This window comes from Coregonus clupeaformis, chromosome 7 (assembly GCF_020615455.1).
Source record: "Coregonus clupeaformis isolate EN_2021a chromosome 7, ASM2061545v1, whole genome shotgun sequence".
NCBI classification, from domain to species: Eukaryota; Metazoa; Chordata; class Actinopteri; order Salmoniformes; family Salmonidae; genus Coregonus; species Coregonus clupeaformis.
The window spans coordinates 28699444-28843622 of record NC_059198.1 but is presented as its reverse complement, the minus strand read 5'-3'; the positions used below and the strand labels follow the sequence as shown (position 1 = coordinate 28843622).

The following is a 144179-nucleotide window of genomic DNA, read 5'->3' as shown; positions in this document are numbered from 1 at the left end:
GATGCCATGAACTTCTCCTAAATAAGGGGGCTGTTTATCAGAAGGGCTACTTAAAAAACATGAGTGTTCCTCTTGGGGAACTGGACATGTCAGTGGTAGAATCTTCCGTAATGTAACTTGCATTCTTCTAATCAGTATCTCATGCCTCCCACCCCCATCCCGCCAACCTCTCCATCCTCTTTGATACAGTGTCCCTGGATGGATGGGGGCTGTGGAGGAAGTCAGACCAAGTGAGGGATTTGACAGAGAACCCAGAATCCATCTCTCAGGAGAATGATATTGTCAGGCGTACACCACCCACATCATCCATGTTAACTTGAAGCTATACAGTATTCTGATTGGATAGAGACTGAGACCATAAAATAACATGTGTCCATGTAATTATTAGGCTGCAGTATCTGGGAAGCCATGAGGGATCATGGAAATATTTCAATTCTTCTGATCATTCTGTAACACTGTTGCTAGTCTCCCTGCATTTATATGTTCAGTTTTTCATATTATGATGTCTAAGAAGTAAATGACTGATATGTGGAAATTGTTTTGACAGCATGATGAAATAAGTTGCACTCATTTTATATACAGTCGTGGTCAAAAGTTTTGAGAATGACACAAATATTAAGGTCTGCTGCCTCAGTTTTTATGATGGCAATTAGTATATACTCCAGAATGTTATGAAGAGTGATCAGATGAATTGCAATTAATTTCAAAGTCCCTCTTTGCCATGAAAATGAACTTAATCCCAAAGAAATATTTCCACTGCATTTCAGCCCTGCCACAAAAGGACCAGCTGACATCATGTCAGTGATTCTCTCGTTAACGCAGGTGAGAGTGTTGACGAGGACAAGGCTGGAGATCACTCTGTCATGCTGATTGAGTTATAATAACAGACTGGAAGCTTTAAAAGGAGAGTGGTGCTTGAAATCATTGTTCTTCCTCTGTTAACCATGGTTACCTGCAAGGAAACATGTGCCGTCATCATTGCTTTGCAAGGATATTGCTGCTAGTAAGATTGCACCTAAATCAACCATTTATCGGATCATCAAGAACTTCAAGGAGAGAGGATTTTAATTGTTGTGAAGAAGGCTTCAGGGCGCCCAAGAAAGTCCAGCAAGCACCAGGACCGTCTCCTAAAGTTGATTCAGCTGCGGGATCGGGGCATCACCAGTGCAGAGCTTGCTCAGGAATGGCAGCAGGCAGGTGTGAGTGCATCTGCAAGCACAGTGAGGCGAATATTTTTTGGAGGATGGCCTGGTGTCAAGAAGGGCAGCGAGGAAGCCACTTCTCTCCAGGAAAAACATCAGGGACAGACTGATATTCTGCAAAAGGTACAGGGATTGGACTGCTTAGGACTGGGGTAAAGTCATTTTCTCTGATGAATCCCCTTTCCGATTGTTTGGGGCATCCGGAAAAAAGCTTGTCCGGATAAGACAAGGTGAGCGCTACCATCAGTCCTGTGTCACGCCAACAGTAAAGCATCCTGAGACCATTCATGTGTTGGGTTGCTTCTCAGCCAAGGGAGTGGGCTCACTCACAATTTTGCCTAAGAACACAGCCATGAATAAAGAATGGTACCAACACATCCTGTGTTGCAACTTCTCCCAACCATCCAAGAACAGTTTGGTGACGAACAATGCCTTTCCCAGCATGATGGAGCACCTTGCCATAAGGCAAAAGTGATAACTAAGTGGCTCTGGGAACAAAACATCGAACTTTTGGGTCCATGGCCAGGAAACTCCCCAGACCTTAATCCCATTGATAACTTGTGGTCTATCCTCAAGAGGCGGGTGGACAAACAAAAACCCACAAATTCTGACAAACTCCAAGCATTGATTATGCAAGAATGGGCTGCCATCAGTCAGGATGTGGCCCAGAAGTAATTGTAATTGACAGCATGCCAGGGCGGATTGCAGAGGTCTTGAAAAAGAAGGGTCAACACTGCAAATATTGACTCTTTGCATAAACTTAATGTAATTGTCAATAAAATGCTTGTAATTATACTTCAGTATACCATAGTAACATCTGACAAAAATATCTAAAAACACTGAAGCAACAAACTTTGTGAAGACCAATACTTGTGTCATTCTCAAAACTTTTGACCACGAATGTACACTGAGTCATAGCAGAAATGCCCTTGAAACATTCAAGGAAGTAGGGCATGGATCCGTCCATGTTTGACAGCAACACACTGCGCTTGGCCTCTTGCAGAAACCTAACAAAACATCACATTTACAGGACTATTAGCCACAATCTATATTCTTCCTACTTCATTCTGTAGTTCATTCTGTTTCCTAACTGCATTAACTCTAATTAGCCGTCCTAAGAAAACACATTATAACGTCAAACAAACATTGAATTCATTATCAAGTTATGAATATTACAAGGACGAAGCTCCAAATCCATTATGAACCACTTTAGTATGGGCTAAGAGGCATGCTAATTAATAAATGAATGAAACATTTAAAGTTTCTCACCATTAATGTAAAGGCTAATGTGTTTGTGTTAAGGGCTTGCTGTTCTGTCCAACCTTTTTGGTAAAATAGCAGAGGGTATTGCAATTCAAACAATGCTGTGTTGCTGTAGTTCACTTTAATTGGAATAGATGCAATGCCAAACCAAAGGGGACATTACAGATACACCAGTAAACCAGATATGACAAGATTTACTCAGGGGCAATCTTGCATTTCCTCAAAATATTCCTTTGTCCACAGATGATCAGTCAATGGGTATTTGGCACAAACAGAATAACTTTTGAGAAAATATGACATTAGTCATGTTGTTAGCATTCCCATTGACATTGGCTGAAGGTTTTTGTATGTTCACATTCTGTATCATGGTTTTCATTGTTATGGAGAGTTTTTTTTAAGTACACTATATGCTTCCATATATTTTAGTAGTATACACAGAATGTCATATACATTTATTAAGACTTTTTTTCCAGGGACCTGAGCATTCATCACATTGATCATGATGTAGTAGCCTGAACTCCCGACATTTGTAACCAAATCAAATGTTAAGGTCCATAACAGTAATCAATAAACAAGCTTAGTGTGGTGAATGATGGACGGAGTCAGGCGCAGGAGTAAAATAACCGGATGCAGATTTATTCCTTCAGGACATACAATGCGCCCACAACGGCAATCGAAACAGGTACAGGGGAAATAATCCTCCCTGACCAAACACAGTCTCAGAAAATACAATTAATATAATGACACAGGGGAAAATCAACCCTGGCAAAATAAATGAAGTATCTCAACCGCGCTACTCTCCTCCCACATAGAACAATCACTCACAAAGACAAGGGGGCAGAGGGAACACTTATACACAGACTAATTAGGGGATGAGCACCAGGTGTGTGTGATTGACAAGACAAGACAAGTGGAGTGATGAGAATGGGAGCGGCAGTAGCTAGTAAGCCGGTGACGACGAACGCCGAAACCTGCCCGAACAAGGAGGGGAGGCAGCCTCGGCGGAAGTCGTGACACTTAGCTCTTCTCTTGACTGCTGTTGAACATAATCATCAGTGGTGAAAGTACATCGTATTTTTTCATAATAGTCTCTTGCTTGAGAAATACCAAAGGCACCCTCTAATCTCAAAGCAGCATGTGGTTCAAAGTAGGGATTTAATGCTTACAGGTCGAAATTAAATTAACTCTGCCAAGGGTTCCAACCAGGAATCAAAGACCCACAAAATACTGTATGTGTCCCCTTGTATGTTTTCAGTTTCCATTCTGTTTCATGTCAAGTTGTCTGATGTGTTGTCCATCCCAGCAACAGTCAGGGGAAGAAGTGGGAGGTCGGAGTTCTTCCCCTCCGTAGCAAGGCCAATCAGTATCTCCTCTGTTCATACCTGTTATATTCTGATAGGAACTCAATACCTCTGAACGTTTATCAGTCAACTCCAAACATCCCATCTGTTGTCTTAGTTCAAAGTTTTAGAAATTGGCTATTTATTTGGTAAGGGACTCCTACTAGTGCACTTGTCTGATTCAGTGGACACTCATAAGGTTTGTTGTGTAACCCCTGTTGCTATGGTTGCTCCTGTGTAAAGCATCTGGTACCATACAGTGAGGGAAAAAAGTATTTGATCCCCTGCTGATTTTGTACGTTTGCCCACTGACAAAGACATGATCAGTCTATAATGTTAATGGTAGGTTTATTGGAACAGTGAGAGACAGAATAACAACAAAGAAATCCAGAAAAACGCATGTCAAAAATGTTATAAATTGATTTGCATTTTAATGAGGGAAATAAGTATTTGACCCCTCTGCAAAACATGACTTAGTACTTGGTGGCAAAACCCTTGTTGGCAATCACAGAGGTCAGTTGTTTCTTGTAGTTGGCCACCAGGTTTGCACACATCTCAGGAGGGATTTTGTCCCACTCCTCTTTGCAGATCTTCTCCAAGTCATTAAGGTTTCGAGGCTGACGTTTGGCAACTCTAACCTTCAGCTCCCTCCACAGATTTTCTATGGGATTAAGGTCTGGAGACTGGCTAGGCCACTCAAGGACCTTAATGTGCTTCTTCTTGAGCCACTCCTTTGTTGCCTTGGCCGTGTGCTTTGGGTCATTGTCATGCTGGAATACCCATCCACGACCCATTTTCAATGCCCTGGCTGAGGGAAGGAGGTACTCACCCAAGATTTGACGGTACATGGCCCTGTCCATCGTCCCTTTGATGCGGTGAAGTTGTCCTGTCCCCTTAGCAGAAAAACACCACCAAAGCATAATGTTTCCACCTCCATGTTTGACGGTGGGGATGGTGTTCATGGGGTCATAGGCAGCATTCCTCCTCCTCCAAACACGGCGAGTTGAGTTGATGCCAAAGAGCTCGATTTTGGTCTCATCTGACCACAACACTTTCACCCAGTTCTCCTCTGAATCATTCAGATGTTCATTTGGAAACTTCAGACAGGCTTGTATATGTGCTTTCTTGAGCAGGGGTACCTTGCGGGCGCTGCAGGATTTCAGTCCTTCACGGCGTAGTGTGTTACCAATTGTTTTCTTGGTGACTATGGTCCCAGCTGCCTTGAGATCATTGACCAGATCCTCCCGTGTAGTTCTGGGCTGATTCCTCACCGTTCTCATGATCATTGCAACTCCACGAGTTGAGATCTTGCATGGAGCCCCAGGCCGAGGGAGATTGACAGTTATTTTGTGTTTCTTCCATTGGCGAATAATCACACCAACTATTGTCACCTTCTCACCAAGCTGCTTGGCGATGGTCTTGTAGCCCATTCCAGCCTTGTGTAGGTCTACAATCTTGTCCCTGACATCCTTGGAGAGCTCTTTGGTCTTGGCCATGGTGGAGAGTTTGGAATCTGATTGATTGATTGCTTCTGTGGACAGGTGTCTTTTATACAGGTAACAAGCTGAGATTAGGAGCACTCCCTTTAAGAGTGTGCTCCTAATCTCAGCTCGTTACCTGTATAAAAGACACCTGGGAGCCAGAAATCTTTCTGATTGAGAGGGGGTCAAATACTTATTTCCCTCATTAAAATGCAAATCAATTTATAACATTTTTGACATGTGTTTTTCTGGATTTTTTTGTTGTTATTCTGTCTCTCACTGTTCAAATAAACCTACCATTAAAATTATAAACTGATCATGTCTTTGTCAGTGGGCAAACGTACAAAATCAGCAGGGGATCAAATACTTTTTTTCCCTCACTGTATGCGTCTGTGTTCTGATTTGCTCCCTGGACACATCTGGTGAGGTTTGATGTTAGTGGCCACGGTGTGTGGAGGCACTTGAACATGTCTGAATCCGATCAACATTGTATTTAGCATGACCATAGCCAGAAGTTGATGAGTGACAACGGGTCCATATTCAATCCATTTTACTTGCAGCAGCTATGACTTAGATGACATTGGCAATAAAGTACATTCCTGTGGTTCTGAGTGAAGGCCTAGTCGGGAAATAGAGGAGCTGTCAAAAAAGCACTGTTCTTATTTATTTTAGTGTGTTTTCGGGCACCCAGCTGCGTTACCTAGGAGATGAAAAGAGGTGAAAGTAGACAAAATACATCAGATACTGGAATAACCAAGTAAAACAAAAAAAATGCCTTTCTTGAACTAACACTCCCACTTGACTTTTTTTTACTAGCACTGACTTTGCTGATAGCTACCTATTGAGGGAAAATGTGCTTACTATCACTGTGATTTCCGGTTGTCTCTTATCTACCTGAGAAGAGCGTCTGCTAAATATTGTAAATGTAAAATGTACTGTTTCTGAATTAAATGGTCTTTATGCATATCAGATAAGAAAACAAACACTGCACAGAGATGCTTTTTTGTCTTGTAAGTCCGTGAAACAGAGCCTTGAATATATGCTTATCATTCTGTAACCCGAGGTAAATGTTAATCAGACAAAGCGTATCATGGTCATACATTTAAATGACAAAATGTGTTTTTCCGCATAAAATTATCATTCTTAATACCTTCATATTCACAGACCCACTCACCCTGCTGACCCTCACAAAAGAGTATAAATGTCCTCTGAATTTTAAAGCACCAATATTAAGATCTTGTTGTGAGGAGGTCAAAAGGCTTCTATTTTCATTTAGCAATGGAGTCAGTCCGTAATTGATGCATACTGGCCAGCAAGTCATGATTGGCAAACTAACTTGAAAAGAGTTGGTTCTAAATCATAAGTGCTATCAAATGTATTTGATGTATTTGATGGACCAAAACTAACTTTGGCTTGTGTTGCCAACCTGTTAAGTATTTATCAAGTTATATTATACATTTTGAATTAAATGTGTCATCTGTGTGATAAAACTTGCATGGCGTATTTATTGATTAAACAGTTGGGAAGTATACAGAAAACAACCTTTGAAGAACAATTTTTAATGCACATAAGTTTTCAGGATGCATGTCATTTTGAGTGGGCTGCATTGATATGCCATCTTCTTTGTGTAACTATCTCAATATTTTCAGCTATAATGCTCCGGGAGCTGTGGTTAAGTTGTTTCTATAGAGAAATCCTATGTTGAGCTGCAGTGAATGACAACTTTTTGTAAAAGTGACCTCTATCTTTAAGTGAAGAAAATGAGTGTATGGTGATGAGGAAAGGGATAGAAGCTGGGTCTTAAGAGCTATTCTCTTGCTGAACGGCAAATAAAAGATGCTCAATGAAAATTCTGTGCAGGAGCCAGCAGCAAATTTCAATTACTAATAATGTAAATTCACTGCCTAATTGGCAGCACACCATCTGTTTCTAAGAAAATAATGAGTCTGATTTTTTGCCATTCAGAGAAAAATATGATCTACTTATTTTTGACAGTGCAAGCTCATTTTTCATTTGCTAGCTTTTAAGATCTGTCTTAAACACTCTCTAAGGTATCCCTATACAGCAGATCCAGAGTTTCCAGCTTTGAGAGTTTTCAAAAGAGTGGGAAAAAGTTTATGGAGGAAAAAACAGACAGACTCTCCAAACCGGTGACTGACTGATTCATTTCCCACCTGGTCATTCGGACGCATACTCTTCATCGGGGTTCTGCTATGTTCTCATCCTCCACTTCTTAATGGCTGGCTGCACAGTTTGATTGTATGCAGATGAGGGGACCTGATGAAGTCATTGCGTGTGCACACTCATAACTGCTGTGGTGAATGATGGACAGAGTCAGGCGCAGGGGTTAAATAACCGGATGCAGATTTATTCCTTCTAGACATACAAAGCGCCTACAACGGCAATCGAAACAGGTACAGGGGAAACAATCCTCCTTGACCAAACACAGTCACAGAAAATACAATACATGTAATGACACAGGGGAAAATCAACCCTGGCAAAATAAATGAGAGCGTATTTCAACCGAGCTACTCTCCTCCGACATAGAACAATCACTCACAAAGACAAGGGGGCAGAGGGAACACTTATACACAGACTAATTAGGGGATGAGCACCAGGTGTGTGTGATTGACAAGACAAGACAAGTGGAGTGATGAGAATGGGAGCGTCAGTAGCTAGTAAGCCGGTGACGACGAATGTCGTCGCCGGCCGCGACCGGGAGACCCATGGGGCGGCGCACAATTCGTCCAAGGTAGGGGAGGGAATGGCTGGCAGGGATGTAGCTCAGGTGGTAGAGCATGGCGTTTGCAACGCCAGGGTTGTGGGTTTGATTCCCACGGGGGGTATTAAAAAAAGTTTTTGGATAACCATTAGCGATGTAATATTTAGCTTTTCGTAAATGAGGTTACTTCTGTAGATATGTAGCTTCTAATTAAGTCCCTGATTGCACCTAATTAGCAGACCTTACACAATGTCAAGGAAGGCACTTAAACAATGCCTACTAGGTACTCTTCGGGGCTAAATACAAATATGAATACCTCAAGTAACCCACTGAGAAAAACAATAGGTATGAGATGCCAAGTACACAGCCTGCTCATTGCACTACTGATTTTATTGAAAAAGTGCATTTCAAATTTAGGCTGACTCTCAAAAAATACGTGCCAAAACGTACGAAGACCTACGGTTTTGTTTTTAACTTACATGGTAACACTAAATATTAAGGTGTACTTTATGAAGAGTTTATAAAATAACCTTAATTTAAAGTGTTACCATTTACATGAGTGATATACCTACATTACAGGGATGGTACAAAGAAGTACATGATGTCCCTTAAAGGGAAACCTTTTTCAACTTCATAGCCATCATCTCCAGCACCACCCCAACATCAATATATGTGGAAGAGGTGCGTTTCTATGTTTTGTAGTAAAAAAATAAGTGTTTCCAATGACATCATCAGTGTGCATCGTGTGATTTTGACCAATTGTGAGTTGGCGTTGCCTACTAATTGCCTACTAATTGGTTGATGATGTCATTGGAAACACTTATCTTTCTCTATCTTTTTTACTACAAAACATAGAAACACGGCATTTTCATGTATGGTGATGTTGGGGTGGTGCTGGATATGATGAATATGAAGTAGAACATTTTTGTCATATCAACAGTAAGACTAGATGGAAACAACCACCGGCAAGAAACGGAGGGACTACTGTGGTTCCTACAGAGAACTTTCTAATTTGCATATTAATGAATGCTTATGTTTTATTGTGTGGTAACACTAATTTAACCATCATCAGTCTTTGAAATGGATAGTTCCTGTACTTTGTACCTCTGCCGTTTGGCTGCTAATCATAGAGAATGATTTTGCAGTGACAAGAGTGACAGAAAAATAATGAAAAACTCTCTCTCTCCAATGCAGAACTTCCCATTAATTCACTTGAACATGTCTCCCCCTCTGCTCCTTTAGAGTGTCACAGCTGATGGCAGCTGTGGAACACTACGTGGGTGCAATGCTCGTTAGATGGGAGGAATAAAATCTATTCACAGTTGAAAATATCCAATACAATTGACACAGAAGTAAAACTAGGATAGGCGTACATTCTGTCACCGTGCTTCTATTGTCAAAGGAACCATTGTAATAATATTAGAGTGTTGAATCAGACAAAATGTATTTAAGTGTGTAAGAACGGAGTTTCCGATTTATCACTGCTGAAAATAAATCCCAGTTTGTAAAATATCGCATTTAGGTAACTTTAGAATTCTATTTTAAATCTTGCATTTAGATAACTGAATTTGTAGTCACCGAACAAACCTGATCAACTGTCCAGTCTGCAGCCTCAGTGCCTTCTCCTGTTGCTCACTGTATTCAGGAATGACTGCGCTTTGCCCTTGACCTCAATGAAATATTCAATGAAAGGCCACACACATTCAGCCATCCCTCTTTATTGAGAAGTACAGGCAGGTCTGACCCTACTTTTGGACGGTTAACTACTGGAATTGTTCATCTCCTGCTGACAGTGCTGAAGTCACAGGGTCACCGTTGTCTGACTCTGAACTCTTCCAAGCTGCACACAGACAGACCTGAATCATATGAATGGTCACATTCTGTCTCAGAAACATCAGAGAAAAGGACTGAGATTTGCTCTGTCCCTGGACAGTGATATGTGTCTGGCTAGTGAGGTCATATTGCAGTGGTGTGTCCGCTGTCCAGTATCCAGTATCCAACCTTGTGGCACTATGAGCAAAGCACCTGTAACCTACACCTAATGCTTTTCCATTATGAAAGAACACAATCAACACTTCGGTGTGTATGGTCTTACAGTTCATTCAGATGCTAAAGCCCTCTGTTATGCAGCTTTCTCCAACTGCATATATTAGCTGTTGATCTGTACAATTTTACTAATGCACTTACCAATTACAGTAACAGCCCTGAAGAACACACAGCCAACGTATATGTTATAGGAGCAGTATGACAGGTATACATGGATCAATACATACTTTGCATATGTCTCGTTTCAACCTGATTCAGTCTGCAGAACTCACAGCACTGCTTAGGTACTTGGAGATGTGATCTGAAAACTGAAATCCTTGAGTCTGCAGAATAGTGATGTACTGCACTGGCTCGATACGATTCAATTAAATGCATAAGAACAAACACTAGTATTTTTCTGTTTATATTTCTTACAATTAAATTTGATGTGATGTCATATCAAAGAAGAATCACTGTAAGTAGCCTAGTTCAGTTCCATGTGTCTGGGGCGGAAACAGAGATCTGTGTAATCTTTGCTCAAGCACCCGGTAGGTGTTTCAGTCGACTGCCTCCATACGCTGCATTTTTCACACATGAGAGCCGCGGGCCTGAGACAGGACAGGAGCTGCTCTCAGCGGGATTGGCTCCATGCTGGCTCTTCTGTCTCTGGGGCTCCAGCATGCACATATGTGAGGCCTAATCCATTCAGAGCACTGGAATCTCTTCTGCCTCACATACCACACACAGCCAAGAAGCATGTGTTTTCAAATCATCATACACCTGGCAGTACAAGGTAAAGAATAGGTTGTTGTGTGTTTGTAAGTGTGCGTGTGCGTATGCGTGTATGTGTGTGTGTACTGGACAGGGGCCAAGCTCTGTCTATGTTTCTCTTTCTATATCGGAGCGCTATTGTAAAGCAGTCAGGAAAACACTCTCTTAAAGGGGCAGACCCTATATAACGTTGCCTTGTAAGCAGCTTTGTGCTTTTACTTCAGCATCCAAGTATTCAGCATTCAGAATGGCAGATTAAGTCTTTCAGGAAAATTGGCATTTGCCACAGGCCATGAAATGCACAAAGCCAGCTGTGGTGAATGAGAAAGAGAGAGTGCATCAAAGAGAGAGAAGGTATTTGAAAGACACATTAAAGTGGCGTTTCACAATAGCTGCAGACAATGAGTTACAAGGAGCAGGCTAGAAGTGGTAAGGATTATCATCAGTGGGAGATACGTTAAGTGTCAGCTGTTTGGGCTCCTGATCCCCCAATCCAACCTCCTTACTTGACAGTGGGCTGGGTTGTAACATGGCAGCTGTGGATGTGTTAAAATATAGGCTAATCGAACTCTGTTGACTTGTTGTGTTATGTAAATGTTGTGTTCTAAGTCTGCATGTTGAATATCCATCATCATCACCCATCCTGCTCAACATCATCATGAATACAATGCACTAAAATGTTCAGTTACCTGTAATTTTTATAATGTGAGATTGTTGAAAATGATATTCACAACATTTCTAGACGTCTTAACCTTTTACTGCAGTGGGCTAAATCCGGGTCACACAGAGTGTTTCTTGGTAGTCTTAAACAAATCTACTTTGAAACAAAAGTACTGTATACACCTCACATACATGGTTATGATCTTTTAAAAAAAAGATACCTCTACCATGTCAGATATAGAGTTGAAATGTATTCAATTTTGAGTTTGCATCCCAATATTACACTTGATATCTATCACAGAAGACTGAAATATAACAAAACCGTTTGACATAGAAACACCAGATTTTTTGCGTCTTTAAAAAAAAAAAAGTTTATTCATTATGAAATTATGAAAAATATTAATAACATTCCACGCATGAGGCCACTAGGTAATTTGACTGCAGGAAAGGACTACATATCGTTTATATGAAGGTTCCATGACTTCTATGAGACCATCATTCTCTATTTAAATCAGTCTCTGATCATTTACTTGAGAACCAAAGGCATAGGATCGTTCTAAAATGCAAACTACAAGACATAGATAGGTTCCCAAATGTCATTTCAATAATCTAAACTGCTATAAAATTCATTTTGGGGTGATATAGTATCATGCTCTTTTATTTTTTGCTTGCTTGCTAATGCTAATCAGTGCCATTGTCTCATAATGCAAATGTTTGTAAGAGGCCAGAGTGGAATTCATCCCTTAGATACCAAAAAGAGCTGATTTGTGTCAAAGCACCGGGGCGCATTACTGTGCAAATGAAATGCAGGGAAAGCACAGATTATAGTCCCGTTACCAGGAGAGAGGGAAACTACATAGCAGTAATAGAGCAGACACATACAACTGTACTAGTTGTCTCTACTGTTGAATGTTCTCTAACATAGAATGTTCTCTAGCATTGAATGTTCTCTAGCATTGAATGTTCTCTAGCATTGAATGTTCTCTAGCATGGCATGTTCTCTAGCATTGAATGTTCTCTAGCATGACATGTTCTCTAGCATTGCATGTTCTCTAGCATTGGATGTTCTCTAGCATTGAATGTTCTCTAGCATGGCATGTTCTCTAGCATTGAATGTTCTCTAGCATTGAATGTTCTCTAGCACGGCATGTTCTCTAGCATTGAATGTTCTCTAGCATGGCATGTTCTCTAGCATGGCATGTTCTCTAGCATTGAATGTTCTCTAGCATTGAATAGAGTGGATTTCAATATGTTTCCTCAAGGCTAGTTAACAAGTTCAGCAGATGACTCCGAGCCCACAGATATATGCATGTAATTAGTGCAAATCTCTTCAGTGTCATTAATCTAATGCCTGCCTGCTTGCCCATGGGCACTCATACTAGTGGAGCTGGTAGATTGCTAGAAGCCAATCAATGGCTATATTTAGATATGTTCAAAAGCAGGACCTTTTTAGAAACAAGGTAAAAAGTTTAAAGTTAAGCAATGATGTGGAATGTGAAGGAACACGCTGTGCATGTCCTCTAAGTCATATTCCATTTTTGAGTTCATAGAGAGTGCTCAAGTGAGATATTTCAAGATAAGGTTTATTTGTGGCAGATGTTGGGTACATCTTGGACCTTGTGATATTGTGATTTTAGGGCAATAGTTTCCCTACTCCACAATATATGAAATGCAATATAACATTTACATTTTAGTCATTTAGCAGATGCTCTCATCCAGAGTGACTTAAATCCAATTTATGCTTGATCCGAAAATGTGGTTGGAGGCTCCGTACGGAGGGTGTGACGCAATTGCAGAGCCTCCAGAGGCATGCAGAGGCCAAATCGAGCTCCGTACCACATTGATGTGTGCCTCCAAAATGTTGTAACAATGCAGAGGGCTCCATATAGCTCGGCATTTACATTATTGGTTGACGGTAGGGGGGAGCGGTAGGTCCTGTATAAACACCAACTCACTTCCTTGACAACTTCCTTCACAACAGCTCTGTGCTGCTCCGCAAAGCTCAAGAAGTATGAATGCCCTGACTTCTACAGAGGCCGTATCACCGTAAATGCTGCACGGCCAATGCAGACGTCGGATTGACCATGCAGTGCCTGTTACAGTAATGGGAACATATGTCACGTGTGCCGGCAGCTCTATTTAGTCCCCTGTAGCTCAGTTGGTAGAGCACGGCGCTTGCAACGCCAGGGTTGTGGGTTCGTTTCCCACGGGGGGCAGTATGAAAATGTATGCACTCACTAACTGTAAGTCGCTCTGGATAAGAGAGTCTGCTAAATGACTCAAATGTTAATATTTAGTCATTTTTATTTATTCCATCGTGTACTTTATTTTGAATGTATTAACCTAGAAGTGCTTTAAATATTTATCCTATCATGTGTTTTGGCTTATTTCTTATTTACTTATTTGAGTAACTTCCTTTACTTTGAATTGGTTAACCTCCTTGAGTGTTTGTCTTCTTGTGCGAATGAGTGTCTTAATAATGGACCTGAGCCACGCCCTCCACACCTGAGGAGCATTGGTGCTAACGAGCTGTCGCTGCACAAAGGTAGCTCTCAGACGTTGTTCAGCAGAGTCAAGCCAGCAACGGGAGAGGACAGGTGCCACAGGCTGTACCCAGCCACTACCACTACCACTACCACTACCACTACCACTACCACTACCACTACCACTACCACTACCACCACCACTACCACTACCACTACCACTACCACTGCGGCGGCGTGGCGTCTTGGGAGAGGGGACCGGATGAGTGTGACCCTGCTCGGGAAGAGCTGACCGGAACGACCCAGCTCGGGATGAAGAGCCGAACGACGTGTGTTCCCAGGATATTGACAGTACTGATGAAGCTTTCTTCACTCTCCAGACGTAGCATGCTACGACGAGACTGTCGAGGCCACGACTACTGCATTGGAACCCCATGATGCCAACTCCGATACGACGAACACTCCATGCTAAACAACAATGGACTAGTTTGTATGTGGTGTCCTTTTATCCTGTAACCCCTGTTTTTAATATTAAGAAAATAAAGATATTAAAGAACTGTAGACACTGTCTGGTATTGAAAGAACTTTGGGTTTTTCATACTGGTCCCCCATGGGATTTGAACCTACAACCATGGTGTAGCACACACCATGTTCTACCAACTGAGCCACACAGGCTAGATATGCTTCAACATATTGGAAGCTTTAGGCTGAGAACTCTATGAGGATGTCATTTTAGAACACATTAGCTTCACTATTGCAGCGAGCTGAAAGTGAAAAGATCTCCTGGAGCCTATTAACAGTCACTGGGAGTTCATCCATCGTTGAATTTATAACAGCATAGATTAAATCTTTTTGAGAATATAAATTGTCACATTTCCCTTAAGTCATAAAATATGGTTGTCAAAACATGGCAGCAACATTTTGAATGAAAAGTTTTCATATTGAGGGGAACATAGTGTGTACAGTTTATCTTGACTGAAGTAGTACAAATGTGCAGGGAACTCTACGACCTTTGTAAAGAAGACATTTGTAAAGAAACGTATCTAGTTCTAAAGAAACAGATGAGTCCATTAATTGACAGATTAAAGGTATTGGGAGTCTTAGAAAATAATGGACATTGTGAATACAATTTTCATTCTCTTCGAAGGATGGGACTGCATTCTCCCAAACAGGATTTCATGAACAGCACAGACTGTGTATAAAGGCATGAAGTGACGCAGGGTTTTGTGAGGAAACGATGGACCAAGCCTTAAATTTAACTGGAGTGGTCCGTCAGTAGAACCCCTAGAAGCTGTTTCCCAGCCTACCTTGAAAGGGATGAGCCTTGATAGCACCAGAAACTGCAGGAGTGAGGGTTGGATTTTTTTATCATTGTTAACATAATAAAAGTACTGAAACTATTAACATAAATTGACTGTCAAAGTCGACATGCTGGACTCTTTCACTCAGTTTTGTGCACTGCATTCGGAAAGTATTCAGACCCCTTGACTTTTTCCACATTGTTACGTTACAGCATTATTCTAAAATGTGTTAAATCGTTTTTTTCCCCTCATCAATCTACACACAATACCCCATAATAAGAATGCGTGCAAATTTATTTAAAAAAACCCCCAGAAATATCACATTTACATAAGTATTCAGACCCTTTACTCAGTACTTTGTTGAAGCACCTTTGGCAGCGATTAAACCTTGAGTCTTCTTGGGTATGACTCTACAAGCTTGGCACACCTGTATTTGGGGAGTTTCTCCCATTCTTCTCTGCAGATCCTCTCAAGCTCTGTCAGGTTGGATGGGGAGCATCGCTGCACAGCCATTTTCAGGTCTCTCCAGAGATGTTCGATCAGGTTCAAGTCCGGGCTCTGGCTGGGCCACACAACGACATTCAGAGACTTGTCCCAAAGCCACTCTTGGCTGTGTGCTTAGGGTCGTTGTCCTGTTGGAAGGTGAACCTTCGCCCTTAGTCTGAGGTCCTGAGCGCTCTGGAGCAGGTTTTCATCAAGGATCTCTCTGTACTTTGTTCCGTTAATCTTTCCCTCGATCCTGACTAGTCTCCCAGTCCCTGCCGCTGAAAAACATCCCCACAGCATGATGCTGTCACCACTGTGCTTCACCGTAGGGATGGTGCCAGGTTTCCTCCAGATGTGATGCTTGGCATTCATGCCAAAGAGTTGAATCTTGGTTTCATCAGACCAGAGAATCTTGTTTCTCATGGTCTGAGAGTCCTTTACGTGCCTTTTGGCATACTCCAAGCGGGCTGTCATGTGCCTTTTACTGAGAAGTGGCTTCCGTCTAGCCACTCTACCATAAAGGCCTGTTTGGTGGAATGCTGCAAAGATGGTTGTCCTCTGGAAGGTTCTCCCATCTCCACAGAGGAACTCTGGAGCTCTGTCAGAGTGACCATTGGGTTCTTGGTCACCTCTAGGAAGAGTGTTGGTGGTTCCAAACTTCTTCTATTTAAGAATGATGGAGGCCACAGTGTTCTTGGGGACCTTCAATGCTGAATACATTTTTTTGCACGCTTCCCCAGGTCTGTGCCTCGACACAATCCTGTCTCGGAGCTCTACAGACAATTCCTTAAACCTCATGACTTGGTTTTTGCTCTGACATGCACTGTCAACTGTCTATATAAGGTCCCGCAGTTGACAGTGTATGCCTTTCCAAAACATGTCCAATACATTTAATTTACCACAGGTGGACACCAATCAAGTTGTAGAAACATCTCAAGGATGATCAATGGAAACAGGATGCACCTGAGCTCAATTTCGAGTCTCATAGCAAAGAGTCAGAATACTTATGTAAATAAGTTATTTCCGTTTTTTATTTTGAATACATTTGCAAAAGATTCTACAAATATGTTTTAGCTTTGTCATTATGGGGTATTGTGTGTAGATTGATGAGGAAGTAAATTCATTTAATCCATTTTAGAATAAGGCTGTAATATAACAAAATGTGGAAAAAGGGAAGGGGTCTGAATACTTTCCGAATGCACTGTATATGGTAAAGTAAACAGTATAATAGGTAAGCATAATTACATAATTGAAAATGTAGACGTTTTAATAACATGCTATTTTAACCCCTACCGATGTATTGTTGGTTACTACATATTTATCTTAGATTTTTTTCTGGCTGTGACTGTACTATGAATATACAGTGGGGGAAAAAAGTATTTAGTCAGCCACCAATTGTGCAAGTTCTCCCACTTAGAAAGATGAGAGAGGCCTGTAATTTTCATCATAGGTACACGTCAACTATGACAGACAAATTGAGAATATTTTTTCCAGAAAATCACATTGTAGGATTTTTTATGATTTTATTTGCTAATTATGGTGGAAAATAAGTATTTGGTCACCTACAAACAAGCAAGATTTCTGGCTCTCACAGACCTGTAACTTCTTCTTTAAGAGGCTCCTCTGTCCTCCACTCGTTACCTGTATTAATGGCACCTTGTTTGAACTTGTTATCAGTATAAAAGACACCTGTCCACAACCTCAAACAGTCACACTCCAAACTCCACTATGGCCAAGACCAAAGAGCTGTCAAAGGACACCAGAAACAAAATTGTAGACCTGCACCAGGCTGGGAAGACTGAATCTGCAATAGGTAAGCAGCTTGGTTTGAAGAAATCAACTGTGGGAGCAATTATTAGGAAATGGAAGACATACAAGACCACTGATAATCTCCCTCGATCTGGGGCTCCACGCAAGATTACACCCCGTGGGGTCAAAATGATCACAAGAACGGTGAGCAAAAATCCCAGAACCACACGGGGGGACCTAGTGAATGACCTGCAGAGAGCTGGGACCAAAGTAACAAAGCCTACCATCAGTAACACACTACGCCGCCAGGGACTCAAATCCTGCAGTGCAAGACCAGAACCTGCATTGAACTTGACCAGAACAGCGCCGGAGAAGATGGCTGCCGTTTTACAGCCCTCTAACCAATTGTACTATTATGTGTGTTTTTCCCCGTTATTTGTAATTTATTTTGTACATAATGTTTCTGCCATCGTCTCTTATAACCAAAAAGAGCTTCTGGATATCAGGACAGCGATTACTCACCTCGTATTGGACGAAGATTTTTTCTTCAACGAGGCGGCCGCGAAGGATATCATACAGACACCCGACAAGGCCCAAATCCCCGTCATTCGCGTGAGGAAGAGACGGAGATATCGTGGGACGTAGATCGGGGTGCCTTGTAAGGATCCGACGGCGAGCAGTAAACTGCCTCTTCCATCAATCCTATTAGCCAACGTTCAATCATTTGAAAATAAATTGGATGACTTAAGATTACGGTTATCCTACCAACGGGACATTAAAAACTGTAATATCTTATGTTTCACCGAGTCGTGGCTGAACGACGACATGGATATCATACAGCTAGCGGGCTATACGCTACATCGGCAGGATAGAACGGCTGACTCCGGTAAGACAAGGGGTGGCGGTCTGTGTATATTTGTAAACAACAGCTGGTGCACAAAATCAAATACTAAGGAAGTCTCAAGGTTTTGCTCACCTGAGGTAGAGTATCTTATGATAAGCTGTAGACCACACTATTTACCAAGAGAGTTTTCATCTATATTTTTCATAGCTGTCTATTTACCACCACAAACCAATGCTGGCATTAAGATTGCACTGAATGAGTTGTACAAGGCCATAAATCAACAGGAAAACGCTCATCCAGATGCAGCGCTCCCAGTGGCCGGGGACTTTAATGCAGGGAAACTTAAATCCGTTCTACCTAATTTCTACCAGCATGTTAAATGTGCAACCAGAGGAAAAAAAACTCTAGACCACCTTTACTCCACACACAGAGACGCATACAAAGCTCTCCCTCGCCCTCCATTTGGCAAATCTGACCATAACTCTATCCTCCTGATTCCTGCTTATAAGCAAAAACTAAAGCAGGAAACACCAGTGACTCGGTTAATAAAAAAGTGGTCAGATGACGCAGATGCTAAGCTACAGGACTGTTTTGCTAGCACAGACTGGAACATGTTCCGGGATTCTTCAGACAGCATTGAGGTGTACACCACATCAGTCACTGGCTTCATCAATAAGTGCATCGATGATGTCGTCCCCACAGTGACCGTACGTACATACCCCAACCAGAAGCCAGGGATTACAGGAAACATCCGCACTGAGCTAAAGGGTAGAGCTGCCGCTTTCAAGGAACGGGACTCTAACCCGGACGCTTATAAGAAATCCCGCTATGACCTCAGACGAACCATCAAACAGGCAAAGAGTCAATACAGGACTAAGATTGAATCGTACTACACTGGCTCTGACGCTCGTCGGATGTGGCAGGGCTTGAAAACGATTACAGACTACAAAGGGAAGCACAGCCGCGAGCTGCCCAGTGACACAAGCCTACCAGACAGCTAAACCACTTCTATGCTCGCTTAAGGCAAGCAACACTGAAGCATGCATGAGAGCACCAGCTGTTCCGGATGACTATGTGATCACGCTCTCCGTAGCCGATGTGAGTAAGACTTTTAAGCAGGTCAACATTCACAAGGCCGCAGGGCCAGACGGATTACCAGGATGTGTACTCCGAGCATGTGCTGACCAACTAGCAAGTGTCTTCACTGACATTTTCAACATGTCCCTGACTGAGTATGTAATACCAACATGTTTCAAGCAGACCACCATAGTCCCCGTGCCCAAGGACTCTAAGATAACCTGCCTAAATGACTACCGACCCGTAGCACTGACGTCTGTAGCCATGAAGTGCTTTGAAAGGCTGGTCATGGCTCACATCAACAGCATTATCCCAGAAACCCTAGACCCACTCCAATTTGCATACCGCTCCAACAGATCCACAGATGATACAATCTCTATTGCACTCCACACTGCCCTTTCCCACCTGGACAAGAGGAACACCTACGTGAGAATGCTATTCATTGACTACAGCTCAGCATTCAACACCATAGTGCCCTCTAAGCTCATCACTAAGCTAAGGATCATGGGACTAAACACCTCCCTCTGCAACTGGATCCTGGACTTCCTGACGGGCCGCCCCCAGGTGGTAAGGGTAGGTAACAACACATCTGCCACACTGATCCTCAACACGGGGGCCCCTCAGGGGTGCGTGCTCAGTCCCCTCCTGTACTCTCAGTTCACCCATGACTGCATGGCCACACCATAATTAAGTTTGCCGATGACACAACAGTGGTAGGCCTGATCACCGACAATGATGAGACAGCCTATAGGGAGGAGGTCAGAGACCTGGCCGTGTGGTGCCAGGACAACAACCTCTCCCTCAACGTGACCAAGACAAAGGAGATGATTGTGGACTACAGCAAAAAAAAGAGGACTGAGCACGCCCCCATTCTCATCGACGGGGCTGTAGTGGAACAGGTTGAGAGCTTCAAGTTCCTTGGTGTCCACATCACCAACGAACTATCATGGTCCAAACACACCAAGACAGTCGTGAAGAGGGCACGACAAAGCCTATTCCCCCTCAGGAGACTGAAAAGATTTGGCATGGGTCCTCAGATCCTCAAAAATTCTACAGCTGCACCATCGAGAGCATCCTGACTGGTTGCATCACCGCCTGGTATGGCAACTGCTTGGCCTCCGACCGCAAGGCACTACAGAGGGTAGTGCGTACGGCCCAGTACATCACTGGGTCCAAGCTTCCTGCCATCCAGGACCTCTATACCAGGCGGTGTCAGAGGAAGGCCCTCAAAATTGTCAAAGACTCCAGCCACCCTAGTCATAGACTGTTCTCTCTGCTACCGCACGGCAAGCGGTACCGGAGTGCCAAGTCTAGGTCCAAAAGACTTCTCAACAGCTTCTACCCCCAAGCCATAAGACTCCTGAACAGCTAATCATGGCTACCCGGACTATTTGCACTGCCCCCCACCCCATCCTTTTTACGCTGCTGCTACTCTGTTAATTATTTATGCATAGTCACTTTAACTCTACCCACATGTACATATTACCTCAACTACCTCAACTAGCCGGTGCCCCCGCACATTGACTCTGCAACGGTACCCCCCTGTATATATAGCCTCCCTACTGTCACTTTATTTTACTTCTGCTCTTTTTGTTCTCAACACTTTTTTTGTTAAAAATAAATGCACTATTGGTTAAGGGCTGTAAGTGTCACGGTTTCGGCCGAGGCTGCCTCTCTTCCTTGCTCGGGCAGGCTTCGGCGTTCGTCGTCTCCGGAATACTAGCTGCCACCGTTGCATGTTTCTATGTTCGTTTGCTTTTGTCTGATTGTTGTTACACCTGTTATCGTTTAGTGTAATTAGTGTCCTATAAGTTCTCGTTGTGTTTGTCTAGTGTTGTGTGTTATTGTTTTACTGTCGTGCCGGTAGGCTGTTATTCTACTGTTTGCTCGGTTGAACTATTTCTCCATATTGTTTGGAGTGTTTTGTCGCACCTGTTAGTGCGCCCTTTATTTTCGCCTACGTGCTGAGTTTTCGCCTCAGGGCATTTATTCGTGATTGTTTTTGTGTGCATCTACTAAAGTCTGTTGGACTAACGTTCTGCGTCCTGCGCCTGATTCCACCACCACACCCACCTACATCTACCTTGACAGAATAACACACCACAAGAATGGAATCAGCAGGAGCCGCAGCAGCACAGGCGACGCTGGAGGACCGGGTCCGCGAGCAGAATGACCAGATCCTGCGGATGGGGTCCGCACTGCAGGAGGTGATCACCACCATCCGAGGCTGGGAGACCCGAGGGACACCTCCACCACCATCCTCCCTGCCCGCACCATCGGCAAGTCAGCCCATTCCCGCTCCGGAACCCAGAGGAGTTCGACTCTCGCTCCCGAGGGCCTACGATGGGACCGCTGCCGGGTGTCAGGGATTCCTTCTCCAGGTGGAGCTTTACCTGGCCACCGTGCACCCGGCGCCCTCGGGACACGAGAGCGTGTCCGCCCTGATCTCCTGCCTTTCCGGTAAGGCATTGGAATGGGCCAACGCAGAGTGGAGGAGAATCGACGCTACCACCATCACCTACGACGAGTTCTCCCGCCGCTTCAGGGCGGTGTTTGACCATCCCCGGAGGGGAAAGCGGCGGGGGAGCGTCTGGTCTGCCTCCGGCAGGGGAAGAGGAGTGCCCAGGAGTTCGCCTTAGAATTCCGTACTCTAGCGGCGGATGCAGGGTGGAATGAGCGGGCCCTCATCGATCACTACCGATGTAGTCTACGTGAGGACGTCCGTAGGGAGCTGGCCTGTAGGGACACCAGCCTCTCGTTCGACCAGTTGGTCGACATGTCCATCAGGCTGGATACCCTGCTAGCTACCCGCGGACGTCCCGAGGGGGGTCCGTCCATTTCACCCTCCAGCGCCTCCGAGCCGTGCCCCATGGAGCTCGGGGGCGCTGGCGCTAGAGAGAGGAGGGGTCGGATGACGAGGGGGTCCATCTCCTGCACCAACTGTGGTCGGGGAGGACACACCGCGGCTAGGTGCTGGGAATGGCCTCCTAGGGGAGAAGACGACAGGTCCCGCACTGGGGAGTCCTTCCAGGTGAGTAGGCGCCCCCACTCACCCAGAGCTCTCTGTTGCACACTTCTGTATGCCTGTGCGTTTTCCACAGGTAGCACCTCATTCCCAGCATAAGGCGCTGGTAGATTCAGGCGCGGCTGGGAATTTTGTTCATAAGAAATTTTGTTTAGCCTTAGGGATTCCCCTTCTCCCTGTTGACGTTCCTTCCCCGTTCATGCCCTAGATAGCCGTCCGTTGGGTGCGGGCTTGATCAGGAGGTCACGGCGCCACTTAGGATGTGTGCGCAGGGGGTCATCAGGAGATGATCCAGCTATTTCTGATCTACTCACCTGCGTATCCGGTGGTGCTGGGCATGCCCTGGTTGAGTACCCATAACCCATCTATTTCGTGGCAGGAGAGGGCTCTGATGGAGTGGTCTGCCCAGTGTGTGGGTCGATGTTTAGGCGTTTCCGTAGGGGCTACCTCGGTGGAGAGTCCAAACCAGGTGCCCGCATTGCACGTTCCCCCTGAGTATGGGGATTTGGCTATTGTGTTCAGTAAGTCGAGGGCGACGCAGTTGCCTCCCCCATAGGCAGGGAGATTGTGCGATAGACCTCCAGGCAGGAGTTGCGCTCCCACGGAGCCATGTGTATCCTCTGTCTCAGGAGGAGAAGAGAGCTATGGAGACTTACATAGACGAATCTCTGAGACAAGGATACATACGGCCCTCCACTTCCCCTGCGTCCTCGAGTTTCTTTTTGTGAAGAAAAAGGATGGGGGGTTACGCCCGTGCATTGACTACCGTGGTCTCAATCAGATCACGGTGAAGTACAGTTATCCACTCCCGCTGATTGCGACCATGACGGAGTCATTGCACGGGGCGTGTTTCTTCACTAAATTAGATCTCAGGAGCGCGTACAACTTGGTGCGCATTAGGGGGGGCGATGAATGTAAGACAGCCTTTAGTACCACCTCGGGCCATTACGAGTATCTTGTCATGCCATACGGGTTGATGAACGCTCCTTCAGTTTTCCAATCATTCGTGGATGAGATCTTCAGGGACATGCAGGGGCAGGGGGTGGTCGTGTACATAGATGACATTCTCGTGTACTCGCCTACCCGAGTCGAGCATGTGGCCCTGGTGCGCCGAGTGTTGCGGAGGCTGTTGGAGCACGACCTGTATGTCAAGGCAGAGAAGTGTCTGTTCTTCCAGGAGTCGGTCTCCTTTTTGGGTTATCAGTTGTCTGCGTCAGGGGTGAAGATGGAGGTAGACCGGGTGTCAGCCGTGCGTAATTGGCAAACGCCAACCACTGTGAAGGAGGTGCAGCAGTTTTTGGGGTTTGCGAATTACTACCGGAGGTTTATCCGGGGTTTTGGACAGGTGGCAGCTCCCATAACGTCTCTTTTGAAGGGGGGTCCGGTGCATCTGCAGTGGTCAGCCGAGGCGGACAGGGCGTTTGGGAGGCTGAAGGACCTGTTTACCTCGGCCCCGGTGCTGGCGCATCCGGATCCCTCTTTGCCATTTCAGGTAGAGGTGGACGCGTCAGAGGCCGGTGTAGGAGCCGTGCTTTCGCAACGGTCCGGCGCGCCACCTAAACTCCGCCCCTGTGCTTTTATTCCAAGAAGCTCAGTCCGGCGGAGCGAAACTATGACGTAGGGGACAGGGAGCTGTTAGCCGTGGTACAGGCCCTAAAGGTGTGGAGGCACTGGCTTGAGGGGGGCTCAACACCCTTTCCTCATTTTGACGGACCACCGTAACCTGGAGTACATCCGGGCAGCGAGGAGGCTGAACCCTTGCCAGGCGAGGTGGAATATGTTTTTGACCCGGTTCACATTTAAGATCACGTACATCCCTGGGTCACAGAACGGTAAGGCAGACGCACTGTCTCGGCGGTATGACACGGAGGAGAGGTCTGTGGAGCCCACTCCCATACTGCCGGAGTCTTGTCTGGTGGCACCGGTAGTGTGGGAGGTCGATGCTGAACTCGAGCGGGCGTTACGCACCGACCCTAGTCCACCTCAGTGCCCGGAGGGTCGGAAGTACGTTCCGCTCGAGGTTCGGGATCGATTGATCTATTGGGCTCACACGTCACCCTCCTCTGGACACCCTGGTATCGGCCGGACAGTGCACTGTCTTAGTGCCAAGTACTGGTGGCCCACGTTGGCGAGGGATGTGAGGGTTTATGTTTCCTCCTGCTCGGTGTGCGCCCAGTGTAAGGCGCCTAGACATCTGCCTAGGGGTAAGTTACTACCCCTGCCCGTTCCACAACGACCATGGTCTCACCTCTCGGTGGATTTCCTCACTGACCTTCCTCCTTCACAGGGGAATACCACTATACTGGTCGTTGTGGACCGGTTTTCTAAGGCCTGTCGTTTGCTCCCTATGCCGGGCCTTCCTACTGCCCTGCAAACCCATGTGTTCCGGCACTACGGGGTACCCGAGGATATTGTGTCTGATCGAGGTCCCCAATTTACCTCCAGAGTCTGGAGAGCTTTTATGGAGCGGTTGGGGGTCTCGGTGAGCCTCACCTCGGGTTACCACCCGGAGAGTAATGGGCAGGTGGAACGTGTGAACCAGGATGTGGGTAGGTTTCTCAGAACATACTGCCAGGACCGGCCGGAGGAGTGGGCCAGGTATGTTCCCTGGGCCGAAATGGCCCAGAATTCCCTACGCCATTCCTCCACTAACCTAACCCCTTTCCAATGTGTGTTGGGTTACCAGCCGGTTCTGGCACCTTGGCAGCAGAGCCAGATCGAGGCTCCTGCGGTGGATGAGTGGGTGCGGCGCTCGGAGGAGACCTGGAACGCTGCACACGTCCACCTGCAGAGGGCCCTCCGTCGTCATAAGGCGAGCGCCGATCTCCACTGCAGTGAGGGACCGGTGTACGCACCTGGTGATCGAGTCTGGCTCTCTACCAGAAACCTGCCCCTCCGCCTGCCCTGTCGGAAACTGGGTCGGCGGTTTGTAGGGCCATTTAAAGTCCTGAGAAGGTTGAACGAGGTGTGTTACAAATTACAACTACCTGTTGAGTATAAAAGTATTAACCACTCGTTCCACGTGTCTCTTCTCAGGCCGGTGGTAGCTGGCCCACTCCAAGAAAGTGAGATCAGGGAGACTCCTCCGCCCCCATTGGACATCGAGGGGGCACCGCGCGTACTCGTGCGGTCCATCTTGGATTCGAGACGTCGGATGGGGGGTCTCCAATATCTAGTGGAGTGGGAGGGGTACGGCCCGGAGGAACGGTGCTGGGTGCCGAGGAGAGACATTTTGGACCCGTCTCTCCTGACGGAATTCCATCGTGGGCACCCGACGCACCCTGCTCCGAGTCCTCCTGGTCGTCCCCGAGGCCGGAGTCGGCGCACGTCTGGAGCCGCGCGTCAAGGGGGTACTGTCACGGTTTCGGCCGAGGCTGCCTCTCTTCCTTGCTCGGGCAGGCTTCGGCGTTCGTCGTCTCCGGAATACTAGCTGCCACCGTTGCATGTTTCTATGTTCGTTTGCTTTTGTCTGATTGTTGTTACACCTGTTATCGTTTAGTGTAATTAGTGTCCTATAAGTTCTCGTTGTGTTTGTCTAGTGTTGTGTGTTATTGTTTTACTGTCGTGCCGGTAGGCTGTTATTCTACTGTTTGCTCGGTTGAACTATTTCTCCATATTGTTTGAGTGTTTTGTCGCACCTGTTAGTGCGCCCTTTATTTTCGCCTACGTGCAGAGTTTTCGCCTCAGGGCATTTATTCGTGATTGTTTTTGTGTGCATCTACTAAAGTCTGTTGGACTAACGTTCTCGTCCTGCGCCTGATTCCACCACCACACCCACCTACATCTACCTCTATCTACCTATCTACCTGAGTTGCATCCAAAGAACACCATACCTACTGTGAAGTATGGGGGTGGAAACATCATGCTTTGGGGCTGTTTTTCTGCAAAGGGACCAGGACGACTGATCCGTGTAAAGGAAAGAAGAAATGGGGCCATGTATCGTGAGATTTTGAGTGAAAACCTGCTTCCATCAGCAAGGGCATTGAAGATTAAACATGGCTGGGTCTTTCAGCATGACAATGATCCCAAACACACCGCCTGGGCAACGAAGGAGTGGCTTCGTAAGAAGCATTTCAAGGTCCTGGAGTGGCCTAGCCAGTCTCCAGATCTCAACCCCATAGAAAATCTTTGGAGGGAGTTGAAAGTCCGTGTTGCCCAGCGACAGCCCCAAAACATCACTGCTCTAGAGGAGATCTGCATGGAGGAATGGGCCAAAATACCAGCAACAGTGTGTGAAAACCTTGTGAAGACTTACAGAAAACGTTTGACCTGTGTCATTGCCAACAAAGGGTATATAACAAAGTATTGAGACATTTTTGTTATTGACCAAATACTTATTTTCCACCATAATATGCAAATAAATTCATAAAAAAATCCTACAATGTGATTTTCTGGCATTTTTTTTCTCATTTTGTCTGTCATAGTTGACGTGTACCTATGATGAAAATTACAGGCCTCTCTCATCTTTTTAAGTGGGAGAACTTGCACAATTGGTGGCTGACTATATACTTTTCCCCCCACTGTATACGGTTATGCCATGACACATTCACTACAGTCCAATCACTCTGCCCTTTTGAAAGCTTTGTTGTAAATATTGCATTTAACTGGGTAATAAAGTACGGTTCAGCACACTAAAATGTATTTCTGGGTCATGCCTTACATTTTGTCGTAAAATCTTAAATCCGCTCGTCAAATGAAGAATTTTACAACAAACTTCAGCATGTTGCATAATATCCATTGCTAACATTTTATCCCTGTTTATTAACCTATACCGAATTAATATACAGAATGAATTTCTAACATGCTCTAGTGCAGATGGTGTGAAGAAACACTGAGGTCTCAGAAGTATTGTAAAGAAAAGAGAAAACAGTAAGTTGTGGTAAGAAAAGTTGATCACAACTGTATACATATGACCTAATATTGTCAGCAACATTCTACACTGACACATGGTTCCTCAGGCTTGAGCAGCTGTGAAGCTATTAATATCATATGATTTCACAGCAGGTAGCTCCTTAAAAACATTGTTTCTATGTCAAATCATCAGTGAGTTTCCCTATCCATCAGGAAACATCACCACTAGCCTATAAGATAGAGCTTTTGCACAACTGTTTTACTCTGATCTAAAGCAAATGACCCTTGAAGGCACATCAACAGACTGCAGAAGATGGGATCAATGGAATTTAGGGATTTAATAGCACACTTCATGTTGACATGGCACATGCATACAACACACCAGGAGGAGCCCAGGAATGTTTACCTCCATAAAGCATCACCCATTAAAGCTGCATATACGGGAACACGGGGGTTTGAAGATGTGTTAAGTTGTGAAGGACTGAGGTGGGAAATAGCTCATGCATCCTTGAGAGACCTCTGCTGAGAATGCGAAAAGGAAGCATTCATGTCACTTCACATCTCTCTTAGATATCAAGCCTCAGACAGAATCTCATTGATACAACTCTGGAATTTCAATTTCAGATTGGAATGGAAGTGTGTGTGGTGGTGTTGAGTTGGAGTGTTAATCTGTGTGGCTCTGGATGAAATGTAAAGAGACTCTCTCTGGCGGTGAATGAGGGGGATGAAGAGGAGAGGCCATTGTACGGACTGCTGTCTGTCCTAAGGACCATACACCAGGACAGGAAGATTTCACAGATCAGATCTGATGTGAGGGACTATCGTCCTATCCTGAGAAGCTTAAAGGGATACTTCGGGATTTGGGGAATTAAGTTTGAAGGAAGTTGGAGGTAGCATATCGTTAGCAGAGCGCAATAGCTGGAATTCTCTAGGAACTACTAGCCAGCTCCTCTCAAATAGACCTAACTACTACAAAGCTGGGTGGTTGGTCATTTATAGTCTTACAAAGCTATACATAGTAATCAATATTGAATAAATGCATACATTTGACTAATAATCACAAGAAACAAGATTCTATCCACTTCTTCATATTCTGTCCCGTTGTCGCATAGAGATTTATAGAGATCGCAACATTATATCTGTCTCAATGGCACTGACCATACACATCAAACACATGGTTTCCATGTGGTTGAGACCATTCCATTGACTCCATTCCAGACATTATTATGAGCCGTCCTTCACTCAGCAGCCTAATACATCTTTATGCGACAACGGGACAGAATATGAGGAAGTGGAAAGAATCTTGTTTCTTACCATTATCAATAAAATGAACACATGTATTAAATATCTATTACTATATATAGCTTTGTAAGACTATAAATTACCAACCACCCAGCTTTGGAGTAGCTACAAGGTCTATTTCCCTGATTTTGAGAGGAGCTGGCTAGTAGTTCCTGGAGAGTTCCAGCAATTGGGCTAAGCTAACGATATGCTACCTTCAACTTTCAGAGACATAAAACTGGTATCCATGACTCTGGGTAAGTAGGAAAAATAATTCCCCAAATCCCAAAGTATCATTTTAAGGCACCTTCATGACCTCTATGTGCTAACAGTCAAGGGCAGACATTTCCCTTAACTTTTCTACAGATCTAACGTGCTCAGGGTTATTTTTGTCTTGCTTTAAAGGAAAGTGTTAAATTAGAGAGCAATCTTCTTCGAATGTGTCAGTCTACCCTCGAGCATCTGTTACATAGAAGAAACCCAGACATAAATTGAAACTCCATTTCAAATCCGATGGTAAGGCATGTCAATTACAAGGAATTATAGAAAATTAAACCAACAGTTTATAAATGGGTATATTAAATATAACAATTGTGTTTTAGTACCCTCATTATGTAACAGAAAGCACAGTCCATTAATTTTAATACACTTTAGTCAGATATTTTGCTCCCAACAACTCAACCGAGCAGCAAATTGTGACAAAAAGTAATTATTACAGCTTAGACTGAACAGCTTTGACATATTAACATTTCAAAATGCAGTTTTTAAATGAAGGAAGAAAGTAATTATTCTGAAAAGGTACAGCCCAACAGGACTTCATGAATGAATTCATGCCTTAATGAACAGTGATTATCACGTCAAGCTAATGCTCATGAGGAATTTAGAGATTGTGGTTAATGGACACATCAAATCCTGATTAAACTTTCAGCACAGTTGGAGCACCTTTAGAGGATTATCAAACCACAACAAGAAGTGTTTATGTGTGAATGTGTGTTTGTGCGTGCATGTGTGTGTGTAACCTGTACCTTAATCCACTTTGAACCTGTCTTAGCTGCTGAGAAGTAAGTGCTCCCAGGGCACAGGGTCAGAGACCTTTTCCTCCACAGGAGAGAAAGGCCTTTCAACTAAGTTGACTGAGAATCTTCCTTTACCAACAACGTATAGGCATTTATTAAAAAACAACATATCACTTGTGAAGACCTAAAGTTGTGGGAGTATACTAGTACCCCTTGGATATTCAGCAACATTGCTTCCAACTTCCCGAGAGACATTGTGCAAAAACATTAAAAAGTAGTCGAGAAAATGAGTCAGGTATTTTTCAAAATCACCACCCCCTCCCTATCATCATGCGGCACTCAATCTATTTTTTTTCTTCTCTCCACTGCTTCGTGAGCTGGGAATCACTTGGCCAACCAAGCGTAGGTGGATGTCCCTTTTGTTTGTGCGCTGAGCGTCTGTGTGGGAGGCCTGCTGGGCTGGGCTCTCTCATGGAAGGGCCACAGAGAACCATACACTCCCCGGCTGCTGCTTCTGCTGCTTCTCACAGACAGATGCAAACTGGTGGGCGCCCCGATGGGAACTTACCGCCTCCAGTCAGAGACAGACAGAACCACAGTCCATGCCAATGTAGAGTGATGTAAAGAAGCTCTGGAAATGGATATAAATATGCATGTGGATCTTTCTAACTCAAGCTTTGCTTGCCTTTTGTCCCCTGACCCCTAGTAGTAGCAAACGGTATATGCTTCAGGTCTGGTATTTGTCTACAACGTCTGTGGGAATAGAAAATGACATGAGATGAGAGAGAGTGCACATTAATGTTTCATCTTAAAAACCCTTTGAATGAGTAGCCTACAAAAGGCCTGCACTGTATCACTAGATAGATTCCTTTGCAGTGGGTGTTCGCAGTGCACAATCAGTCTAACAGTACTTGGACAGGACTGTATTGAAGAGAACATCAATGTGGACCCTAAAATCACAATATCATAATCAGGTGCATCATGGCGATGTTAGAGAACATGTTTGAGAGATCTTTGGTAATTGTGCACGGTATCACAGGTGAAGTATTCACTATACTGTATATCTATAATGACATTTCCTAGGCCTGAATAATTAATCCAGTTTCTTTAACTCTCTTGGGCATGAATGAGGTGCCAGTATGTGTGCAGACAGGTGAGAGGATTGTGGACTGCATAAATGACTGCACTGGCAGGGAGTCAGAAGATCCCATGGTTTCACAGGCATCAGCCAAGCTTGCTAATTAATGCCTTGCTTCTTTCTAGGCATATACCACATTTAAATGCAGCCTGCTGCTTTCAGATTTATATGATCTAAACCCCCAAAAATTGAAAGGCTCAGTCTTCCTTCTCGGCTCTTGATCAGTGTATACAACATCATTACCCCTGCAACGACACAGTTAGGGCAATGATCTGAAACACTTCCTCATACACTGCCTCAACTATCTAGGGTACTGTACATCACACTCGTCTTTGGAGATTTTACACTTTTACAAGAGTGTCAATTGATGTAAAGGAACCTGCACTAGCAAGCATTTCCCCCCCTCAATTGTTACTGTTCACAAAACCCTCCTGCTAGCCATACATTCCGTTTAACCCCTTCCTCCCAGAGACTCATATGTCTCTGTCAAATACAGTATGTCTCAAGCCTGGACAAGCCAAATATAGACCCTGCAAATCTCTGAAACATGCAGGACAGGAAATTCTCAGCTGAACTATCAGGGGATGCATGAAATTTTGCCATAGCATACGCCATATTTTCCCCCCTTTGCCCCACGGCTAATGGAGAGAGGGAACAGGCACTTAGCCAATTTTAATTATGTACAGTGGGGAAAAAAGTATTTAGTCAGCCACCAATTGTGCAAGTTCTCCCACTTAAAAAGATGAGAGATGCCTGTAATTTTCATCATAGGTACATGTCAACTATGACAGACAAATTGAGGAAAAAAAATCCAGAAAATCACATTGTAGGATTTTTAATGAATTTATTTGCAAATTATGGTGGAAAATAAGTATTTGGTCACCTACAAACAAGCAAGATTTCTGGCTCTCACAGACCTGTAACTTCTTCTTTAAGAGGCTCCTCTGTCCTCCACTCGTTACCTGTATTAATGGCACCTGTTTGAACTTGTTATCAGTATAAAATACACCTGTCCACAACCTCAAACAGTCACACTCCAAACTCCACTATGGCCAAGACCAAAGAGCTGTCAAAGGACACCAGAAACAAAATTGTAGACCTGCACCAGGCTGGGAAGACTGAATCTGCAATAGGTAAGCAGCTTGGTTTGAAGAAATCAACTGTGGGAGCAATTATTAGGAAATGGAAGACATACAACACCACTGATAATCTCCCTCGATCTGGGGCTCCACGCAAGATCTCACCCCGTGGGGTCAAAATGATCACAAGAACGGTGAGCAAAAAATCCCAGAACCACACGGGGGGACCTAGTGAATGACCTGCAGAGAGCTGGGACCAAAGTAACAAAGCCTACCATCAGTAACACACTGCGCCGCCAGGGACTCAAATCCTGCTGTGTCCCCCTGCTTAAGCCAGTACATGTCCAGGCCCATCTGAAGTTTGCTAGAGTGCATTTGGTTGATCCAGAAGAGGATTGGGAGAATGTCATATGGTCAGATGAAACCAAAATAGAACTTTTTGGTAAAAACTCAACTCGTCGTGTTTGGAGTACAAAGAATGCTGAGTTGCATCCAAAGAACACCATACCTACTATGAAGCATGGGTGTGGGAAACATCATGCTTTGGGGCTGTTTTTCTGCAAAGGACCAGGACGACTGATCCGTGTAAAGGAAAGAATGAATGGGGCCATGTATCGTGAGATTTTGAGTGAAAACCTCCTTCCATCAGCAAGGGCATTGAAGATGAAACGTGGCTGGGTCTTTCAGCATGACAATGATCCCAAACACACCGCCCGGGCAACGAAGGAGTGGCTTCGTAAGAAGCATTTCAAGGTCCTGGAGTGGCCTAGCCAGTCTCCAGATCTCAACCCCATAGAAAATCTTTGGAGGGAGTTGAAAATCCGTGTTGCCCAGCGACAGCCCCAAAACATCACTGCTCTAGAGGAGATCTGCATGGAGGAATGGGCCAAAATACCAGCAACAGTGTGTGAAAACCTTGTGAAGACTTACAGAAAACGTTTGACCTGTGTCATTGCCAACAAAGGGTATATAACAAAGTATTGAGAAACTTTTGTTATTGACCAAATACTTATTTTCCACCATAATTTGCAAATAAATTCATAAAAAATCCAACAATGTGATTTTCTGGAATTTCTTTTCTCATTTTGTCTGTCATAGTTGACGTGTACATATGATGAAAATTACAGGCCTCTCTCATCTTTTTAAGTGGGAGAACTTGCACAATTGGTGGCTGACTAAATACTTTTTTTCCCCACTGTATGTTCTGCATCCGCTGTCAAAATAACCATTCTGCTTGTTCCTTGTAAGTGTATCAATCTGAGGCTGGCACTATTTCCAGACATGGAGCACTGCCCCACCGGGAGCCTAGCCCCAGCTTCTGCTCCATGCTGCACTCCAGAGGAGCTCCAGACCCAGAGAGCTGAAAGTACAGATGTCAGGCCGTTTCGGACTGTTTTTCCCTTCTCCATTTAAGCCACAAATAAACCTTGTTCATTCCAGAGTCATGGGGGTAGAGGCAACATGTCACAGCTGTTTGAAAAGCTATGTGTCTTTTGCAAGGCTTCTAGTGTAGGTGGTGTGTTTATCCCACCGGGAAGGCCGAGGGAGCCACCACGGGGCCCCACTGTTCCTTACTGAGTGAAGTCTGACTGAGTTAGCCCACGCTCAGCTCTCCACTCCTCTCCTCTGAGCCGTCTACTCATGCTGTGCTGAAGCCGTCAAAAGCCTTTACTGTAAATTTAGAGGAGAAAAAATAATTTGCACTAATTAATAGAGTGAGTTTGACCCCCCGCTGATTCACTCAGGGTTGATGAAAGATGATGAAAAAATTTGATGCTTAGCATAGACATAAGCCATTGAAATAAACGTAAAGTATAATCCAGGAAGCTGCTAAGGACAATGCACTGTAGAAGGCAAGTCTCTAGAACGCTTTTGACTCCGCTGTATCTTCTATATCAATGATGGATTGAATTGGCTACATGTTAAACAGTAGGGATAAACCCATGGTGTGGTTGTATCAGATTTTGTGTTGTCTTCTTGGGTTTGCCTTTTGCATGACAGGTTTTCTCTTGAGTGTTTCAGTAGGTGAATGGATGCTGGATATACTCCTCAGTAAATAAATCCCTTGATTAATGTAATTTAGAAACTTTTATAAACTTATAGAGAGTGAAATGTGAGGGTGAATCTGAACAGGGATACTGTTGTTCATAGAGTCTATCGCTTCAGACGGCATATTTAAATGAATGCAAATGGAACTCCCACGAAATAAACTGCTTTGGCTCTGTGTCTGAACCCAGCCCCACTCACTGTAATACCTAGAGTGTTTATGTAAATCATTCCTTGCACCTCATCTAACTACCCCAGAGTTAGTTAGCTCATTTCAATTATTTGGTCGGCATGGTAAAGGTTCCATTAGTTGCTGCATGAATCTTTAAGTCAGAGATTCCTACATCTTTCTGTTTCTCGTTACTGTTTCGTTGTGCACTTTGTAGATGAAGTCCAGAAGGTTCAATGAAAACACTTGAAATGACTCTGGTTGTTTCACTTTTTACTTGTAGCTTTTAGAGTACCTATGTTAGCCTGTCTGTGTCTCACACAACTATGTTTCTCGTTAATAAATCTTTAGAGGCCTCCCGAGTGGTGCAGCAGTCTAAGGCACTGCATCGCAGTGCTAGAGTTGTCACTATAGACCCGGTTCAATCCCGGGCTGTATCACAACCGGCCGTGATCGTGAGTCCCATAGGGTGGCGCACAATTGGCCCAGTGTTGTGAGGGTTTGGCTGGGGGGGCTTTACTTGACTCATCGCGCACTAACGACTCCTTGTGGCAGGCCAGGCGCCTGCAGGCTGACCTCGGTCATCAGTTGAACGCTGTTTCCTCTGATACATTGGTGCGTCTGGCTTCCGGGTTAAGCGGGCGGGTGTTAAGAAGCACGGTTAGGTGGGTCATGTTTCGGAGGACGCATGACTCGACCCTCACCTCTCGAGCACGTTGGGCAGTTGCAGCGATGAGACAAGATTGAAATTGGAGGTAAAATAATAATTATTCGGAGTCTAAGACGTTAGGGGAAGGGGGTGCTAACATAGGGAATTGTTTTAAGATGGTCATACTATGGATCATTTAGCTATTTGATTTTGAATTTTAGGACCCCTTTAGGTATAAAAAAAAATATAAAAAAAACATTTGATAATATATTGATTTTGGCCTTTACTACTAAAGCCCATAGAAATGCATTGAATAACACACTCATAAATGGCAAAAATAAATAATAAGAAACAAGGTTTTGAAGTGTATGTCCTAAATCTAGGAGATTTAGGAGAACTCTGGAAATATAGATATACAGTACCAGTCAAAAGTTTGGACACACCTACTCATTCAAGGGTTTTTCTTTATTTAAAAAATGTGTTACATTTTAGAATAATAGTGAAGACATCAAAACTATAAAATAACACATATGGAATCATGTAGTAACCAAAAAAGTGTTAAACAAATCAAAATATATTTTATATTTGAGATTCTTCAAAGTAGCCACCCTTTGCCTTGATGACAGCTTTGCACACTCTTGGCATTCTCTCAACCAGCTTCATGAGGTAGTCACCTGGAATGCATTTCAATTAACAGGTGTGCCTTGTTAAAAGCGTTTGAGGAAATCAGTTGTGTTGTGACAAGGTAGGGGTGGTATACAGAAGATAGCCCTATTTGGTAAAGGACAAAGTCCATATTATGGCAGGAACAGCTCAAATAATCAAAGAGAAATGACAGTCCATCATTACTTTAAGACATGAAGGTCAGTCAATATGGAAAATGTCAAGAACTTTGAACGTTTCTTCAAGTGCAGTCGCAAAAACCATCAAGCGCTATGATGAAACTGGCTCTCATGAGGACCACCACAGGAATGGAAGCACCAGAGTTACCTCTGCGGCAGAGGATAAGTTCATTAGAGTTTCCAGCCTCAGAAATTGAAGCCCAAATAAATACTTCACAGAGTTCAAGTCACAGACACATCTCAACATCAACTGTTCTGAGTAGACTGCGTGAATCAGGCCTTCATGGTCAAATTGCTGCAAAGAAACCACTACTAAAGGACACCAATAAGAAGAAGAGACCTGCTTGGGCCAAGAAACACGAGCAATGGACATTAGACCGGTGGAAATTTGTTTTTTGGTCCGGAGTCCAAATTGGAGATTTTTGGTTCCAACCGTTGTGTCTTTGTGAGGCACGGTGTGGGTGAACGGATGATCTCCGCATTTGTGGTGCCCACCGTAAAGCATGGAGGAGAAGGTGTTATGGTGTGGGGGTGCTTTGCTGGTGAAACTGTCTGTGATTTATTTCGAATCAAGGCACACTTAACCAGCATGGCTACCACAGCATTCTACAGCTATACGCCATCCCATCTGGTTTGGGCTTAGTGGGACTATCATTTGTTTTTCAACAGGACAATGACCCAACACACCAAGAGGCTGTGTGAGGGCTATTTGAGCAAGAAGGAGAGTGATGGAGTGCTGCATCAGATGACCTGGCCTCCACAATCCCCTGACATCAACCCAATTGTGATGGTTTGGGATGAGTCGGACGGCAGAGAGAAGGAAAAGCAGCCAACAAGTGCTCAGCATATGTGGAAACTCCTTCAAGACTGTTGGAAAATCATTCCAGGTGAAGCTGGTTGAGAGAATGCCAAGAGTGTGCAAAGCTGTCATAAAGGCAAATGGCGGCTATTTGAAGAATCTCAAATATAACATATATTTTTATTTGTTTAACACTTTTTTGGTTACTACATGATTCCATACAGTGCCTTGCAAAAGTATTCATCCCCCTTGACATTTTCCCTATTTTGTTGCATTACAACCTGTAATTTAAATTGATTTTTATTTGGATTTCATGTAATGGACATTCACAAAATAGTCCAAGTTGGTGAAGTGAAATGAAAAAAATAACTTATTTCAAAAAATTCTACAAAATAAGTAACGGAAAAGTGGTGCGTGCATATGTATTCACCCCCTTTGCTATGAAGCCCCTAAATAAGATCTGGTGCAACCAATTACCTTCAGAAGTCACATAATTAGTTAAATAAAGTCCACCTGTGTGCAATCTAAGTGTCACATGATCTCAGTATATATACACCTGTTCTGAAAGGCCCCAGAGTCTGCAACACCACTAAGCAAGGTGCACCACCAAGCAAGCGGCACCATGAAGATGAAGGAGCTCTCCAAACAGGTCAGGGACAAAGTTGTGGAGAAGTACAGATCAGGGTTGGGTTATAAAAAAATATCAGAAACTTTGAACATCCCATGGAGCACCATTAAATCCATTATTAAAAAATTGAAAGAATATGGCACCACAACAAACCTGCCGAGAAAGGGCCGCCCACCAAAACTCACGGAGCAGGCAAGGAGGGCATTAATCAGAGAGACAACAAAGAGACCAAAGATCATCCTGATGGAGCTGCAAAGCTCCACAGTGATTGGAGTATCTGTCCATAGGACCACTTTAAGCCGTACACTCCACAGAGCTGGGCTTTACGGAAGAGTGGCCAGAAAAAAGCCATTGCTTAAAGAAAAAAATAAGCAAACACGTTTGGTGTTCGCCAAAAGGCATGTGGGAGACTCCCCAAACATATAGAAGAAGGTACTCTGGTCAGATGAGACTAAAATTGAGCTTTTTGGCCATCAAGGAAAACGCTATGTCTGGCGCAAACTCAACACCTCTCATCACCCTGAGAACACCATTCCCACAGTGAAGCATGGTGGTGGCAGCATCATGCTGTGGGGATGTTTTTCATTCGCAGGGACTGGGAAACTGGTCAGAAATGATGTAATGATGGATGGAGCTAAATACATGGAAATTCTTGAGGGAAACCTGTTTCAGTCTTCCAGAGATTTGAGACTGGGACGGAGGTTCACCTTCCAGCAGGACAATGACCCTAAGCATACTGCTAAAGCAACACTCGAGTGGTTTAAGGGGAAACATTTAAATATTTTGGAATGGCCTAGTCAAAGCCCAGACCTCAATCCAATTGAGAATCTGTGGTATGCATGCTCAAGTTTTCTGTTTCTTTTGTCTTTTTCTTGTTTGTTTCAAAATAAAAAACATGTTGCATCTTCAAAGTGGTAGGCATGTTGTGTACAGTGGGGAAAAAAAGTATTTAGTCACCCACCAAATGTGCAAGTTCTCCCACTTAAAAAGATGAGAGAGGCCTGTAATTTTCATCATAGGTACACGTCAACTATGACAGACAAAATGAGAGAAAAAAATCCAGAAAATCACATTGTAGGATTTTTTATGAATTTATTTGCAAATTATGGTGGAAAATAAGTATTTGGTCAATAACAAAAGTTTCTCAATACTTTGTTATATACCCTTTGTTGGCAATGACACAGGTCAAACGTTTTCTGTAAGTCTTCACAAGGTTTTCACACACTGTCGTAGCCGGCCGCGACCGGGAGACCCATGGGGCGGCGCACAATTGGCCCAGCGTCGTCCAGGGTAGGGGAGGGAATGGCCGGCAGGGATGTAGCTCAGTTGGTAGAGCATGGCGTTTGCAACGCCAGGGTTGTGGGTTTGATTCCCACGGGGGGCCAGTATGAAAAAACAAAAAAACAAAATCATATATGCACTCACTAACTGTAAGTCGCTCTGGATAAGAGCGTCTGCTAAATGACTAAAATGTAAATGTAAAATGTATTTTGGCCAATTCCTCCATGCAAATCTCCTCTAGAGCAGTGAAGTTTTGGGGCTGTCGCTGGGCAACACAGACTTTCAAATCCCTCCAAAGATTTTCTATGGGGTTGAGATCTGGAGACTGGCTAGGCCACTCCAGGACCTTGAAATGCTTCTTACGAAGCCACTCCTTCGTTGCCCGGGCGGTGTGTTTGGGATCATTGTCATGCTGAAAGACCCAGCCACGTTTCATCTTCAATGCCCTTGCTGATGGAAGGAGGTTTTCACTCAAAATCTCACGATACATGGCCCCATTCATTCTTTCCTTTACACGGATCAGTCGTCCTGGTCCCTTTGCAGAAAAAAAGCCCCAAAGCATGATGTTTCAACCCCCATGCTTCACAGTAGGTATGGTGTTCTTTGGATGCAACTCAGCATTCTTTGTCCTCCAAACACGACGAGTTGAGTTTTTACCAAAAAGTTCTATTTTGGTTTCATCTGACCATATGACATTCTCCCAATCCTCTTCTGGATCATCCGAATGCACTCTAGCAAACTTCAGACTGGCCTGGACATGTACTGGCTTAAGCAGGGGGACACGTCTGTCACTGCAGGATTTGAGTCCCTGGCGGCGTAGTGTGTTACTGATGGTAGGCTTTGTTACTTTGGTCCCAGCTCTCTGCAGGTCATTCACTAGGTCCCCCGTGTGGTTCTGGGATTTTGCTCACCGTTCTTGTGATCATTTTGACCCCACGGGGTGAGATCTTGCGTGGAGCCCCAGATCGAGGGAGATTATCAGTGGTCTTGTATGTCTTCCATTTCCTAATAATTGCTCCCACAGTTGATTTCTTCAAACCAAGCTGCTTACCTATTGCAGATTCAGTCTTCCCAGCCTGGTGCAGGTCTACAATTTTGTTTCTGGTGTCCTTTGACAGCTCTTTGGTCTTTTTCTGGGTAGGCACAAAACGACCTTTATACTTCCATTTATTTTGTTTTTTTAACCTGTACCTGTCACCTTCAGATGAGTTCCCTTTCCATTAGTTCGTAGCCCAAACGCTACCAAACAGAAATTGGTACAGTAGCATTGGTTCAGGTTTTAATGTTTTCCTTGGGCTTTTCAACAATTTATTTTATCTATTGCCTTTATTCAAGAGAACCATATTGGTGCTCATTACATGTGTACATATGAAGAGTTTCATTCCAAAATGCTATATATCCATTTTCAGACATTTTCGAAATGTTGCTTTTATTGTTTAAAGAACTTATAAAAGAGATTGGTGTATTTTTCACCATCTAATCATGGCATGGGGTTGCTCAATGACAGACATGTATTTGTTTGAAATCTATCACTTGATGATTTCATTTCAGAGAGACAAATAATCATGTTCTGTTGCAAAACGCTATGTATCCGCCTCACTCTCTGAGCAATAGAAATGATTGATAAATACTGTATTGTGTCATTTTGGAGTCACTTTCATTGTAAATAAGAATAGAATATGTTTCTAAACACTTCTACATTCATGTGGATGCTACCATGATTACGGATAATCCTGAATGAATCGTGAATAATGATCAGTGAGAAAGTTACAGACATAACTAAATGTTTTTTTTGTAGAAAATGTTTTAATTTAAATATCCTTGGAATGATCTCCTAACATTCACTAAAACGTTGTGCACAACATCTGTAACAACCACCACAGAACATTCCTCAAACGTTGTCATTAGGTTTCCAGGTAAAGAACAGACAAAATGTGTTCTGAAAACACAACATCAGGTGAATGTTTTATACAAACATTGTATAATCATCAACAGAACTGGACAGTTTTTGTGCAAGGAGAACATTTGCCCCACCCCACCAAATGTTTTGAGAACTATCACATAATGTTAGACATTTTTGAGACTAAACATGATTTCCATTGTACTCGTTAGATGGTCTGGAATCTGCAATGTGTTTTTCACGTTAGAGTACAGATTCATTTTCTATTAAAAGCACTGTCAGTGTCAAACAAAGATATGCTTTGGTTGTATGATTTCTTTATGTATCTGGATTCATATCTAGCTTTATCTACACTTCCATTCATATGTATATATTAACAAAGGAAAACATTATTTTATGCTTATGAATACTGTCATAATAGGCCAGTGCATAATTAATATCTGATTTTCATAAGAACAATGTCAGAACAGCAGAGTCATACGTTATCCTCACTGACTTTACTGAGCAATATTGATTTAGGTTTGGATGATCTGGATTACTTGTGTTGGTATTAAGTGAAATACAAGTTCGAACATTTTAATGGTTATGTCCATTTGTATAGAAAGACCCTCTTTTAATCTCTTCCATTTTATTACTTTTTTTATGCATTGAGATTTCCATTCCTAAAAAGAGGTCCTTTGGTCACAGGGCTCAAACCCTCTAATCCTCTAAACATGGATTTACTCAATCTAGTTTAGACAATACGCAATACCACTGGGCAATTAAATCAACTATCCCTCATTTAACATTTAGAAAAGGGCAAATACCGTTTCGGTTGCTCTTTTTAAGACGAAACAATCCCATCCATGTCACTTCAAAACATGAATCAATACATTCTCCACTGGGCAATATCAAAGGTGTTGTAGTACTTCATCTGTGACACCGGATTCATGATTTAATGCGCAGACAATGACAACCATGTTACAGGGGGTGTTTAAACAAACATTTCAAACAACCTCCGAGTTGATGGGATCTCATTTACCTTGACGCAACACCATCAATAGGAGAGCTGCTGAAGTAGGCATCTGTTCGTCTGTCCCACCACCCAGATGTTAAGATGGATCTGGAGCATTCAGTGTCAGCAGATGCTCCATTATACCAACTGCCACTCACCATGTCCTGCCCTGAATTATAACTAGTCCTGTCGTCTCTTCTCCTCAGCCCCAAACAGGCTTAGCCAGTAAATGGAGGATTTGAATAAATAACACCCGACATTCCCACCTATTGGCCTGCTTTGCCTTCTTTCCCCAATACTCCACTTACTGACATTAAAATATGATATTTCGCATTGAAAGCTACTTAAAATATTTTATGTTGGCTTTACATGCTTAAGCAGTTATTCCTAGAACCTGTACTGTATTCCCCAGTGCACATTGGTGTCAATGTCTATGAACAGACAAACATATCAAAGTACTGTAGATGACATGCAGTGGTACTGTCATTTTCCCCTTTACTTCACTGCTTCACTGCCTCAGAAATCAATCCCATTTGTTCTGTCACAGAATAGAACAGAAACAGTATAGAGCAGAAAGTTCCTGTTCATATGATGTATCATTTAAAACAGTTCAGATCCAGATTCACTAGCATTGACATCTACTTCCTCATTCATTTGATGTTAGTGCCATGTTTACTGTTAGCTACGCAGCAAACTTTGGTTGACAGTCCATTCACTTTGGTTATGATCAAAGACATTTTTTGTTGGAAATAAATTATTATCGAAAAGATACAGCACAGCTCCTGAACTGTAGGTTTTGATGGACTGTGCAGAGATAAACAGAATTGGGTATGTTGTTTGTGGTTAGTGTATTAATGTTCAATTGGGGTGTGTGTGTGTGTGGGGGAGGGGGGGAGGGGGGCAGGTTCCAACCTAAATTAATTAGTTCTGCCTGCTGAAACAGAATAATTAGTGTTTGACTGGAGGCCAAGGGAGGATGGAGGAATAACCCAAACGTCTCAGAGAGAGTGCTGTAGCCCCTGATGCCTGACTGAGGTGCAGCTGCTGTACCAGGCCAAAGACATCCAGCACTGCAACAGCCAGGGCCAGGGAAACACAGGCCAGCCCAGCAGCAGGGTTCCCCCAGTATCATAAAGATATTAGTGAGAGTGACTCAGTGCTCCTGCCAACCCCAGTGCTGCAGCAGCAGAACCATGCTGCCCGGCCGCCCGCCTGCCTGCCTATGTCCAGAGCCTGAGTGCTGCAATGAGACAGGGGCAATGCAGCCTCCTGCGCCAACTCCTCACAAGCCCGCTGCTGTGCTGGCTGGCCGCACCGGTCATCCCCCATCCAGCCTACGTCACCATAGAGGACATCAGGCTGCACTTTCTATAAATCAAATGTAAGAGCTCTAATGGGAATCAATGGCTGCCAATATCTAGCTTCAGGTGTTGAACGACCTGTGGTTGTTATGGCATGGCCCAAGTAGTACTGGATGGTTTCAATGTACAGTTATTTTCAACGTCTTTATATCAATATCAGTTTGTATTTTGGAAAGCTATACCAGCTTTTCTTTCTGCCATGTTGACAAACACAAAATGAAGGGGAAATATTATGTAATTGATTTATCAAAAAAATATACTTATTACAAAAGTGTCCCATTAAGTATTTAGTCAAATCATGTACCTCAGTATGTACAAGCCATGTGTGCATGCAAATTAACCATGCCTATCAACATTATCTTGATGAAGTTCCACCATTTAACAAATAGGTTGATAACATTTTTCTACATGAAAATGTTGTGAGGCCAGGTTATATATATATAGGGCCTATAATATATATGGCTGATCAATACTATATTTAGAGGTGCAGTGGCACACTTCAACAAAAGGATTTACAATTACCCTCCAGACTGTGTTGAACTCCACCATTTATAGCCTTGCGGTGACAAACAATCTTATTATGAGATTTAACTTCACCCCAACGTGGCTTGAGGATCAACATGCTTCTTCTCCTTCTCATAGTTAATTCTCCAATCCGATTCCCAACTGAAATTATAACCCGCCGATGATGGTTGAAACGTGGTGTCAGCCCGGATATGATTGAGAAAATAGTCCTGTCGTAGCGTAATGGAAACTCCCGACTCCTGGTCTGTTCGGAATACATAAAGGCAAGGAGTGAAAGAGATTTCGATCAGGGCTCTCTGCCTTGAATTAATCACACTGTTTAATGGATCTTTGAGGCTTGTGCTTGACGCAGTGAGGAGCTGCATTTCTTGTATTCCCGAGACCAACAGAACCCTGGATTTTTCATCAGAAATCTGCTGCCTCCTTGAAAATGTCTTGGGGTTCATGGTGACATAGGGTTCCAGTTTTGGATCGGGAAAGGCTAGAGGGCTTCTGCTCCGCTGTTGTAAGCAGGTAAGCGATTAAATGTTTCTGGGTAGTGGAGGAATGCTGTCCTCTAATACGCTTCAATGCCGCAGTAAACACAATACGACTTAATTCTCAAACAAATTCAACGAACACGTTTCAGTTGTGTCTTTAAATATCGGCACAGTACATTGAAAGTCAACGATGTAAAAGTGATTGCATGTTATTAGCAAGAATAGTTTTCACACATGAGCCATATTCCAATGGCTACGTGTGTTAGCAACACATTGTAGCATATCACTTATCCTTGAGTTAGCAGCGTAAAATGTAGATTTGAAGTTGCATATTCATGCATAAAACTAAAACTAATTTTGCACATGCCTTTATGGTAACATGCATAGTTTAAGTTGTTTGGAATGTGTTTATTTTATCAGTGACGATCAAATCTAGGCATCTAAACTGTAGGGCGTTCATGTAGATCGCTTTCTAATTTATTTCATATAGTTAGGTTTAATATAATCTTTCCCATATAGGGAAATACACAATCATGTTGACTAAATAGAAATTCAGCGTTGCCGTCCCCCAAACCTCTTGATCTTATCTCATGTTATGTTCCTTGAATGTAATATGCAATTGAAACGCAAAAGTAAAAGGGACGCAAACATAGAAGTAGCCCCTATTGCCTGAAATGCATTTCAGCACCATGGACAGCGAACGGACCCTCCTTACCGCTAGAGTTCGCCTTGAACCATATAATATTTCTGTCATGGCTACGTTTCATGGGTTTTCTGAGAATTACATGACAACTGTGTTACTTTCCTACTTAATTACATTATGAAAAATGTGCTAAATGTACCACTAGTGCGCACATCCTTGCTGACGTCAAGGCGTAACCTTATCGGATAATTTCTCTAGGTTTTAAATGTTCAAAATCTAAGTTTGCATGCAGGATGGTAGGCTACAGAATAAGCAACATACTGTATGACATCCAGAGTACAGCCCGATGTGCTAGGCGCGCCAAGTCCGTGAGGACACTAGGAACTGACCCAGTCAACAGGGCTAATCTGTACTGGTGAGTCTGCATGACATAGCCTACAGTACACAGAAATACTTAGCCTACTGTAACATATTGCTGCACCATGTGCAGTTAGTACACCGCAGATATAATTAATCGGTGACTATGTAGGCTCTTGGTTGCATGCCTCTGAGCATGGTAATACATTTAGTCATTAATGTGAAAGAAGGGTTTGTGACGTATATAAAGACCCATGCAGGCTAAGTTAGGGTATGGATTTATCACCGTAAAAGTGACATCATATGATTGAATTATCTCAGAGATTTTGAAGTGCAGTTGATTTTATTCAATGACAAATATTTGTTTATATCCTGTGATTCATACCCATTGTCACATATTCATATGGTTGAAGTAAGACCTATACAGATAACAATATGACTCTATCGATATAGGCAGAGCTAGCGCTTGGGACAGGGGGTGCAGCCTACATCTACTTGGTTGAATATAAGGGGTATTTGCTATTCATCTTGTATGCAAATATATATTGTATAGACTACGTGTTTGTACATTTTGTTTACAAGTCTTGTTGCAATATCTGTCTATACATATTTTTTTAACAAATATCAAAATATTGTATATTGCATTATTTTTGTGTATCTACGGCACCACTTTGATGAATGTGTGACATTTATAATGAAATTCTAAATTGATTCACGATATTGGAGTAGGCCTTATTTGCATGAGTATTGAGAAAGTGGTGGTTCGCTTACAAAGGTTGCCATGACAAGAGCCTAATGCTCAGCTGATCCTCAGCCAAACATATTACCACAACAGCTTGAGCTGTTGCATATAGTGGTGCGTAAACCATCGGCTTACACAGTTGACAAGCAAAAGAAAAGGTATACTCATCTATTACGCGCGCACCTGGCACTTGGCACAAGTGCTATATCAATATGTTGAACGAAACATGTATGCATACAGACAGCAGGCTACGAAAACAAAAAACAAAAATCTACGCTTTTTTCTTCCTCTTGTTTACCTTTCATTTTCATGACACCATTTACTTTCCACATCTTTGTGAATGGTGGTGGGATGAGCAACCTAACTTGATATTTGCAGCTAAACCGGGAGAGTTTTGACGTTTTTAAAACATCCTCACACAGTTTCATAGCTGCTGTCGCTGGAGCTTTGCCTCACATTAGCATCCCGCATCTCCCTTTTCCTGTCCCCGTCTTTCTTATCTTGATTATGCAGCTTAAAGATAGAGTCAGCTATTTTGTATGCAAGTTGCTTTAGCTTGGTTATATGTGGAAGAGAGTGAGATCGTGCTGCGGATACTGAAAATAATTACAGCTTCTCATGACAGTAAGGAGTGGAGGAGACAAAGCTGTCCTGTTCGATATATTGCCATTGGAGAAAGACATACAGTACCTTCAGAAAGTATTCACACCCCTTGACTTTTTCCACATATTGTTCTGTTACAGCCTGAATTTAAAATAGATTACATTGAGATTTTGTGTCACAGGCCTACACACAATACCCCATAATGTCAAAGTGGAATTATGTTTTTAGAAATGTTTACAAAGTAACAAAAATGAAAAGCTGAAATGTCTTGAGTCAATAAGTATTCAATACCTTTGTTATGACAAGGCTAAATAAGTTCAGGAGTAAAAATGTGCTTAACAAGTCGCATAATACGTTGCATGGACTCACTCTGTGTGCAATAATAGTGTTTAACATGATTTTGTACCCCACACATACAATTATCTGTAAGGTCTCTGAATCTGTGTTTGTGAATTTCAAACACAAATTCAACCACAAAGACCAGGGAGGTTTTCCAATGCCTCGCAAAGAAGGGCACCTATTGATAGAAAAAAAAGCAGACATTGAATATCCATTTGAGCATGGTGAAGTTATTGATTAGGCTTTGGATGGTGTATCAATACACCCAGTCACTACAAAGATACAGGCGTCCTTCCTAACTCAGTTTCCGGAGAGGAAGGAAACTGCACAGGGGCTTCACCATGAAGCCAATGGTTGTGATATGAGAAAACTGAGGATGGATCAACAACATTGTAGTTACTCCACAAAACTAACCTAAACGACAGAGTTAAAAGAATGAAGCCTGTACAGAATAAAATATTCCAAAACATGCAAGTAAAACTACAAAAAATGTGGCAAAGCAATTAACTTTTTGCCCTGAATACAAAGTGTTATGTTTGGGGCAAATCTAACACAACAATTAACTGAGTACCACTCTTCATATTTTCAAGCATGGTGGTGGCTGCATCATGTTATGGGTATGCTTGTGATCACCAAGGACTAGGGAGTTTTTTAGGATTAAAAAAATGGAATAAAGCTATAAGCACAGGCAAAATCCTAGAGGAAAACCTGGTTCAGTCTGCTTTCCAACAGACACTGGGTGTCACACTCTGGTTCTAGGACTGTGTGTTAGAGCCAGGGTGTATCTCATTTGGTGGTGTTGGGGTTGGGTGAGTTTCATTTTGTTTGTGTTTAGTGGTGATTGGTCAATGACTCCCCAATCGGAGGTAACGAGTGTCAGCTGTCGGCTCGTTATCTCTGATTGGGAGCTACTATATATACTGTTGTGTTTCACTGTTTGTTTGTGGGTTTTTGTTCTATGTTCAGTCTATGTACTGAGGACGTTACGGATCGTGTTTTGTTTTGTCGTTATTTCAACATTAAAGTCATGTTCACTCCCAACGCTGCCGCTTTGGTCGTATTTCATGGCGAACGTGACAGAAAAACCCACAAGACCAGACCAAGCAGCGTGTCCAGGAGCTGAAGGGCGATAATTGGAAACAGAGGAGCGAGATTTGGGCGAGAATGATGGAGGCCTGGTCCACGGAGAGGAGAGACCCCCAGAAAATTTTTAGGGGGGCTCACGACGTCGGGGCAGCAGGTGTACGGGTTGGAGGAGTGCAGGAGGTTGGCAGATATGGCCGCCAGTTTAAGGGGGCCACTGGTTACGAAGGGGGATGGAAAGTGTGGAGGCACGGCGAGAGGTACTGGGGGTGTTTCCAGTCCGGTCCGGCCCGTTCCTGATCCCCGTGTAGGGCCAGGGGTGTGTGTCCCCAGTGCGGTTCTGCCTGTCCCTGCTCAACGCACCCGAGCCTACGGGGTGCGTCGTCAGCCCTGTCCAGCCAGAGCCGTCCGCCCAGACAGGATCAGCCAGAGCCTTCCGCCAGACAGGATCAGCCAGAGCCTTCCGCCAGACAGGATCAGCCAGAGCCTTCCGCCAGCCATGAGCAGCCAGATCCTTCCGCCAGCCATGAGCAGCCAGATCCGTCAGCCAGCCATGAGCAGCCAGATCCGTCAGCCATCCACGAGCAGCCAGATCCGTCAGCCAGCCGCGAGCAGCCAGATCCGTCAGCCAGCCATGAGCCGGCCAGCCAGGATCCGTCAGAGCCGTCCAGCCAGGATCCGCCAGAGCCGTCCAGCCGGGGATCCGCCAGAGCCGTCCAGCGGGATCCGCCAGAGCCTTCCAGCCAGGATCCGCCAGAGCCGTCCAGCCGGGATCCGCCAGAGCCGTCCAGCCGGGGATCCGCCAGAGCCTTCCAGCCAGGATCCGCCAGAGCCGTCCAGCCAGGATCCGTCAGAGCCGTCCAGCCGGGATCCGTCAGAGCCGTCCAGCGGGATCCGCCAGAGCCTTCCAGCCAGGATCCGCCAGAGCCGTCCAGCCGGGATCCGCAGAGCCTTCCAGCCAGGATCCGCCAGAGCCGTCCAGCCGGGATCCGCCAGAGCCTTCCAGCCGGGATCCGCCAGAGCCGTCCAGCCAGGATCCGCCAGAGCCGTCCAGCCGGGATCCGTCAGAGCCGTCCAGCCGGGATCCGTCCAGAGCCGTCCAGCCGGGATCCGCCAGAGCCGTCCCAGCCGGGATCCGCCAGAGCCGTCCCAGCCGGGATCCGCCAGAGCCGTCCAGCCAGGATCCACGCACCAAGCCAGGGCGCGTGTCGTCAGTCCGGTTCCGGCCAGCGGGGCTGGACAGGCCCAGGGGTACTTTGGGGGTTGGAGAGGAAGTGGGGAGGGAAGCCCGGGCCGGAGCCTCCGCCGAGGAGGAATGCCCACCCAGCCCTCCCCTGTTTGCTTGTAGTTAGGCGCGGTCGCAGTCCGCGCTTTGGGGTACTGTCACACTCTGGTTCTAGGACTGTGTGTTAGAGCCAGGGTGTATCTCATTTGGTGGTGTTGGGGGTGGGTGAGTTTCATTTTGTTTGTGTTTAGTGGTGATTGGTCAATGACTCCCAATCGGAGGTAACGAGTGTCAGCTGTCGGCTCGTTATCTCTGATTGGGAGCCATATATATACTGTTGTGTTTCACTGTTTGTTTGTGGGTTTTTGTTCTATGTTCAGTCTATGTACTGAGGACGTTACGGATCGTGTTTTGTTTTGTCGTTATTTCAACATTAAAGTCATGTTCACTCCCAACGCTGCGCTTTGGTCGTATTTCATAGGCGATCGTGACACTGGGAGACAAATTCACCTTTCAGCAGGACAATAATCTAAAATACAAGGCCAAATCTACACTGGAGTTGCTTACCAACACGACATCGAATATTCCTGAGTGGCCTAGTTACAGTTTCAACTTAAATCGGCATGAAAATCTATGGCAAGACTTGAAAATGGCTGTCTAGCAATGATCAACAATCAACTTGACAGAGCTCGAAGAATTACAAAAATTATAATGGGCAAATATTGTACAATCCAGGTGTGCAATGCTCTTAGAGACTTACCCAAAAAGACTCACAGCTGTAATTGCCACCAAAGGTGCTTCTACAAAGTATTGACTCAGGGGTGTGAATACTTATGTAAATGAGATATTTCTGTATTTCATTTTCAATAAATTTGCAAACATTTCTATAAACATGTTTTTACTTTGTCATTATGGGGTATTGTGTGTAGATGGGTGAGAAAAACAAATATATTGAATCCATTTTAATTCAGGCTGTAACACAACAAAATGTGGAATAAGTCAGGGGGTATGAATACTTTCTGAAGCCATTGTAATTAGTGATGCTTATGATGATGATGATGATAATGATGAAGATGATGATGATGAGTCTACTGGTGGTGGTGATAGGTTGTCACATTAGTCGATTTAGAACCAAAGTAAACTCATGCATAACTTTGTGAAGACATAGTACCTTTAATCCGGCATGGTAACTGGTTGTTTCCTGGACAAGGCAACAAAGCATTATTCTGTTGTTGAAAAAAAGTGATATCAAGTACTATACAATTAGGAATCATACTGAAGATAAAGGAAAACATTACTTTCTCGTATAAGGCATACATGCTTTGTTTCAGAATTGATTGCAGTAGATGCTCTGCATGTTGTAGAGAAGTTAGCTAGGCATGACATACTGGAGTGCTCAAACCCAGATGCTCTGGGTATATGGTTAACAATGTGTAAAGTGTAATCAAAGAGACCAGTCATGCTTTGTAGACAGAGCTGAGAAACATATGGTACAACAGCATGCCAAAATCTGCAGTTACAATACCACAATACTATAGCGGCCCCAGCATCAGTACCACATCAGTACCCTCCTCAATAGGGCCTCTTCGTAGAATGTCTTAAGCTTCTGCAACACAGGAGGTTGGTGGCATCTTAATTGGGGAGGGCGGGCTCGTCGTAATGGCTGGAGTGGAATAAGTGGAATGGTTTCAAATACACCAAACACATGGTTTCCATGGTTTCCATGTGTTTGATGCCATTCCATTTGCTCCGTTCCAGGCATTATTATGAGCCGTCCTCCCCTCAGCAGCCTCCACTGTTCTGCAAGCTGTACGCAGACAGAAGATTCAGTGTTGCAATGACGTTTTTCATCACAAAAGGGGCAGCTCCTTGTAATACCTGAAAATTGAGACGCCTTATTTCACATGGAGATGTGGGAAGCTAAAAAGGCTAGCTAGCTTGCTATGTTTTTAGCCAGGTTAAAGCCAGCTAGCCAGGCTGCCAGCTACTACTAGCAAGGGAAGGCGACTCTTCCCTGCTTTCACAAAATGAAAATACAAAAATAAAATACTTTGCTATCGCCCCCTTGTGAATGGGAGTGGGAACGGCAAGCATATCTTGTTACCAAAAGGTGTCTGCTACTCCAAATATAATAATAATATGCCATTTAGCAGATGCTTTTATCCAAAGCGACTTACAGTCATGCGTGCATACATTTTTTTGTGTATGGGTGGTCCCGGGGATCGAACCCACTACCTTGGCGTTACAAGCGCCGTGCTCTACCAGCTGAGCTACAGAGGACCACCAATCCCTCTCCACCTACGTGCACGCACGTATATCAACGGAGTGAAACTTGCAGTAACCTTTAGGTGTTGGATTGGCAGCTGCTAGGTCATGAAGTCCCATTCGGTCAAACCCTGACCGAATGAATTTGCTACATTGGTGTCAGGAGTGGATTGGTGTTGCTGTGAGAGCATCAGTACGGGCCTTCGCCTGAGGGACCATCACGCAGAGAAGCATAGGACCAGCAGTGATCACAGCCTCAATACAACACCAACGATCTTGTCAAGCGGTTAAGACCTGTTGGTGTTGTAGCTTATAGTACTGATGTCTAGGCCCGTTGGTTAAGAGTTCAAAAATATTTTTCCATACTGTCTCCCAATTGATTTGTCTGTCAGCAAGTGTAAAATAATTTCCCCATACAGTGGATAGAGTTAATGGTTTTTGTGCTGCTAGAATTAATTGACTATAGATATTAGAAACAACTCCTTTTGAGAGGTGTCTGTCCGTTAGAAGTTTGACCAATGGGTGTATCGCTAGTCCTGCTCCCCAGGGGACCCCATAGGCTCGCATGGATAGGTGGAGTTGAAGGTAAAGACAAAATGATGAACCTGGGACATTAAAACACTGCCGGATTTCCTGGAAACGGAGGAGTTCATTCAAATTGAATATGTCTTTGAAAGTATAAATACCCTTCTTAGACCAAGAATCTGATGTAAATGGTTTTTTACACGCTAATAATTCGTTATTACACCATATTGGAGAGTATGAATGCCATTTAAGATTAGATCTCATATGCTTCTCTGTAGCTTTCCACACATTTACTGAGTATGCTATAATGGGTCCAAATAATAATGCACATTTTTTAGGAGTCAATCCAGAAAATAATAAATCTTGTAATCTAATTGGTGAAACTATTGACTCTTCTATAGCACGCCAAGAAACAGAAGCCTCTGGGTTTAACCAGGTCTTCAGGAAATTCATTTGGAACGATAGGTGATACAATATTTGATTTGTAACTGCAGGTCCACCTTATGCTTTAGTTCTCTGTAGTGTTGCATATTTAATCTGTGGTCTCTTTCTCCCCCAAATTAACTTCTTTATGACAGAGTCAAGTTTAGACCAATAGTCTATAGGAGGAGGCAGTGGTAACATGGAAGTCATAAAATTGATCCGAGGGAGGACATTCATTTTAATAATCGAGATTCTAGCATGCAAAGAAGTGGCCATAGCTGACCATCTTTTTATGTCTTTTTGGATCTTTTGAAAGGTTTCTAAGTAGTTCTTCCTGCAAGTAGTGTGACTAGAGGGGGATATGGTAATGCCTAAGTAGGTGATTTGTTTCTTCACTGGGATCATGGGTGGTAGTTGCACGCTTCCCATAGCGGAGTTAATAGGTAGTAGAGCTGATTTAGACCAGTTGATCTTGTAACCAGACCATGAGCTGAATGCTGTGAAAATAGACATTATTGGCTGGATGGATTTCTGAGCGTTTGCGACATAGAGCAGTATGTCATCTGCATACAGAGAAATTGCTTGTTCAGTTTGTTTGATTTTGATATGTGAGGAAGCCGAATTTTGACGTATGCTTTGTGCCAGCGGTTCAAGAGAGAGAGCAAATAGCATAGGGGAGGTGGGACCACCTTGTTTACATCCTTGTTGTATGGTAAATGGATTAGAATGGGTAGTGCCTGTAGATATAATAGAAGAAGGATTCACATACATGGTGCGAATCATATGTATAAATCTAACCCCAAAACCAAAATGTTCAAGAACAAGCCATAAATATTCCCACTCTAAGCGGTCAAAGGTTTTCTCTGCATCTAATGATAACATTGCACACGGGGTATCCAGATTAGAAGCCTCTGCAACCACATGAAACAGGCGGCGCATGTTATCGGCTGCCTGTCGACCCTTAATAAACCCTGTTTGGTCAGGATGTATGAGCTTGTTAATAACTTTCTCTAGGTGCATGGCTAGAACTTTGGCATACATCTTCATTTCTGTTCCGATTAAACTGATTGGCCGAAAATTAGCACCATTTGTGAGGTCTTTTCCTTTCTTAGGGATTAGGGATATAATAGCTGTATTGATGTCTCTGTGGAATTGTCCTTTTTCAATAGCAATGTTGAGCGATTCAAGAATAACTGGTCCTAGCTCATCCCAAAAGTTGAGAATGAGTTCAGGAGGTATTCAATCAATACCAGGTGCTTTATCGTTCTTCACATTTAAAAGAGCAGCTTTAAGTTCAGATAAAGTGACAGGTTCCTCTAATAAAACTGTTTCTTCTTGAGAGAGTTTGGGCAATGTAAGGTTCTCCAGGAACTGCCAAGAAGCAGAAGTATCAAAGCTATGTGAGGAACTGTATAAATCTGAATAATGTGCTCTAAAAGTTGTATTTATTTCTGTAGGATCAGATATCAGTCCCTTAGTAGGAGATCTGATCAGCTGTATTGATGATCTTGTTTCAGCATGTTTAAGCTGCAGCACCAGTAAGAGGCTAGGCCTACTCCCTTGAAAATAGTATTTTGGTAGCACCCTCTGGTCCTCTGTAGCTCAATTGGTAGAGCATGGCGCTTGTAACGCCAGGGTAGTGGGTTCGATCCCCGGGACCACCCATACGTAAAAATGTATGCACACATGACTGTAAGTCGCTTTGGATAAAAGCGTCTGCTAAATGGCATATTATTATTATTATTATTATTATAAAGAATTCTGCGCTACATCGCAACAGGTCATTAAGTTCCAGTCTACTTGTTTTTAGCTCAATTTCTCTCTCTGTTGAATAGTTGTTTTTAAGAGAGTCTTCCAGCATTTTACAATGATTTTCCAATTCACTGATTTTCTGAAGTCTTAATTTCTGTAAATCAGAGGGAAAATGTGTAGTGTTTCCTCTTATGAAACCTTTTACAGTTAACTATACCATAGTTGAGTCCTCCACTGAGTGGTAAATGTTTTATTTTATTTTTCATTTATTGGATCTAAACTGTAAGATGAAGTCAGAGTTGTGTAGTAAAGTATTATTAAACCTCTATCTCAGTGCAAACTTTTTCATTGGGAAGATTAGACATGTACAAAGAATGGGATTATGATCAGATTGAATGGCCGGTAATGTTTTTATAAATTCCATGTTGCCTGTAATATCAGTAGATGTTAAAACATAGACAATTCTGGAGAAAGCGAAAAGCATGTATAGTTGTGGGATTATGAAATCTCCAACAGTCATTAAGATTAAGATCTTTAAGAAATAGTTTAAGTGCATTGGAATCATTCACTTGTGATGAGCTATGAGAAGGTCCAGATCTATCTAGCTTAGAATCAATAATGGCATTCATGTCAATTCCAATAATAAGCGTATCATCCGATAAATTGAGCAGGCTTCTGGTTACAGAAGGGAGAACATCTTTGTCATATGAGTTAGGAGCATAAATAGATACAAATGCTATTTTCCTTCCATACAGAGTGGAACATATGTAAGTAAATCTTCCCTGTTTATCATTTCCACTTTTTTTCAATTGTAAGGGGTAGATTGCTTTATGTAGAATAAGCACCCCTTTAGATTTAGATGTAAAAAGGAAGAAGCTGCCAGTTTGTAGTATTTGTTTTGAAGTCTATAGACATCACCCTCTAAAAGATGTGTCTCTTGCAGTAGAGCAATGTCAAATGTATTCCTATGTAATACGTCAAGACATTTAATTAGCTTATTTGGCTCATTAGAACCCCTCAGATTACAGGAAATGATCACTAAATTAGCCATGATCCATCTGTGGTGATGTGAATACCAGTTTGATGGATAAAAGGGGAGAAGAGTAACTTATGATAGCTATAAAATGACTATTCAGTTGCCAACTAAATAATTGTAAACCAAATATTCCAGAAAAAAACAGTAAAACATATACATTGTTATCAAAACAATTGAAACAAAGAATCCCTCCCCTCCCTGACAGGTCAGGACACACCAGTCCTCCCTCTCCACTCAATGTTAGACCCGTGACTGAATGCAGTGGTGTCTATCACTAAAACCCTCCCAATACCCCTGAATAACTCACTCCATTTCCTAAATACAGTTGAAGTCGGAAGTTTACATAAGCTTAGGTTGGAGTCATTAAAACTTGTTTTTCAACCACTCCACAAATCTTGTTAACAAACTATAGTTTTGGCAAGTCGGTTAGGACATCTACTTTGTGCATGACACAAGTAATTTTTCCAACAATTGTTTACAGACAGATTATTTCACTTATAATTCACTATATCACAATTCCAGTGGCTCAGAAGTTTACATACACTAAGTTGACTGTGCCTTTAAACAGCTTGGAAAATTCCAGAAAATGAAGTCATGGCTTTAGAAGCTTCTGATAGGCTAATTGACATCATTTTAGTCAATTGGAGGTGTACCTGTGGATGTATTTCAAGGCCTACCTTCAAACTCAGTGCTTCTATGCTTGACATCATGGGAAAATCAAAGGAAATCAGCCAAAACCTCAGAAAAAAAATTGTAGACCTCCACAAGTCTGGTTCATCCTTGGGAGCAATTTCCAAATGCCTGAAGGTACCACGTTCCTCTGTACAAACAATAGTATGCAAGTATAAACACAATGGGACCACGCAGCCGTCATACCGCTCAGGAAGGAGACGCGTTCTGTCTCCTAGAGATGAACGTACTTTGGTGCGAAAAGTGCAAATCAGTCACAGAACGACAGCAAAGGACCTTGTGAAGATGCTGGAGGAAACAGGCTCAAAAGTATTTATATCCACAGTAAAACAAATCCTATATCGACATAAGCTGAAAGGCCGCTCAGCAAGGAAGAAGCCACTGCTACAAAACCGCCATTAAAAAGCCAGACTACGGTTTGCAACTGCACATGGGGACAAAGATCGTACTTTTTTTAGAAATGTCCTCTGGTCTGATGAAACAAAAATAGAACTGTTTGGCCATAATGACCATTGTTATGTTTGGAGGAAAAAGGGGGGAACTTGCAAGCCGAAGAACACCATCCCAACCGTGAAGCACGGGGGAGGCAGCATCATGCTGTGGGGGTGCTTTACTGCAGGAGGGACTGGTGCACTTCACAAAATAGATGGCATCAGGAGGAAGGAAAATTATGTGGATATATTGAAGCAACATCTCAAGACATCAGTCAGGAAGTTAAAGCTTAGTCGCAAATGGGTCTTCCAAATGGACAATAACCCCAAGCATACTTCCAAAGTTGTGGCAAAATGGCTTAAGGACAACAAATTCAAGGTATTGGAGTGGCCATCACAAAGCCCTGACCTCAATCCTATAGAAAATGTGTGGGCAGAACTGAAAAAGCGTGTGCAAGCAAGGAGGCCTACCAACATGATTCAGTTACACCAGCTCTGTCAGGAGGAATGGGCCAAAATTCACCCAACTTATTGTGGGAAGCTTGTGGAAGGCTACCTGAAACGTTTGACCCAAGTTAAACAATTTAAAAGCAATGCTACCAAATACTAATTGAGTGTATGTAAACTTCTGACCCACTGGGAATGTGATGAAAGAAATAAAAGCTGAAATAAATCATTCTCTCTACTATTATTCAGACAGTTCACATTCTTAAAATAAAGTGGTGATCCTAACTGACCTAAGACAGGGAATTTTTACTAGGATTAAATGTCAGGAATTGTGAAAAACTGAGTTTAAATGTATTTGGTTAAGGTGTATGTAAACTTCCGACTTCAACTGTATCTTCCATTAACTGACACAATGTTTGGCCGCCATTCCTTCCAGTTCTCTGCTGCCAATGACTGGAACAAATTGCAAAAATCTCTGAAGCTGGAGACTCTTATCTCCCTCACTAACTTTAAGCATCAGTTGTCAGAGCACCTTACCGATCACTGCACCTGTACACAGCCCATCTGAAGTTAGCCCACCCAACTACCTCATCCCCATATTGTTATTTATTTTGCTCATTTGCACCCCAGTATCTCTATTTGCACATCATCACTTGCTCCAGTGTTAATACTAATTGTAATTATTTTGCACTATAGCCTATTTATTGCCTTACCTCCATACCTTGCTACATTTGCCCACACTGTATATATATTTTCTGTTGTATTTTTTGACTTTATGTTTTGTTTTACCCCATATGTAACTCTGTGTTGTTGTTTTTATCGCACTGCTTTGCTTTATCTTGGCCAGGTCGCAGTTGTAAATGAGAACTTGTTCTCAACTGGCTTACCTGGTTAAATAAAGGTGAAAAAAAAATAAAAAAAATAAAAATAAAATAAATGGAGATATGAGAAAGACAAGAAAAGCTCAATTGACTGAATGATTAAGCCTTTACGTAGCACAAGTATGGAGAACTAACTTGCAAAATAATTCAGTGGTGATAGTTGACTTCTCTAGCTACACAGTTGTTGTCATAGCAACATGAGACAAGTTAGCTAGCCAGCTACCACCAGACAGTTATCACAGGACCGTTGTAAATGTAACTTAGATGTAAAATACAATTTGAGTTTATAGAAGCTAGATAAACTTTCAACAACATGTAGGTTATACTGAACACTACTGAAGAGATAATCAGTTCGCTAGCTAACAGTTGTGATGATGACTTACTAAAACACCAGCTGGATTCTGTAAGAATCAGATTTGTTTTTACCATATTAATGCAGGGGGCATAATACGTTATGTGCAGTTTGCAAATCCCAACTGAAGAAACTGCGTAGTTCTATACTGTAATACACAAGTTCAACATTGAATTGAAACATGGAGGGTCTATCAATGCCTCTAATTTGAAGGACATGTTTGTCATATAGGCATTGTCTGAATTGTATCTCGGGACAATTGAAATGCAAAATAAAGTCTATTGACAGTCCCTGAGCATTCAGTGTCAAGAAACAATATGACTGAAGGTTGAGGACTTTCTGTATCTAATGGAGCCTGGAAGTTGCAGATAAGCTGGAAATACAAAGCTGATGTCCTAAAGCTGGATGGTTGCCCTTGGGTGCTGTTTTATTTCAATTCTGCAAAGCAAAGATGGCACAATTGCTGAGATAATATCTTTTAGAAAGCATACAAAATGGCATTCGCAAACTTCACCTTGAATCAGCAGCTTGTGTGACTCATTAACTGTGTATGGCGTTTACTGAGCTGTGACCTGGACCCGTCTCAAGAAGAAATGTGTTGGCGTTTACTTAGGAGACTTCATTGAAGGTGGCAGAGATGGCCATTTAGATCCCTGATACATTTAGAAACAAATGGGGCCAGATGACGCAAAACATTTGTACTTGAGAAAAGTTTGCTTCCAGTGTCAGTTTCAGAGTGTTGTTGGGTTGACAATTAATTGCTGTCTCCAGTTCACAAAGGTCTAATTTCCTCAAGATCACTGTCGTTTAAAAGCAGTTGAGCCCCTGATCATGCTGTACAACCCTGCTGAAGAAGAGTGTCCGTGTGAAAATGAGACAGATAAATTATAATAGGAGTCTAATTGTTGAGAAGCTTTCCTTCGCATGGGGTTGGCTCGGGGGTAATTTCAATCAGTCACAACTCATATACAAGTGCACAAAGATGAAAATCGTTCTGGTGTGCCAGGCAGAAATGACTCGATGTAGATCTTCAGCCTCCTGCTGACTGCTTTATGACGGAAGAAAACCTTTAGTAAACAAGCATCACACAAGTGGCACGGCAGCGAGGCATATTGAACGTCCCTCTCCCCCTTCACGGTCTCCCTGTCCCTTACCATCTTCTCTGCAAAGTAATTACAGGGCAGGGCTACAAAATACCACGGGGGCTGTATACCTGCAGGCTGCAGCGCCGCACGGCTTGATGAATATCCTGTGCATGTGAACCCATTAAAACTGGCAATACATAACGGGTTTGTCAATGTGCTCACTTCAGAGGCTTTCTTATTGATCAGGCTTTTGTGAGTGTATGAGAAAAAGTATTTCCTTCCTTCACTGAATGACATACTCTTGGATGGCAGAATATGCATACGAGGCACACAGCAGAAATTGCAGTGCTTTCAGGGTGAAAAGGTTAACCGCATCATACAGAGGAAAGATAAAGCAATGTATGTACATGCCAAGAAACTGTCAGAAATAGTAACAATAATAGCTAATGTATTCTTTTAAAAACATTCAATCAGGCATAACAACACCACATTATCTTTTTGGTTTGTTTTAAAAACCTGTCAAAAAATGTTTTCTTCAATATGCATACATTTACGAATGACATGAACATTGCCGTTTTTAAACGGCAGACTGTCTGTGAAGTCTCTGGCTGAAAACATTGTTTGTGCCAATGTGTTATGCATATCAGATGATAGGAAAAGCTAAAGAAGTTGAAGCCTAATATATTGATGTTGTTCATATTGTTCAGTTGTATAGCAAAATATGTATTCCACTAGGAATGATGCTTGAGTCTATCATTCATTTTTGGTTATGGAAAATATATTTCACAACGGTTTAGATGGTACAATGATTCTCTATACCAGGGTTGTTCAATTCCGGTCCTGGAGGGCCGAAACACTTCTGTTTTTTATTTCTACCTGGTAGTTAATTGCACTCACCTGGTGTCCCAGGTCTGAATTAGCCCCTGATTAGAAGGAGAGGATGAAAAACAGAGGTGTTTCGGCCCTCCAGGACCGGAATTGAAGAACCCTGCTCTATACTATACTTGCTTGTTTTGTCAATTTTAGCAACCAGGAAAAAAAGGTGAACTATCAATAAGTCCTTTAAAACATTTACATTTAGAAATGCATTGAATTTGCTATGTCTTACTTCAGGAAAATATATCTGTATTGACTGAAGTCTAACATATCCCCTTTAGATGAGATTGGAGTCATGATCGTTTGATAATTACAGTAAAGGCATGTATGGTATCATGGTGTGCGAATCAGAACTGTAAATATATTATTTAATATACTCTATTGTCTTTACAAAGCAGTAGTCTTTCAGCAAGAGCATGTAATACATCATTAAGATAAACCCTCGCCTACCTAGATGGATTTTCCATATGGAGTTCCATCACAGTGTAGGTGGGTGAATCACTTTGCAGTAATGGCTGAGGTTCCGGCAGAGACTTGAGTGTGCACTGCCCAACCCTGTGTACATGTTTTTACGTCATGGAGGTGCCAAACCCTCCTCACCATAATCAATACTTATCTCTCTCTCTTTGAATGTCAAGTGATCACATTGCGTCAGATCTGCCCCTGTGCATGCTAATGCTGTGGATAGATGCTTGTCTTTGGAAGAGAGAGATTCTATGATGGATCAGATTGACAGTGCTTTCAGTTTTTAAGTGAAGTATTAAGAGATGAAATGCAATGTGAAATGCATGCAATAGTATATGTCTTTGTGGTGTTTAGTATGGATCTATGTGTGTGGGCTTTTTATGATGCCCCTCCTATAAAGCAACTGGTCTGTGCTTTTTATGATGCAAAGCATTACTCCCATTGATATGTACAGCCAAACAGCTGAGACAACAGGTATGTTTTAAAAAGTGAAGAAGTGAAGTCAATGGAACAGGTGTGATTTGATGGGGACAGCCACACTGCCATCTGGCATGAAATACTTCCTGCCCCTGGAATGGATTGTCTAATACCCTGCATATCTAATTAATGTGCTTGTCTGCTAAACAGACAAGACAAAGTTGACAAAATGTGAATGTTACACACTGTAGTTCTGTGAATTCAACCGTGGGAAATCAAGAGAGCGAAAGAGAAACTGAATTGAAAGGAACTTCCCTCGCATTGCCTTAGAGAAAAGTCCAAATTGGTGCTGCCGCCACCACAGCACAGCAGCAGACAAACGCAGTAATGTTTTCCCCCTTTTGAAATCATGTAGCTGTACTCCCACCCATATGTAAGGCTCATTTACACACGTTGAGTCTGGCTTGTTTATCAGTACAAATTATACTTCCGCCCCATCTGACAAATCACAACGGGTTATTCTTTCAACCTCCATTTTGCATCTGTGCACGGCCATCGCTGATGGGTAATCTGGCACTTGTGGCTCTGAAGAAAATACACTCCCTTTGATTTCTGACGATTTCTTATCTCGCCCGTCGTCAGGGAATGAAAGGTAATGCTTTACCCATAAGGGACCGTAGACGGAAGATTGACTTAGTTCATTGCCCTGCACATTTAAGTACCAAGGGAGAAATTCAAGGATAACTCCTGGATTAGGAACATTAAAAATCAGGAGATGTCAAAGATGTTGGTTCCAAAGGGACAGTGGTCACAAAACAGTGTTATTTTTCCTTTCTTCCATGAAGCTGTGCCGTATCAAAGTCTCTAACGTCTTAAGGGCGGCAGGTAGCTTAGTGGTAAAGAGCGTTGTGCCAGTAACCGAAAGGTCGCTGGTTCTAATCCCCGAGCCGACTAGGTGAAAAATCTGTCGATGTGCCCTTGAGCAAGGCACTTAACCCTAATTGCTCTGGATAAGACAGTCTGCTAAATGACTAAAATGTTAAGATGAATTGTGTTATTGCTAATTTTAAAGAGTTGCAGTTGTTGATCCTAGATGGAACACATCCCTTTGTATCATAGTGTTTTATTATGAGTCAAGCATTTAACTGGATCAGTATGATGCGTTTTCCTAATGAAGAGTAATGCTACACAGGTGGCTGTTGGTGATGAACCATTTCATCCAATGGCAAATGCTTGATTCCTCCGATAGGCCACAGTGCGGCTGTCGAAGGCAAAGTGCTTTAATCTGGGAAAAATGGAATAAATCATTAACATCTGCTGTGCGAGGGTTAAGGCCAGCATCTGTTGAACTACTGGGAGCCCTCTGGTGTAGAAGGCCTAAGTGGTTTTCCCTCTCTCTAAAAATGGATCTCCAAACAAAACAAAACTATGATTCATGATTATTCATTTGGAGCACCATCAATAGTGTCTGTCCTGGTCCAATGAGGTGCTTGGATGGGCATGTGGCTAGATGAGCACCCCTCTGATGGATGAGGTGAGATAGGAGACATGGCAGTAAACAGTGGTGACAGCACCGCTAGAGCCATCCCATCATCAGTCATAGGTAGGGTTAGGGAAGCATGCCTTCTATGTTGAGCCTCTATGAGCGACCTTTGGCCTCAGACAGAGCATCAGTAACCACAGTGTCACACCAGACCAGAGAAGGGGGGTGACACTTGACATCAATGCCTACGTCGCTTGGAGAAAGATGATTGTTAGCTTACAAAGCCATGGACAAGGAACTACAGTCCCTATGTTTTCATGTGCAATATCCATGTTCTCCATTCAATGTCTGCAGCACTGAGCCCCATTTTTAGGGGAACCATTTAGGACCAAAAGTCCCTTTTTAAGGCAGTGAGATAATTAAGCTAAATGTATTTTAAATTCTATTGACTGCAGACTGAATCAGCTGCCAAGATACTGTAGCTTTAATGCATCTCTCAATTTTTAAGGGTCTCTAAGCACTTCTGTCAAGATGCACCATAAATCAAAGTTTTGGCCCGCTGAGGCTTGATACTTATCTAAGCGCACGTATCTATTCATAATTAAAGACTGTTAGAGATTTAAAAACATTAATGCAATGTCCGCAATAGAAGTTAAGATAAACCCCCCCCCTCCCCACCTGAGTTTGGAATTTCACTTTACCCGGTAATTACATCTGCAACTCTGTACATGTGACTATTAAACTAATCTAATCTAAAACTCTTGATTTCCATCAGTATTACTGGTGGAATCTAACTGATTGTCAACAAGAGAGTGGAGAGATGACATTGTTACCATAGAAACTGCCTCTAAACATACTAGCATCTACTTACTAAAATGTGCCAGTATTCACACCGTTTGCTGGCCATGGTGTATGATAACAATTATGTTGGAGAGCATGCTTGACTTATTGATCCTGCCTGATCCTTGGACTTACTGTATGTATGGGAAACATGTCATTACATTATAATGTAGTGGCCTTTCAACTACTTTTGTGCTTGGTAGCACATATGAAATAAAACATGATTTGTATATTGATTTGTTTTTAGAACAGTAGTGCTGTCGTGATTTGCTAGTATTGTGTGTGTTGAAATCCTTGCAAAAAAAAAGAAAAAATAAACTTAACTTTGGAATAACGTAATCCTTTTTTGTCCCAATTTAGAAACAGTTTCTGTTGTCTCTATTGTTTTGGCTGAGATCTTTAAGAGCATGTAGACCACAGCCTAGTCATTTCCAAAGAAGTGGCCTCCCAGATGATGATCGATTGAAGAGTAATGAAGGTGGACACAGCATTGGGCTTTCAGGGCAACAACTTCCCACAGCAACACCAAATGAATTAAATGAATTTAGCTCACTATATGTTGTGTGCCCTGAGCAATGAAGTCGATCCCTTACCGTACCACGTTTGGAGAGTGCCGTTGCATAGAACCATGCATCATGATTCAGATCAGACTCAGCAGTTGCAGTGCCAAGTGAAAGTCTACACACCCCTTGCACAGTCTTCACATTTTGCTGCCTTAAAATCTGATGTCAAAAGGAATTACATTAGATTTACTTCTTACCAATGTACACAACCTACTCCACATGTGAAAAGAAAAATTATAGAAAATTGTTCAAATTAATAAAAATAATGTATTGATTACTTATATTAATACTTGATGAAAATACATGTTGCAGCCATTAAAGCTGTGAATCATTTTGAATGAGATTCTAACAACTTTGCACAACTCTTAGGGCGACATATTAACATTGTTTTTGTCAAAATTGCTCAAACTCAGTAAATTCTGTTGGGAATCATTGATGGACAGCAATATTCAAACCTTGTATCTGATTTTCAAGCAGATTCAAGTCAGGACTGGGACTGGACCATTCAGGAACACTCAACACCTATTGGAAAGCCATTCTGGTGTCTTTGGCATTTACAATCTGTGTAATTGTCCCGCTGAAAAACACAACTCTATCCGAGGGTTAGGTTTTCAGAAGACTACGGCGAGTTTTCCTCTAACCTTTTACCTGGGCTTTGCTCCTTTCATATTTATTTTGATCCTGACAAATTTCCCAGTCCCTGCCGGTGACAAGCATACATATAACATGGCGCTGCCACCACAATACTTGAAAAATACAGAGTATCAACCACATTGCATTCACTCCACATTACTGGCCTGTATGACAAAGTCAAAATAATGAATCCACTCCAAATCATCTGTTCTGTTTGCAACAAGGCCATTAAGTAATACTGCAAGACAACACTGCAAACAAATACATTTTTTTTTTTCATGTCAGTGGCAGGAACTGGGGAGTTTTTCAGGATTGAAAGAAATATGATAGGAGCAAAGCCAAGGTAAGAAGTTAGAGGAAAACCTACATTAGTCTTCTGAAAACCTAACCCTGGGATATAAAAAAAATATTCAGCGGGACAATTACACCAAATGTTATGCCAAAGACACACCAGAATGGCTTTCCAAGAGGTGTTGAATGTTCCTGAGTGGTCCAATCTCAGTCCTGACTTAAATTAGATTGAAAATCAGATACAAGGTTTGAATATTGCTGTCCATCAATGATTCCCAACAGAATTTACTGAGTTTGAGCAATTCAACAATGTATATATGTTGCCCTAAGAGTTGTGCAAAGTTGGTAGAATCTCATTCAAAATGATTCACAGCTTTAATGGCTGCCAATGCTGCTTCCACCAAGGGGGTGTGAAGACGTATGCAATCAAGACATCTTCGTATTTGTATTTGTATTATTAATTTTGTAATAAAATAAAAACAAATAGTTCATTTTGAAATTGTGGAGTAGGTTGTGTAGATCTGTAGGGGGGAAAAATGTGAAGACTGTGCAAGCGGTGTGAAGACTTTCACTAGGCACTGTAACGGGTGCATGTTCTGTAGCCGGGAGCCAAACACATTTCAATATTTACATAATGCATCCGCCATGAGCGAAGCCATGCAGTGTCACTAAACCAGAGGAAGGAACAACATCATCTCTTATTTTCCCTCCCTCATATGTGATGTAGGAATAGACAAACATCTTGGCAGCATGCTAGGTTCTTTGCAAATATCCCTTTCTTAATGATTATTATTCAGGCCGACAGCTGGCAAGAATAGTGGTGCTTCCCCAGCTGCGGCGCATCAGTCTGACGGTCCACCTGTTGTCTCCTCACTCACACGCCCTGCACTGCTCGTTAAACAATGCTGCCTTTCAGGCCGCATCAGCTCAGCCTGGTGATCACCCACTGTGAGACCAGAGCACTGAGAGAGAGGGAGAGGAGAGGGAGAGAGGAGAGAGAAAGGGATCTGGGGTGCCACTGAGCCTGTGAGGTGTTATCCCTGAGATAAATGTGGAGATCTGTGTAAATCCTGCATGTCAATTATGCCATCATACCTTTTTAGCAAGACCACCTGGGTCTTTGTGCCGAGCCAGTGTGAGACTTGTCTACCCCAGTGATTACCGTGCTCTGATCCTGTGCCTGTGCCCTCGACTACGACTAAGCCCGCTCCTTTGGTACCTCTGCCTGTCTATGCCTTGCCCGGTTTTGACCACAGCCCGCCCGACCACGATTAAGCTATACCCTTGTCTGTACTCTAATAAAGCATCGCTATTCTGCGATTGGATCTTACCACTCTGTCTGAGTATTCATTACAGAATACCTCGCCATTACCATGGATCCAGCGGAATTACAGAGGCGATGGGAGATACAGGAGAAACGGATGGATGAACTCCTACAGCTACTCCACGCTGGTGCGGCTGAAGGCACCACACCGAGCACGGTCAGTCCTCGTCATGCACCTCCGATTTCTCTACCTACAAGGTACGACGGGGAACCTGGCAAATGTCAGGGGTTTCTACTCCAGATGTCCCTGTATCTGTCATATAATCGTACTATGTTTTCCGATGACCGTAGCAGGGTGGATTTCATGATTTCTCTGCTAACGGGAAGAGCACTGGATTGGGCTACTGCGCTTTGGGCAGCTGAGGTCCCCGAGCTCAATGCGGAAGTTCAGTTCAAGAGACTGTTTCAAGAGGTGTTCGACCACCCAGTATCTGGGCGTAGTGTGGGAGACCAACTGTGCGAACTTCAGCAGGGCCGTCGCACAGTAGCCGACTACGCTTTAGAGTTCCGTACTATAGCAGCCGGTAGCGGATGGAGCGAGACTGCTTTGCTCACAGTTTTCCGAAGAGGGCTGCGCAAAGACGTACAGACTGAGTTGGCTTGTCGAGGAGATATCACTGCGCTACATGAGTTTATCAAAATAGCCATTGCTATTGATAATCTTATAGTGCAACACAAGGCATCCACTGTTCGGGAGCCCTCGATCACTGGTCCTATGCAATCGACAGAGCGGAGGAGAGAGTCTGAGGAGGAACCTATGCAACTGGGACGGTCACCTCTACAAGGGTCGGTGAGACAACAACGTCGGCAAGACGGACTATGCCTGTATTGTGGTCAGTCGGGTCATTTCGTTCGTCAATGTCCGGTACGACCTAACCGTATCCCAGGGTATCGCCTCGGAACTGCCAAACCGGTGAGTGAGACTCCCGTTTTGAACATTACATCTAAACAAATGTATGTACCTGTTACCTTATCTGTCGGAGAGAAAGTGCGCAGGTTGGAAGGACTTATTGATTCCGGAGCGGCGGCCAGCTTTCTGGATATGGGTCTTGCTGAGGAGTTGGGAGTTCAACTTATCCCAATTCAACCTCCCCTGCGAGTCAACGCGCTAGACGGTGAGCCCATTGGCACTGGGTTCATTACGCACCGTACCGGGGAAATCAAGTTACAAGTGGGCTCCCTGCACCATGAGAACATCATTCTGTTCGTCATCTCCGCTCAACGGGAGCCGCTAGTCCTCGGCCACCCCTGGCTCGTTACCCATGATCCGGTCATCTCCTGGAAGTCTGGCGATATCACGGCTTGGAGTGAGGTATGTAGGGCTGAGTGCCTCATTTTACCTTGCAAAACGTCTACTGTGGAGGATGCGAAGGGTGCGGTGTCTACTGTTGTTCCTACAGAGTACCAGGATTACGCGCAGGTGTTCTCCAAGGAGAGGGCTACCGTGTTACCACCGCATCGGGCCTGGGATTGTGCAATTGATCTGCTATCCGGGGCTACACCTCCTCGCGGACGAATCTACCCTTTGTCACAGCCGGAACGGGAATCAATGAGCAAGTATATTGATGAGGCACTTCAGCAAGGGGCCATTTGCCCATCTACGTCTCCCGTTCTTTGTTAAGAAAAAGGATGGCGGACTGCGTCCTTGTATAGACTATCGAGGTTTGAACGATATCACCATTAAAAATCGTTACCCCCTTCCTTTGATTCCAGCAGCCCTCGAGCAGGTGGGGCAGGCCTCCATCTACAGTAAACTGGACCTCAGGAGTGCGTACAATCTGGTGCGCATTAGAGAGGGGGATGAATGGAAGACCGCCTTCATCACCCATCGAGGACATTATAAATATTGTGTCATGCCCTATGGACTTACTAACGCGCCCTCCGTGTTCCAGGCGTTCATGAATGACATTTTTAGGGACTTGATTGATCGCTTCGTCATAGTGTACATTGATGACATCCTAATCTACTCTAACTCTCTGAGAGAACATGTGTCCCATGTACGACAGGTTCTGGACCGACTCCGCCAACACTCTCTGTTCGTGAAGGCCGAGAAGAGTGAGTTCCATGTCACGACGATTTCCTTCCTTGGGGCCATACTCACTCCCGACGGGGTAAGACTGGATGAATCCAAGGTACAAGCTGTACGAGACTGGCCTCAACCCCAGACGGTGAATGAGCTTCAGAGGTTCTTGGGGTTTGCCAATTACTATAGACGGTTCGTGCGTAATTTCAGCACCACCGCAGCTCCCCTGTCGGGCGATGACCAGCCACAAGGGGCGTGGTCTGAAATGGACGGAGGGGGCAGTGCGGGCTTTTGAGACATTGAAACAACGATTTACCACTGTCCCCATTTTATGTCAGCCGGATCCTACCTTGCCGTTCATCGTGGAGGTGGACGCCTCGGAGGTTGGAGTTGGAGCCGTGCTATCCCAGCGCCAAGGTGAGCCTCCCAAATCACGACCCTGTGCTTTTTTTTCGAAGAAGCTGAATCCGGCCGAGCAGAACTACGACGTGGGAAATCGTGAATTACTGGCGGTGAAGTTAGCGCTGGAGGAGTGGAGACATTGGCTGGAGGGAGCAGCTCATCCGTTCCAAGTGCTCACGGACCACCGCAATCTGGAGTATCTTCACAGTGCTAAACGGCTGAACTCCCGACAGGCAAGGTGGTCTTTGTTCTTCAACCGTTTCCAATTCACTGTTTCTTATATTCCCGGGTCCAAGAATTGTAAGGCGGACGCGCTTTCCCGACGGTTCGAGCGCTGACAGACCGGTTGAACCAGAACCTATCCTCCCCATGAGTTGCCGTGCTGGTCCTGTGAGGTGGGCTATCGATGACACAATTCAGGAGAGCCTACAAGCGGAACCAGCCCCTCCAGAAACCCCGGTGTCGAAGGTGTTTGTACCAGCTCCGCTCCGACCTCAACTGATGGAATGGTGCCACACGTCGCTAGGGATCTGGTCATCCCGGAATCACTCGAACTACACGACTCATCAGTCGAAAATACTGGTGGGATTCCCTCACAGATGACGTCAGAGACTACGTATTATCCTGCCTGGTATGTGCTCAGTCCAAGGCGCCTCGAGCACTACCGGAGGGTAAGCTGATGCCATTGCCCACTCCTCAACGACCCTGGTCGCACATTGCGATGGACTTTGTTACTGACCTACCAGAATCAGAGGGCCATACTGTAATTCTCGTGGTCATCGATCGATTCTCAAAGATGTGTCGGTTAGTACCCATGACCCGTTTACCTAACGCCACTCAGATGGCGGAGACTATGTTTAACCAGGTGTTCCGGCAGTTTGGTGTTCCAGAGGATATTGTTTCCGACCGGGGACCCCAGTTCGTATCCCGGGTTTGGAAGGCCTTCTGCGAACGCTGGGCATCTCGGTGAGCCTCACCTCCGGGTATCATCCCCAGGCCAATGGGCAGACAGAACGGCTCAACCAGGAAATTGGGAAGTATCTACGGCAACAATGTTCGCGGCAGCCGCAAGAGTGGAGCCGATTCCTTCCTTGGGTAGAGTATGCTCAGAACTCACTCGTTCACACCTCCCTACGTCTAACGCCCTTTCAGTGTGTTCTAGGGTATCAACCACCCCTGTTTCCGTGGGATACCGCACCCGGGATGGTACCGGCGGTGGACAAGTGGTTCCGTCGGAGTGCGCAGGTCTGGGAGACGGCCCATCAACATCTCAGTCAAGCCTCACAGCAGCAAAAGACCTATGCCGACCGACGCCGGAGACCTACTCCCACTTATCAACCCGGGCAACGAGTGTGGCTGTCTACCCGAGACCTGCGGTTCCGACGGAGCTGCAAGAAGCTCCAACCCAGGTACATTGGTCCCTTCAAAGTATGGAGACGTATTAACCCTGTCACCTACCGTCTGTTACTCCCTCGACACTACAGGATAAACCCTACGTTCCACGTCTCCCTGCTGAAACCTGTTCATTATAGCCCGATGTATCCACCAATCGGCTCAACAACCTACTACACCACCTTTGGAGGATGAACAGGACACCACCTATACAGTCCACGAGATACTGGAGTCAAGACGGAGACGAGGGGGCATCGAATATCTCGTGGACTGGGAGGGATATGGACCGGAGGAACGGTCCTGGGTTCCTGCTAAGGACATACTAGACCCCGCTCTCAAGGCCACTTTCCACGCTGAACACCCAGATCATCCCGGACCCCGACCCAGAGGAAGACCACCCGGTAGAGGTAGAAGGCCGTCAGGAGCCGGCCCTGGGGAGGGGGATACTGTAAGGGATCGGGGGTTGGCTGGGTCTAGACAGAGTCTGACACTTCCCCAATCTACTGAGAGGGGGAGTCATCAGACTCGATCTGGTTCACCTGAGTTCTGAGCACACCTGTCCGTAATTAGGGTAGGATATAAGGTGTGCTCAGAAGTTCAATCGGTGCGAGGTATTGTTCCTTTGTGACTTGCTAAGCGTTTTGTTCCGAGAGAGAGAGAGTTTGTTGTTTTGATTACCCGTGTATCCGACCTGTGCCTTGTTTGACTCCCCGAATTGCTTAATCCTCTGCTTGTCTACCCCAGTGATTACCGTGCTCTGATCCTGTGCCTGTGCCCTCAACTACGACTAAGCCCGCTCCTTTGGTACCTCTGCCTGTCTATGCCTTGCCCGGTTTTGACCACAGCCCGCCCGACCACGATTAAGCTATACCCTTGTCTGTACTCTAATAAAGCATCGCTATTCTGCGATTGGATCTTACCACTCTGTCCGAGTATTCATTACAATGATATTCTTAATGTGCACCAGTCTGGTTTTAGACCTGGACATAGCACCGTTTCAGTGGCTACGCTTGTCCTAAGTTATTTGTTAAATTGCTTAGATCATAGGAATCACTGAGCTGCCATATTTATAGACCTATCTAAGGCCTTTTATACTGTCGACCATCCCCTACTCATTCGAAGGTTGTCTGAAATGGGCCTTGACCAGGCGTCTTGCAAGTGGTTTGGGAACTATCTGTCAAACAGGACACAATGTGTGCTTTCTGATGGTGTCAAGTCAAGTTACCTCAATATTAATAAAGATGTCCTGCAGGGGTCGATTTTGGGACCTGTCCTCTGCTGTATATAAATAATATATCTGCAAAAACCTGTAATATTCATCTGTATGCAGATGACACTGTTATGTACGCTATTGCCCCAACTGCAGACCAGGCTATGTTAGAGCTGCAATCTGATTGTGTTGCCTCGCAGAAAGGCCTTGATGATTTAAAATTGGTACTTAATGCAGGAAAAACTGAATGTATGATGTTTTCTAATTCTCATAGAAATATTTCAGATGGTTTACACATTTATGCCTATAAATATCTGGGCTTTTTGACGTTTAAAAACATGCGGATGAGCTAGTTAAGAAGCTGAGATTTATAGAAATAGAGCATGCCTCTCCCTACACAGCAGGAAACAGGTTGTACAGGCAACCTTCCTGCCAGCTCTTGATTATGGTGTCACCATTTATCAGAATGCAGCAGCAACTACTCTAAAACCCTTGGATGCTGTGTACCATAGCGCGCCTTGATTTATCACAGGTGACAGGTTTAATACTCATCATTGCATCCCTTTATCAAAAGGTCAGCTGGACCTCTCTAAATTCCTGTAGATCACTTCATTTCTCCCATTTTGTTTACAAAGCTCTGCTGCACAAGCTTCCAAAATATCTTACTTCTCTGTTTAAGTATAAAAATACGAGGCACAGGGTTGGTTAACTCTTGAGGTCCCTCATTCTCTACCAACCTAGGTACTGTAAATCAGCCTTTAGTTTTAACGCCCCCCATGTTTGGAATAATTTACAATCTTCATTACATCTTGAATCCCTGGTGCCAATTCTTTTTTCTTTATTTAACTAGGCAAGTCAGTTAAGAACAAATTCTTATTTACAATGACGGCCTACAACGGCCAAACCCGGACGACCCTGGGCAAATTGTGCGCCGCCCTATGGGACTCCCAATCACGGCCGGTTGTGGAGCCTGGAATTGAACCAGGGGGTCTGTAGTCTGTAGTGACGCCTCAAGCACTGAGATGCAGTGCCTTAGACCGCTGGGCCCTCGGGAGCCCAATAGCATAGTTAAGAATGAGGAAGGAATTCACTGAGGTTTGCAAGTGTTTTGGTTGATTTTATTTGTGTTGTTGAAATGTAGTGTATCTGTTGTATTTTGTAGTTTCTTATTTTGTTCCTGTTTTATTGAATTATCATGTTGATTTGTGAATTGTTTGTTCTCAGGGCACCATTGAGAATGAGAATGCAAGTTAAAAGTTACATTTATGAAACAAAATCCATTTGGAATCCACATCTGTGATAGAATCAGCCTTCCTAAATTAAACTGCACCCCCCCCAGTTTTCTGTTTTCTTATTAGTATTATTGCAGTGACTGGACTGAACCTTTACTCTTTGTACAGACAGGCAATAACCCAATGGCCATGTTGTAGGTTAACAACTGCACACCATAATCATATTCCTGGATCATAATGAACCATGTCTGATTGCATTATCTAATTTGATTCACTTAAATATTACCAGATTAAAAGATGTTTGATCTTTGAATTAATCATCAACTAGTATTATTTATTTATCCACCACCAGTATCAATTACGTAATGTGAGGTATGTATTCCATTACATCTTTCCAGTAATAAGAGTGTAAACACAGCAGTAAATAAGGGTATCTAAAGTGGTCTGTAATGCATAAATTAAGTTGGCACATTAATCACACCATAGAAAAAGGCTGAAAATCCAATTAATTCTCTTTGATATTCCTATAAGATCTGGAGCTGATTATCAACTATAATCCCTTCTGACCGCCATGGAATGCCACATTACCCACACCCCAAACACAGGAACCTGTTTCATCCGGGAGGGGCAGAAGAAAGTGCACCACGGCCGATGCTCGGCTTTGCCCCCTGTTATTTAGGAGATGTAAGCTCAACAACTGTATCCTTATATACTGTCTAATCAGATTTTTCACGGCTAATTGCTTATCCTGGGTGCTACGTGCCTATGCCGGTTTACTTTTAATTAGGCCGGTTTTGGTCTTTCACTTCTCATTACCCTGGATGTTTATGTGCTCCAGCATATTCAGCTGTGCTGAGACAGGGCTGGGTCTACCAGGGAGAGATAGCAATGCCTCAGTATTTATAGTATACTGCTGGTCTCAGTCTGCTAAGAGCATATCTGAAGCCCGAAGGCATGCCGAATAGTGAAACACATGACCAATGCAGGAGCAGCTATGGTGGTTAAATATGCAACAGGCTCTGCTCTCCGACTCGTTTCCACGGGATCCAGAACCTATAGGCCTTCACCTGCAGTCTCTCTACTGCGAGGAAACATACTGTAGACACACATCGCTTTGAGCATACCTGCCTTTCCACTTCAATTACTCCTCATGTCAACTCCGTTGGCCATGAACCTGTCCGACAGAAATGAGCAAAGGCGTGTCACGTGACACATTAATGTTTTATTGAATCACTCTTAAAGACGGATGGTGCTTTTCCTCACACACGGTGTGAGGTGTACAGAAGAACGTGGCACTGCTTCTCTTGAAACATGAGTGTGTCAGTCTTTTTACTACGACAAAAGAAAAGTGGGACTTAAAAGCTTTGCATGCGTGTTTGTGCGTCATGGTCTCTCCGGGTAGAAGTGGCAAAGTCAGTGGGTTTAGGTGTGTGTGGACCTATACTCTTAGAAAAAAGGGTTCTAAAAGGGTTCTTCAGCTCTCCCCATAGGATAACCCTTTTTGGTTCCAGGTAGAACTATTTTGGGTTCCATGTAGAACCCTCTGTGGGAAGGGTTCTACATGGAACTCAAAAGGGTTCTACCTGGAACCAAAAAGGGTTCTTCAAAGGGTTCTCCTATGGGGACAGCCGAAGAACCCTTTTAGGTTCTAGATAGCACCTTTTTTTCTAAGAGTGTAGGTGAGATGTCCAGGCTGTGAGCCCTGGGGCTGTAATGGAACTACAGTCATGGGGCTGCTGTCTGTTTCTTTGTTATTTCTCTACCAGGCAGACCGTTTGCATTCATACCATGCACATCATCATTGTTTTTGTTTGCCTGGTTACAGGTGACACTATCCTAGATTTGTACATGAAAATGGTTTGTGTCATTTCATGTCCACCTGTGTTTATTTCATGATGTTTTGCCAAGTAAGAGCTTGAAAATATTCCTTTGAAAGATATGAATGAATCCAATCTCTTTAGATACACAGCCAGAGGGGGTGAAATGTGTCACTCTCGCTGCACATTCACAAACAGAGATATTCATGTCCTTTAAAATGCATGGGGTAGTCCATAGAGATCCTATCTAATTCCAAATTATGTGGGGTAGTCTTTCTATCTCATATGAGAATGAAAACATATATTTTTTGTTGCGGAGACAAAGATGTGCTGCATGATGCACCAACATACATATCTTATTTTCACGATCAGCAGACCTTTTTCTTGCGTGCCAAAATGCTTACTTTTCCAAATCTCCTGGGTTTTATGTACTTCCTGAGTTGTTCCATTTACTGTCTGACAGTGTCAGAATCTCAGTCATGATTCTTTTTATGGATTTCTTTTAGAATACCTGTGTGTTTAGAACAAAGACAATCTATGAGGCGGTTTTTCTTAGGTGTTAAACAATGTATGTCCTTGAGTATTTTGTGGTTTGACTTCCAAATATAGAGCCCTAGTCTGTCTATAGTTCTACCTGTGATGTGAATGTTAAAATCCTAACACTCTTGGCTTCATCCAGCTTCTCAAACACATTAACAAAACAATGTTTTTTTGATGCAGGCATTTTTGGTGAATTGGCAGCACAGGTATATTGCACTGTACTGAAAAGCAATAGCCAAGTATGAGAGAAAGAGGCTCTTGTGGAATGACATAAATCAAATAAAATCAAATTTTATTGGCCACATGCGCCAAATACAACAGGTGTAGACTTTACAGTGAAATGCTTACTTACAGCCCTTAACCAACAATGCAAGATTTTTTAAATAAAAAAAGTAAAATAAAATAACAACAAAAAAGTGTTGAGAAAAAAAGAGCAGAAGTAAAATAAAATAACAGTAGGCTAGACAGTGGGGAGAACAAGTATTTGATACACTGCCGATTTGGCAGGTTTTCCTACTTACAAAGCAGAGGTAGAGAGTAGAGGTCTGTTATTTTTATCATATGTACACTTCAACTGTGAGAGGCAGAATCTAAAACAAAAATCCAGAAAATCACATTGTATGATTTTTAAGTAATTAATTTGCATTTTATTGCATGACATAAGTATTTGATCACCTACCAACCAGTAAGACTTCCGGCTCTCACAGACCTGTTAGTTTTTCTTTAAGCCCTCCTGTTCTCCACTCATTACCTGTATTAACTGCACCTGTTTGAACTCGTTACCTGTATAAAAGACACCTGTCCACACATTCAATCAAACAGACTCCAACCTCTCCACAATGGCCAAGACCAGAGAGCTGTGTAAGGACATCAGGGATAAAATTGTAGACCTGCACAAGGCTGGGATGGGCTACAGGACAATAGGCAAGCAGCTTGGTGAGAAGGCAACAACTGTTGGCGCAATTATTAGAAAATGGAAGAAGTTCAAGATGACGGTCAATCACCCTCGGTCTGGGGCTCCATGCAAGATCTCACCTCGTGGGGCATCAATGATCATGAGGAAGGTGAGGGATCAGCCCAGAACTACACGGCAGGACCTGGTCAATGACCTGAAGAGAGCTGGGACCACATTCTCCAAGAAAACCATTAGTAACACACTACACCGTCATGGATTAAAATCCTGCAGCGCACGCAAGGTCCCCCTGCTCAAGCCAGTGCATGTCCAGGCCTGTCTGAAGTTTGCCAATGACCATCTGGATGATCCAGAGGAGGAATGGGAGAAGGTCATGTGGTCTGATGAGACAAAAATAGAGCTTTTTGGTCTAAACTCCACTCGCCGTGTTTGGAGGAAGAAGAAGGATGAGTACAACTCCAAGAACACCATCCCAACCGTGAAGCATGGAGGTGGAAACATCATTCTTTGGGGATGCTTTTCTGCAAAGGGGACAGGACGACTGCACCGTATTGAGGGGAGGATGGATGGGGCCATGTATCGCGAGATCTTGGCCAACAACCTCCTTCCCTCAGTAAGAGCATTGAAGATGGGTCGTGGCTACAGGAAACGTATGATCTCTGTAATTGCAAACAAAGGTTTCTGTACCAAATATTAAGTTCTTCTTTTCTGATGTATCAAATACTTATGTCATGCAATAAAATGCAAATTAATTACTTAAAAATCATACAATGTGATTTTCTGGATTTTAGTTTTAGATTCTGCCTCTCACAGTTGAAGTGTACATATGATAAAAATAACAGACCTCTACTCTCTACCTCTGCTTTGTAAGTAGGAAAACCTGCAAAATCGGCAGTGTATCAAATACTTGTTCTCCTCACTGTATATACAGGGGAGTACCGATGCAGAGTCAATGTGCGGGGGCACCAGCTAGTTGAGGTAGTTGACTACCTCTCTCACAACCCTGGAGCAGTGCCAGTGACAGCCGTGAGACACCAGCTAGGCTGGGCCTCTTTTCTCTCTATAATGCCCTCAGGATATACTCTGGTAGCAACCTCCCCTAGTAACCCATCCTCCATTTTCCTCCATTCGTTTTGGCCCCTATTTAGAGATGTGCTCACTCCAAACGGTTAAGCTGTTAGTGTACAGTTCTGGCCTTGACTCATTCTGTACACTGTGTTAATTGCATTGGTTTAATACAGCTGGCGTTGTGTATGATTCTACACCGTGAATATAACAATTATCCCGTCCTTAGGAGCAACTAAGGAGTTCTAGGGCCTATTGTCAGTAGACAGTGTGATAGACGCTACAGTGACATTCACAACATTACTTTGGAACATTTGGAAGGCAGCTGAAAACCCTGCAGAGCTTTGGCAGAGTCAATTGTTATATACCCCTCAAACTTAACTCTGGACCTCGAAGCCAGTTTCACTGTGTTTTTTTCATTGTTTCCCTCTAATCAGGGACTGATTTAGACCTGGGACACCAGGTATGTGTAATTAATGATCAGGTAGCACTGAAAACCAGCAAGCTCCGGACCTCATAGGGTAAGAGTTGAATACCCCTGTTATAGACAAACGACTTCCTGTGAAGTCGTTTGTCTATGTTCAGAGTTTAGTGGTGGAGATTTTATTCTCCCATATTGTTAGTACCCTTAACGTCCACTCATGTGGTTATTATATATTACATAATGATGCCCATTGTGGTCTATAATAGAGGAGCAAAGTGCTCCTGAATGAATTGCCGTGGCTGAACCAGAATGAGTGTGAGGGGGGCTCTACATCTATGAATGCTCTGCTGCGGCTAGCTGCAAGCTGTAAGCTCTCCCATGCACTCGTCTGAATTACCTGTCGGCATCGATTAGAGGGAGTCTGCATGGACGGTATCTTGGATTTTCTTGCCTTAATTAAGATAATCTCCTGCCTCGCTGTTTGTGATGCCCCTTGTTGACCCTCCTTGAGAATGTAATGTGAGGTCTGTTAGCTCTGCTGTTGGTCCCCCAGCACTAATATCCTGCAGCCACACATAGCGAATCTCTCCACCGCACACACTCTCATCTGTTCATGTCTCCACTCTGCCCCCAATCCTCATCTCCTCTCACCTTATCTTTCACTTCTTATTTTCAGTTATTCTTATCTCCCCTCCCCTCTTTTACCTCACTTGTCACTTTTCATTCATCCTCACCTTTACTCTCCACACCTCTCATGCTCTCTCTCTCTCTCTTTTGTAGAATGGTAGATACAATATGTTGGCAGGGAATTCTAAAGTGTGACTCATTACCATGCAGAGGCAGAACATCTAGCTCATTTAGCACATGACGTTGGTTTGAAAATGGTCAATTAGCATTAAAGTGCATAATCCAAATGTAAGTGTTTAGCCTGTAGCAAAATATCACAGTTCATGGTACAGGAAACAGTCATTTTAGCTCTATATAAAACTGTAGTCTTGTATCTAACATGAAATGAGTGTCAAGTTAAAATGGTGTGCAAAGGTTGATTAGATGTTACATCATTATTCCTATCCTGCAGTCTTCTCCTTTCAAATCAGCAGACTCCAGTGGCCTCTTGCTTTGCCACAACTTCCTGTCTGTCTGTCTGTCTGTCTGGGTGGGTGGGAGTGACTCAGCCCCTTAACATTCTGCAGATGGACTCTTAGAGCCTTTATCACCTTTATCACCTGGATTCAAACACAGCACCGTCAAATGATAGTGTCCTCGTCAAGCCATTTTGTTATTGTGTTTATCATTCCTAATCCCCCAGGTAATCCCATCGACTGACTCTATTATGCCTACAAAGCCAATACCTTCCAGGGGGAGGGAACATTGCTGGACAGCTAACTCCCTCTCACTCAATCTCTCTCTCTCTTTCTCCATTTAACTGTCTGGCTCAGATATGAGTTCATTAGCACTGGATGGTGATGGTCAACAAGTTTTCATTGTCTTTCCCTGGGTGACAAACTGTCCCCAAATGAATAACTCTGCAGATTCATGAGGTCTGAGAATAACACTCCCTTAATTGGATTCATTTGCAGATGATCATCGTCCTCATTAACACCATTTGTGCACAATGATGTAGACTCATCCTTTTATTGCCTCTCCTCCCTCCGGAAATATACAATTATCTTTTGTAAATTGATTTCTACCACATGCAGAGTTGTAACAACTCACACATGCCCACATAAAACTGCTCCGGACAGAACACACACACACACACACACATGGACGCCACACGCACACTAAGTTTGTCTCCCCTTTGCATGCACATACATCTAGGTCAGAAGGAGGTTCAAAACATATTTCTCTTTTCATGTTTGTCTGACTCTAATCCACTCTAATCCATTATTTGTCATGCTTAGAGTGCGCTGTAAGTATTAAAGTTTAGGTGGAAAAGCAGATCATGGTGGGACTGGAGAACAGGACTTGGGGCCCTGCTAGCTGACATTATCAGATCACAGGCTACATTGCCTTGAGCAGATCCCTCCCTGAGGTTGACACCATTTCCCCCAGTACTGTCCATTGATCTTAGATTTCCCAAGATCACTCTGAGGGCTGGTGCCTCAACCAACTGTCCAGGGACTTAGGGAGTAGTACACAGAAGTAATGTTACACAGGACACCTTTCCCTCAAACGGCCCCTGCCCTGCGTCAAACCTTCACTTTGCCTCCTTGAAGTAGTCAAGAGGCTGCATCGGCTAATACCTTTCCATTTCCTACAGAGCATCGTAAATTAGGTTCTCAGCATGTCGTGTCGGCACAGAGTTGGATTAAGTGCAAGACTGTTCAAACCAAGTGGGCAGTATGCATAGCACACTCACTGGGATTGCTTTCAATGGTATTTCTTTCCTCTCCATTATTTTACTGGAAATTGTCAGGTAATCCAATATATATATATATATATACAGTGGGGAAAAAAGTATTTAGTCAACCACCAATTGTGCAAGTTCTCCCACTTAAAAAGATGAGAGAGGCCTGTAATTTTCATCATAGGTACACTTCAAATATGACAGACAAATTGAGGGAAAAAAATCCAGAAAATCACATTGTAGGATTTTTTATGAATTTATTTGCAAATTATGGTGGAAAATAAGTATTTGGTCACCTACAAACAAGCAAGATTTCTGGCTCTCACAGACCTGTAACTTCTTCTTTAAGAGGCTCCTCTGTCCTCCACTCGTTACCTGTATTAATGGCACCTGTTTGAACTTGTTATCAGTATAAAAGACACCTGTCCACAACCTCAAACAGTCACACTCCAAACTCCACTATGGCCAAGACCAAAGAGCTGTCAAAGGACACCAGAAACAAAATTGTAGACCTGCACCAGGCTGGGAAGACTGAATCTGCAATAGGTAAGCAGCTTGGTTTGAAGAAATCAACTGTGGGAGCAATTATTAGGAAATGGAAGACATACAAGACCACTGATAATCTCCCTCGATCTGGGGCTCCACGCAAGATTAAACCCCTACAACTCATCCAGAATGCCGCAGCCCATCTGGTGTTCAACCTTCCCAAGTTCTCTCACGTCACCCCCCTCCTCCGCACACTCCACTGGCTTCCAGTTGAAGCTCGCATCCGTTACAAGACCATGGTGCTTGCCTATGGAGCAGTGAGGGGAACGGCACCTCTGTACCTTCGGGCTCTGATCAGTCCCTACACCCAAACGAGGGCATTGCGTTCATCCACCTCTGGCCTGCTGGCTCCCCTTCCTCTGCGGAAGCATAGTTCCCGCTCAGCCCAGTCAAAACTGTTCGCTGCTCTGGCACCCCAATGGTGGAACAAGCTCCCTCACGACGCCAGGACAGCGGAGTCACTCACCACCTTCCGGGAGACATTTGAAACCCCACCTCTTTAAGGAATAACTGGGATAGGATAAAGTAATCCTTCTACCCCCCCCCCCCCCACCCCCCCACAATTTTTTTTTTTAAGTGGTTATCCCACTGGCTATAGGGTGAATGCACCAATTTGTGAGTCGCTCTGGATTAGAGCGTCTGCTAAATGACGTAAATGTGCCCTTGAGCAAGGCACTTAACCCTAATTGCTCCTGTAAGTCGCTCTGGATAAGAGCGTCTGCTAAATGACTAAAATGTAAATGTAAATGTAAATCTCACCCCGTGGGGTCAAAATGATCACAAGAACGGTGAGCAAAAATCACAGAACCACCTAGTGAATGACCTGCAGAGAGCTGGGACCAAAGTAACAAAGCCTACCATCAGTAACACACTACGCCGCCAGGGACTCAAATCCTGCAGTGCCAGACGAGTCCCCCTGCTTAAGCCAGTACATGTCCAGGCCCGTTTGCTAGAGTGCATTTGGATGATCCAGAAGAGGATTGGGAGAATGTCATATGGTCAGATGAAACCAAAATAGAACTTTTTGGTAAAAACTCAACTCGTCGTGTTTGGAGGACAAAGAATGCTGAGTTGCATCCAAAGAACACCATACCTACTGTCAAGCATGGGGGTGGAAACATCATGCTTTGGGGCTGTTTTTCTGCAAAGGGACCAGGACGACTGATCCGTGTAAAGGAAAGAATGAATGGGGCCATGTATCGTGATATTTTGAGTGAAAACCTCCTTCCATCAGCAAGGGCATTGAAGATGAAACGTGGCTGGGTCTTTCAGCATGACAATGATCCCAAACACACCGCCCGGGCAACGAAGGAGTGGCTTCGTAAGAAGCATTTCAAGGTCCTGGAGTGGCCTAGCCAGTCTCCAGATCTCAACCCCATAGAAAATCTTTGGAGGGAGTTGAAAGTCCGTGTTGCCCAGCGACAGCCCCAAAACATCACTGTTCTAGAGGAGATCTGCATGGAGGAATGGGCCAAAATACCAGCAACAGTGTGTGAAAACCTTGTGAAGACTTACAGAAAACGTTTCACCTGTGTCATTGCCAACAAAGGGTATATAACAAAGTATTGAGAAACTTTTGTTATTGACCAAATACTTATTTTCCACCATAATTTGCAAATAAATTCATTAAAGATCCTACAATGTGATTTTCTGGATTTGTTTTTCTCATTTTGTCTGTCATAGTTGACGTGTACCTATGATGAAAATGACAGGCCTCTCTCATCTTTTTAAGTGGGAGAACTTGCACAATTGGTGGCTGACTAAATACTTTTTTCCCCCACTATACTACCGTTCAAAAGTTTGGGGTCACTTAGAAAAGCAATTTTTTTGTCCATTAAAATTACATCAAATTGATCAGAAATACAGTGTAGACATTGTTAATGTTGTAAATGGCTATTGTAGCTGGAAACGGCTGATTTTTAATGGAATATCTACATAGGCGTACAGAGGCCCATTATCAGCAACCATCAGTCCTGTGTTCCAATGGCACTTTGTGCTTGCTAATCCAAGTTTATCATTTTAAAAGGCTAATTGATCATTAGAAAACCCTTTTGCAATTATGTTAGCACAGCTGAAAACTGTTGTGCTGATTAAAGAAGCAATAAAACTGGCCTTCTTGAGACTAGTTGAGTATCTGGAGCATCAGCAATTGTGGGTTCGAATACAGTCTCAAAATGGCCAGAAACAAATAACTTTCTTCTGAAACTCGTCAGTCTATTCTTGTTCTGAGAAATTAAGGATATTCCATGCGAGAAATTGCCAAGAAACTGAAGATCTCGTACAACGCTGTGTACTACTCACTTCACAGAACAGCTCAAACTGGCTCTAACCAGAATAGAAAGAGGAGTGGGAGGCCCCGGTGCACAACTGAGCAAGAGGACAAATACATTAGAGTGTCTAGTTTGAGAAACAGACGCCTCACAGGTCCTCAACCGGCAGTTCATTAAATAGTACCCGCAAAACACCAGTCTCAACGTCAACAGTGAAGAGGCGACTCCGTGATGCTGATCTTCTAGGCAGAGTTGCAAAGAAAAAGCCATATCTCAGACTGGTCAATAAAATAAATGATTAAGATGGGCAAAAGAACACAGACACTGGACAGAGGAAGATTGGGAAAAAGTGTTATGGACTGACTAATCGAAGTTTGGATCACAAAGAAGAACATTTGTGAGACACAGACCAAATACAAAGATGCTGGAGGAGTGCCTGATGCCATCTGTCAAGTATGGTGGAGGCATTGGGATGGTCTGGGGGTGCTTTGGTTGTGGTAAAGTGGGAGATTTGTACAGGGTAAAAGGGATCTTGAAGAAGGAAGGCTATCACTCCATTTTGCAATGTCATGCCATACCCTGTGGACGGCGCTTGATTGGAGCCAATTTCCTCCTACAACAGGACAATGACCCAAAGCACAGCTCCAAACTACGCAATAACTATTTAGGGAAGAAGCAGTCAGCTGGTATTCTGTCTATAATGGAGTGGCCAGCACAGTCACCGGATCTCAACCCTATTGAGCTGTTGTGGGAGCAGCTTGACTATATGGTACATAAGAAGTGCCCATCAAGCCAATCCAACTTGTGGGAGGTGCTTCAGGAAGCATGGGGTGAAATCTCTTCAGATTACCTCAACAAATTGACAACTAGAATGCAAAAGGTCTGCAAGGCTGTAATTGCTGCAAATGGAGGATTCTTTGACGAAAGCAAAGTTTGAAGGACACAATTATTATTTCAATTAAAAATCATTATTTCTAAACTTGTCAATGACTAACCTTGTCCTATTCATTTTGCTATATTTCCTATTCAAACTCATTTCATGTATGTTTTCATGGAAAACAAGGACATTTCTAAGTGACCCCAAACTTTTGTATGTGGATTGGTCTACTAAATAATATTGTATTTTGTATTTGAATGTTCATTATAAACAAATTAGCAGGTGTCACATTGTATACTGATAGAAGACAGGCGCAGGAATGCGTAATAGGTTTTTTTATTACTCTACCCAACATAAGGTACGTCATGGAAAACGACTGGGACGAAGCCCAAAACAAACACGTATATATATATGTATATATGTGTATATGTGTATATGTATATATATATATATATATATATATATATATATATATATATATATATATATATATATATATTTATATATATATATATATATATATATATATATTTATATATATATAACACAGGGATGTAACCCAAACAAAAGAGCGAGGTGTAAACCTCTAAATAATACACAGGACAAGACTCGTAATAACAAGTGCACAATTACTCGGTATGTAATCTGTAATACAATGTACTCACGAGACCAATGGACATGGGACAATAATCGTCAAGGACAATGGGGAACATATATACACATACTAATCAGGGGGAATGGGAACCAGGTGTGCGTAATGAGACAAGACAGTCCGGGGTTGGTGGTAATGAACCAGGTCAGTGACGCTTAGAAGGCCGGTGACGTAGACCTCCGGAGCTGGTGAACGGAATGAGCAGCAGTACCGGGGGGATCCGTGACAGCAGGGTTCCTTGAACTCTTTTAGTCGTTATCTTGGGGTCTCCATACATTTTACATTTACATAATTTAACAGACGCTCTTATCCAGAGCGACTTACAAATTGGGGAATTCAACTTATGATAGCCAGTGGGGCAACCACCTTTTTTTTTATGGGGTGTGGGGGAAGAAGGATTACTTTATACTTTTCCCACTGTATTCCTTAAAGAGGTAGGGTTTCAAGTGTCTCCGGAAGGTGGTCAGAGACTCCGCTGTCCTGGCGTCGTGGGGGAGCTTGTTTCACCATTGGGGTGCCAGAGCAGCGAATACAACATCAGGGCGCAAACACAACATGCCTTTCCCACAGCCCACAGAGATTCTTCATAGTATATTATAATGAAAATTGTAATTTGCTCTGCTCAAATGCATGTGAAAAATGTTCATATACTGTAGCTTCGCTACAACATTTTATCTAAATTTTACTGGATCACTTCCTTTTAACACCAATTTTCAACCATACTGCTGAAGAATTCAAGATATTAAATCCTGTTACGTTATGTGAATTCAGTCAGCCAGATTAAGACATTTAAACATAGTACTGTCACTAGCAACACCTCAACAGTGAGATACAAAACGACTAGCTATTCTTGTTCTGGAGTCTGACTCATTTGTGAGAGACTCATGGTTATCAGTCAAACAATATTACATTTTCATCTGGGGATAATGTGTTAAGCAGATCCCTCTTCCCTGAGGCCTAGAGAAAACGTATTCCCAGACTGAAAGGTACATTTGTCACACTGAGAATTTGATCGGATTTGTAAGTTCCAGAGGTGAAACTCTGACCTGCATACAGAGATAACAAGATACTTGTGCTGGTTTGGGGCCACTTTCGATCCACACTGTATTGTGCACAGAGGAAGAGCTAAGGCAGAGTAAGAAAGAGAGGGCATGGGAGAGAGAGAGAAAAAAACAGACTCTACTGATTGGTAGATGTCTAACTCTCTGACAGACTCTTACAGTACCTTCCCAAAAGAAGGCCCAGTCAATCATAACTCAAGGCAGAGGGGAGAGGGGAGAGGGGAAAGAGGAGGACGTCCATCTCTGGGCTCTCTTTCTCCGCAGTGTTCCTTAAACATATTAGAGTGATGGACGTGTGTCAGCCAGCGTGGATCAGGGAGGTGACGTACGGGGATAATTTGCTGTCTTACATCTCAGCTGCTTAATGGAACCCAGTGGCAGGAGAGCTGAAGGAGAGGCAAGGAGGGTGTGGAGATACAGTTCACCAGGACAAGCTGTGCTACTCACCTCTTCCTAAAGCTTACCAGTCAAACACTTCTCACCTGTATGTACAGGCAAGGGTTCAGTTAAAATGCCATGTACAAGGTCTATTTACAGTAAAAGCATTTCCACACGACTAGATATGTGTAAAAACATTTAAATAAAATACAAAGTACTGGTGAATTTACATGACTATAGCATTCAATACCATTTTGCCTGTGATTAAATTGTATCATAGAATAATAATTTAAAAAAATAATAATAATAATAAGTAATGCCAGCTTGAGTCGTAAGGATTTATTTCTCTCTAGACAGAAAAGAAAGATCTGCTTTGTAGTTGTTTGTGAACAGAAAAGGCTGTCCTCTTCCCTCAACAATTTGTTCAGACATGCCTTTCCCACATTGCATCTCACGTTGTGTCCCTTTTCCCTAATGTAAATTGTCTGTTAACAGGATAGGCTGCGTCATAACACAGATCAATGGCACATCAAAGGATAATTTTAAAGTATGGTGACTGGATTATGTTTACAGAGAGATTATAGAAGCGCAGGGGAAGCTCATTCTCTGTCTATTGTTAATTAGCTGTGCTGTGAGATAGCTGAAATAAGAACAATCTGGTACAAGTCATCAGGCCTTTATTGTTCCAGCTTGGAAAAGGTCAAACATTCCATTCCCTGAAGTTTACTCTCGGGGGCTCGGAGCTAAAGCAAACAACCAATAAAGATATCTTCAAGGGGATATTTAGTTCACGTTATTATCTGGGTTGGGTACATTTCAGGCTTATTTACTGACTGCAGGCATGGGAGAAATAATTAAATGAAAGACACCAAATGGGCACTCATTAGAGAAGCAAGCCATTTGTGGGCCTGTGGATCGTGCATTCTGCTGGCTCCTACAGGACGGAGCATGCTCATGGAATCATTGTTCTAATGAGGTTGGCACTACGTTTCCCCGTGCCAGCACAGTGACAAATCACTGTCAAGCTTCCACTAAATGAGGCATTTTAAAGACAAACAGTAAAATGCCCACCATATCCATTACATTACAGATAGACGTGTGTGTCAAGGAATGGTGCACTCTTGTTTTCTCTCCGGCAGAAAGGGAAGTAGACATCTCTTCTCTAACTGAACTTTTCGAATCCATTAAAGGTTACCCCCCTCCGGGCAAAAAACTGTTGGTTGAGTCAAGATAGTTCCCTTGTTCCCTTGTTATTTGAGCTTTATCAAAGTAATCACGTTGCATCAACATATTGAGAGCTTGGGACTGTAAGGTTCTAAAACAACGATTCTTAGATAATTGGCTTTAACATTTCCGAACCCTCATTGGTTTGAAAGGTGTCAGCAATTTTGATTTAGTATTCTTTTGAACTTAACATGAATTGGGGGTACAGTATTTACAGTACTATATAGGTAGAGAACAATGAACAGAACAAGGCTATGTCAATAACACATTTTTGACAAAAATCCAGATAGAACCTTATAGTCCCAAGCTCTCGATATTACAGTGCCCTGCAAAAGTATTCATCCCCCTTGGTGTTTTTGCTATTTTGTTGCATTACAACATGTAATTTCAATGGATTTTTATTTGGATTTCATGTAATGGACATACACAAAAAAGTCCAAATTGTTGAAGTGAAATGAAAAAAATTTCTTTTTTCAAAAAATTCTAAAAAATAAATAACGGAAAAGTGGCGCGTGCATTTGTACTTACCCCCTTTGCTATGAAGCCCATAAATAAGATCTGGTGCAACCAATTACCTTCAGAAGTCACATAATTAGTTAAATAAAGTCCACCTGTGTGCAATCTAAGTGTCACATGATCTCAGTATATATACACCTGTTCTGAAAGGCCTCAGAGTCTGCAACACCACTAAGCAAAGGGCACCACCAAGCAAGCGGCACCATGAAGACCAAGGAGCTCTCCAAACAGGTCAGGGACAAAGTTGTGGAGAAGTACAGATCAGGGTTGGGTTACAAAAAAAGATCAGAAACTTTGAACATTCCACGGAGCACCATTAAATCCATTATATAAAAAAATTGAAAGATTATGGTACCACAACAAACCTGCCAAGAGAGGGCTCACGGACCAGGCAAGGAGGGCATTAATCAGAGAGGCAACAAAGAGACCAAAGATAACCCTGAAGGAGCTGCAAAGCTCCACAGCGGAGATTGGAATATCTGTCCATAGGACCACTTTAAGCCATACACTCCACAGACCTGGGCTTTATGGAAGAGTGGTCAGAAAAAAGCCATTGCTTAAAGAAAAAAATAAGCAAACATGTTTGGTGTGACAAATGATACAAACCCCCAAAAAATCCATTTTAATTCCAGGTTGTAAGGCAACAAAATAGGAAAAATGCCAAGGGGGGTGAATACTTTCGCAAGCCACTGTATGTAGATAGTTAATTGAATTTGCAAAAATTCATCTACATACAATACACAGTTTCCTCTGACTGTGTAAGATCTGTCTCATGTGTATGAATGCCTCCTAACAGCAGTATCGTGTAGGAGGAGCTACATGTACAGTGCTGCTAGTGTAACATTAGTGTTGTTTGGCCCCATGGGCAGTAGCATGGTTCATAAGCCTGATCTATAGTCACATTAGCAGAGCCACATCTCCACTGACACGTGAAGGGCGGACCCGGGATTTGAACTGAAAACCCTCCGGCTGCTGGCTCGCCTCTCTAACCGCTAGGCTACTTGCTGCCATAATGGTCCATAATGAACATGGTGCCACCATGGTCCTCTACAGTAGGCCTGTATTTCACATTTCATTTGCAGAAAGGAAATTCATTCTGTGTAGCAACATACCAATGTCCCATCAGTCTCCTGATGGTTGTCTAGGTAAGGGTGTTTGAGGCAAATCTCTCACCTCCCATCCACTGTAAGCATAGTGGTTCTCTATGTGCCTGGTTCCCAGCCAGGCACAGTGCAGTACGGTTGGGGAGAAAGCGTGAGCAGTGCTACAGTATGTGCTACACATGACTTTCAAAGGTGCCATGAATAATGCAATTGTTTCAAAGGAAAACATTTGGATTACCCAAGAGCAAAGACAAATACCTTTTAAGTTCCATTTCATATTACTTACTTCGGTAAATTATTCATTTTGTGACGTAGGCTTGCGTGATAACCATGTGAACTGTGGATCTAAGTCTACTTTATACTCAGGCACTTTTTACATTTCAATGAATCCACCACTCGGATCAGAAGGTATGGTTCCTTTATGGCATAGCAAGGCGTGGTCAAGACTTCCCTAGATAAGGTGGGAGTGTCCTTCAAAGCTAGAACCTTAATACCTCAGATAATACTGAGGGAAATTACATTATGTCGAGTGTGTGGGATTGCCTTAGGCAAAACATTGGTTCTTGGTTCTTTAATATAGCCCAACCCATTAGCACTGGAAGAATAGAAAAGAGAAACCTATATATATCGCTCAGAGAGCAGCTGTCATGCAGTAGGTATGATTTCAAATCAATACAGAGGCAGTAATGCTACTGTACTGTACACCAGAGGCAGTAATGCTACTGTACTGTACACCAGAAGCAGTAACAATACTGTACTGTACACCAGAAGCAGTAACACTACTGTACTGTACACCAGAGGTAGTAATGCTACTGTACTGTACACCAGAGGCAGTAACACTACTGTACTGTACACCAGAGGCAGTAATGCTACTGTACTGTACACCAGAGGCAGTAACACTACTGTACTGTACACCAGAGGCAGTAATTCTACTGTACTGTACACCAAAGGCAGTAACACTACTGTACTGTACACCAGAGGCAGTAATGCTACTGTACTGTACACCAGAGGCAGTAACGCTACTGTACTGTACACCAGAAGCAGTAACACTACTGTACTGTACACCAGAGGCAGTAACACTACTGTACTGTACACCAGAGGCAGTAATGCTACTGTACTGTACACCAGAGGCAGTAATGCTACTGTACTGTACACCAGAGGCAGTAATGCTACTGTACTGTACACCAGAGGCAGTAACACTACTGTACTGTACACCAGAGGCAGTAACACTACTGTACTGTACACCAGAGGCAGTAACACTACTGTACTGTACACCAGAGGCAGTAATGCTACTGTACTGTACACCAGAGGCAGTAATGCTACTGTACTGTACACCAGAGGCAGTAATGCTACTGTACTGTACACCAGAGGCAGCTACAGTAATGGTAGTGGTGCATAAGAAACGACAAAGCATTTGGCCATGAGGATTTAGCTTCACCTCTTGTGAATTATAGTTGTTTACTTGTCTATGGTAATAAGTCGAAACCTTTCCGTTACTGCGAGCTAACAAACAGCAGTCCGCTTAAAATGAAGGATGCTGGTGATGCTGGTACAGAGTAAAGCTTGTGGCCATCTTTTTGCCAATTACTCCAATCTGTAGCTACTCCTTGTCTGCGCTCCAGGTGCTATACATGTTGCACCGTTGAAAGGCGAGCTCATCAATCTATTTTGGGGTGCATTGACTGGCGTTTCTTTGCTTTGAGATTGTAAACGGCTCTGTCCCCTTGTACTGCTGTTTGATTGACATGGCAGGAGACCCAGTCTGGGCTAAGACTCAGCAGGCTCTCAGAGTGTCTCTCTAATGAAGGCCTCATGCTTCAGGCACACGAACACAACACAGCCCTGGAGCAGGCAGGGGGCAGAGAGGTGTGGCGGCGACAAGCAAACAACGAATTGTGTGAATTTGCCGAGTCACTTGTGGATAGTCTTGCAGCAGTGTTAACAAATGTATTAAAAATCAACACTGGATCGTTGGGCTCAAGCATTGCCTCAGGTTTTCCTCCTAGAAAGAGAACACTTTCAGTGAGTCAATATTATTATTTGAAACTCCAAATAATTTAATACATAATGTTTTCCTTTGTAAGCACTTCTGTGCAAGTTCAATCATACTTCAGAATCATTCTAGATACATGACATTGATGATTTTTTTCGTGTCCCGTTTGTTTTGTGTCCTCTCAAATAGCTGAGAATGTCCAATTCACTTTAATTCTGAATAATTATCATTCAATTACATTTAAGAAAATGAATTCCTCTATCTTAATAGTTGAATGTCATCTACCCCTTGTATCAAAGCATGATTAAATAGGCTAGGGTTATTAAGGATGGTTAACATGTCAAGCAACCGTTTAAAGAGGTCCAAAAATCTTGATATCTCCTAGTTATTGTATCAAACCAAAACGTCTGTTTGGTGTGTGGTATAGAATGCTACGCCACAGCTGTGTTTGGAAGATGTTGTTGTTACACTGTGCTGCTCTGGATTCTAAGCTAGACGTCAACACTGTGCCTTTATCAGACCCAAAAGCACATTACCATCTCTCTCAGGCCCTTTAATGAATCAACTGTGGCAACAGTCATTAATATGAAGACGTTGTGTAATGCTTAGAGTGCAAACACTCAGCTACTGAATCTTTCCACTATTGAGCACTCTTGAAGTAAACTGAAAAAAATCAGCTGCGGGACGATTTTATTACAATTTGTCCTTTTCCTGATTTATGTATCCATTTGTGTTTGATCACTTAGAGAATCCAAGAGGCTCCTCATTTTAGAGATCCTAGTATGTGATTTTCTGCAAAAACGAATGCTCTCAAGGCAAACATTGTGTCAAGACTTGGTCCAGCAATATGTGCATGGCTATTGACATTGGGTGTCTATATTCAGAAGGGCCACCCAGCTCCAGGTTATTGTGTGGTGATTTATTGAGCTCATACTGCAGCCAGAACAAAGTGCCCTAACCTGACAAGTAGGATGTCGTGGTGGTGAGTGATTCCCAGAGGCTTCAGTGGGCCACATTGCAGCAGAAGCCCAGTGTGCTCTGAATGATAACATGCTCATAACGGAATCAGAAGCAGCAAATTGATTTTCCACTTTTAGTTTTATCAATGTTGAATATTTGAATGGGCATACATTAACAGTATGGGAGAGCTTGGCCGGATGGCTGGATGACTGTTCACTTTGACTCATTGCTTTGGAGCATTGGACAAGGATGTGTTAAAAGTACAGGGCACTTCTCTCTGTTCCGTAAAGCAGCTAGGAGGTGGTGTCTCGTAACATAAGCTTGTTAAACAAACTCCTGAAGCAGGAACAGAACACTTGGCCCGCTACCGTCCCTCCTGTAGAGAGTATGTGTGCAGTGGGATTGTTCAACACAGCCCTAATGATTGGTGCAGCCTACAGTCAGCCACCCTCAACATTGCACTTCCTTTCCTTCAACTCGATACTTAAAAAGAGTTAGGTGAAATAGGGGAAAGACAGCTCAGGTCATTTCCTCATTTTGGATTGTCCACAAAGAATGTACAAACCTCTCGCATCGTTCAGTACAGTACAATTCAGTCTAGCCGCAGGCACACCACCAGTTAACGCTCTTCAAGTAATTTGTAATCTGCAGTTGTTTTGTTTATGCATTTGGAGAGGACCCTGTTATTTCTTCCAGCATTATGCCTCAAGCTTGCTAAAAATGTGAAGGACATCAACATGCAGCACAGGGTGCAGGGACTTACACCTCAGATGTGCTCTGCTTCCATCAATTAGAGTGCAACTGGCCTTAATGGGGGGCTGACTATACAATATCCTCATGGCATATCAATGCTGTTTACCTTTTACAGGCCACATCCTTCCTTCAGATCTACATACATAAATTGAAATTCCTCACAAGGGAGGCATTTCTTATACTTGTTTAAATGAGAAGATATTTGTTTCCATGGTGCTGTAGCTCATTATTCTGTGGCATTGTGCAGTCTGACACATTACATCTGCAGGCCAATGTTACCAGGAGTTCATTTTGGATTAGCTATTTGTTCTCCAAGTCTAGAATAGTAGATTTTGAATATGTCCAACTTACTCTGATTAATATTCTTCTCAGACAGAGAGAGGACCTTTATGACTCAGCACTGTGATGCTCTACAGTGCTCCAGTGGTCCTGCTCAATGTCCCCAAAATTCCACTGAGTCCAAACCCACTAATGGCACTGATGACAATAGTTATCTCCATCTTTTTCTGGCAGGGAGAGTTGTTGAGAGATCAGGAGGCACTGCAGGCCTTCTCATTCTCATTTCAAGCTTGGGGCATATCAGGAGATGATGTTTTGGTGTTTTACTGATATTCTCTGGAAAATATCTTATTCTTGAACGTAGATCTGTTGTGCCTCTAGAGTTTTGTTACCAAATTTGTTCCCACCTGACTTCCTTATAACATTTAATCGAATATACATTTCAGTGAGACGTGTCGGTTATCGACGTTCTTGGTTGTGATCCAGGTAGCAGGCTTAGCTGTATCCCTCAAAGAAACTATACCCCATGAGGACTGTTAATTAGCCTCACTTTTGTTTTGTGTTTCCTGATTAGCCTGCTACAGTACTCCAGCCCTGTAGCAGGGATTACAAAGGAAAGTAATCTTCCACATGGAAAATAGATACATAAATATGATGTGTTACTTGATATGTTTCATTAATAACTGAATACCAAGAGCTGGTTAAAAATAGATGTTCTTCAGGCTGTTATATTGTGATGAAAGATGCATCAGGCACCAGTGAGCAGGCTACTCGTTTCATGGTGTTGTGTTCTAGTTTCAATGGATTATCTAATAATTATTTTAACGCGACTTGAAAAGGACTTCACAAAAGGGGGGCAGTTGTTTGTGTCAGCATGTTGACTTGTGGTGTTTCAGAGGTTAATGGATGAAGTCATGGGTTAAGAGATTTAATGGAAACTATTTTAAAGCTCATCTCATCACTGATCAAGCTATCTCTTCCGTTAATTATGGTGGGTCACACTTAATTTGCAGTCTGGATTTTCCATCTATAGATGCTCTACAGATGGTCATACTATCAACAAACTATCTGTTGATAAGCAACTGCTTGCTAAGGTTACGGTTACGGTTAGGGTTAGGTTTCGAATCAGGGTTAGGATACGGATTAAGTTTAGGGTTAGGGTTAGGGTTAAGTTTAGTGTAGGTTAAGGGTTAAGGTTATGGTTAGAACTAGGGTCAGGGTTAGTAGATAGTTAGCTGAAATGTTACTGATCTATCCAAATAAAGTGTTACCGTATAGTGTGCCATTCATGTTTGAAAAATACCCATTCCATCAATCACTTTGGTGTCTTCATGTAGCTTCGTCTTTGTTGTATTGAAAGCACACAATGTTGGAAGAATCTTTTCTATTCCTGAAAATAATCTCGATCCATTAGTGTCTTAAGGGCTCCCATACTTTCCTTTTTGTGCCTCAGAAGCAATCCTAGATCACCATTATACACTGGATTTCCATGCAACTCTCCGTAGCTTTTGAGGCCCGGAGAAAAGCTGCTCAAAGCAATAATAGCCCCAGAGTAAAAAAAACACATGCAGAGAGCCTGTTATATTGTCATGCTAATATTTCCACCCTACATATCCAGTATAATAACAAATTATTGCCTGTGTCACTTAAGAGATCCTGCTTTGATTAAGTATAAAAGTCAATATGGCCCTTTAGAAATCTCTATGAGGATGCTCTTGGTGAATGATCCTTGAGAGCAAAAACAGGCAAGGGAGTACATTAATCTCTTTGTCACATCTGTGTGTATGAGGCCATTCTCAGGAGCACATTACTATTCAGACACAGCCTTCCCAAAGAGGCAAAGATCAGCTACTAAATGAATAATTCCCCCGGCAAAGTACACAGAAAAACCCCCTCAGTGCATGTCATTTAATAGCTTCCCCTAGCATTCCTCAGTGCGCCATTCACTCTTTTTTACTTTAGAGCAGAACAGCCATGTTCACAACCACCATGAACGAGCACTATACTCCATGAAAGTGGATGTAACAAAAGATGTTGAAACCTTGTCTTAAATTCAGCCTTACACAGATCTGCATAGTGCTCTTTTGCAGGGCAAGAGTTAATTATACAGCTTTTAGGTGCTATAACTATCATGACCCAGATGAAGACCGTTCGAAATAGCTAAACTTTATTTACAAAAATGGGGCAGGCAAACGACAGGTCAAGGGCAGGCAGAGGTCAGTAATCCAGAGCAAAGTCCGAAAGGTACAGAAACGGCAGGCAGGCTCAGGTTGGGGCAGGCAGAATGGTCAAAACAGGGAAAAACTAGAAAACAGGGGCTAGAGCAAAACAGGAGTATGGGAAAACCGCTGGTAGGCTTGACGAGACAAGACGAACTGGCAACAGACAAACAGAGAACACAGGTATAAATACACTGGGGATAATGGGGAAGATGGGCGACACCTGGAGGGGGGTGGAGACAAGCACAAAGACAGGTGAAACAGATCAGGGCGTGACAATAACATTGAGCGCGACATTTGTTACGTTGACAGGTTGAAGTATTAACTTTACATAATGGAATAGTGAGCAGACATCATATTTGGACATGAAGAGCTTCTAAAATGACAGTGGGTGGGGGATGGGGGGGAGTGAATTCCTTACAGTCATGACAATGTCATCTTGATGTATTCATGACATGATTACATTTTTAGATGGCTCATGAATGTCATATGAACGTTAGCATTTCAACTGACTGGTCGCAAAAGGTGAAAGCCAACAAGTAATGATGGAATGTTATTTTATCACAGCATACTTGAAGAGTTTCACTTTTTTTGTAATTCTAGCATTCGTCAGAGCATCAACATTAGCAAACATGTAGGCGTTACAAAATATGGTTATAGACAGTATAGTCCTCATTGTATCACATTACACAAATGCTCCACTACACCTCCAGAGTCCAATTAGGGCGTACTGTACATGATGCCAATATCCGCTGATGTTATCAATTCTCTCTAGAGTAGTTAGTCAACCTCACCATTACAGCTGGTCATGAGCATTAAGCTTGAAAATGAGTTAGAGTCAAGCTGAAGTTCCATCTCTAATTTCTCACAAAAATACCAAATAAAAAACATGAACAGTGTTCTCCTCCCTTGTGTCCTGAGGTCCTTCCTTTAACTAAGGTAGTGCGTTATTATTTTTTAGCTTATTAGCATTTTGGTGGTCGGTTAAATGAGATCGCCTGAAGATTCCAGCTCCCCATGGACTAAAGAAATGTATCTCACACGTGTTGTGTTGGTGTAATTTAACTTAACTTTTCTCACACTTCTTTCAGCATAACAACTCATCTTAACATTTCAAGTACACAAGCTTGTACAATAATGCCATATACCATCAATATTGAACCAGTAAACTTGTACTAAAAGTATCTGGAAAGCCAATTTGTTTGAAATGTGTTTGGAAGGGCCAGAGAATATTTACATTGCCTGATGGTAGATAATAACACTATATAATCTATTTTTGGCATGTTAATTTCAAGGATTTCGGTGTGTGTTGTTTTCCTAGTGGCTTGCTGTTTGCGGGTCCATCAGAAAAGTCGTACTCTCTCAGTCTCCCTAGGGGGAACTAACAGTGTGGCTCCTCGCTTCCATGCCTCCAGGTCTAATGGAGAGACTGACTCACTCAGATGTGAAATCAAGTTTACAGAAACAGGGTCTGTTTTCGTACTGGATCTTGAGCATAGCCCAACAAAGTGAGAGTTCAACGAATATGAAACAAATAGTTGCCTTGGAAAATGATCCATGTGGTCTTCCTGGAATCAGTATTTTCCACCCAAACTTAACTTAATCGCCTGACTCCATTGTTTTTAGATTAGGTTGGTTGCATTGCATTTAGAGAGGTTGGTTGCATTGTACCGCCACATATATATCTCTATAGTCACTTTTCAATCCAACTGATGATTCATTGTGTGGTCAAAATATTTCAATTTTACAGACCAGTATAATTATGATTTAAATGGTTTGACTATCCAGATCTGTTTACAGTTGATTGATATCCAGATACAATGGATCCCTGACTACCTCCGGAGGTAGTCAGGAAGATATGATCACAATCAGATCACAATGCATATTTAAATCATCTACAGGTATAAACAGGGCTTCTGTTTCCATCATGTGGAGGGTGTTCATTTTCATAGGGTGTCCCCGTGGTGATTGTCTAAGCATAATCCCAGTGTGTGCATCTCAGCCCATCACCAAGAAGCATTATGGTGACACTCATGAACACACGACTGCATACTTCTCCTCTTAAAATGACCTCCAAGAGGGCCAGCCACTAGAGGCAAAGCCCTCAGCCCTCTCTTATGGCGGTCTTGCTTTTAAGACATCTCAAATCAAATCAAAGTTTATTGGTCGCGTACACAATTTAGCAGGTGTTATAGCAGGTGCAGTGAAATGCTAATGTTACTAGGTCCTAAAAATGCAGTAAACCTTACATCATCCTTTCACTGTATGTTACTGTGCTGTGTAGTGCTGCATATGTCTCCAGCTCTGCCTTTTGGGAATATTCCCTTGGAATTACACTCTTGTACAAAAAGCCACCGCACTTAGCAATTCACTTTCTTCTTCTTCAAAGCTTTTGTGAGCCTATGGCATTTTTTCATACCTGGAAGATTTGTTTTTGTCTTTTTGTATTTGTATTTTCTGCAAATCACACATATCACACATTATTGTGATTGCTTTAAGTAGGGTGAATATAGGATCTTTTCAGAGCAAAGGAATAACAAAAGATACACATACTAACCCATATTTTTTTTCTGTTCAAAATGCTCTTTAAATGAATTGGCCAGGGAATGGTTATTTCATTATTCATTGAATTCTTGGGGAACCAGTGCTCTTTTTGTTTTCAGATGAATTCATCCAACCAATCCATTCTGAAATCTCTCATCCCGTCTTCGTTGTTTCCTTTGAACATTCGTTAAAGTCTCAGCCTTAACCAATCACATTGAGGTCACTCAGAGACGGCTTACAATGCAATACTGAGTTAACAATGTAATTTGCATCCCTCTTTTGTGCTGCACTGCTTTGAAGTATTTAACATAGTGGGGAATACACAACAAAGTTTGTAATTGGCAAATGTTGGATTTCCACTAACAGCCCCAGTTTAGAAATGTCTTTAAGGCAGTTGACATTGTATTCATTTTCTATTGTTCAGCCTTGTCATGTTCTTCTTTAGTACAAAATGATTTGTATTTTCTTGTCGACAGACCGAGGGAGTGGAATGGACAGATGGTTATCTCACAACTAACTGGCAACATCTTTCTACTACACATCTTCCACAGTGAATATAGTACAAGTACAATCGAGCCAATGTATTGGGAATCCATATTGTTGACATTCCATCCAAGACAACTAATTGGTGTGATGCGTGTAATCTGTAGGGTTTGAATCCCGGCCTTAACTTAATTCCAGTACTATTGATAACCAATGCCATGACATTACCGTTGCTTTCTGTGGTTCCCTTTATAATTTGTGTGATATTTGACATAGAACAGATTGTAATGCAATCTGTGTATCTTGGCAGACAGAATGTTATACGTGCAGTATCTTCATAGCAATAATTTATTAATGGTCTAGGAAATTCAACCCCATACCCATGGGGAACATCATTAACTTGAGACAGTAATACCTAAGGACTTCACTAATCGCTTGTAGCAATGTCCTGTAATATTGCTATCATTATCACGAATTGAAACATGGTGTCCAGGGTGTCCTCAATAATTAATACATTAGTATATTATTTCAGACACAAAGGGAATGTGTTTCCAGTGCAACATAGCTTATTTTATGGAACACTATCTTGGAGGAAAGTGCATGGCAGTGATTTAAAAATTGTGAGCAATTGCGTCAAACTGAAGTGGACCACAACAGGGCTATTTTGGTCCACATACCCATGTGTGCCCCTCTGCACTTGTCAGCAGCTGAGCAGAGTCAGTCAGTCAGATCGGACTGAGTTGATGCCCAGCCTTTCAGTGCTCAGGGTCAGTGTGCCGGTGATGTGCCATAAACTCCTGCTCTCTCTCTCCAAGACCATATGGGGCCTGCACCTCCTCCTGGGCTCCTGCTCCCCCCTGCCCCCTGCCCAACCTCAGAAACACTTACATCACAAATAGGTCAGATTCCTGTCAAAACTACACGTATGAGTAGAGAAGAGCATCAGCATCTGAGATAACATGAGGGGAGTGGATGATTCTGCTCTAATAGGAGATGTGATGTGATTCCTGTTTACTAGTCATTCTGTTTCCTTAATTTAGTTACTTCATTCATTTTTACAAATATGTGCAAGAAACAACATTTACTTTCATTTGAAATCCTCCTGGGGTTTTGCACTTCTCGTCCGTTTATATTTTATTCTCGGTTTACATTTTTTCTCTGGAAAATAATGTCTTGAGTTACCAATGTGTTTAATAACAGTGAAGACCCATGTAGACGTGTTGTTTTTTATGTAAATATTTGAGAGACCCTTGTATTCCCTCAGGGGTCTGAGCCGAGGGAAGGTTTTTCAGTTCTGCAGTGCAGGCTAGCTGGGGCAGCTAGCTGGGGCAGCTGCAGGATTGATCCTGCCAAGGACACAGGGCTTCCCAGGCCTGTTCAATGCTATAAAATGGGTCTTTGAACAGCTAAATGGAGTCATTATGATGAGTAATTAAAAGAATAGCGCACAAGACTCCCCAAACTCTTCTTTTGGTTCTTGGTTCCGCCGTCTTTTGGGGGTTTTCATAGGCCCGCCTGAATTATAGGGCAGCTGCCTCAGGGCACTCAAACTATCACCTCTTTCAACAGAATGCAAATTGCATCCTTACCAACTAATTGAATGGCGTTATCTATTGTCCTCGGATTTATTGAAATTCTAGCTGTGTTTCAGATGTCCATTAGCTACTGTTCAACATTGCATTTCTGTCGGTGTTTTTCTCCAGACACTGCATGTCACGCAAACAGTGGATCACAGGAGATGGGAATAGAGAATCATTTCATTTGAACAAGAGTACTAATGTGAATACTGATAGCGCACTCATCTGAAGCTTTCGTTAATATGTATGTAAGTGTCTCTATATAGGAACTTTTCATTAGTGCAGTGTTGCGTAGAGACTTCATAAACAGGATCATACCAACATGAGTAAAGACAACAGCAGGGCTATATATCATTTTCTATTTAGCTAGCAAATTACATATACTGGGTACAAAGCATCCGTTTCCCATCATTGTCTTGCTTTCCTGTAATATGAACAGAGAGAACACCCATGTTCCCCCTTGGCAGTGAGTATGGAAACTAGTCATTGGGTTTATACGGGAAGCCATTTAGAGGGAGGAAAGCAAATTGAGTTTTGTTTAATTAGTACGAGCGGTTTGCTGATCACAGGAAGTTGCATGGCCAGAATATGGTATACAGGATTTCATTAGCTTGTTCCTGTTAATTGAGGTTTATAGAGTGAATCAAATCAATCCTTAGAAAAAATTGTTGTGCTATTTGACGTGCTCATGAATTGCTATTGCAGAGAGCCCCGGCAACGATAGGTCATTATAGGTAATGAGGGTTACCCACCTAAGATGCATTCGCCTAATCAATCTTTTATGTCAGTGGTTCCCAACTCCGGTGCTGGTGTACCCCCAACAGTACACATTTTTGTTGAAGTCCCAGATAAACACACCTCATTCAACTTGTTAAGGGGTTGATGATTAGTTGACAAGTAGAATCAGGTGTGCTTGTTCTGGGCCACAACATAAATGTATACTGTTGGTGGTACTGGAGGACCGGAGTTGGGAACCACTGCTTTATGAGCCCTACTAAAACCCATAACCCTGTTCTGAACCAAAACAGCAGTGTGCCGCATACGTGAGCTGGCTAGACACTAGATACTAAAATATGTATTTCTACCAGGATTTCTATCTTTGTTTGAACAGAAATGTTTTAAAACCACTCAAATGTTATTGAGAGATTCATTCACACGTTGCACTCTGCCATATGTTTTCCTGTGCGTAGAGCAAACAGGAGCAGTTTGATTTACCCTTCGATTATCTGTGTGTTTCCCCAGAGGACCAGAAGAAGGATCCATGAGGTCTGGACTGATGCTGCTGGAGGATCCCAGAGATGCTTTTACTTATCGGAGACATTAACCCAGATAGCAGAGGTAAGTCCAGTGACTGGCATGGATTCAACCTTAGGATGACTCCCTCCCGATGATACGCTGCCCTGTAATGTGTGTCCCTAAGAGGATCCCGGGGAATCTATCTCTAATATACCGGTCACAATACGCATGGATAACTACACGAGACAAGACATGCACTCACAGGACATGGCATTCCCAACAAAATAACATTAATTCAAAGGGACAGTTCTAAATTCAAAGCACCCCCCTCCCCAACGTTACAAATATTTTCACCTGACCCTCCTTTGTACATGTTTACGACCACAAATAACAATAACTGTAGCGACCCTGTGTTTATAAACGTGGATAAACGTCGACTTTGCCACTTCGGCATGTTTTTGTGGCACATTCGATGCCACGCAGGGCTACGGGCCAGAAGATTGAGGGTTCGCCGACCACCACGGACAAGCTTTCTCTCCCTGCCTGTTTCACTAGGCCTACACTACGATCAGAGCCAGCTGCAGACCATGATCAGCTAGGGGGAAATCAGATTTGCTACATTTTGAAAGCGTATTTATAATTATATAAAATATATGCAACACATTTTCCACAAACAGGTTTCTGTGCCAATGCACCACACAACCAATAAATAAAGCATACCGACTTTGGGCGCTTCAATATCATGGATTTGCATTTTCAACACTACAATAAATAGACTATGTCAATCTCGACAAACAAAAAAGACATCCCTCCCTACCTTGTAGGCCTACAGAATATTGAAGGCTTGGCTTGACAGTCTCTTAATGTCATTAATCTTTTTGGTGTTTTGTAACAGATCTGTTTCCATTCATCAAATGGCCGCTACACAGTTTGGATTGATTGTTTTTGTTTTGATAAAAAAAATACATATATACACACAGTACAAAGCTTTTTAAAAGTGACCGGTATTGCACAATAAAGTCGGGGACTTATTTCGATTGTGGTCCCTACTTCTTTACATAAATGCATATACATTGAGGGTACAAAACATTAGGATCACCTGCTCTTTCCATGACATAAACTGACCAGGTGAATCCAGGTGAAAGCTATGATCCCTTATTGATGTCACTTGGTCACAGGTTAAAGAATGATTTTTAAACCTTGAGACAATTGAGACATTAATTGTGTTTGTGTGCCATTCAGAGGGTGAATGGGCAAGACAAAAGATTGAAGTGCCTTTGAACAGGGTATGGTAGTAGGTGCAAGGTGCATCAGTTTAGTGTGTCAAGAACTGCAACGCTGTTGGGTTTTTCACGCTCAACAGTTTCCAACAGTGTATCAAGAATGGTCCACCACCCAAAGGACATCCTGCCAACTTCACACAACTGTGGGAAGCATTGGAGTCAACATGGGCCAGCATCCCTATGGAACACTTTCGACACCTTGTAGAGTCCATGTCCCAATTAATTGAAGGTGTTCTGAGGTAAAAGGGGGGTGCAACTCAATATTAGGAAGGTGTTCCTAATGTTTGTACACTCAGTGTACAATTACAAAGATACAGACAAATAAAGGTTCTACTGTTCACACATTAGCCAGCTTTTGACATTATTTAAAAAAGTGTTTATGGTTGGTATGGCTTTGCTGTGGTGGTTTGTTCCACTCAACAGCAGCGGTATATAGAAATGTGTTCTTACCAGGTAGACTGTTATATTTAAAACAGTGAATATTGGAGTCTCTGGCTCTGGTACTATGATGGTGGACATCTCTAACAAATGAAAAATAGTTGGATAGGTACCTGGGGGCTGAATCCGTGATAATTCTGTGGACCAGACCAAGTTGAATTAATACTACTCTTTTTTTCTACAGACAGCCAGCCTAAATGCTTAAAATCTTTGACCTCCAGATGAGAATGTGTGGGTAGTTTAAGCACAATTCTTACAAGCTTGTTTTGTCTGGTATGTAGCTTATTCTTTAGATGTTTGGGGCTGCTGGTGAACCATGATGTGCAAGCATAATCAAAGTGACACTGGATTAGCACACTTGCCAGAGTCTTTATGGTGTCTATAGCTAGGTTGCCATCCAATTGGCAAAATATTTTCATGCAAATATTTAAAAAAGTGCATAAAAAAATATTTTCCCATCCAACACAATCCCACACTCAATTTGTGCAAATATGTACAAAAAGTATTTAATCAGATTTCGTGCATTTTTGTGCAAAATACTTAATTTGTAAGAAAATACACAAGTTTTGTAGTAAAAAAAAAATTGTGGGGGCAAATTTATTAGCGCAATGGTGACCTACACTGCCTTTTTTTGTGTCCCACATTTATTTACAGTGGGGAAAAAAAGTATTTAGTCAGCCACCAATTGTGCAAGTTCTCCCACTTAAAAAGATGAGAGAGGCCTGTAATTTTCATCATAGGTACACGTCAACTATGACAGACAAAATGAGAAAAAAAAATCCAGAAAATCACATTGTAGGATTTTTAATGAATTTATTTGCAAATTATGGTGGAAAATAAGTATTTGGTCAATAACAAAAGTTTCTCAATACTTTGTTATATACCCTTTGTTGGCAATGACACAGGTCAAACGTTTTCTGTAAGTCTTCACAAGGTTTTCACACACTGTTGCTGGTATTTTGGCCCATTCCTCCATGCAGATCTCCTCTAGAGCAGTGGTGTTTTGGGGCTGTCGCTGGGCAACACGGACTTTCAACTCCCCTCCAAAGATTTTCTATGGGGTTGAGATCTGGAGACTGGCTAGGCCACACCAGGACCTTGAAATGCTTCCTACGAAGCCACTCCTTCGTTGCCCGGGCAGTGTGTTTGGGATCATTGTCATGCTGAAAGACCCAGCCACGTTTCATCTTCAATGCCCTTGCTGATGGAAGGAGGTTTTCACTCAAAATCTCACGATACATGGCCCCATTCATTCTTTCCTTTACACGGATCAGTCGTCCTGGTCCCTTTGCAGAAAAACAGCCCCAAAGCATGATGTTTCCACCCCCATGCTTCACAGTAGGTATGGTGTTCTTTGGATGCAACTCAGCATTCTTTGTCCTCCAAACACGACGAGTTGAGTTTTTACCAAAAAGTTCTATTTTGGTTTCATCTGACCATATGACATTCTCCCAATCCTCTTCTGGATCATCCAAATGCACTCTAGCAAACTTCAGACGGGCCTGGACATGTACTGGCTTAAGCAGGGGGACACGTCTGGCACTGCAGGATTTGAGTCCCTGGCGGCGTAGTGTGTTACTGATGGTAGGCTTTGTTACTTTGGTCCCAGCTCTCTGCAGGTCATTCACTAGGTCCCCACGTGTGGTTCTGGGATTTTTGCTCACCGTTCTTGTGATCATTTTGACCCCACGGGGTGAGATCTTGCGTGGAGCCCCAGATCGAGGGGAGATTATCAGTGGTCTTGTATGTCTTCCATTTCTTAAAATTGCTCCCACAGTTGATTTCTTCAAACCAAGCTGCTTACCTATCGCAGATTCAGTCTTCCCAGCCTGGTGCAGGTCTACAATTTTGTTTCTGGTGTCCTTTGACAGCTCTTTGGTCTTGGCCATAGTGGAGTTTGGAGTGTGACTGTTTGAGGTTGTGGACAGGTGTCTTTTATACTGATAACAAGTTCAAACAGGTGTCATTAATACAGGTAATGAGTGGAGGACAGAGGAGCCTCTTAAAGAAGAAGTTACAGGTCTGTGAGAGCCAGAAATCTTGCTTGTTTGTAGGTGACCAAATACTTATTTTCCACCATAATTTGCAAATAAATTCATAAAAATCCTACAATGTGATTTTATGGATTTTTTTCCTCAATTTGTCTGTCATAATTGACGTGTACCTATGATGAAAATTACAGGCCTCTCTCATCTTTTTAAGTGGGAGAACTTGCACAATTGGTGGCTGACTAAATACTTTTTTTCCCCACTGTATATAAAACAAACAAACGTGTTAACAACCCAATATTGTTAATCAACCAGGTTGTCACCAAAATAATTATAATTAGGGCTGTCAAAAATAGCGCGTTAACGACGTTAATTAGTTGTTTGCTGTTAATTACGTCAATTTTTTTAACGCATTTCACGCATGCGCAGTGTGACAAATTATTCAGGTCAGGAAAGTGGTTGGGAGCTAGAGGCGAGATGGAGCAAGGTGAGCAAAGTGGGCCTATTGACGGATTCAAATATAAAAGAATGATGATGGTACAGTTAACAAGTACAAGGTTATTTGCAAGATTTGTAAGAAGGAGTTTCAATTTCACCGGAGCTGTTCAAGCTTGAAGTACCATGTCAACGCCAAACATGCGTTTGCTGGGCCGTCAGATTCAGCAAGTGGTTTGCGCCAGACCACGCTGAATGTTTGCAGGCAATTAACAAAATCAACCTCAGATAATTTGACCAACACAATAGCAAAATGGATTGCAAAGGATTGTAGACCCATTAGCATTGTAGAAGACTCAGGTTTCCTTGATGTTTTGCAAGTGGCGTCTCAAGACTCATTCTATAAGCCACCGTCAAGAGCCACAGTTATGAAGAAAATCCACGAGCTCTATGAAAACGAAAAAGAAAAAAGGAAAGAGGTCTTGGCTCAAGTAAATCATATCTTTATTTATCTTTTGGTATGCATTTCAGAAAAAAAATGGTTAGGATTCAGGTGTAATTGCAAATAGTGATTAATCATGATTAATCCACTGAAAATTCTGATTAATTTGATTAAAAATTTTAATCATTTGACAGCCCTAATTATAATATAAAAGTAGCCTTACGTTGTTGTTTTTTATTATTAATGCCAATACTGTTTACTATGCTTAATACTTTGGGATACTGGTGCACTTGTAGTCAGAAACACCCTTTTTTCCTGTAGGCAACAGCAGGCCTACATGATTTTCTTCAAAACACATTTCATATTTCGTGGAGCCTACATTACACAATTTTCTTCACAATGCATTTAATACAAGGCTCCACTTTTTCCTGCACATTACACCATTTCTTTCATAATGCATTTTATACAAGGCCATGTCGAATTTTATGAGGGTTGCCAGATTGGAGAAAAAAGACAGATTTGTATCTTATTTTTTTAGGTATTTGATTGGGGAATGGGGATATGATTTTATGATGGGAAATTATAATACACACCATAATACACACACACGCACACAAACACTTACACACATACAGTGGGGAGAACAAGTATTTGATACACTGCCGATTTTGCAGGTTTTCCTACTTACAAAGCATGTAGAAGTCTGTCATTTTTATCATAGGTACACTTCAACTGTGAGAGACGGAATCTACAACAAAAATCCTGAAAATCACATTGTATGATTTTTAAGTAATTAATTTGCATTTTATTGCATGACATAAGTATTTGATACATCAGAAAAGCAAAACTTAATATTTGGTACAGAAACTTTTGTTTGCAATTACAGAGATCATACGTTTCCTGTAGGTCTTGACCAGGTTTGCACACACTGCAGCAGGGATTTTGGCCCACTCCTCCATACAGACCTTCTCCAGATCCTTCAGGTTTCGGGGGCTGTCGCTGGGCAATACAGACTTTCAGCTCCCTCCAAAGATTTTCTATTGGGTTCAGGTCTGGAGACTGGCTAGGCCACTCCAGGACCTTGAGATGCTTCTTACGGAGCCACTCCTTAGTTGCCCTGGCTGTGTGTTTCGGGTCGTTGTCATGCTGGAAGACCCAGCCACGACCCATCTTCAATGCTCTTACTGAGGGAAGGAGGTTGTTGGCCAAGATCTCGCGATACATGGCCCCATCCATCCTCCCCTCAATACGGATCAGTCGTCCTGTCCCCTTTGCAGAAAAGCATCCCCAAAGAATGATGTTTCCACCGCCATGCTTCACGGTTGGGATGGTGTTCTTGGGGTTGTACTCATCCTTCTTCTTCCTCCAAACACGGCGAGTGGAGTTTAGACCAAAAAGCTATATTTTTGTCTCATCAGACCACATGACCTTCTCCCATTCCTCCTCTGGATCATCCAGATGGTCATTGGCAAACTTCAGACGGGCCTGGACATGCGCTGGCTTGAGCAGGGGGACCTTGCGTGCGCTGCAGGATTTTAATCCATGACGGCGTAGTGTGTTACTAATGGTTTTCTTTGAGACTGTGGTCCCAGCTCTCTTCAGGTCATTGACCAGGTCCTGCCATGTAGTTCTGGGCTGATCCCTCACCTTCCTCATGATCATTGATGCCCCACGAGGTGAGATCTTGCATGGAGCCCCAGACCGAGGGTGATTGACCGTCATCTTGAACTTCTTCCATTTTCTAATAATTGCGCCAATAGTTGTTGCCTTCTCACCAAGCTGCTTGCCTATTGTCCTGTAGCCCATCCCAGCCTTGTGCAGGTCTACAATTTTATCCCTGATGTCCTTACACAGCTCTCTGGTCTTGGCCATTGTGGAGAGGTTGGAGTTTGTTTGAGTGTGTGGACAGGTGTCTTTTATACAGGTAACGAGTTCAAACAGGTGCAGTTAATACAGGTAATGAGTGGAGAACAGGAGGACTTCTTAAAGAAAAACTAACAGGTCTGTGAGAGCTGGAATTCTTACTGGTTGGTAGGTGATCAAATACTTATGTCATGCAATAAAATGCAAATTAATTACTTAAAAATCATACAATGTGATTTTCTGGATTTTTGTTTTAGATTCCGTCTCTCACAGTTGAAGTGTACCTATGATAAAAATTACAGACCTCTACATGCTTTGTAAGTAGGAAAACCTGCAAAATCAGCAGTGTATCAAATACTTGTTCTCCCCACTGTATACACACATTCACTTTGTTTGTACTCATGTTATAGCCAACTCTTGACTTTTGTATGAATTACTTTTAATAAAATATTTGTATGTAGTTGTCATGTATTAATTATCTTTAACTGGTTAAATGTTTGTAGTTTGTTTCAGTAATGATTAACATGGTTAAATTGTCCTAAATCTCTGCTTGATTTAGCTTTTGGTATATTTTGCATTTTTATACACATTCTGTATTTCCACTGACTAAAGCAACAATTAATCAACACACTACTGTAAATAAATGGACACTACCTGTTATAAAATGGAAATTGCTCTCCGTAAATAAATGAGGCCATTCGGCTATGGGTTTCACAGCCCTATAATAATGCTACATGCGATATCAACTTTTAAATGGTTTATTTACAACCTAAGATGTTGGGAATATTGGCATAGGAGAGTCTGAAATGAATTAAATGCCCTAACCCTAAGCTATGTTCAATGTCAGTAGCAATTTCCTAACTTGAGTTCAGTCTTCGCCAATGAGAACCAAGAGGGGCCTAGCTTCGTCCTTCATGACTGGGAAAGGCCTCGATTCTAGGCCGTAGAAAATCCTACATCCATCTCATTAGATCAGAAAAGGATGGATCAACAGTGATTCATATTACTGGTTTGCATCCTAAAAAAAGGATAGTTGTGTTTTGCTGTATAACACACTTACATTATTAGTCTACCCATATGATGTGGATCATTGTCAGGTTATTGGATATATAAGCTTCAGCAACAAAATAACAACATGGTTGTGATAACACTTTAAACAGGCAGTTTGTAAATGTGTATAATGTGTTTGATTTGGGTCCACACAGGTAAGTTAACTTATGTAAATTACTCAGTCACAGAGGTTTTTCTTCTGAATAACTGGTCAGGGCATAGCACTTTCCATTCAGCTTCAGGCAACTTTGACGTAAGTCTTGATGACAGCTGTAGTGACTACTTCTATCCGTCACGCCCATTGTTGCTTATCCATTGTTCACTAGATATACAATGTAATTACACCCAACACAATGTTGTAGAACATAATGCTTTCCACCACTAGATCACATAACTAGGCATGAGCTGGACGTGATCCCAACCCTGCCACCAGTGTTGCAGAAAAAAGTCAACGCTGCAACAGGGACTCTAACCAGGGCTCATACGTGGCAAAGTGAGCTCTAACGGCCATTGCCATGAAAGCCTAGTAGGCCTCTGGGCAGAGGCAGTAGGCCTACAATGCTGACATATGCCTTGTTACAATAGCCTAAGTATATAACATGATTGACACAACCGTAATAATCATCATGAAACGGCCTTAGAAGTGCTATAAGTGTAAGACAACATAATTCATTATTTTACATTAACCTGTTTAACTGCATTAACCTTTACATTAACCTGTTTAATGTGGCTTAATTGATCATAGTCCAGACTCGTTATAGTTGCAAATACCACACATTTGCACCAGGGGAATTTAAACCAAACAGATATATTTTGCAGGTCTTCTGTTTCCCCACATTTATTGATAAATGAATTTCCCATCATGAAAATGTATCCCCATTACCCAATCAAATACCTTCACCGATACCACAAAAAAAACAGACAAATACAACTTCTTACTCCAATCTGGCAACCCTCATAAAATCAGATATAGTACCAGTATCACAAAGTATTAAGCGAAAACAAGCATAGAAAAGAGCATTGGCATTAATAAAAAATCAATTAAAAAAAACGTAAGGCTACTATTATATTGTAAGTATTTCTGTGAAAACCTAGTTGATGAACAATATTGGGTTGTTAACACATTTTTTTAAATATATAAATAAATGTGGGCCCAAAATGCTTTGCTCCAATAACTTTCAAAAGATTGTTCCAAAGCTTGCCCCCCAAAATTGTATTTTCCTATTAATTAAGCCACACAAAAACACACGAAATCTACTGAAATACACTACCAGTCGAAGGTTTGGACACACCTACTCATTCAAGGGGTTTTCTTTATTTTTACTATTTTTTTACATTGTAGAATAATAGTGAAGACATTACGTAACACATATGGAATCATGTAGTAACCAAAAAATATATGTTTTATTTGAGATTCTTCAAATAGCCACCCTTTGCCTTAATGACAGCTTTGCACACTCTTGGCATTCTCTCAACCAGCTTCATGAGGTAGTCACCTGGAATGCATTTCAATTAACAGGTGTGCCTTCATAAAAGTTAATGTGTGGAATTTCTATCCTTCTTAATGCGTTTGAGCCGATCAGTTGTGTTGTGACAAGGTAGTGTTGGTATACAGAAGATAGCCCTATTTGGTAAAAGACCAAGTCCATATTATGGTAAGAACAGCTCAAATAAGCAAAGAGAAACAACAGACCATCATTACTTTAAGACATGAAGGTCAGTCAATACGGAACATTTCAAGAACTTTGAAAGTTTCTTCAAGTGCAGTCGCAAAAACCATTAAATCAAATCAAATCAAATCAAATTGTATTGGTCACATGCGCCGAATACAACAGGTGCAGACATTACAGTGAAATGCTTACTTACAGCCCTTAACCAACAGTGCATTTATTTTAAACAAAAAAGTAAGAATAAAACAACAACAAAAAAGTGTTGAGAAAAAAAGAGCAGAAGTAAAATAAAGTGACAGTAGGGAGGCTATATATACAGTAAATGGGGGTACCGTTGCATAGTCAATGTGCGGGGGCACCGGCTAGTTGAGGTAGTTGAGGTAATATGTACATGTGGGTAGAGTTAAAGTGACTATGCATAAATACTTAACAGAGTAGCAGCAGCGTAAAAAGGATGGGGTGGGGGGGCAGTGCAAATAGTCCGGGTAGCATTAAGGTTGAAGAATCTCAAATATAAAATATATTTTGATATGTTTAACACTTTTTTGGTTACTACATGATTCCATATGTGTTATTTAATAGGTTTGATGTCTTCACTATTGTTCTACAATGTAGAAAATAGTAAAAATAAAGAAAAACCCTTGAATGAGTAGGTGTGTCCAAACTTTTGACTAGTACTGTACTTTTTCTACATATTTACACGAATTGAGTGTGAGATTGTACTGTCCCATCAGAGTAGTGTTTCCATCTAATTTAATTTGTTGTGGATAAAATGATGTGCATAAATACGTAGTGCACATAAAAATAACTTTTGCGGTTAAATTCTCATGTACCGAATAAAAAACACAAGTTAAATGGGTTTCCATTACATTTTCAACTCTAGGCCTGCTGAGGGTTTTGTCACCAAAAATGTTGCATAGGTATAGTGAATGTGCCCACTCTGGTATTGGTATTGGTATGATCAGATCATTATGGACAAAAGTGTGATATTATTTTTATTTGTCAAACAGCAGCCATGCATCGATCATTATGACACCAGAATAAGACCCTTGATATTTATTGAAAGGAGCATCAAGCTCATCACTGTGCACTTTACCACCCTGTGAAGTTCATCATTATTTAATCTGTAGCCTAATAAATGGTATGCTTTTCCATGATGTTCTGACATTTTTCCTCCGACATGTACTTTACTCGCATAAAAAGGTTGGATGGAAACCTGGTTAATGTCAAGCCATTTTGAGGATTCTGAAATGATATGTTGGATGAACATGTGCATGCCTACAGGAGACTTTTGAAGTAGCCTAATCAGATTTAAACATTATGACTGGCTGTGTTTCTGCCACATATAGAAAGTAATACATTTTAATAGATCAATTACACGTATTTAGGCTATATTGAAGCATTAGGTTCTACTGTAGGTGTCCGCAAGGAATAGCGTCTCAGGTTGGAGAGGAGGCAGAGCATGTGTTAAGTGTTCCTGAATAACTGGGACTGCCAGGAGCATATGTAGCCACATTATTATTATACTTGGGAGAATGATGATCTGCAACAGACAGCGCATCTTAGTAAAATATAAAATAAAATAGAAGTAACAATACACACAGACTGGCTTGCTACTGTGCCTTTCTAGACCTTATACACTGTAGAGAGAAGACCCACAACTGATCCAAATTGAATGAAACATTCAAATCACAGGGCTTTTGTGCTGTTATTCAAATAAAATGTTCTAAGCCTCTCCGCTGCCTATCAGCTATACCTATTTGTTATTGTGGATTCATATGGAAAATTGATGCAGCTTTGAATGCTTTTATGTGTGGTATGATTGCTAGTTAGCCTAATGCAGATCTAGACAGAATCCACCTACCACTAGCACTATGAATGGTGGATAGAGGACAGGATAGACAGTTAGACTGGTAGACTTTATACAACGGGTGGGTCTAATCCTGAATGGTGATTGGTTAAAAACGTATTCCAGCTGGAGTCTATTCCACAAGTTACCACCGGCTAAATCAATGACATTAAAATGGCTATTTACTCTGTTCCATCTGACTGCTCAATCCACTGTCTCATCAGCCCAACCAGGCAATGTATAAACTTGATCTCCACTATAAAAAGGATCTAGACATTTTCTCACATTTCTTTTAGACTAACATTTAGTTTTCAACAGCGGAGATTTGTATAAAACATGCTGTCTGTCTCTCCGACATTTGCAACATTGTTTCAATATTCAAATTCGATCTCCAGCTGTCCCATAGTAATGAACGTGTAGGGGTTGGGAGTTGGAACGAGACAGACAGGCAGGCAGCGTTTCTCAGCCAGTTGAAATCATGAATCAGCTGGCATCATTTATGGGTATATACAAAGAATGGTCAATTGAAAAAAGGTAAAATGAAATGAAGTGCAGCTAGTTTGCAGTCTTTCCAGCTTCAGTTTGAAGTGAAATTGTTAGCTGTTTTGTTGGCTAGCTCCTCTGAACAACAGTGTCCTGATGAGAGAACACATTTTCTATCCCAGGCGAAATAGTGCCTCATTAGCTCATTGTTATGGATGTATCCAAATAAATGTCACTAGAAACAGCTTAAACAAATGCAAATGCAGCTACTGTTGTTATTCGGTCTGCACTGTTTGACGTGACTGTAAGTTAGCCGTAGTTGGCTAGCTAGCAAGCAAGGGATAAGAACGTTGCCAGCTAGTATGGCAATGGAACATTTAGAACAAAAGATACAGAACAAAAACACTGAACGACTGGGTCGCGTCTCTGGCAACCTAACTGATAGAACGAACTACCAGCCGGCTTGGGTAGCAACCCTAGATTTGTGTCGGGACTATATCTTGAGGAAGGATTAAATAGTAAATTCCTAAAAATAATGTTTTTAATGAAAATATGTCATTCATTATTTGAATATGTTGGTAACCCATTGTATAAAAGTGATAATGCCCTCGAAGCCGGTGTTTGGAGGATATATTGGCACGGCAAAAGAGTGAATGTAAACCAGGGAAGAAACACACTACCCTCCCCTGTGCCCAATAAAAAAACAACAACACTCCCTATGCTTGAGTACCAGCAATCTACAGACTGAATGGTAAAGTGATTCAAAAGGGGCAATCTTGAAATTATTTGGTGGAATTTCCCTAAAATACATATCACTACTATGAACATATTCACTTAGAACTTGTAGTCAGTACCTCAATTGTCATGTTTTTCACATTGTGGAGAATCTGAGGGCAGTGGAGAATAAACAGCACGGTGACAGGAATTTAACCAAGGTTTCCTGCTAGAAAGCCTCAAACTCTCCTTGTTAAACCCTAAAGGGATGGAATCTGTTGGTAGAACCACAGATAGCCATGTTGTCTGCTGCAAAGGTAAAGGCTCAAATCTCTGTCATTTTTTAATAAAATACAACACATTGTGGTATGCTGCTCTCTGTCAATCTTCGAAGAAGGCATCTAAGAGTCCAAAAGGTCAAACTGTCAATAGTTGCAGTATGCTCACCAATGGCAGGGTCACTTACAGTGGGGAAAAAAAGTATTTAGTCAGCCACCAATTGTGCAAGTTCTCCCACTTAAAAAGATGAGAGAGGCCTGTAATTTTCATCATAGGTACACGTTAACTATGACAGAGAAAATGAGAAAAGAAAATCCAGAAAATCACATTGTAGGATTTCTTATGAATTTATTTGCAAATTATGGTGGAAAATAAGTATTTGGTCAATAACAAAAGTTTCTCAATACTTTGTTATATACCCTTTGTTGGCAATGACACAGGTCAAACGTTTTCTGTAAGTCTTCACAAGGTTTTCACACACTGTTGCTGGTATTTTGGCCCATTCCTCCATGCAGATCTCCTCTAGAGCAGTGATGTTTTGGGGCTGTCGCTGGGCAACACGGACTTTCAACTCCCTCCAAAGATTTTCTATGGGGTTGAGATCTGGAGACTGGCTAGGCCACTCCAGGACCTTGAAATGCTTCTTACAAAGCCACTCCTTCGTTGCCCGGGCGGTGTGTTTGGGATCATTGTCATGCTGAAAGACCCAGCCACGTTTCATCTTCAATGCCCTTGCTGATGGAAGGAGGTTTTCACTCAAAATATCATGATACATGGCCCCATTCATTCTTTCCTTTACACGGATCAGTCGTCCTGGTCCCTTTGCAGAAAAACAGCCCCAAAGCATGATGTTTCCACCCCCATGCTTCACAGTAGGTATGGTGTTCTTTGGATGCAACTCAGCATTCTTTGTCCTCCAAACACGACGAGTTGAGTTTTTACCAAAAAGTTATATTTTGTTTCATCTGACCATATGACATTCTCCCAATCCTCTTCTGGATCATCCAAATGCACTCTAGCAAACTTCAGACGGGCCTGGACATGTACTGGCTTACGCAGGGGGACACGTCTGGCACTGCAGGATTTGAGTCCCTGGCGGCGTAGTGTGTTACTGATGGTAGGCTTTGTTACTTTGGTCCCAGCTCTCTGCAGGTCATTCACTAGGTCCCCCTGTGTGGTTCTGTGATTTTTGCTCACCGTTCTTGTGATCATTTTGACCCCACGGGGTGAGATCTTGCGTGGAGCCCCAGATCGAGGGAGATTATCAGTGGTCTTGTATGTCTTCCATTTCCTAATAATTGCTCCCACAGTTGATTTCTTCAAACCAAGCTGCTTACCTATTGCAGATTCAGTCTTCCCAGCCTGGTGCAGGTCTACAATTTTGTTTCTGGTGTCCTTTGACAGCTCTTTGGTCTTGGCCATAGTGGAGTTTGGAGTGTGACTGTTTGAGGTTGTGGACAGGTGTCTTTTATACTGATAACAAGTTCAAACAGGTGCCATTAATACAGGTAACGAGTGGAGGACAGAGGAGCCTCTTAAAGAAGAAGTTACAGGTCTGTGAGAGCCAGAAATCTTGCTTGTTTGTAGGTGACCAAATACTTATTTTCCACCATAATTTGCAAATAAATTCATTAAAAATCCTACAATGTGATTTTTTGGATTTTTTTTCTCTTAATTTGTCTGTCATAGTTGACGTGTACCTATGATGAAAATTACAGGCCTCTCTCATCTTTTTAAGTGGGAGAACTTGCACAATTGGTGGCTGACTAAATACTTTTTTCCCCCACTGTAAATGTAAAATTGAAAGATATGATATTCATTATGCACATTCGGAGCAGGATTAGAACTGTTAAATCTATTAGTCTTTCATATTTTAATCATTTTTACCTGTTACAGTTTTTGATTATAATTTCAAACTGGAGCTAATATTGACAATGTTTCCTTCTGATTTCAAACAATGTCAGTGTCCATGGCAACTAGATTTCAATGTGAGCCAGATCGCCTTTTTATGTGTCTTTGTCAATCACGAGCGAGAGTGGCACATTTGGAAGGACTTCAAAATGTTATCACTCTTGAACACATCAATGTGAACGCCTGGATAGCTAGATCAATTGACTGGCGTTGATTTAATCCTGTGTTATCTCTCCGGTATAGACAGTGGTGATGTACTGCCCTCAGGAGCGCTACTTTAGCAAAAAGCAACGTGTTGAATTCTCATCTGAGGATGATCCAAGGGGTCAACTTCAAGTCCATGCACTCATTCTATTTAGCTCCTCTATCTGATGTAGCCTTGGAACTGATGAGACCGTGAGTATGGTTTTTAATGACCACTTTGAACCCGTGGTTGACGCTTTGCTTTGACGGATGTTGAGGACATGTCTGGGAGTTAAACAGTTGAAAAGAGGTGAGGGCCCTCTGTGCCAAGCTGCTTTCTTTGACACGTGTCACAAGGGACAGAGCCTGTCCAGAAAGCATGCTGTAGTAAAACTATGGAACATTGCCTATTGTTCCCATGATACTGTAGAGGCGATTGAGATCAAGATCCACTGTGGCATTATGTGCAATATGACACAAAATGGAGAATAGTAAGAAACCAGTATGACAATGTTTAAAACCTTTACCCTCTAAGTTATAGAGACAGGCAAGGTTTTATTTATTTATTTGTTTATTCTGTACATCCAGGCCCCTTCATTAAATCACCAGTGGGGACAGTAAATCTTCCACTGCTAGTGAGATTAGAGGACTGAGAACCTCCCCCTAGAAGACATGACATCAGAGAACGTTGACTGACATAGACTGGGAATAGATTTCCACTGGCAACCATCTTCATGCTCCCTTCACCTATGGCCTTGAATCACATAAAGAGGCTTAATATTTATTTAATACATATGGTTGTGTTGCCAATATACTATACATATACTGTGCAGTAAGGTCATTCTTCATCAAAATTGCATTTTTTAAAAATGAGATCCGTCGCTGTCCTGTAGGGCTGTTATTTTTCAAGCCACATGCAGGATGTCTCACACAACAAAATACTGTTTGTTGTAAATATGCTTCCACTGTGTCATGAATGCTGTTCTGCAGCAAAAATCTGCATAATTACATATGCCAAATGTCACTATTTCCATCATCAAGGGGATCCCTGGTGCTTGTCCCTCCCACGGCCATTAACTCCCCTGCACAATCATTTTATCTATATGAGTCATTTAAAAAGAGTAGAGTAGGTCTGTGCCGCATCAGCTTTAGACTGCTCTTCATCTCTACTGACTGACATTTAGCACCATAATGCCACTGCACACTGGACGGTGAGAATATTAATAAACGCCAATCACACCTCTGATAAGGTGCAGGTTGTGAAAGCTTATCTCCATGTTAACCTCTCCTGATGAGAGGAACAAGAACTATCAGCCTGGTCTCATAGACTAGACGTAACATAGTAAATGTAAATCCGGGAGACTTAAATTAGTGTGATATGTTACATTTGGTATGGTTACATAAGATGGATGGTTACTTAAGGCAAAAACAAAAGTAGGTGGATAAGTGAGTGTATAACGCAAATGTCTAGCAACCCAAAGGTTGTGAGTTCAAATCTCATCATGGACAACTTTAGCATTTTAGCTAATGAACAACTTTTCAACTACTTACTACTTTTTAGCCACTTTGCAACTACTTAGCATGTTAGCTAACCCTTCCCCTAACCTTAACCCTTTTAGCTAACCCTTCCCCTAACCCTAACCTTAACCCTTTAACCTAACTCCTAAACGTAACTCTAACCTTAACCCTAACACCTAACCCTACCCCTAGCCAAGCTAACATTAGCCAGCTAGCTATGTTAGCCACCTAGCTAGAATTCGTCGAATGTCATAAATTTAGCAAATTCGTAACATATAGTACGTTTTGCAAATTCGTAACATACTGTCAGTTTCGCAAATTCGTAACATATAATACAAATTGTAATTCGTAACATAACATATGAAATGGGTGATGGACAACCACAAATTAATACATACCATACAAAATGTAACATATCACACTAAATGGAACGGCTCGGGTTTACATACATAATAATACGAAACGCTCTGCGGCCAGGTTGGAACTATCAGATACCAGTCTTCTGAGCAGGTTTTATATATATATATGTATATATGTTGGCACCCAGAGAAAGACAAATGGCACCTATATCTTTTGTCAGTTTCATACATACCTGATACAGGTATCAATACTAAATTGATACTGTGAGGGCAATGTATTCAGTGTTGAGACAGGTCAAGGGTTGGAGGCATAGGAGTGACCTTGTGATTTATTTGAGGTGCTTTTATCACTTGCAGTAAAGCAAACATATGTAACATTTCCCAGTGCAATCCTATCCACCTGACAGAGCCTGGATTGAGAGAACAACATTTTAATCAACAAACAGGCTTGAAGATGCATTCTGCCAATGCTTTTTTCCTGCAGCCTGCTAAATGTGATGCATTGCGATTCATATAACTATAGCCTGAATTCGAGGAAAAACACAGTTATGAGAATTCAAATGAAAACATCCATAAACACCTGTGAAAAGGCCAGGGCCCAGTGGTGCTCAATCAACACAATTGATTTTCCATGTTCTATATTTAGTCTACAAGAAACATCTGTCAAATATCCTTGAACGTAACAGTTGGAGTTGAATGTAAAGCAGCAATGGACCTACAACACCATACACTACCCACTACTAGCCACCAGGACATGGTGGTCAAGAAGCGTTCAGTCCTAATGTGCTGTTAAAGCTGTACTCCTTAGTTGCTACATCCATCTTTGGACATTAATGATATACACTGAACAATGAGTATACAAAACATTAAAGACACCTGCTCTTTCCATGACATAGACTGACCAGGTGAATCCAGGTGAAGGCTATGACCCCTTATTGATGTCCACATCAATCAGTTTAGTTGAAGGGGAGGAGACAGGTTAAAGAAGGATTTTTAAGCCTTTAGACAATTGAGACATTGATTGTGTATCTTTGCCATTCAGAGGGTGAATGGGCAAGACAAAATATATAAGTGCCTTTGAATGGGGTATGGTAGTAGGTGCCAGGCGCACCGGTTTGTGTCAAGAACTGCAACACTGCTGGGTTTTTCATGCTCAACAGTTTCCCGTGTGTATCAAGAATGGTCCACCACCCGAAGGACATCCAGCCAACTTCACACAACTGTGGGAAGCATTGGAGTCAACATGGGCCAGCATTCCTGTGGAACACTTTCGACACCTTGTAGAGTCCATGCCCCGACGAATTGAGGCCAAAAGGGTGGGTGGAACTCAATATAAGGAATGTGTTCATAATGTTTGCTATACTCAGTGTATACCCATTGATTCTTGAAGAATATAACTTATACTGTAAATGCCTCATGAGCTTAGTTCAACAGTCGTACCCCATCAGAACCCAAAATACAAGCTTGTTTACTCCAATGTTTGTAAACAATGTAAATGTAAACAACCACTATATAGCCTCAAAAAATTGTTAAAACTATAATTTTTATATCATGGATGGTCAGTCCTTGCATCCATAGCCCTGTCTATGAATTTGAGAGTGGTTAGATTTCTCCAGGCCCATCCCTCAACCAAAACAGAGGCGGGGTATACGCTTTGTTATTGTTTCATTTAAGGATTCTAGCTTTAAGTGCCCGGTTCTAGTCCACCTGGACCAGTAATTCATTGAATTGAAGAGTCATTTGAATGGATTACCACAGACCATCTATGATTAGCCTATGAAAGACGGAGTTCCGGGGGGAGCCTTTAGGTGGACACATAAAGTGATCATAAAACAACATTATAGAGTCAGCCATTGATGCTTCTCAATCTCAACAGAGAGGGAATTTAACCCTTTATTTCCCTTTCTTCAAAGGCATGCTCTCATGCAAGCTGGTGATGTGACTTGCAAGCTGGAACGCATATAGGCCTTGTTCTTGTGGTGATTTTTCCGTCCCTGCTTTCCAGTAATGTGGAGACAGAAATGATCAGTGCTCTCAGGGGTGGAACGAAATAGAATGGCTGTTTATTTCTCAGTCATTCTATTTCATTCAGCCCTGAGAACAGTGATCAAAACTGCTTATGTGCTCCGCAGACATTATTAATGATTACGTTAGTGCCATATCACTATAGTAATGGCTTAAATGCAGTGTGACATTATAAAACCAAAGTGGGGTATCGTTGCTTACTGTTTTACTGTGACCTTGCCACAAGATGGATGAAACATGCTGTATTCCTCATGGGGGGATTGTCCATATTGAAAAGGGTAAAGGGTTGGTTTACACTTCATGATTAATAATGAGTGTGATTAGTGTCGTGGCGCAAACTAGATTGTTAATGGAGGCTGGCGCAGCCTGCTCCGCATGCAAATTAGCATTGAGAGAGGCAATCATGGGGAAAATAAATGTGAGTTAAAACAGGGCGATGGATGCCGCGTTGAGAGACCCGTTTATTACAGACACCCCTGATGATTCTCTTTTCATTGCTGACAGTAAGCTGTGACTAGGTTGCCCAGCGTGAAACTTCATTTGTGCTCTCTGTTCCGTCACATCCCATTCACGTTGAAGCCAGCTAGCCACCCCAGTTGACCTTCAAGTCATGTCAAGCTCCCGGATAGAGATTGAAGGGTTGGTTGGGGGTGGGGTGGTGCTTTGTAATATTGTGACTTTTGGAAATCCATTTAACATATAAATATCTGATGCTCTGATTCACATAATGAGTGACGGATTGCAAAAGGAATGTTTTATTTACTCGCATAGTACATGAGATTGAAGAATTGCCTTCACTTCACTTAGTAGCGTACTCAGGCGAGGAAAGGGACGGTACAGGCTTTGGTTTCTCTTTTGCAGCTCACAACAAAAGCTTAGACCTGAGGCCACTCACCTTTAAAGTAGGATCTTTGACCATCTGTTTTTATGCCTCCCCTCCCCCACACTCGTCAAGAGGTGCATTTCCTTTGAAGATGTATTTGTAACATTTACTATTCAATCTTGTGTTGTGAGAACACTGAGAATCGTTCTGCTGAAGTCGTTTGCCAGTTTCGTAAATGCAGAGACTGTGTATGAAAACACATTGAAGGAACAATTGGGCATACCTGTACTTAAAACCATTAATAATATTTTGTGAGACCCTATCGGTCATAGCTGCTGTTGGTGACTATTGGTATTATTGTCTCAGACATAAACCACTGTTAAATAAGTCTGTTCTGTAAATAATGTATGGCAACAATGAACATGACTTCCTCAGAATCCACGGTTCCCTGAAGGAGAACATTATTCTCCTTAACTGCCTGAGAACAGGGTATTGACTGGACAGAGAGATGTGTGTTGGTGTTTTCTAATGTAATGTCTTGTGATCTTGGGTTGATCATTTCCTTAAAATAGCTTGAAAGGGTTTACATTTTTTGGGGGGAAACTGTTTGTGCTAAAGGTACAGTACTCGAAGAAAGAACATATCATAGACTGTCTCAATTTTACAGGCTCCATTTTACATGTCTAGGCAGCAGTAGTAATGGTTTTGAGATGTTTGCAGTGATCTCAGTGATAACTGGATTGTGGGAGGAAGATAGTAGACCGTGTGAAGTGGGAAAAGTGCCATCTACTGGCAGAAGATTCCTATTTACCTTTGTTTGAACACTAGTTATCCTACTCCATTTTTCCTCACACCAGGGCTTAGTCAACCCTTGGCTCTAACAATAGCTTACTATTTTGGCAAACACTTCAATGTAATAAGCCTTTCCAGAGTTCTAACTGGTATGAAAGACTACATTTCTGCCGTCCAATCTTTACATACTGTAGTTCGCTCATCAATGCAATATGAATGGATGAGGACAGTCATTCCGTGTCTAAATTCACTTCAGCCTAAATTCCACCACATACTGTGCTGTATAGTAGATGCTTACCCCCAAGGGAGACTCTTGCTCTTATTTGGAATAATACTGACGATCAATGGAAGAAAGCTACAGTTCAGGCTTCTCATTTCCCTGCAGGTATCAACCCTGCATCTTGAATGGGTCCTGGATTATTTTTATGAGGATGACTCAGTTCACAGCTCTTTCTTTTAGAAGAAGGCCTAAAGGCACGAGTCTCTGTAACCCATCCAATCTGTATTGGATGAGGGTCCATTTAGCGTGACTAATTGAAACCTGAATTAATTTGGGCGAGTGCCCTGTCTGCTCAAAGGATTGGGTCTGGGACAAAGTTCAGAGGAGAGCACTCTGACTGAGTTAAGAGGACCTTAGAGAGGACTCCCATATTGCTCTATAAGGGTAATTGTGTCAGAAGTGATTAGAGAATGGTATCCAATCTAGTCTTGATTTTTACGTCTATACCTGAGCCTCTCCTTCAGAATAGATTTGATTACAGTTTCCGACTATAAGCCAGCATTCTCCCCGCTGGAGCTTCCCTACGACACATTCTTCACTGTAAGCTGGTTTATACTTCATCAGACATGCGCTACAGATTCATATTTTACAAAGGACACAGCTACCGGATACACTTTATTATAAATGTTGTTGAGGCAATTATTAAAGAGTGAGTCTCAAAGGCCTGATCACCGACAGCGTTGAGACAGCCTATAGGGAGGAGGTCAGAGACCTGGCCGTGTGGTGCCAGGATAACAACCTCTACCTCAACGTGATCAAGACAAAGGAGATGATTGTGGACTACAGGAAAAAAAAGAGGACTGAGCACGCCCCCATTCTCATCAACGGGGCTGTAGTGGAACAGGTTGAGAGCTAGTGTCCATATCACCAACGAACTATCATGGTCCAAACACACCAAGACAGTCGTGAAGAGGGCATGACAAAGCCTATTCAGGAGACTGAAAAGATTTGGCATGGGTCCTCAGATCCTCAAAAAGTTATACAGCTGCACCATCGAGAGCATCCTGACTGGTTGCATCACCGCCTGGTATGGCAACTGCTCGGCCTTTGACCGCAAGGCACTACAGAGGGTAGTGCGTACGGCCCAGTACATCACTGGGGCCAAGCTTCCTGCCATCCAGGACCACTATACCAGGCGGTGTCAGAGGAAGGCCCTCAAAATTGTCAAAGACTCCAGCTACCCTAGTCATAGACTGTTCTCTCTGCTACCGCATGGCAAGCGGTACCAGAGCGCCAAGTCTAGGTCCAAAAGGCTTCTCAACAGCTTCTACCCCCAAAGCCATAAGACTCCTGAACAGCTAATCATGGCTACCCGGACTATTTGCACTGCCCCCCCACCCCCACCCCACCCCATCCCCCTCTTTTATGCTGCATTTCACTGTAATGTCTACACCTGTTGTATTTGGCGCATGTGGCAAATAACATTTGATTTGATTTGATTTGATTTGATTTAATCGGATCATCACATCAACCGACAAAATAAACCACTGTCAGACCGTCCAGGAGTGTGTCGACATATATGTGGATTTTTTTATTTAAGTGGTCCCCGCCATGGAGCCATCAATCCTAGCTTTCTATGATTATTCCAGCGAGTGTGGAGGGAGTATTTTCTACTAGACTGCACCTTCTTGTCTCTCAACTATTTATGTAACAGGCAAAGACCTTGAATGTGTCACTGTGTGAACAAAACAGCTATGTGAACTGATTGTGCAACATGTCTCTGCAGAGAACCGTATTATAACTTGGTTCAAGGGAACTCAACAAAGATACTCGATAGCTAATTAAATTCAGAACATTATGAATCGAGGGATGCTTACAGCACATGTACCCTTTGTACACTTCCTACAGTATTTGTCACGCCCTGACTCAGGGGACGGTTATATGTTGAGTCAGGGTGTGTATATTCCTTGTTGTGTTTGGTCTTTGTTTGTCGATCAAGTATGTATGGTTCTATGTTGGCCGGTGTGGTTCCCAATCAGAGGCAGCTGTCGTTCGTTGTCTCTGATTGGGGACCATACTTAGGCAGCCTATTGGCACTAGTGGGTTGTGGGATCTTGTTCCGGTAAAGGTTTGTTTTGTGTACTACCTTGGACTTCACGTTTCGTTTCCGTTCTTGTTTTGTCGTGGTGTTTATTCAGTGTATAATAAACATGTATGCATATCACGCTGCGCCTTGGTCTGACCCGTCATTCAACGAACGTGACAGTATTCATATTTTACAAAGGACACAGCTACCGGATACACTTTATTATAAATGTTGTTGAGGCAATTATTAAAGAGTGAGTCTGAAAATTACAGAACAAGTATTTGTCTGAATCTTTTGTGAAGTTGGTATAGATATATAATCAGTATTATGGGGACTATTTGTTTTTGCTTTACATAACTCAAAACATTCAATTTTACTCTACTGCACAAAAGTAGCCCTCCTAACTTCATATTTTGATGTGAAGTAACTCCAGTAAATGCATGAAAATGTCAGAAATAATAATACATGGCACTTGTACTGTATGTATAATTGTTAGTGTGAATAGCTATGAAGCTGTCAGACCATGAAGGCACCAGCCACTGTGAATACACTATGGAGTGACATGATGGTGGGTAGAACACCTGCCAGTGGAACACCTGCCGTTGGTTGGTTGGGGGTTGGTGACTCCACCATCCCTGTTTGTGAGGGAACCTGTGGATCACTGTGGGTGGGCGGATGGAGGGTGCAGCTTCAACAGCCAGGCTGCTGCTGTGGAAGAAGACATGCTGCCAGGGAAGGGAACGGCTGTAAATCGAACCAGAAGGGTGCCGGCATAGCTGTGACATCTTTACATTACTTGGGAGGGCTTTAACTTAAGCACTAGATTCTTTCATTTCACAGGGAATGTAGCATCGCATTTGATGTCCGTTCTGCCTTTTAGGTGAGGTAGCATCTGCTCATACACAGCCTCGCAAATGCTCATCCCATTATGGATGAGTTTGTGAGAGAACACTCAAATGGACAATAGCAATAAAAATGCAAATGCTGACAAGTTTTATCAGAACATTTTGTGCCAGATAAATTCTACCAGCAGTCAGCGTTTTAAATGCTTTTTAAACTGTTGTATCTATCCCACCTTAACTGGGATAATATCCTTATCACCAGCATGTTCTTGCCTGCCTCCCCTCTCAGAGTATAACTTTACTCTTCATTTTTTGTGATACTGTACACCAGACATCCTATCCCGTCAGTTCAGTATAGCTTAACCTTAACTAAAACATGTTTTCCCTTCCATATTGTCCAATTTGTAATATATGCCTTGTCAAATTCTTTCATTTCAAAAGACAGAAACAATTTTATTCTCCAACATAGCCATCTCACTAGACAGCTTTCAATGTTTCCATTTTGCCTCCAACCTTCCCACATCCATCGCTTTCTCCAGCCTAGAGTCTGAGGCTTTCTGTATAGATCAAATGTGGCCAGTGGAATAGTCGGACAAGCCCAATGTCCTTGCTGCCGCTGTGCCTCACAATGATTGATTCTATTCCTTACTATCTCATCCAATCCTGAAGCTTTCCTTCATTCCATTGCTGACTGCTATCATCTGCTACTCATATGTTTGGGAATGGGGGTTAGAGATATTGTACAGTATCTCCATAGTGACAAGGAGATGTAGCCTATCATGCACAGTCACAAACATAGATTATTCTGAACATGCTTCTTGTACTGAAATGACTACAGTACCCTAGCAGAATGACTAAGTAGATTGTATTTCCGGAGAATACAGTATATTCAGTAAGCACTATAGGTATTTCCATCTTCAACTCTACTGAATCAGATGTCTGCATCGCCAAGTATTGAGGAGTCATATTACAAGCTGAAAGGAAATGCTCAGATAATTATTTATTATTGAAATATACACAAAGTAGAAAATATGAGCACTGCAGAATACTGTATGAAACTAAAGTTAAACAAATAAATACAAATAAAGGCTTACTACCTGTAGGCTCTTATGCTAATGCTTCTATGTTCCACGTCTTAACTCCCAGGGCAACTTTAATGAAGATGCATCACACATCATGGTGGTGGCTGCAGGACCATATGTGTTTATGATACAGCTGCCATAGCATTATTATCAGGCAGGCTGGGGTTCTTTATGGGCGATCTATTGGAGAGGGACGGTGACCCCTGAGGGCTGCCAAGGTCAGAGTGAATCAGATGTGCCATGTCTATTATTGGCACAGTTCCTTGTCACCACAGACTGGGAGAGCATTGGGGGTTGATATGTGTAATGCAGTTCTCTAGAGCTCTGGAGCTTTTAAAGCTGAATAGTGACTGGTAACAATTAGCCTAAGAGTCCAAACTGCAGTTCCATTATTGGCGTACATATACAACGTAAACAACCACACAAAGCCATTATCATCAGACATGCAGCATGAGATATTCTGTCAGGGAATTGTGATCAGTATTTGAAAAGATAAGAGCAATTTGCTGGTGTATTCATATTTAAAAATAGATTTGTATTTGGGAGTTTTTATTTTTTCCCAAACCAACAGTGCTTTTGCCTTGAGCATTATGTATTGTTTTTTTTTAACATGTCAACAAATCATCAACGATAGATTGCCGAAGTACCTTCCACATCTCCCAACATTACATTTATTAAGATCAATAGTTAAAATACCACTACTTAATATGTACATTATATACAGTAACTCTATTGAGTGCTGATAACATAAAATGCTTGGCACAAGGACTACAGACTGTGTGCGGAAGAATCTGTCAGAGGAATGATTCAAGGAAACAACAAATACATCTCTGAAATAAGCCCTACATGTTGGCTGTGAAATAGCTTCACCCCACATTCTGCAATGTCATGTTGATGTAGGTACTTGGTCCTTGGTCAGGTGAGTCACAGAGTCACAGACATACAATGTACTCTGCTTTAGTGGATCCAGGTGCTGTTGGGATTTAAGCAGAGTGAATCTCTCCGCTAGGTAAAGGTCCTGAATAGTCATTCTGAAAAGTACTTTTTCTGTCATGGCTAACTACCAGGAAGTTTGAAAAGAGAGGCTGAGTGGGTGGAGAGCTTATATTCATGAGCTCACCTTGACTGACAGCTCTTTGAAACACCTATGTCAAACAACTTGGATGCAGTGTTGCAGTAATATCATCTCAAGCTAATTTGGTGATACACAAATCAACTCAAACAACATTGAAATTGCATCAATTATATATATATATATATATATACATCACCCATTTGCCATGTTTCTTTTGATGTGGTTCACAGCAGCACTGACGGTTGTGTTGACTTGACAACTGTGTCTGAGTTTTGAACGATTTTGTTCCATGAAGACCTAGCTAGTCAGTAACTAGCTAACACCAGAAACAGATGAAAGGGGAAACATATAAGTATCTTTGCCATAAATGGTGGTCCTCTGTAGCTCAATTGGTAGAGCATGGTGCTTGTAACGCCAGGGTAGTGGGTTCGATCCCCGGGACCACCCATACGTGAAAAAAAATGTATGCACACATGACTGTAAGTCGCTTTGGATAAAAGCGTCTGCTAAATGGCATATTATAATTTATAAATGAATAGAGTAAACTTTTAATTATGTTTGCTGACTCCCTAGTCCAATTTTTATATCTAGCTATATAAACTACGCCCCTCTGAAAACACACCGATGTTGGTTACAAGCCGGTACTTATGGTAACATATATCATGTTACCATTGATGTGTTAAAATGAGAGTTAAGGTGATGTCACCTTGTCCCCTTAATAATGTTATTTTATTTTTATTTAACCATTATTTAACTAGGCAAGTCAGTTAAGAAAAAAGTATTATTTACAATGACTGCCTACTAATGAATAATGAATCCAAGTGTTTGACATGGGGGAGGGGACCAGTAACTTTATGATCAAACTTTATCAATGTACACTACCGGTCAAAAGTTTTAGAACACATATTCATTAAAGGATTTTTCTTTATTTTTACTATTTTTTACATTGTAGAATAATAGTGAAGACATCAAAACTATGAAATAACACATATGGAATCATGTAGTAACCAAAAAAGTGTTAACAAATCAAAATATATTTTATATTTGAGGTTCTTCAAATAGCCACCCTTTGCCTTGATGACAGCATTGCACACTCTTGGCATTCTCTCAACCAGCTTCACCTGGAATGCTTTTCCAACAGTCTTGAAGGAGTTCCCACATATACTGAGCACTTGTTGGCTGCTTTTCCTTCACTCTGTGGTCCAACTCATCCCAAACCATCTCAATTTAGTTGAGGTTGGGAGATTGTGGAGGCCAGGTCATCTGATGCAGCACTCCATTACTCTCCATCTTGGTAAAATAGCCCTTACACAGCCTGGAGTTGTGTTGGGTCATTGTCCTGTTGAAAAACAAATGATAGTCCCATTAAGCACAAACCAGATGGGATGGCTTATCGCTGCAGAATGCTGTGGTAGCCATGCTGGTTAAGTGTGCCTTGAATTCTAAATAAATCACAGACAGTGTCACCAGCAAAGCACCCCCACACCATAACACCTCCTCCTCCATGCTTTACGGTGATGAAATAGATCATCCGTTCACCCACACGTGTCTCACAAAGACACCGAGGTTGGAACCAAAAATCTCAAATTTGGACTCCAGACCAAAGGACACATTTCCACCGGTCTAATGTCCATTGCCCGTGTTTCTTGGCTCAAGCAAGTCTCTTCTTCTTATTGGTGTCCTTTAGTAGTGGTTTCTTTGCAGCAATTTGACCATGAAGGCCTGATTCACACAGTCTCTTCTGAACAGTTGATGTTGAGATGTGCCCATTTATTTGGGCTGCAATTTCTGAGGCTGGTAACTCTAATTAACTTATCCTCTGCAGCAGAGGTAACTCTGGGTCTTTGTTAAGTGAATTATTAATCAAACTATTCTGTGTCTCTGTGCGTCCCCCAAAAGGTTGTAAGTCTTTTGGGATTTGGTCTTTTACCAAATAGGCCTATCTTCTGTATACCCCCCTACCTTGTCAGAACACAACTGATTGGCTCAAATGCATTAAGAAGGAAAGAAATTCCACAAATTAACTTTTAAGAAGGCATACCTGTTAATTGAAATGCATTCCAGTTGATTACCTAATGAAGCTGGTTGAGAGAATGCCAAGAGTGTGCAATGCTGTCATCATGGCAAAGGGTGGCTGTTTGAAGAATCTCAAATATAAAATACATTCTGATTTGTTTAACACTTTTTTGGTTACTATATGATTCCATATGTGTTATTTCATAGTTTTGATGTGGTTATAATGTAGAAAATAGTAAAAATAAAGAGAAACCCTTGAATGAGTAGGTGTTCTAAAACTTTTGACCGGTAGTGTAGAAGCAACAGTCATTTTTCATACTTTGGTCATCATATTTTCATCTGGTTTCCTTCAAATATCATCCAATTTCATGAAAAACATGATTTGACTGTTCATGACCTTTAAGCTCAGGCCCCCATGTGTTCTCTGTCTCCCACCACTCTGTTTTTGGCCACGCTGACATTTGTTTTTGGCCAAGCTGGATATCACACAGTGTCAGTGTTCTGTCCCTAAACACGCCATGTAACCTCACAGGTTCCTGAACAGATAAAAATGTCAATGTGTAATTTGATAGACGTGAGTGGAGAAAAAGGAGGAGTCAGTGAATCATGCTGCTCATATCCTCTTAATGAGAGTGCTGAGGCAGGGTTAGCTGTCACTCAGAAACCTGGTTCTCCCACAGCATAATCTGATTGAGGAACTCCACTCGGCTTCAGAAGGTTAATTGGTGGGGTAGAAAGCTGCATTGGCAGAGCAAAGTAATTGACAAGAAGAGGGAATTAGTGGCGTTGTTCCTGTACGCATAGTTAGCGTATGTGAACTTTATGCACTGATTTTACCTCATGCTATATACAGTATAACAGCAGCAGGCAAATGTGCTCCGTCTATCATACAATATGTGCTCCATCTATCGTACAATCTAGCATCAGACTTAAAGGGATAGTTCACTTAAAATACAAAATGACACATTGGTTTCCTTACGCTGTAAGCAGTCTATAGACAAGGTATGACAGCAATCCATGCTTTGGTTTTATTTCCCTGGTGCCGTTTTTTTGTGGCACAAATCCCATTCAAGTCATGGTACCGATATTAGCATTTTACACGCATCATGTCCAAATCCATCCAAAAGTATCGAAATTGATTGTGAAGCTTAACAAAGTCACATAGATTATTTGAATACGATGTGCGAAAAAATTATAATAACAGTACCATGACTTGAATGGGATTTATGCCACAAATGCTAAAACGTTAACATTTGGAAACAGTGCCAGAGAAACTAAACCAAACCTTGTCCAAAAACTGCTTACAGCGTAAGGAAACCAATAGTACTTTGGGTGAACTATCCATGTGAGACTGTAGATCCCAGTTTAGCCCGCCATGTCTTGAGTCAGCAGCAGGAGAGGTGTCGGCATACATCCTCCTGCCCGCCGGCAGCAGGTAGGCTCAAAGGCCAGAGAAGTGAGTGCTGAGTTGATGGTCTGGAAAATTGCATTAAAACCTGCAAGTATTATCCCAAGTTGTATCTTACTCTTACATGAACGTAATGAAATTAAACTGTAAGTGTTGGTTGTGTTCTCCCTGTTCTTATGACAAATACAGGCTGTCTACAACCTAATTGTTTTCTCATTGGATTTGTTCTCCTGTTGTTCGTTAAGCCAATTCTGACAATACCTCAATTGGTTTGTCTGTCTGTAGTAGGCCTTAGTGTAATTGAATTGTCTACAGATTCACTCAAAACAAGTCTGTGGCATAATGCACAATTATTGTTGGGACAAATCCATTACTGTTTTGTTTGTTTATGGTGCAAATCAATGAATGTTGTTAAAGAAAGGTTTTGCGTATTAGATCTACAGTTTCAGACCATTATATTTGATTTTTTTGCTCATAGTACCAACTGAGCAAACTGTCCGAAGTGCTTTCATACTGCAGTTCCCAATAACTCCACCTTGGATTTGACTTTAGCTCTAAAAGCTCTATCCATTAAGGCTACCGTTTCCATCAGTGCACACTGTAATTCTAAGCCATTCTCCATGGCTTATCATCCTTTTTTAAAGTGCCATCCAGAATGGAGTTTGTACTTTGTAATGAGATTTCATGCTCCCTGGAAAGGTGAGAATCGTACTAGGTCATCAGCCTGTTAAAGGACTCGATCCACTGAAGAACAATTGAGTGTGGTATTGGGAATTTACAAGAGATGCCAGAGCAGTAAGTCATTTAAAGTTTTACAAAGAATCACACTGTCAGGAATACCAAATAGCCTGTTAGTTGAATATGATTGTAGAATAGAACATGTGTGTCAAATTATTATTCTGGAGGTCTGGACTTACATAGTTGGCCTTAACCCTTGGCCCTCAAGCTCTTGATTAGCCCAATCATTCACTATTTGACATTTGCCAATTTTCTACCTTTAAAATTGCCAAAAAACACTACACTTAAGCTAGATTTATTACGGAGATGGATGTATGAAATGCTAATATATGTGGCTAAATGGCTATTCCGAGTAATTAGCTAGGGGAGATGGAAACAGACATGCAAAAGGGTGTGCACAGAGTTTCACCCTCATTTGGTTGGGCAAGTGGAGCTGTTTTTCAGAATGTCTCTCAGCAACTTAAAAAGTGCTCTCCCAGCAGATATGCATTTGAAATAGATGCCGCACAAATCGTCAACATTTACACATATCAAAGTTCATCCTGACGAAAGGAGAACTGGTGCTCATTAGGATTACCCCTGTGGGGAAGAGTTGTGTAAGGCTGCGTTTACACAGGCAGCGCAATTCTGATATTTTCCACTAATTGGTCTTTTGACCAATCAGATCAGCTCTTTTGCCAACAATTGGGCAAAAGATCAGAATTGGGCTGCCTGTTTAAACACAGCCTTACTTCCTTCTACCAGCACCTCATTTGGTATTTGGTATTTTATTAGGATTCCCATTAGCTGTTGCAAAAGCAGCAGCTACTCTTCCTGGGGTCCACACAAAACATGAAACATGACATAATACAGAACATTAATAGAAAAGAACAGCTCAAGGCACATGTAGCCTACATATCAATACATACACACAAACTATCTAGGTCAAATAGGGGAGAGGCGTTGTGCCGTGAGGTGTTGCTTTATCTGTTTTTTTAAACCAGGTTTGCTGTTTATTTGAGCAATATGAGATGGAACGGAGTTCCATGCAACAATGGCTCTATATAATACTGTACGCTTTCTTGAATTTGTTCTTGATTTGGGGACTGTGAAAAGACCCCTGGTGGCATGTCTGGTGGAGTAAGTGTGTGTGTAAGAGCTGTGTGTAAGTTGACTATGCAAACAATTTGGGATTTTCAACACATTAACGTTTCTTATAAAAAGAAGAAGTGATGCAGTCAGTCTCTCCTCAACTCTTAGCCAAGAGAGACTGGCATGCATAGTATTTATATCAGCCCTCTGATTACAATATTATATAGAGCGGCAAGACGTGCCGCTATGTTTTGGGCCAGCTGCAGCTGAAGTAGGTCTTTCCATACAGATGTAAGATCTTAATTTGATCATCCTGTTGCAGGAGAACGTTCCTGCAATGGAGAAAATGTCAAACTTGTAGTGTATTTGAGGTTTAAAAAGGCTTCTGAAGTAAATAATTGCCACTTTGAAATTTCAGACTTGATTTTCCCTTACGAAAAATCTATCAACCCCTACAAAAATATTGACAAAAATATAGGTTAATTATAATCCACATAATAATCCATATTTCCTGTTGCTGCAGGATTATGTTCCTGCAGTAGAAAACTGGCTCAAATTAAGATCCTACATCTTTATGTATTGGTTGACCTTTTTTTCCCATCGTGCTGAAGTTGTTAGCTGGTTTGTAGTGCACTTTCCATACATAGTGCAAGCGTGTCATTCCACCACAACTACCACCACCACCACCACAGGATATACCGTATGTGACAACACTGAAAAGCAATCTAGCAAAACATTAAGGAAACTGGTATAGTTCTTGCTACACCTCCTTTTCTGCCTCTGCTGTAGAAGGTCATGAGTATTTCAAGTGGTCTCAAAGAATGTCTGAAGAGCACGTTGAGAGCACAAAGCTGTAAATTGTGTGCATCTCCACGTACAGTACTTTATCATTATGTATTTCCTTTATTTGTTTTTGTCACGTTTTTTATCACTGTGGTGACATTCATTCGCCTCCATTGAGATAAATACCATTGTGAAAGCTTTTCCTGCCTGAATTTATATGAGGCGATTCCAATTGTCATGGGGAAATAAAAGGGCTTTGTCTGAAAAACAATTCAACGCAAAGAGCAGTGGCACAATACCTCTCACTTATCAGGGAAGTAAATTTAGATAAAAACTAATTTGTGTGCAGTGCCTTGCAGCTGTCCGTGATCCTGTACGAGGCCCTTTTTCTGAAGAGGCCTGGCATGTCCACAAAGTACGCTATCTATGTCACAAAGGAAGCAAGCACATCTCCAAACAAACAGGATTCCGGGCTAGAGAGAACATTCCATTCATTTCCAGGCAATATTCCTTTTAGTAATTAATGCATGACTTTAATATCCTTGGATATAGCTGAAGCATGCATCCACCTCCTCCCTTTCTCTCCAAAGCAATTCAGTACCTCAGTGAGCACAATGTTTTCCTTCCCCAAGAGAAGCAGTTCCATTTCAGCTCAATTGATTCTCCCAACTTTACCTTTTTCATTCTTTCCCAGCAAGAAGCGCATGCATTTTCAATGACATCAAATAAAGGGCAGTCATTAGGAGGGATGAGGGTGGTGGAGCGAGGCCTTGGACACATAGACATGGGAGTGAGATAACATGACTATATATAACAAGACAGATATGACCAGATGAAACTGATAATCCAGTCTTGCCGTGGCCTTCTGACCAATACAGGCTGTCTAATAGGATTTGCAAATGTGCGTTTTCCTCCGAGAGAGCGAGAGAGAGGGAGAGAGATAGTGAGAGATAGTGAGAGAGACAGAGACACAGTGAGAGAGAGAGAGAGAGAGAGAGAGAGAGAGAGAGAGAGAGAGAGAGAGAGAGAGAGAGAGAAGATAGGATACAGTATGACAGCTTTATATACAGTATACCTCATGGGGAGACAGTTGCACTAGTTACTGTATCTGTTTCATCCACGAGGCTTATGGGAGATTCTGTCATGTCTTTGCCTTGAAGCCCTGGCTCTCTGTTGCGGAGGAGAGAACCACCGAGGCTCCGCATATGAGAGCAGAAGCCTGTCTCGCAATCACAGACTTGAATTCAGAGCAATGAAAGACTTCCCTTCAAGGTAACATGAGCTCTCAGCTTCCAAAGCACCCTTGTTTGCCTGCTTCTATCAAACAGTAATACTAGTTGGCCTCACAGTTACGCTGTGTTATGTCAGTTGTCATATGGTAAACATTGGGTCTATGTATTGCCCCCATATGTTAATTGTAGGCACTTTGAAGGCAACTACTTAAATCAAAGATCAAATAGCATCTACACTCTGAGTTAAACATCAATTGAAAGAGGTATCTTTCCTCAACGTTGACTGTTTATGGAGAATACAGTAGCTCTCTCAAACAAAATCCACCAATAATATATTAAATGTAAAAAGTGTAGCTATCTAAGTGTATGAAAGTGCCCTGAGCAAGCAAAACAGTGGGAATTTACAACAACTGAATGTACAACCATTGAATCAGTCTTCAAGAGTAGGGCGTCATTAGTTGTTCATAGGGGATGACAAGAAAATCCATCATTACCCTGCATGCAGCAGGGCCCCAATGGGAGCAAGTAGACTGGGGAATGGTTGCCTGGGCTGCCTGCGTGTCCACTGGGAGAGGAGCTTGGTTCTAATGCCCTGGGTGTTCTGGCCTACAAGTCCAGGGCTACACTACCACTGGACCATAGAGATTGCTGCCATTAGGGAAAGTGAGCAGAGTCCAGGGCTGCAAATAGACCTATAGGCTCATATCAGGATGAACATGCCATGCTGCCCTAACTGCCTTAAGCTCATTTGCAGTATGTGCCACGCTTTAGGTGAAACTTTTGGATTTCACCATTGGTTGTTCTTTTTCACACCGTCTCCAATGTCTTTTTATTAGTTAGCACTGTAGGATTTGTTGCTTAAGCATATAGACATCGGGCGGCATTAAAGCACTCAAAGACACTAAACCTGAATGTATGATGAGAGGTTTGTTTATTGCAAAGGGTAGTTTACTAAATCACTGCTAACATACATATGCAACAGCGGGTTACTGTAACAAGGCGAACTAGCAGGGTTGTAATTTATGCTGTGGACCGCAGTAGCGGTGGTGGAATTGATGCGGAGCCCATTGGAGTGAGTCACAGCGGACAAACAAACCCCTCTATGCATTATTAATGAGAGAAAGTATTTTCAGGAAAGTACTTCCATTTAACACCTAAAGGGATCCTGCAACAACACCATGCTGAGAGAGAGCTGAGGTCGGGTCAGACTGCCTCTCAGACACTGCTAGCCGGTATTTACAGTAAAGGTCAGAGAATGAGGGGACAATGATAGGAGACAATTTTCTCTTTAAAAGTTTCGCCTTGCCAGATATTTCCCAGAGCTGTACTTTTCATATTCATTTCATGGAAGATTTGGTTAGGGTTTCAAAATGGGAACCTTCTTTCTTTCAGAGGGTTTAAATAGTGATTATATTTGAATGCCCCTTGGTAAATGCACTTTTGTTGTTATAGAGGTGGTTTTGTAGTGGTAGCCTTTGGCATTTCCTTGCAGAGCCTTCCACACAGTGCATGGAGGTGCAGAATGTATTTCCCTGTTCTATGTCTAGGCTAGCAGGTGACAGAGTGACTCCACCCACTTTACCATGCCGATGATATAGTGGGAAATAGGTATACTAAACAAAATGTACCCTTAAATACTTTGGACAGATGCCATCCATGTACTCAAAAAAGGCAGTCTTAATGTGCTTTTGATTTACAAATCTGGGCCACATGCATTTTTCAGCCAACGGGCACAGTCCTCTTCAGTGCGAGCAAAATCCTCTAGTTTCAAGGGACAGACATTAAAAGAGTGCTCCACATAATGTGTGACCATCAGAGGAGGCTGGTGGGAGGAGCTATAGGAGGACGGGCTCATTGTAATGCCTAGAATTGAATCAATGGAACGGTTTCCATATGTTTAATGTGTTTGATACTGTTACATTAATTCCATTTCAGTCTTTACAATGAGCCCATCCTCCTATAGCTCCTTCTACCAGCCTCCTCTGGTGACCATGTCATACAGCAGTGGAACTCAGTGATGTGAGGGGGCCGGCACGGCCCCAGCCTTATAGAAGCCTGTCAGACCCAAACATCCACCCAACGTTTTATGTTGAGCAGCTCACAGCATATTCCTGCCTCTAGACATCCCCAAGCTCAATGGAAACTAAGTAAATGTTTGTAACAGTGCTCAACGTCCCCCACAAAAGGCATACCCAAAATGGAGGATCTTTGGTATGTATGGGGACAGACTGTGTATAGGAATGGTGAGGGTGCAGAAATATGAGAAGGGGACAACCCAGTGTGCTATTGTACTGTATTACAGTGTGCTTCCTAATTTAGTATTCAAATGTATCGGGTTTCCGATTCACACATAACCCAGGCACGAGTAGATAAAGCTGGGCTTTAGATTTGTGTGTAATGTCTCCCTCAGGGCTCATACAAATCCAAGCAAAACAAACAGTGCCTCAGTAGGTTACTTTAGCACTGCTCCCTCCGATCCGATGGTACATATTTACTGTCAGAACTCATCCATAGCCCCAGTATGCTTTTCCCCCATACAAGACAGCGTTACGAATGGCTGCACTCTTTTGTTTTAGTTAGGTTTAAATATCTCAATTAAAATGGAAAATACATATTACTTGTAGAAGTAGCTTGACTCAGTTACAGCAGTGATTTGAATGAAAGGTGCTAAGAGTATAATTAATCATTGCACGGATATAACGAGGTAGAGCATATTTGAAAAATAAAATCACTGAAACATTTCCACTGACTGATGACTGTGTCAGTAATGCATAGTGATGAATCTTAGCCTCAACAACCCTGTTTCTGTCCCAATCAGCACTTATGTGCAAACACGCTGACCAGTGTAGTCCTGAATAGGTTTATGTTGAACAATGGACATACTTCCTCTATTATCAGTGACTCCCATTCCAATCAAGCCAGCATCATGTACACTGTGTAGTAAGAGGATACTAAACAATGGAAATTCTATTCATATTGTCCTTTAGTTCGTGGAATGTGGGCAGATTTGTTTCTGAATATGAACAGTACAGTATTGTGCCCTAGAGATCATGGTATGGCTGTTGGTTATTTTGACTTCCTGAAAACGTATGCTCACTTCCTCATTTATGATAGCAATGCTCGATGGCAACACAATATTTGTTTAGGCCCTATTGGAACGTGTTGGGCAGACCATACAAAAGGTCAACAGACTGCTGGAATGACCTTAGGTCCACGGTTCCAATTTGAGGTATATTCCCTCTGCCATAAACTGTCACAATTTTCCTGTTGTAGCAACATGATTGTCCCCTTTATGTAAAGGCCCATGTCCTCTACCACCTAGGGACACCTTTCTTCTCACCCCCTGTGGCCTCCCACAAGGCAACACATCCACTTCCTGGCCTATGTCAGCAGTTGCATCAGAGGGCTAAGAGAGGCTAGTGGTGACGTCACATACCTCTGAGTTTAAAGTATTCAACTGCTGTCCTCTATGATTAACCTATCCATCACTTGAGTTTGCAGCCCACTTTCATGGTCAGTCACTCCCACACCATTCACAATGAATTAATGGCTGTAATAACACAGTCACAGGATCTAGTAGAGTTGAATATTTGATGTTACTTAAGGGAAGTCCACAAGTACCATTTCTTGAACAGTGACTTGCATTTCTAATATATTGGATTAGATTGAATTAAAATTTGATTTGCTTTCTTTAAAAAAAAACGTTATCTACAGTAGGAATCCTTCCAGGTCTTAAGAGCATTTGTAAAATATGAAAAATAAATGACTGCTCCTCATAAACAGAATTTTCATAATTGAAACATCTCTCATTTACTTTGTTAAATTATTAATATACAGAAATCCCTCTCTGTCTTTGCAGGGTAGAGGTAGGATGGCTTCTTAATTCTCATTGTCCTTAGAAATATTCAAGTGTGGCAGCAGTAAGCACGGCAGACGAGGTACTGGGTATTGTTGTGTACAGTAGGCTACACATCTCAACGAGGTCTAAACAAATATCTCCCTCTGAGATGTCTGGGCTGCTTTAAGTGGACCGGAGAAGAGAAAATGTAATTCATCGCTCTGAGCCGAGACCCCTGCCTTGGTGGTGAGCGTTCCTCCTCTGGCTATGTTTGCCTTCACATTGAATTTTAACAAGGAAAAAATGAATAACTGATGGAGTCCAATCTGATTTGAAGGCTAGTTAAGTGGCTCAAGTTTGGATAAAAAAGCAATACTAGGTGCCACTGACAATGAAGTATAGCCCTTGGGTCAGCAAAATGTATTGACTACACGTTAGTGAATGCAGATGAAATGTTTCCCCTCTCACTCGGAAATGTCTGGCATGCTGTAAATCATTTTCATTCCTCCATAGGCATTTTGTAACCTCAGTTATTTTTATCAAAAAGGAGAACAAATACTTTTATATGTGGCATGCAGTCATAACATATAAATCAATATCGTAATTGGCACATGCAGTAGCCTATCCCATGATGTTTTATTTGCAGCACAATGAAATCCGTTAAGAAATGGAAAAAGCATCATGATTTAGTATTGTGGGAATGTCAAAGTTATAAGGTAGTTCTTTGAATGGAAATAGGGTATGCAATTCGTAATCCAAACACAAAGGTATTGTTGCAGGAAGACGAAGTGTCTCAGTGGCCACTGCTGCTGATTATGACCACGGCTGTGCTGGTTGTCCGTGGTGCAAGTTATTACCTAAGACTATTATGAGAATGACTCAGATACTTAAACATTTGACTTTCCTTCCTCTCAGCACCTCCCATGCTGAGGTCACCTGCCGTTTAGGACTAATAATGCATTAATACATCTCCATAAAACCAGGATCTATAGGCTACACAACCAGCTCCAAGGTTTGCTCCTGCAGCTATCAACTTTATTCGTAAACCTTGGGATGTTGGAACTGTCTGTGTGCTGTGTCTTTAATTGATTACATTTATTGTGTCAAATTAATTAACCAGACCCAATGGAACACTGCAATTTCACAGGGGAACAATCTGACAGGGTCAAATTGACAATGAACAGTTTGCTATATTTGGTTCAAGGTTTGTATCCTCAGTAGTTTCCGTAAGATGTTTAAGAGACACATCCATAGCATTGAAAGTCATTAAGTTCTATTTATGTTGTCAGATTCTATAAGGTTCTCGAGAGGACTCAATTTCAAAGGAACATTTCAGTATGGCGCAGAGTAATTAATTTAATGTTGCATCTTAACATTAGTTGGACTCAGTTGTGTTTGACAGTCCCCAGGTTAATGGTGTGAAAATAGGGACCCTGCTTTCCCCAACCTGTCAAGTGGTAATTGGCCAAAGGTTTCCTTTAATAGCAATATGCCACAGGGACTGTACATCACCTCTGAAATTGTGTACAAAGTAATTGGATGGCCATGAAAGAGGAAGCATACACATTAATCCTATTTTGCCTTTAAAATCATATCTGCTATTTTTAATTAACGTGCAAAACAAAAATGTGTCTTGATTATTTGGATCCATATGTTCAGTATACAGGACAGATTAATAGAATGTAGAATATAAAATACAGAAGGGTAACACGTTATTTGTCTGCTACTGTCACGACTTCCGCCGAGGCTGCCTCCCCTCCTTGTTCTGGCAGGCTTCGGCGTTCGTCGTCACCGGCTTACTAGCCACTGCCGCTCCATATATCATCATTCCATTTGTCTTGTCTTGTCAATTACACACACCTGGTTCTTATCCCCTCATTAGTCCGTGTATAAGTGTTCCCTCTGCCCCCTTGTCCTTGTGGGTGATTGTTTTATGTGAGTTGAGTGTAGCTCGGTGGAGCTACTCGTACCTTGTATTGCCGTGGTAGATTGTTCCCCTGTGCCTGTATTTTGTTGTCGCTATCCAGCGCAACTGTGTACGACGGAATAAACTCTGTATTCTGTGATTTACCCTCCTGCGCCTGACTCCTTCAAATCACACTCATCACAGCTACAAATGGTCTATAAATGTTCAGGATAAATATTAATATATTTGTGCAGCATGGCATGTATTCTGAATATTTCTGGCAAGAAATATATATACAATTTTTTATTTAGTGTTGTAAATGTGGTTATATTCAAATTGTAAACCTCACATTCAAGCAGTTATTCATTCCCCTAATGTGTGCCTGTTTCTCTCTTCTTCACAGGGAGTTCCTCTGAGCCCATGAATGCAACCCAGCAAGAAAGACAGCGGAAGAAACAATAGGATGAGACCGATCAACGATGTTAGCCCTGGGGAAATAAGCACAAGCCAATTTGAGGTGGTGAAATACTGAATCTCAGCGAACCATCTCTAAAACTTCACTCCAGGCTAAAGTCATTGGATGGATGCTGGTATAAATGCACATGCCCAACATATTTTTGTAAATGGCTGGAACATTAGGACAGAATTATCCTTCACTGGACAGAAGGCCAATATATTGATTGTCTTCACTGAGGAGAACACTTGAAAGTCCAGCTAGATTACAAAGAGTTCAGTTCAGCATCTATAGAAACCACAGTGGTGTTCCCATCTTAGACCTTTTGGCCCTGCCCATGACATCAAGTGGCGCACCAATGGCCTGCGGTGGAGGTATGGTAATGAGTGCCTTTTTCTGGTCTGTGGCCATAGTATATTTGACCTATACAGGCAAAGTCAATGGGGACTGCTGGCTCATCGAAGGCGAGAAGGGCTTTGTGTGGCTGGCCATCTGCAGCCAAAACCAGCCTCCATACGAGGCCATCCCCACGCATATCAACAGCACCATCGTGGACCTTCGGCTCAATGAAAACAAGATCAAAAGTATCCATTTCTCTGCCCTCAGCCGCTTCGCCAACCTGACGTACCTAAACCTGACCAAGAATGAGATCAACTACATAGACGACGGGGCCTTTTCTGCCCAGTTCAACTTACAGGTCCTTCAGTTAGGCTTCAACAAACTCCGTAACCTGACTGAGGGCATCCTCAGGGGTTTGGGCAAGCTGCAGTACCTCTACCTTCAGGCCAACCTGATTGAGACTGTGACACCCAATGCCTTTTTGGAGTGTTATAGCCTCGAAAACATCGACCTCTCCATGAACCGTATCCAGCAGCTAGATGGGACCACGTTTACCAGCCTGACTAAACTGACCACCTGTGAGCTCTACACGAACCCTTTCAACTGCTCCTGTGAACTACTTGGCTTTGTGAAGTGGCTCTCTACATTCCCCAACAGGACAAATGAACGGATGGTCTGTGACTCCCCATCAGGTGTCTCTGGCTACAGTCTACTCAGCCAGAACCCTAACAACCCGACTTTTCGGAATGCCCTCCATATGCTCTCCACTGTGTGTACAGACGACTATGTGACGCCGTACATACCTGTGCCTCCTGAGACCACCACCCTCCCACCAGACTACACTCCCTGTGGGCTGGAGGACTGTCCCTCCGGAACTGAGCCAGATGAGAGTATGAGTATCAACCCAACAGTGATTCATGTGGATGTAAAACCCAGTATGAAGCTGAAGCAAGTCTCTAAAACAAGCGCCACCATCACTGTTCAGATCCCCCATCCCTTCAAGAAGATGTACAGCCTGGTTCTCTACAATAACAGTTTTTTCACTGATATTCAAAACCTCAAAATTCAGAATGAGGACATTGAACTTAAAAACCTGAAACCCCATACTGAATACACATACTGTGTCGCTTCTATAAAGAATAATCTTAGATTCAATCATACTTGTCTGGCAGTCTCCACAGGACCCTGGAATGGGAGAGATAGATCACAAAACCATGCAACAGCTACCCACTACATTATGACCATCCTAGGTTGTCTCTTTAGTATGGTGATTGTCCTAGGGGTAGTCTACTATTGCTTGCGTAAAAAACGTCAGCAAGATGAAAAGCACAAAAAGGCAGGCAGCCTAAAGAAAAGTATAATTGAACTAAAGTACGGACAAGAGCTCGAAGGGGGAACCATTTCCAGGATGTCACAGAAGCAAATGATGACTGGGGAGACTATGTCCCGCATGCCATACCTACCATCTGGTAGTGAAATGGAGCAGTACAAACTGCAGGAGATAAGAGATGACACGCCTAAAATGGCCAAGGGAAGTTACATAGAGGTGCGAGGAACCGTGGACCACCATGAACGCAGAGAGTGTGAGATGTCCATGCCTGGGAACAGCCAAGGGTCAGTGGCTGAGATTTCAACCATTGCAAAAGAGGTGGATAAGGTCAATCAGATCATTAACAACTGTATTGATGCTCTGAAGTCAGAATCCACATCTTTTCAAGGGGTGAAATCAGGAGCTGTGTCCACCCAGGAGCCCCAGCTGGTCCTAATATCAGAGCAGCCGCAGAGCAAGTCTGGCTTCCTGTCCCCAGTGTATAAGGACAGCTACCACCACTCGTTACAGAGGCACCACACCTCAAATGTCCCGCCAAAGCGGCCCAGCACCGCCACTGGAGGTCCCATGCGGAGCCCAAGGCCTTACCGCTCGGAGTCCAAGTACATAGAGAAGACCTCGCCAACGGGTGAGACCATCCTCACTGTAACGCCAGCCGCTGCCATTCTTAGGGCAGAGGCGGAGAAGATCAGGCAGTACAATGAGCACCGGCACTCCTATCCCGACAGCCACCAGCTGCAGATCGAGGAGCTGGAAGGGCCCGGAAGCCACAAGCCCTCCATCCTGGAGCCCCTAACTCGGCCCCACCCCAGAGACATGGCATACTCTCCGCTCTCACCTCAGTACCATAACCTCAGCTACTCCTCCAGTCCTGAGTACTACTGCAAACCACATCACACTATCTGGGAGCGCTTCAAACTCCGCGGCAAAAGGCACAAAGACGAGGATGAGTACATGGCTGCAGGGCATGCGCTACGTAAAAAAGTGCAGTTTGCCAAGGATGAGGACCTGCATGACATTTTAGACTACTGGAAAGGTGTATCTGCTCAACAGAAATCTTAATCTCTCCAAGTGTTTTTTACTGGACCACAACTTTCAGAAATGACACAGAAACCTTATATGTGAAACTCACTATTGATTGGATGGATACTTCCATATTGCGATCAACTACTTAAACATATATATAGCAACATATTTTGACTGTGAGTAAAATAGGAAAAGAACCTTGGAAATTACCATCTTAAATTTGTCACATTATGTATGGAATTTATGGGAATAAACTGTAATCTAACGTTTCAAGAAGAAAACATATTGCAAATTAAGAATATACATATTATATGTTGCAATGGATTATAGGTATTTGGGTATCGCATGGCCAAGTCCTGTGACAGTGGATTTGCTGTTGTGTACTTTGAGAATATACTGTAACAAACATTGAAAAACATGTCTACTGAAACCTCAATATTGTTCTTGAAAAACTACTGAACAATCATACGAAAATAACAATTTTTCTCCCCACATATATTTCATTCTACAACAGAACTATGTACTGATACAGTTTCTATATCTGCAATGTTTGCTGTTAAGAACAGAAAAAAAATGATAATGTGTTTGAATCAGGTTTAGCCCATGGATTTCAAAGACAGCTACTTTATTTGTTCTCTAATGATTGCCATGTCCTAACTGCTAAACATTACACTGGTCAGATAATTGGTATTATCTTACCCAGACCACTTAACTTTTCCTTCCCCTATTTACAGCACTATCACATAATACATTTTTAGAGGCCACTAAACAAACTGCACAATATTAAAAGGCTGGAATTTTCTAAATGTAATATTCCACATAAGACACCTCATTGTATTATTCTGATGCTGATGGTCTGTCTTAGGCATCGGCATTGTGAGCCATTAGTCATATCTTTAGAACCAAAGTCGAAAAAGCTGAAGTGTTTACAACATTTTCTTTCTGCATGGTCTAAGAAAGTGTTTCCCAACTCCGGTCCTCAAGTATCCCCAAACAGCACACATTTTAGTTGTAGCCCGCACAAAACCCCCTGATTCAACTTGTCAAGGGCTTGATGATTAGCTGATAAGTAGAATCAGGTGTGGTTGTCCGGGGCTACAACAAAAATATGTACAGTTGGGTGTTGGGAAACGCTGGTCTAAGATATGTGTGAACGTAGTAAATCAGGTTCCATATGCATTTCATTTGAATTTGTTCTACTGTGTTTTAAAGAGCCAAAACATTTTAAGAGTTACTTTTGTTAAAAGTGTAATTGACCTTTATATAACCAATATTTTCCACAGAAGGCAACCGTAGTTTCTCACCTGTTGTTTAGGCAGAATACTGAGAATGCAGTTCACATTCTCTACTGGAATATCTGTCCTATAGCCCGATGGATGAATGTACAACATAGATGATGAAATCTGTATATGGCAGCTTTTTAATTTTATTTCAGAGAGATTTTTATTATTTGCTATTTACAACCATCATCTCCAGTTTCCTTTGTATCTACTTGGTTATTAATGAATATATTTCCCATAACTTATCATATTTAATATTTGTCTACAATTCTCAGCCAACAAAGTCAAAAACAGCAAAGTCATTGGTTTCACTGAAGGCTCTTGTTGAAGGATATTTTCCTATACTGTGTGGCTGTTATGACACTTGTAAATTAAGAAGCCACCTATATACCAGAGGTATATCAACATGCCTGGGTTTACTATTAAAAAATGTCCCATGAATGCCTGAACGAAACTTCTGCCGCTGGATTTGTATATTATCTATACACTTTTGTTGAGTGGATACAAGAGGTAACTTGGCTGTCTGAGTTCTTATTTCAACCGCCTTAAACTTCTGAGATATGTGTGCGACTGTAATTTTCATTATTTTTCTTTCAGTGTTGATATTGTTGACAAGTCTTTATTTGTTGTAATTTTTCTAAATGCATTTCAATAGATTCCAAGAGCTGTCCGATTTATAGATAAATTAGCAAGTAAGCTATATGTTTTTATACTGCATATTGTAGCACTTCTGTGTCTCATAAAAGTTAGAATTGTTGGGAAACCGGTGGAAAAAACAGTGAACAGCTGTTGTTTAAGTACACCAGAAACAAACAAGAGCACAATAAAGTGTTTTTATTTTATTTCTTAATACTATGTTATCTGCTTTCAGACAAAGTACTGTGAAATAAAGGGAAGGGTGCACCCATCAGTATCTTCATTATGTTATTTTGTTGCTTTTGAATTCTGAATCAAGGTATGAATCCTGAACGTATGGAATCCTGAATGTATGAGTAAACTTGCTTCTTTGTATCACACACATCATTATCATGTTTTTATGATATTTTAGTGGTTCTACCAAATTATAACATTTTCATAATATTCTGTAGTCCAGGAATTTAAGCAACTGTACCATTATTCATGTATAGCTAAATATTCAAATGTAGGCTGCCCTGTAATACTAAACCTTTTCCATCTGAGTATTGGCAGTGTTTCCAATGCTCTGCTGAACATATCCAAGCAAGTGCTTATGAAGAAGTGACTGCATGCATTTATCTTGGGAGCTGAAGATAATTATTACGTTCACAAAATGCTGAGGGTTCGATTCAATCTGTAGTGCTGAAGACCTACGCTGAAGCGCGATATAAATGTTATTTAATTTAATATTCCTGCGTTCGCGGAGACTGCATTCACGGTAAAAGCTACATGTCGTCTCAATCGGAATTTACCTTTACATTTCAGTCGTACTACAGCGCTTATCTTCAGCTGCATGGATTGAATCAAGCTCTAGGACTGCCTCTCCTTTGAAAAACAAACATCAATTTGTCTTGTCCCCAATGGTTGTCAGATATCTGAACCTTAAAAGTGCCAACTGGGGAACATTGAACTTAAAAACCTGAAACCCCATACTGAGTACACATATTGTGTCACTTCTATAAGGATTGCTCTTAGAGTCAATCACGCTTGTTTGACAATCTACACAGGACCATGGAATGGGTAAGGAAACCAATATGTTTCCAAAGCATCCAAAGCAAAAGCAGGTTGATGTTTATTGTCATAAATCTTGCCCTGGAGGCAGAACTGAGTGATATCGCTATAGGGGCAAGCTGCTAAGTCAAAATTGTCTATATCATAAAAATTATTGAAAACAAAATGTAAGGTTAGGGTTAGGGTTAGGTTTAAAATCAGATTTTATGACTTTCTGGCTGTGCCAGCTAGTGACCACTCTGCAGAGCTGCCTCCAGGGCAAGATTCATGACAATAAATTCCAACCTGCAAAGCAAAATCCAAAGCATGGATTGCAGTTATACTTTGTCCATAGACTGCTTACAGGGTAAGGAAACCAATATGTCATTTCTAATTCGGGTGAACT

The 144179-nt window shown here is 42.4% G+C and overlaps 1 protein-coding gene across 1 annotated transcript; it reads left to right on the top strand.

Moving 5' to 3' along the window:
• Nucleotides 1-43080: 43080 nt before the first annotated feature.
• Nucleotides 43081-143092, top strand: LOC121569542 (protein ELFN1-like). Its single transcript, XM_041880596.2, has 3 exons — nucleotides 43081-43501; nucleotides 99284-99379; nucleotides 138083-143092. Exon 3 carries the CDS (start codon nucleotides 138471-138473, stop codon nucleotides 140862-140864), a length of 2394 nt encoding a protein of 797 aa, XP_041736530.2. The 5' UTR covers nucleotides 43081-43501; nucleotides 99284-99379; nucleotides 138083-138470; the 3' UTR covers nucleotides 140865-143092.
• The last annotated feature ends 1087 nt before the right edge of the window (nucleotides 143093-144179 follow it).

Bases quoted from the DNA above. Each gene is read 5' to 3' on its own strand.
- LOC121569542 (XM_041880596.2), top strand. From the start codon at position 138,471: ATGACATCAAGTGGCGCACCAATGGCCTGCGGTGGAGGTATGGTAATG.